Here is a 144,179-nt window from a genome sequence, read left to right as displayed (position 1 = left end):
TGGAAGCTCTATGCGGCGGTTCTACTCTGTCCTATAGGGTCGCTATGAGTCGGAATCGACTCGACGGCACTGGGTGCTGGGCTGGGTATGCAGTTGGGAAACTCTGGTGGCATGCGTAGTGGTTAAGAGCTACTGCTGCCTACCAAGAGGTCAGCAGTTCAGATCTACCAGGCGCTTCTTGGAAACTCCATGGGGCAGTTCTACTCTGTCCTATAGGGTCACTACGAGTCAGGATCAACTTGACTTGCAGAGGGTTGGGTTTTTGCTTTGGTATGCAGTTAGTGGAGTGCTAGTGGTGCAGTGGTAGAAGCGGTCGGCTGTTAATTGAAAAGTCAATGATTTGAACCCACCAACTGCCCTGTGAAGATGTGGCAGTCTGCTTCCATAAAGATTATAGCCTTGGAAAGCCTATGGGGCAGTTCTACTCTGTCCTATAGGGTCACTATGAGTTGAATCCACTCAATGGCATCAGGTTTGGTTTGATTTGTATGCAGTTAAATTGCTGACCCCTTATTTTTGTAAGTCCAGAATAACAGAGTATTTCTAAAAGTGGGAGATATTTCAGAGTGTGTCTTATTTATTACAAGTCCTCCTGTTTAAAGTTGAGGAAACTGAGTCCCACTTTGACAAAAACTACTTAGAGCACATAGCTTTTTGGGAATCTGCAACTAGAACCAGGTTTCTCAGTCCTCAGGCCAGTGCTCTCTCCACCATGCCAAGCTTCTCCTCACCAGTTTTCACTGAGAAACCTCTTAACAAACTCCTGCTTGGATTATGTCACTTCACATTTTTTTCTCCAAAACAGGTCTATACCTGTGGATATAATCCTATTTAGAAATAGAATTTTCTTTGTTATGTTAATGAGGCCATATCAGTGTAGGGTATGTCTTAAACCCAACCACTTCTGAGTTTTGAAAAGAGTAGAAAAGGAAGCACAGATCGGAAATTAGATGCCACCTGATGATTGCCAAGGAACCGAGGAATGCTGGGGCTGCAGAAGCTGAAACAGACAAGTATCTTCTGCTTCAGCTGACAGAGAGAGATCCTTCCTCTAGAGCTGAATTTGGACTTCTGGCCTCCTGAGCTGTGAGAAAATTAATTTCTCTTCTTTAAAGCCACCCATTTGTGGTATTTCTATTACAGCAGCACTAGGAAACTAAGACAAGGTCTAACAAAAGTACCACCAGCTTGTCATGGATTGAATTATGTCCCCCTAAAAATCCATGTATTAACTTGGTTAGGCCATGATTCCCAGTATTCTGTGGTTGCCCTCCATTTTGTGATTGTAATTTTGTGTTAAAGAGTATTAGAGTGGGATTGTAACACCCTTACCAGGTCACATCCCTCAAGAAATAAAAGGGAAGCAAGCAGAGAGCCGGGACCTTATACCACCAAGAAAGCAGTGCCAGGAGCAGAGCAGGTCCTTTGGACCTGAGGTTCCTGTGCTAAGATGGTCCCAGACCAAGGACCTTCCTCCCGAGCTGACAGAGAGAGAAAGCCTTTCCTTGGAGCCAGTGCCCTGAATTCAGACTTGTAGCCTATTGGACTGTGAGAAAATGACTTTCTCTTTGTTAAAGCCAACCACTTGTGGTATTTCTGGTACAGCAGCAGTAGATGACTAAGACGCAGGCCTACCATTTTTTCACCTTTGATTGAGTACTTATTTGGTGTAGAAGGTAGTTCCTCTTTAGGGGTTGCTATGAGTCAGAATCGACTGGATGACCGCATATGCTAAGAACTTCACCTATCAGGTGCTTCCACTGCCATCAAGTCAGTTCCGACTCATAGTGACCCCATAGGGTTTCCAAGGCTATAAATCTCTGTGAAAGCAGATGGCCATATCTTTCTCCTGCAGAGCTGCTGGCGGTTTTGAACCACTGACATTTCATTTAGCAGTTGATCACTTTAACCACTGTGTCACCAGGGCTCCTTGGGGTCACTATGAGTCAGAATTGACTCGATGGCATTTTTTAAATTTAATCAGGTACTTGGGGTCTAAGACCATCTACTGGAAAAAAGAGGCCAAGCAAGGCCTTTTGCATAGCAAACATATTGTTTTACCTTCATCTGTCCATTTACTTCAGGTGGCCAGATCCTGTGTTTACATGACAAGCATACTGCTCTTTCCCACGCCCCATAGTCAGTATAGCATAGTTATTCGAGAAGTGCTACTATTATTGGAAAAACATCTTCTGTTAGGTGGAATATCCTTTTTCCAGCCCTGAAGCATAATCCAGCTGAAGTTTCCTCTACCTGCTACCTACCCTCATGGTTTCTTTTCCAGTGAAGTAAATAAAAAAACGTGTGTGTGTCCTCAAAAACTATGTACATGGCACTTTTGGTTATAATCTACAGAAATGTATTTAACGTACTATGTGGGCCACTAACGCTCAGTATTTAGTTGCTCACAGTCTGTTGTACATTTCTTGAGTCTGAATGGCATGCGGCCATAACATTTTTTGACATTTCACATTTTTGAAATTAAAGCCAAATTAAAAAATGAATCCATGAGATATAAATATAAAAATGAGGGATATACTGTGAATACCCCATTTTATGTTCATTTTTTTAAAATCTAATTATTCAGATTTGGGAGTGTTTAAATAAGGATGAGACTTTCATGGAAAGCAATAAACACAATTATGGAGCATATTCCCACCTGCACTTTTGTTATATGTGGGATCAAGTGAGCAGAGGCCAAGTGAGAAACAGATATCTTGGTGGTCAAATTAAAGGTAGATAAAGGAATCTGGAAGATTTTATCTGCATGTGCATTAAAAGGATCCCTGGTGGTGCCAGTGGTTAAGTGCTTGGCAGCTAACCAAGAAGTTGGCAGTTCGAGTTCATCAGCTGCTCCTTGGAAACACTATGGAGCAGTTCTACTCTTTCCTATAGGGTTGCTATGAATCAGAATTGACTAGACAGCAATTTTTTTTTTTTTTTTTTTACGGGCTGTAGTAAAAACAGCTCTTATTTCCTTGTGTTACCAAGGTCTTGAACATCAGAAACCAGGTATAGTCTTTAGTTTCCCTTCTCCTTGTGTATAGTTTCACAGAGCTGTGGCTCTGGTAAAGACCTCGGAAGTTGCTCATCCACCCTCCACTTCCCAGAAGCATTGTATTGAAAACTCTCTCAGAAAACAGGGTCTCTCTTTGACAAAGGTACAATTTTCCAAAAGAGGCTCCTTGGCAGTTTTCTCCTATACTTTGTGACTCCAAAAATGGAGGCTTGGTGGTGCAGTGGTTAAGATCTCAGCTGCTAACCAAAAGGTTGGCAATTTGAATACACTAGCGACTCTTTGGAAACCCTATGGGGCAACTCTACTCTGTCCTATACTGTCTCTATGAGTCAGAATCAACTGGACGGCAGAGTGTCTTTTTTAGGAATGACTCCAAATGTAGGATGCTCTCTTTGTGTCTAGCAATGTGTTACTCACGTCTTTCTCTTTTCAATCTTTAAGGGAAATGGAAAACAATTTGATGAATTTAGGAAAATTCACCTTTACCACTGATCTTCCCTTTCCTTATAATCGCCATATATTCTGTAGTTCACTGACCCTCATAAATACACCTTTCAGGACTTTGGGATTTCAAGGAAGGCAGCTGTGCTTGGGATCTCTCAGTAAAAGGAAATGGATGTGCAGTATACTCAGTAGAGTTCAGAGATGTTTATAAAAGCTGTGTTGATACAGTGCTTTTATACCCAAAGCACGGACCTGAAGATGTACCTTCTGAATTTCATAAAATGCACATAATGAACTTCAAAATCTATGCCTCATGCATGTGGAGAAAGATGGAAAGCGTTATGTCTTCAGGAACTAGAATTGTTTAAAGTTAATACAACTATGATGTGTAAAACTTGCCTGAAGAGTAGGTATGGACTGATGTTATTTATAGTAATTTTTTGGGATATAGGTCGTTATGCACTACTGGATTGAGTCTTAGCTCCAAAAATAGCTTGGGCTAGATGGAACTGAGATCATGGATAACATTGATTCTTGAGGAAAAAGAGACTATACCCACTCTTCACTTATCAACATGGTTCGGTTCCAAAGACCAGGTCATTATGTAAAAATTGGCATTATGCGAAAATAGAGGATGACCACATCGTATCACAAAATGGAGGATGACTTCATCATTACATAACTTTCAAACCACTGAGAATCATGGCCCAGCCAAGTTGACACATAACCTTAATCATCACAGCCAGTGTTATTCTCGCCTTGCACCTCGGTGTTCCTTACTGTCAGGTGTACATCATTAATGTGCAAAATAGTTGGATAGTAGGTTTTTTACTATTGTCTTAAATGCAAAATGTTGGATAATGTGATAGTCAATAAATGAGTAGTAGGTGTGTTCTCAGGTATGTTTATTTCCATAAAAACTCTTTTGTTTTAACAAGGATAATTGGCCAGAATTGTTAAACTGTTTTGGTGTAGTAAAGAAAAGGCCCATTTTGTTTTCTTTTCCTCCTAAATTAGAAATCCTTTCACGCAGAATTTGTTAAGTGAAATACGTATACAAAGTGTGGTAAATAAATTTAAATAATATAATGGAATGCTACAATATAGGACCATCACCAGTTAGCATCAGAAGAAACTTGGACTAAAAGATGACATAGGACCGTGTCCTGTTCCCGACACTTTCTAATTTCTGACCTTGGGCAAATCACTTCAGTCTTTTGCTGTTATTGTTAGTTGCAATCCAGTCAGCTCTGACTCATAGCAATCTTATATATAAAAGAACAAAACGTTGCCCTCTCCTGTATCATCTTCACAATAGACAGTTGGCACGTTTGAATCCGTTTTTGTGGCTATCGTGTAGTGCCTTCCAACCTTGAGGGCTCATCTTCCAGCACTATAATAGACAATATTCTTTTTGATCCATAGGGTTCTCATTGGCTAATTTTCATCATCAGGTCTTTCTTCCTAATCTTTCCTAGTCTATAGCACCACTGAAACCTGTCCACCATGAGTAATACTGCTGGTAGTTGAAATACTGGTGTCATAGCTTCCAGCATCATAGCAACACACAAGCCACCACAGTACGACAAGCCAACAGACAGGTGGTGGTCATCCGTTTAGTCCTCAGGTTTTTTTAAATTAATAAAAGAGGTGTGTGTGTGCATGTGTGGGGTGAGGGGGGAGTAATGTGTTCTCAAAAAAGGTGAATAAGGTGATACTGACCCCAAGGAGACATTTGAAAAACTATGGGGGCATTTTTGTTTGTCACAATGACTTGGCATAATACTAGCATTCATTGGTTGCTAGTGGGATTTGGAAAACATCCTTTGATGTGCAGGACAGTCTTCCACAATCAAGAATTATCTCACCCCAAATGCCAATAAACTCCAGTGAGGAAAGCCGGAGATGATTCTCTAGGAAATCTTCCAGCTCCATCTCCAAATTAGCCAATTGGTAGGAACAATAGTAGATTAAATTAAAAAATGAAATGTGTTTCATGAATTCAAAATCAAGCCTTAAATACACAGAAACACTTCAGATTTTTATCAAATGGGAAAACTGTCATTTATTGAATATTTCAATACCTCTTGTTTTCACAAATGCTATCATATACATCTTTATGACAACTGTTTGATTTAGATACTGTCGTTACTATTTTATCAATAATGAGCCTGAAGCGTAGGGAAGGTGAGCACCTTGTCTAAGATGAGACTGTAAGTGGCAGAACCAAAATATTGATTTGGACCTGCCTGGCTCCAAACCTGGGGCTCTTTCCCACATTAGGCTCCTTTGGAAAATGGAAGATTATAAGCACGAGTGTAGAAAAGTGTCTGCATGTCAGTGATCAGCCATTCTGAACTTTGTTCAATTCCTTGAGCGGGCTGTAGTCTTTCATCTCTGAGCCTTCACAAAGGTGCCATCTGTTCATGTGCCTGGGGCTCATTTTGGTGATGGGATTTTGCAATAAGTTCTAAACAACTTTAATACTCTGTTTGAGGGAGTTCCTAAAAAACCTTAAGGATAATTTGACAAAGGACTCCTATACAACAGAAGAACTTAATCTATCACCAAAGCTATTCTCTCTTTTGTCACAGGAACTAGATTAGGCCCCACAAAGAACTGTTTGGCACACATCCAAAACCAAGACTTTAATATTTTCTCACTATTGTTTTACTGTCAGTGTGTACCTCTATGTCAGCAATTTATAGATGACAATTCTATTGCTTTCCTCGATATTACTTCCTGTTAACCTTCACTGGTGATGCAGCTCCCGTGAGGACTCATTTAAATCATACCAATAAATGGTAGTTGGACAAGTGGATATAAAAAGTCCCTGGCATGTTGAAGTGTGAAATGCTGGATTAACAAACATGTATATGTTTTTGCATAATCCTCAACTGTAATTAAATTTGGTCCGAAAGGTGAGGAATTTTAAATTAAGGAATATTATTTTTATCTCACTTTTGGAAATCTGGAGAGTTTGTATTTTAGTTATTTACTAAACCACGAGTAGTCTAAACTGCTGTTTTATTGTGGTTTAATGTTAAAAAGAAAGTCATAATTATTTAAGATACTGTGTCAGATTTTGATGATAGGAAATAAGTAGGATACTGTGACAAAAATTAGGTCTTAGGAGAATAGCTATGTGGTGGCACTAATGACATTCTCCATGTTTCATTGAGAAATCTGACTTGCTCCATGAGAGAGCATCTTATTGTCTTAAATGGTATGCATGTGTGGAAATGTTATTTGAAAAATGAGTCATATTGGAATCAAATACTGGTAGGGTTTTGCTTTACTGCTTACCAGATAAATGCCTTTGTAAGGCTATTTTCACTGGTAATTTTCTGTTTTTTTTTTTTTCTGATTACTCTTGCTAATGAGAAATTAGGTAAATAAAGTAGAGGCAGATATAATATTTATGTTCTCCATATGTCTGTAAATATTTTTTATATGATCTCATACAAAATGCTAAGATTTCTAAGGTGTAGCGGGTGTCATGGCCCTCCCATTTATCTGGCCATGACAATTCCAGGAATTTATTGGAACACTTTTTTGTAGGTAAAGAGAACCACAATTAAAATAAAGAAACTGAGAGGAGAAAGGAGGACCAGTATATTTACAGAATTTGTTATATTAACCCCTTTGTTTACTATTTCTGTGCCTTTTCATTTATTCTTGTGGATTTGAGTTACCATATGGTGTCATTTTCTTACTCCATTACAGCCTGTTCTTACCCACATCATTTGTGATGTTATTATCAAGTGTATCGCATTTCTGTATGTTACCCAAAAAAACCCCATTGCCGTTGAGTCGATTCCGACTCATAGCGACCCTATAGGACAGAGTAGAACTGCCCCATAGAGTTTCTGTATGTTATAGACCCAATAATACAATTATATACATATTGTTTTATGCAACTGCTTTTTACCTCAGTTAAGAGAAGAAAAGAGAAGAAATATGCAATTATATTATCTTTTATAACTACCTAAGTAATTATCTTTACTGGCATTCTTTGTTTTTTCATGTGGATTCAAATTATTGTCTAATGTATCTTGTCTTCAGTCTGAAGAACTTCCTTTAGTATTTCTTATAAGTTGAATCTGTTAGCAACATGTACTATGTTTTTGTTTGTTTGGGATGTATTTTGCCTTCATTAAAAAAAATTTAGACATAATACACAAATCAAAAAATTAATCCTTTTAAAACATATAATTCGGTGGTTTTTAGTATGTTCAAAAAGTTGTGCAACCATCACTGATATCTAATTTCAGAACATTTTCATCACCCCCTATCATGGATTGGATTGTGTTCCCCAAAAATATGTGTCAACTCAACTAGGCCGTGATTCCCAGTATTGTGTGGTTGTCCTCCATTTTGTGATTTGTTGTAACTTTCCTATGTGTTGTAAATCCTGATCTCTGCCTGTGGTTAATGAGGCAAGATTAGGTTATTTTAAAGAGGATTAGGGTGGAATGCAACTTACTCAGGTCACAGCCCTAATGCAATGTAAGGGATGTGGCCTGCATCACCTTTTATCTTACTAGAGAAAAAAGGAGAGAAAAGCCAGCAAGATATAGGGATCTCATGCCACCAACAAAGAAACACTGGGAGTGGAGCACATCCTTTGGACTTGGGGTCCTTGCACTGAGAAGCTCCTAGACAAGGGAAAGACTGATGACAAGGACCTTCCCCCAGAACGAATAAAAAGAGAAAGCATTCTTCGAGAGCTGGCACCCTGAATTTGGACTTCTACCCTCCTAGACTGTGAGAGAATAAATTTCTGTTTGTTAAAGCCAAAGTATTTCTCTTACAGCAGCACGTGTCTGTCAGTTTGTCATACTGTGGGGGCTCGCGTGTTGCTGTGAAGCTGGAAGCTATGCCACCGGTATTCGGATACCAGCAGGGTCACCCATGGAGGAAAGGTTTCACCTGAGCTTCCAGACTAAGACAGACTAGGAAGAAGGACCCGGCAGTCTACTTCTGAAAAGCATTAGCCAGCGAAAACCTTATGAATAGCAGCAGAACAATGTCTGATATAGTGCTGGAAGATGAGCCCCCCAGGTTGGAAGGCAATCAAAAGATGACTGGGGAAGAGCTGCCTCCTCAAAGTAGAGTCGACCTTAATGGCGTGGATGGAGTAAAGCTTTCAGGACCTTCATTTGCTGATGTGGCACAACTCAAAATGAGAAGAAACAGCAGCAAACATCCATTAATAATTGGAACCTGGAATGTACGAAGTATGAATCTAGGAAAATTGGAAATCATCAAAAATGAAATGGAACGCATAAACATTGATAGCCTAGGCATTAGTGAGCTGAAATGGACTGGTATTGACTATTTTGAATTGGACAATCATGTAGTTTACTATGCTGGGAACAACAACTCGAAGAGGAATGGTGTTGCATTCATTGTCAAAAAGAAAGTTTCAAGATCTATCCTGAAGTACAACGCTGTCAGTGATAGGATAATATCCATACGCCTACAAGGAAGACCAGTCAATACAACTATTATTCGAATTTATGCACCAGCCACTAGGGCCAAAGATGAAGAAACAAGACTTTTATCAGCTGCTGCAGTCTGAAATTGATCGAACATGCAATCAAGATGCATTGATAATTACTGGTGATTGGAATGCGAAAGTTGGAAACCAAGAAGGATCAGTAGTTGGGAAATATGGCCTTGGTGATAGAAACAATGCCAGAGATCGAATGATAGAATTTTGCAAGACCAACGACTTCTTCATTGCAAATACCTTCTTTCACCAACATAAACAGCAACTATACACATGGACCTCGCCAAATGGAATGCACAGAAATCGAATTGACTACATCTGTGGAAAGAAACGATGGAAAAGCTCAACATCATCAGTCAGAACAAGGCCAGGGGATGACTGTGGAACAGACCGTCAACTGCTCATATGCAAGTTCAAGCTGAAACTGAAGAAAATCAGAGCAAGTCCATGAGAGCCAAAATATGACCTTGAGTATATCCCACCTGAATTTAGAGACCATCTGAAGAATAGATTTGATGCATTGAATACTAGTGACTGAAGACCAGACGAGTTGTGGAATGACATCAAGGACACCATACATGAAGAAAGCAAGAGGTCACTGAAAAGACAGGAAAGAAAGAAAAGATCAAGATGGATGTCAGAGGAGACTCTGAAACTTGCTCTCGAATGTCGAGCAGCTAAAGCAAAAGGAAGAATTGATGAAGTAAAAGAACTGAACAGAAGATTTCAAAGGGTGTCTCGAGAAGACAAAGTAAAGTATTATAATAACGTGTGCAAAGAGCTGGAGATGGAAAACCAAAAGGGAAAAACACGCTTGGTGTTTCTCAAGCTGAAAGAATTGAAGAAAAAATTCAAGCCTTGAGTTGCTATAGTGAAGGATTCCATGGGGAAAATATTAAACGACGCAGGAAGCATCAAAAGAAGATGGAAGGAATACACAGAGTCATTATACCAAAAAGAATTAGTTGATGTTCAGCCATTTCAAGAGGTGGCATATGATCAGGAACCGATGGTACTGAAGGAAGAAGTCCAAGCTGCTCTGAAGGCATTGTTGAAAAATAAGGCTCCAGGAATTGATGGAATATCAATTGAGATGTTTCAACAAACAGATGCAGTGCTGGAGGCGCTCACTTGCCTATGCCAAGAAATATGGAAGGCAGCTTCCTGGCCAAGTGACTGGAAGAGAGCCATATGTATGCCTATTCCCAAGAAAGGTGATCCAACCAAATGTGGAAATTATAGAACGATATCATTAATATCACACGCAAGCAAAGTTTTGCGGAAGATCATTCAAAATGGCTGCAGGGAACTGCCAGAAATTCAGGCCAATGTGAGAAGAAGATGTGGAACCAGGGATATCATTGCTGATGTCAGATGGATCCTGGCTGAAAGCAGAGAATACCAGAAGGATGTTTACCTGTGTTTTGTTGACTATGCAAAGGCATTCGACTGAGTGGATCATAACAAACTATAGATAACTTTGAGAAGAATGGGAATTCCAGAACACTTAATGGTGCTCATGAGGAACCTGTACACAGATCAAGAGGCAGTTGTTTGGACAGAACAAGGGGATACTGATTGGTTTAAAGTCAGGAAAGGTGTGTGCCAGGGTTGTATTCTTTCACCATACCTATTCAATTTGTATGCTGAACAAATACTCTGAGAAGCTGGACTCTATGAGGAAGAACGGGGCATCAGGATTGGAGGAAGACTCATTAACAACCTGCATTATGCAGATGACACAACCTTGCTTGCTGAAAGTAAAGAGGATTTGAAGCACTTACTAATGAAGATCAAACACCACAGGCTTCAGTTTGGATTGCACCTCAACATAAAGAAAACAACAATCCTCACAACTGAATCAATGAGCAACATCATGATAAATGGGGAAAAGATTGAAGTTGTCAAGGATTTCGTTTTACTTCGATCCACAATCAACAGCCATGGAAGCAGCAGTCAAGAAATCAAAAGATGCATTGCATTGGGTAAATCTGCTGCAAAGGACCTCTTTAAAGTGTTGAAGACCAAAGATGTCATCTTGAAGACTAAGGTACGCCTGACCTAAGCCATGGTATTTTCAATCACATCATATGCATGTGAAAGCTGGACAATGTATAAGGAAGGCCAAAGAGGAATTGACACCTTTGAATTGTGGTGTTCGTGAAGAATATTGAATATACCACAGACTGCCAAGAGAACGAACAAATCTGTCTTAGAACAAGTACAACCAGAATGCTCCTCAGAAGCAAGGATGGCAAGACTGCGTCTTACATACTTTGGACATGTTGTCAGGAGCGATCAGTCCCTGGAGAAGGACATCATGCTTGGCAAAGTACAGGGTCAGTGGAAAAGAGGAAGACCCTCAACGAGGTGGGTTGACACAGTTGCTGCAAGAATGAGCCCAAGCATAACAACGATTGTAAGGATGGCTCAGGACCGGGCAGTGTTTTGTTCTGTTGTGCATAGGATCGCTGTGAGTTGGAACTGACTCGATGGCACCTAACAACAGCAACAAGAGTACTAGATAACTAAGGCACCCTTCTCACAAAACAAAATAAAACAAAACACCCTGTGCCCCTTAGAAATCATTGTCCATCGCCACCCCCTCCTCCCACCCCTTCCTTGGCAATCACTTTCTGTCTTTATAGATTTGCCTATTCTGGACATTTTTTGTAAGTGAAAACATACAATATATGGTCTATTGTGTTTGTTTTCTTTCATTTTCACTGTTTTCAGTGTTTATCCATGTTGTAGCATGCACTAAGACTTCATTACTTTCTATGGCTGAATAATATTCCATTGTAAGGATACATCATATTTTATTTATTCATTCATCAGTTGATGGACATTTGGGTTGTTCCCACCTTGGGCTAATATTTTCCTTGTGTCTTTGGTGTTCTTCATTTTCCTTTGTTCCAGGTGGATTGGGACCAATTGATGTATCTTAGATGGCCAGTTGCTAGTTTTTAAGACCCCAGATGCTACTCACCAAAATGAAGAACATTTTCTTAACAGACTGTTATGTCAGTTGACCTAGTTGTTCCCTGAAACTATGGCCCCCGGGCCCTGCCCCTGCTACTCTGTCCCTCAAAGTGTTTGTATTCAGGAAGCTTCTTATCTTTTGTTTTAGTCTGGTTGTGCTGACTTTCCCTGTATTGTGTGTTGTCTTTCCCTTCACCAAAGATAATTCTTATCTACTATCAAGTTAGTGAAACCCTGGTGGTGTAGTGGTTAAGTGCTACAGCTGTTAACCAAGAGGTCGGCAGCTCGAATCCGCCAGGCACTCCTTGGAAACTCTACGGGGCAGTTCTACTCTGTCCTATAGAGTCGCTATGAGTCAGAATTGACTCAACGGCAGTGGGTTTTTATCAAGTTAGTGAATACCGGTCCCTCCGTCCTCACCCTCGTAACCATCAAAGAATGTTTTCTTCTGTATTTAAACCTTTTCTTGAATTCTTATGATAGTGGTCTCATACAATATCTGTCTTTTTGTGACTAATTTCACTCAGCATAATGCGTTCTAGATTTATCCATGTTATGAGATGTTTTGCAGGTTCACTGCTGTTCTTTATCTTTGCGTAGTATTCCATTGTGTACATATACCATAATTTATTTATCCAGTCATCCATTGATGGTCACCTTGGTGGTTTCCATCTTGTTGCTATTGTGAACAGTGCTGCAATGAACATGTGTGTGCATATATCTATTCTTGTGAGGGCTCTTATTTCTCTAGGATATATTTCAAGGAGTGGGATTGCTGGATCATATGGTACTTCTATTTCTATCTTTTTAAGGAAGAGCCAAATCAATTTCCAAAGTGGTTGTACCATTTTGTGTTCCCAGCAGCAGTGTATAAGTGTTCCAGGCTCTCCACAACCTCTCTAGCATTTATTATTTTGTGTTTTTTGGATTAATGCTAGCCTTGCTCAGGTGAGATGGTATCTCATTGTACTTTTGATTTGCATTTCTCTAATGGCTAATGTTCATGAACATTTCCTCATGTATCTCTTAGCTGCCTGAATGTCTTCTTTGGCAAAGTACCTGTTCATATCCTTTGCCCATTATTTAATTGGGTTATTTGTCTTTTTGTTGTTGAGGTTTTGCAGTATCTTGTAGATTTTAGAGATTAGATGTTGATAGGATTTTTCATAGCCAAAAACTTTTTCCCAGTCTGTAGGTTGTCTTTTTACTTTTTTGATGAAGTCCTTTGATGAGCGTAAGTGTTTGACTTTCAGGAGCCCCTAGGTATCTGGTTTTTCTTCTGGTGTTTGTGCATGTTAGTAATGTTTTGTATTCTGTTTATGCCATATATTAGGGCTCCTAGCATTGTGCTTATTTTTTCTTCCATGGTGTTTATTGTTTTAGATTTTATATTTAGGTCTTTGATCCATTCTGAATTAGTTTTTGTGCATGGTGTGAGGTATGGGTCTTTTTTCATTTTTTGCGGTGTGTATTCAGCTATGCCAGCACCATTTATTAAAGAGACTGTCTTTTCCCCAGTTAAAGGCTTTGGGCCTTTGTCAAATATCACCTGCTCATAGGTGGATGAATTTATGCCTGGATTCTCAATTCTGTTTCATTGGTCTATATATCTGTTGTTGTACCAGTACCAGGCTGTTTTGACTACCATGGTGGCATAATAGGTTCTAAAGTCAGGTAGTGTGAGGCCTCCCACTTTGTTCTTCTTCTTCAGTAATACTTTACTTATCCAGGGGCTCTTCCCTCTCCATATGAACTTGGTGATTTGTTTCTCCATCTCATTAAAAAATGCCATTGGAATTTGGATCAGGATTGCATTTTATCTGTAGATCACTTTTGGTAGAATAGACATTTTCACAATGTTGAGTCTTCCTATCCATGAGCAAGGTATGTTTTTCCACTTATGTAGGTCTCCTTTGGTTTCTTGCAGTAGTGTCTAGTAGCTTTCTTTGTATAGGTCTTTTACTTCTCTGGTTAGATTTATTCCTAAGATTTTATCTTCTTAAGGGCTATTGTAAATGGATTTTGGTGATTTCCTCTTTGAAGTTCTCTTGTTGGTGTAGAGGAATCCAACTTATTTTTGTATGTTTAACTTGTATTCTGATTCTTTGCTGAAATCTTCTATTTGTTCCACTAGTTTTCTGGTGGATTCTTTGGTGTTTTCCATGCATACGATCATATCATTTGCAAACAGTGATGCTCTTACTTCTTCCTTACCAATTTGGATGCCCTTTGTTTCTTTTTCTAGCCTAATTGCTCTGGCTAGGACCTCCAGCACAGTGTTGAATAAGAGTGGTGTTAAAGGACATCCTAGTCTAGTTCCCGCTCTCAAGGGAAATGCTTTCAGGCTCTCTCCATTTAGGATGATGTTGGCTGTTGGCTTTGTATAAATGACCTTTATTATGTTGAGGAATTTTCCTTCTATTCCTATTTTGCTGAGAAATTTTTATCATGAATGGGTGTTGGACTTTGTCAAATTCAAGGCTGATATTTTTATTGGAGGAAGAAAGAGTGGTGCTATTAATTAAGTTAAACTATTGTTTGGTGTTAAGAAGACTTCAAGGGATATTTTTGGTTTCAGGTTTAAAGATTATCTCAGGGCAATGGTTTCAGTGTTCGTCCAGCTTCCATGACTCCAGAAAGTCTGGATTCTGTGAGAATTTGAAATTCTGCTCTGCATTTCCCCCCCTTTGATCAGGATTCTTCTGTGGAACCTTTGACTAAAACGTCCAGTGATTGTAGCTGGGCATCATCCAGTTCTTCTGGTCTCATGGCAAAGGGGACAGTTGTTCATGGAGGCAATTACCCACACATTCCATTTCATTCTCCTCCTCCAGACTGTCCTTATTCCTCTGTTGCTCCAGGTGAATAGAGACCAATCATTGTGCCCTGAATGGCTGCTTGTAAGCTTTTAAGACTACAGGAACTACTCAAGGAACTACGAGGTAGAACAGAAGCACTAAACATGTTATTAGGCCAATTAACTGGGATGTACCATGAAACCGTGACCCTAAACCTCCAAAACAAGGGACAAAATCCCATGAGCGTTTTGGCTTTACATAAGCTGGCTCAGCAGCTACGTTTTTTTTTTTTTGGGGGGGTCATTTTAAATATGTTTATCATACAACTTTTGCTAATTCAAATTTTTGCAGGTTTATAATTTATTGACAGCACTTACAACAATTGACTGTGCAACCCTACCCTTAATCAGTGAGATTTTTCCATCACCGTAAACTGAAACTCAGTACTCCATAAGCAACTCTCCCCTTTTTCCCTCCCTCCCACCCCTGGTAGTCACTAATAAACTTTGATCTGTGTACACTTACCTTCTCTTGTCTTTTTATATAAGGGAGCTCAGACAATATTTGTCCTTTGTGATTGACTTATTTCACTCAGCATGATGTCTTCAAGAGCCATCAGTATTTCTCCTACTGGCTAAGTAGTATTCCATTGTATGTATGTACCATATTTTGTTTATCCACTCATCTGTGATAGGCATTTATGTTGTTTCTGCCTTTGGCTATTGTGAATAGTGCTGCAATGAACAGTGGTCTACACGTCTCTGTTTGAGACTCTGATTTCAAGTCTTCCGGGTGTATACCTAGGAGTGGAATTCTTGGATCGTATAGTAATCCCATTTTTAGTATTTTGAGAAACCACCACACTGTTTTCCTCAATGGCTGTACCATTTCCGTGCACACAGCCTTACTCACCACCAGGGATGACTGATTTTAGTCAGGCTCTGTTTGTCTCTTTTCCTGATCTCCCCTTTAAGCTTCTGGACTTCCTCTGTTCATATCACATCCATCTGTTAAACCAAACCAAACCCATTGCCATCCAGTCGATTCTGACTCGTAGCGACCCCATAGGACAGGGTGGAATTGCCCCATACGGTTTCCAAGGAGTGCCCGGTGGATTTGAACTGCCGACCTTTATGGTTAGCAGCCATAGCTCTTAACCACTATGCTACCAGGGTTTCCACCCATCTGTTAGTCTCCACTAATTGCTAGTTGATTTCTCAGTTGTTTTTAATACCATCCTAGGACATTTTTTTTTTTTTTTAGGACATTAATTGTTCCACAGTCTATTATTGCCGATCTTTGAGGCTTGTTTTGAACTTGTCTTGAACAGAAAATGCTTTGGAGCAGGAACTGGTGGGGGAACAGAGAGCTCATTCTTTACCATCTGCCTCACCTGGATCCTTCCTATGGCCTTTCTTGTTTTACAAATGGCAGAAGTAAAAGCATTGGGGCTTTGTGACTTGTCTATGGATACACAGCTAGTGACTGGCCTAAAGGAAACTCCTACCAGCTAATCTGATTTGGGACTGGTTTATTAATATGTTTAGATCACACTATTCATACCCCTGAGATCATAGCTACTCACATTTTACTTTGTTCCAAGAAGCACAAACTTCATCAAATCAATTAGTTCTTTAAATTCTTATAATATAAACCCCATTTTTTGACAATATCTTGAGTTTTATTTTAAAATTAAACAACTGTAATACCTAAGGGATTTAACATAAATTTTTTTTTTTTATTGTACTTGAAGTGAAAGTTTACAAATCAGGTCAGTCTCTCATATAAAAATTTACATACACCTTGCTATACACTCCTAATTGCTCTCCCTCTGATGAGATAGCACGGTACTTTCCTCCCCTCTCTCTCCTCGTGTACATTTGGATAGCTTCTGGAACCTGTCGCTATGAGTCAGAATCGACTTGACGGCCCTGGGTTTGGTTTTTGTTTTTTTCTGGACACCTCTCCCCTCTCATCTCCCCTCCAGACAGGAGATGCCAACGTAGTCTCATGTGTTGACTTGATCCAAGAAGCTTGTTCTTCACCGGTCTCATTTTCCATCCCCTATTCCAGTCCAATCCCTGTCTGGAGAGTTGGCTTTGGGAATGGTACCTGCCCTGGGGTAACAGAAGGTCTGGGGTCCATGACCTCTGGGGTTCCTCCAGTCCCAGTCTGACCATTAAGTCTGGTCTTTTTATGAGAACTTGGGATCTGCATCCCACTGCTCTCCTGCTCCCTTAGGTTTCTCTGTTGAGTTCCCTGTCAGGGCAGTCATAGGTCGTGGCCAGGTACCATCTAGCTCTTCTGGTCTCAGGCTGATGTAGTCTCTGGTTTATGTGGTCCTTTTTGTCTCCTAGGCTCATAATTATTTTGTGTCTTTGGTATTCTTCATTCTTCCTTGTTCCAGGTGGGTTGAGACCCATTGATGCATCTTAGATGGCCACTTGTTAGCTTTTAAGACCACAGACACCACTCTCCAAAGTGGGATGCAGAATGTTTTTTTAATAGATTTTCTTCTGCCAATTGACTTAGATGTCCCCTGAAACCATGGTCCTCAAACCCCCGCCCCTGCTATGCTGGCCTTTGAAGTGTTCAGTTTTTTAAGGAAACTTCTTTGTTTTTGGTTTAGTCCATTTGTGTTGACCTCTCCTTTATTGTGTATCATCTTTCCCTTCACCTAAAGTGAAACTTACCTATATCTAATTAGTGAATACCCCTCTCCCTCCCTCCCGCCCTCCCCGCCTCGTAACCATCAAAGAGTATTTTCTTCTCTGCTTAAACTGTTTCTCGAGTTCTTATAATAGTGGTCTTATACAATATTTGTTCTTTTGCAATTGGCTGATTTCACTCAGCATAATGTCTTCCAGATTTCTCCATGTTATGAGATGTTTCATGGATTCAACATCGTTCTTCATCGATGGGTAGTATTCCATTGTGTGAATATATCATAGTTTATTTATCTGTTCATCCGTTGATGGGCACCTTGGTTCATAAACTCCATTTTTAATGTCTTTATTCACTTGGGTCCTTTCTCTTTCCATTTCCAGAAAAGAATTTCTTCATATCTTTTTATTTTTTGCCTTGGGAAGTCGTAGCTGGCCTCTCTGGTTGCCCTGGAGTTGATTAATTGGTTAATAGAAGGTAAGAGTTCAAAGTAATCCTTCATCTATACCTGCAGCAGCAGTGTTTGTGCTATATCCTGCTGCACCAACCTTTAGCAGGGAATGGACTGGGTTCGATAGGGCAGAAGCTCAGTGAAGATTTGGATCTGGGTCCCAGAACTATTATTTTATTTCCAATAGTCAAAGAGCTAAGGGTGTTTTCACTGGCTATTGGAACTAACATCGATTATGAGAAAAACCAAAAACAAACTATATTTCCTCACTCTAACAACTATTTCCTTTTTTTGTTTATTGTTGTCTTATTGTGCATATGCAAATAATTCTTACATTACTGAAATCTGAATTCTTTCAAACTTTTGTGTCATAACCATTTCTTTTAGTTCCATAGAGTTTTCAAGCTAGAGGTGGAGATGTAAAAAGACAAAAACCAAACCAAACCAAAACAAAAACACTCACTTTTTAAAAAAAGGAAATAACTTACTTTTTGATGTTTAGATAACTTTTAAAGAAAACCATATTTCTAATTGGTAGAATTTTGGAGGTGGAAGGGAAGAGTCACACTCTATCTCATTTACAGGAGAGGAAACAGAGGCCCAAAGGGGCTACGTGTCTTGCCTAAAGGTAAGAGTAGTCAATGGCAAAATTAGAAGATCTCAATTTTTCTGACTCTTAGATTTCCTTACATTTCTAACAGCACACTTTACACAAACATCATCCAGAACATTATGCTCTTTTAAGAACTGTCTTATGGGATCAAATTAACAACAGCAACTTGAGAGATTAGATAGGAAATTTAGGGGGCCGTGAGATTATGTTAATGGAGAGGAACAACTCAGTAAAGAAGGGTGGGAATGGTTGCACAACTAAAAGAATGTAATCAATATCACTGAACTGTACATGCAGAAACTGTTGAATTGTTTTATGCTCTGCTGAGTATATTCTCAACAACAACAACAAAATAAAATAAAATAAATTTAAGCAAGTTTTAGTAAAGTATTTCCCCCACAAAATTTGGCATGGAGTTCTAATAGTGACTTTTTGGGGTCTAAACATTTGCTCTCTGAAAAGTTAATTATCATAGGAATATGAAGATGATTTCTCTTTTCTGAAAGTTTTAAGTTGTCTGGGATACAAACAAAAACTCTCCAGGTTGCCCAAAGCTCATGCTAAAGCTTGCCAATGCAGCCTTCTGATTGGCCCCAGCCTTCTGGGTCTCTATGGGCCTCGTTAATTTGATGTGCTTTGCTTTTATGACAATAGAACACTCGCCTAGTCAATTATTTGCGCCTGCATTTTCGGCTTGTCACGCTCCCCCTCTCTTTTAGGGTTTGGAAATAACCGGGAAAGAAAAGCCTGTTGAAAGGAGACACCTCCAGATTTGTTTTCCTCTTGTGCCTGGTAGAACGAAGTAGATCTTCCCTCAAATAAGTAAAGGTGAATTTATTATTCATTCAAAATTTAAAAGTTATTTTTATGAAATATGGGAACATCCAAATTTTAAGGACAGGCAACTATTTGTAATTATACCTCTGTTTTTAAATGGAGTGTTTATTTTTTCCCATAAGTAAATATAAGAAATACAGTTTGTGTTTGAAAGAAATAGACCACTAAATACTGCCTATTGCAATATTTAAAAATGACTATTGTGCAATGTAGTTTTTTTCTTCCCCGGACTGATAATCATATATTGCTAATTTTAACATGCAAACTCTAAGCTTTTCACTTTCCATGTGGAGAAAGGGATATAGTGTAAATAAGGATTGGCAAAAACTCTACTTTTTTTCTAATATTATGTTACTGGAAAGTCAGAATCTTAATGTTTCCTTCAGTTTTATAAAGGGATTGAGGATCTCTTATGTAAGCACTGAATTTGAATCTATTTTAGTAAAAGGGAATATTCGCCATGAAAAAGTAAAGAATCTGGTGTTAACTTAGTTTTTCTACTCACATATTATCTTTAAAAACTTAGTATTTCTTTGTTTATACTCCATTATTTCCTGCTTTCCTGTTATTACAGGAGTTCAATTTCTCTACCTGGGCTTCTAATTGTATTCTATCTAATATCCTCCAACTGGTATAATACATATTCATTGAGACCAATTTCAGTAAACACAACAATTTTTTTTAAGACTTCACTGCTAACTTATTTGATTTTTGAATTTTCTTTTTTATTGTGCTTTAGATGAAGGTTTACAGAGCCAACTAATTTCTCACTAAACAATGAATACACATGTTGTTTTGTGACACTGGTTGCCAACCCCATGACATGTCAACACTCTCGCCTTCTCAACCTTGGGTTTCCCATTACCAGCTTTCCTGTCCCTTCCTGCCTTCTTGTACTTGCCCCTGGGTTGTTGTGCCTATTTAGTCTCATTTTGTTTTATGGGCCTGTCTAATCTTTGAAGGAAAGGTGAACCTCAGGGGTGACTTCAGTACTGAGTTAAAAGGGTATCCAGGGGCCATAATCTCGGAATTTCTCCAATCTCTCTCAGACCAGTAAGTCTGGTCTTTGTGAGTTAGAATTTTGTTCTACATTTATCTCCAGCTCTGTCCAGGACCCTCTCTTGTGATCCCTGTCAGAGCAATCTGTGGTGGTAACTGGACACCATCTCGTTGTGCTGGACTCAGTCTGGTGGAGGCTGTGGTAGTTGTGGTCCATTAGTCCTTTGGACTAATCTTTCCCTTTTGTCTTTGGTTTTCTTCATTCTCCCTTGCTCTAGGCAGGGTGGGACCAGTGGAGTATCTTACATGATTGCTCACAAGCTTTAAAGACCCCAGGTGCTACTCACCAAAGTAGGATGTAGAACATATTCTTTATAAAGTATGTTATGCCACTTGAGGTAGATGTCCCCCGAGACCATGTTCCGCAGCTCTCAGCCCAGTAATTCTGTCCCCCAGGGAGTTTGGATGTGTCTATGAGGCTTCTATGACCTTGCCTTGGTCAAGACCTGCTGGCTTCCCCAGTATTGTGTACTGTCTTACCCCTCACCAAAGTTACCACTTACCTATTGTCTAGTGAGTGTTTTTTCCTCCCCACTCTTCCACTCCCTTCTAACCATCAAAGGTTGTTTCTTTTTGCGTGTAAACCTTTTCATGAGCTTTTACAGTACAGGTCTAATACAATATTTGTCCTTTTGTGATTGACTTATTTCACTCAGCATAATACCCTCCAGATTCATCCATGTTGTGAGATGCTTCACAGATTCAACATTGTTCTTTATCATTGCGTAGTATTCCATTGTGTGTATGTACCATAGTTTTTTTAATCTATTCATATGTTGATGGGCACTTAGGTTGTTTCCATCTTTTAGCTATTGTGAATAATGCTGCAGTGAACATGGGTGTACATATGTCTATTCGTGTGATGGCTCTTATTTCTCTAGGATATATTCCTAGGAGTGGGATTGTTGAATCATATGGTATTTCTATTTCTAACTTTTTAAGGGAGTGCCATATGTTTTTCCAAAATCGTTGTACCATTTTGCATTCCCACCAGTAGCGCATTAGAGTTCTAATCTTCCCACAGCCTCTCCAACATTTATTTTCTGGTTTTTTGAATTGTGCTAGTAATGGGGTGAGATGGTATTTCATTGTAGTTTTGATTTGCATTTCTGTAATGGCTAGTGGTCTTTAGCATTTCCTTATGTGTCTGTTAGCCACCTGAATGTCTTCTTTTTTGAAGTGTCTCTTCATATTCTTTGCCCATTTTTTGATTGGATTATTTGTCTTTTTGTTGTAGAGGGTTTGGATTTTCCTATAGGTTTTAGAGATTATATCTTTGTTGGATTTGTCATTGCTAAATTTTTTTTTTCCAGTCTGTAGGTTCTCTTTTTACTCTTTTGATGAAGTCTTTTGATGAGCTTAAGTGTTTAATTTTCCAAATATCCCGGTTAACTAGCTTATCTTCTGGTGTATGTGTACTGTTAGTTATGGTTTGTGTCATGTTTATGCCATGTATTCGGGCCTCTTGCTTTGATCCTATTTTTCTTCTATGATATTTATAGTTACTGGTTTTATATTTAGGTCTTTGGTCCATTTTGAATTACTTTTTGTGTATGGTATGAGTTATGGGCCCTATTTCATTTTTTTGCAGATGGACATCCAGTTTTGCCAGCACCATTTGTTAAAAAGACTTTTTTTCCCCTGTTCGATGGACTTTGGGGCTTCGTTGAAGATCCGTTGATGATAGGTGGATGGATTTAAATCTGGGTTCTCAATTCTGTTCCATTGGTCAATGTGTCTCTTGTTGTACCAGTACCAGGCTGCCATAGCTGTATAGCAGGTTCTGAGGTCAGGAAGTATGAGTCCTTCTACTTTATTCTTCTTCTTCAATAGTGCTTTATTTATCCTGGGCCTTTTCCTTTTTCATATAAAGTTAATAATTAATTTTTGCACCTTGTTAAAGAATGCTGTTGGTATTTGGATCAGGATTGCACTGTATTTGTAGAATGCTTTGGGTAGAATTGACATTTTCACAATGTTGAGTCTACCTATTCACGAGCATGGTATGTTTTTCCATTTATGTAGGTCATTTTTGGTTTCTTGCAGTAGTGTTTTGTAATTTTCTTTGTATAGATCATTTATGTCCCTGGTTAGATTTATTCCTAAGTATTTTAGTTTTTATTTTTTAGGGGCTATTGTAAATGCTGTTGCTTTCTGATTTCCTTTTTGTAGTTCTCTTTATTGGTGAATATGAATCCAACTGATTTTTGTATGTTGATCTTGTATCCTGCTACTCTGCTGAATCTTTCTATTAGTTCCAGTAGTTTTCCTGTGGACTCTTTTGGGTTCCGTGTGTATAGTATCATATCATCCACAAATAGGGACACTTTAACTTCTTCCTTACAATTTGGATACCCTTTATTTCTTTTTCTTGCCTTATTGCTCTAACTAAGACTTTCTGCACAATGTTATATAGGAGTGGTGATAAGGAGCATCCTTGTCTTCTTCCTGTTCTCAAGGGGAGTATTTTCAGCCTCTCCCCATTAAGAATAATGTTCATTGTTGGTTTTGTATAGATGCCCTTTATTATGTTAAGGAATTTCCCTTCTATACCTATGTTACTGAGAGTTTTTTTTAAATCAGGAATGGGTGTTGGACTTCGTTGAATGCCTTTTCTGCACTGCTTGAGATGATCACGTGATTCTTTTCTTTCTTTTTATTTAAGTGGTGGATTACATTAATTGACTTTCTAATGTCAAATCATCCTTGCATACCTGGTATAAATCCCACTTGGGTGTGGAGTATTATTTTTTTGATGTAATGCTGAATTCTATTGGCTAGAATTTTGTTGAGAATTTTTGCATCAATATTCTTGAGAGATACTGGTCTGTAATTTTCCTTTTTTTGTGGTGTTTTTCCCTGGTTTTGGTATCAGGGTTATGCTGGCTTCGTAGAATGAATTCAGAAGTATCCCTTCCTTTTCTATGTTCTGAAATAGTTTGAGTAGTACTGGTGTAAACTCTTCTCTGAATGTTTTGTAGAATTCTCCAGTGAAGCTCTCTGGGCCAGGGCTTTTTTTTTTGTTGTCGTTAGGAGTTTTTTTTTTTTTTTTTTTTAATTACCTTTTCAATCTCTTCTCTTGTCATGGGTCTGTTCAGCTTTTCTGTCTCAGTTTGTATTAGTTTAGGTAGGTAGTGTGTTTCTGGAAATTTTTCCATTTCCTCTAGGCTTTCAAACTTGTTGCAGCATAGTTTTTTATAGTACTCTGTTATGATCCTTTTCATTTCAGTCAGGTCTGTTGCAATGTCCCCAGTTTCATTTCTTATTTGGGTTATTTGTGTCCTTTCCTCACAGCAACACTTTAAAATTAAAAGATAAAATTATTTTCCCCAATTTTATAGACAAGTCTGATCCTTACAGTGATTAAGTAACATGTGTAAGTCTTATAAGGAGTAAGTAATAAAGTTGGGATTTGGGCACAAGACTCACTGACATAAAGCCCTGAGCTCTTACCCGTGGTGCTAAATAACATACTGTAGTTTTTCTTCAACTCTTTTCATTACACTTATTTCCCCAGCTTCTTAGCATATGCCAGCATTCTCTTCTTTGAGCCAGTAACAGAAATTCCTCCCATAGATTCTGTCTTTCTAGTCCATATTTCCTTCCTTTCATTGTTTAACTTCTGAAAGATTAGTCTGTATACATAGACTCTACTTATTCACATCTATATTTACTTCTTAACCCACTACCATGGCTTCAGCCCCCATGATTTTAAAACTTCTTTCATGAAGGTGAAGAATTACTTATTAAGTGTTAAATCTTGTAACTTTTGCTTTTTTAAAATTGAAATATAAATGGACAAATCTTAAGTTTACAGTTTGAGGAATTTTTACATGTATCCCTGGGTAGTGCAAATGGTTAACATGCTCATCTGCTAACTGAAATGTTGAAGGTTCAAGTTGACCCAGAGGTGCCTCGGGTAGACAATAGTGTAGCTTAACTGGTAAAGAACGTCTACCTTGAGCATTGTACTCTTTTAAGACCTATCTATATGGGATCAAATTAACGGCAACAATTTGAAAGATTAGATAGGAAACTTAGAGGGCAGTGAGTTCATGTTAATGAGGGAGGAACAATTTGGAATAGGAGGGTAAGAATGGTTGTACAATTCGAAGACTGTAATCAATGGCACTGAATTGTACATGTAGAAATTGTTGAATTGCACTGTAGATATTGTTGTACATTCTGCTTTATATTCTCAACAATAAAAAAGAAAAATTATATAAATAAAAAACAACACGAAAAACTGTATGGTTTCTACTCTGCCACACATGGAGTCACCATTTGTCAATTTCGACTTGAGGACGGCTGATCTATGTGTGTATTCACCATTCAGATCAAGATATAAAATATTTGAAGCACCCCAGAAGTCTCCATCATGCTCCTTGACAGTCTTTATACTTTCTCGCATTCAGAGAAGCCCTGTATTCTGACTCTGTCCCCACAGATTTAGTATAACCTAATTTTGAACATAACTTTCTTCACTTAATGTTAAGTAAATTTACAAAATGTGTTGCATCAAGAGATAATTCACTATTCTTAATTGTTGAGTAGTAGCCAATGATACGAATGAACCACAAATTATTATTCTACTCTTGATGGACATTTGGGCTGTTTCCAGTTTTGGCTATTTGAGTAAAGCTGCTATAAACAATTTTGAGCCTTCTTGAAATGACTATTCTTTTTCCCATTGAATTGTCTTGGCACCCTTGTCAAAATAAACTGACCATAAAGGTGAGAGTTTATTTCTGGACTGTCAGTTCTGTTCCACTGATAAAAATGTCTATCCTTATGCCAACATAACACTGTCTTGATTATTGTAGTTTTGTAGTTAGTTTTGGAAACCTCGGTGGCATAGTGGTTAAATGCTACGGCTGCTAACCGTAGAGGTCAGCGGTTCAAATCACCAGGTGCTCCTTGGAAACTCTATGGGGCAGTTCTACTCTGTCCTGTAGGGTCGCTATGAGTCAGAATCGACTTGACAGCAGTGGGTTTGGCTTTTTGGTTTTGTAGTTAGTTTTTTTTTTGTTGTTGTTAGTTTAGAATTTGGAAAATGTGAGTCCTCCAACTTTGTAATTCTTTTAAAAGATTGTTTTGACAATTCTGTGTCCTTTGATTTTTCAAATGAAGTTTAGGATAATATTGTTAATTTCTGCAAAGAACCCAGCTGAAATTTTGATAAGAACTGTATTTAATCTATAATTTGGGGAGTATTGCCATCTTAATGATATTAGGTCTTCCAATTCTTAAACATGGGATGTCTTTCCATTTACTTAGGTGTTCTTTAATTTCTTTCAACAATGTTTTATTGTTTTCAGAGTATAAGCTATGGATTTCTTTTTTAAAAATTTATTCTTCAATATTTTATTATTTTTAATGCTATTATAAATGGAATTGTTCTCAATTTCATTTTTTGTACTGTTCACTGCTACTGTATATATAAATGGTTATTGTATGTTGATCTTGTTTCCTGCAACTTTCTTGAACTTGTTTTTGGTTCCAATAATTTTTTTTGTGGATTCCTGAGGTTTTTCTATGTACAAGATCATATTATATTCAAATAGAAATAACTTTACTTCTTCATTTCTGATCTGGATATCTTTTATTTCACTTTTGATTTTTTTCCTATAATTTCTATCTAGGTATTGATATTCTTTATCTGATGAGACATCATTATCATACTTTTCTTGAATTCTTGTGATATGGTTTCCTTTAGTTCTTTCAATATATTTATAAAAGCCTATTTAAATTCTTTGTCTACTAAGTACAAAACATGGGTCCCCTTAGGGACATTTTTTGTTGACTCTCCCCCTCCCCCCTGGAATCTGGCACTCTTTCTGGTTTTTTTTTTTTTTTTTTTCATGTCTTGCGTTTTTTTTGTTGAAAGTCAGAAATGTTAGGTAATATCTTGCAACAATTCTAATATGGCATTTTTCCATCCTCCAAGTTTTGTGTTGTTAACATTTTAAATTTTTCTTGCTGCTGCTTCTTTGCTTAGCAACTTTCTTGGGCTAATTCTATAGATTCTGTATTTCCTGCAATGTGTGGTCACTGAGTTCTCTGCTGAATACATGCCAAACTATAAAGATTAATGATGTTTTATGTATATGAGGTCTTCTCAGAGTCCTTTAACTGAAGACTAGCAATTTTCCTTCCTCAGGTAGAGCTGTGACTGGGTGTGTGAAAGGTGCAATAAGAAGAGATCAATTCAGGCCCACCACAGAGATCACTGGTAGAACAGGAGTCATCTTGTGGAAGTTTGCAAGAACAAGCTTGTATGTATGTCATTCAATTTAATCTGTGTCATGGATTGAATTGTGTCCCCCCAAAATATCTGTCACCTTGGCTAGGTCATGATTCCCTTGCATGGTTATATGATTGTCTACCATTTTATCTTCTGATGTGATTTTCCTACATGTTGTGAATCCTGTCACCATGAAGTAATAAGATGGATTAGTGGCAGTTATATTGATGAGGTCTACAAGTTAGACAGTGTCTTAAACCAATTTCTTTTGAGATATAAAAGAGAGAAGTGAGCTGAGAGATGTGGGGACCTCACACCACAAAGAAAGCAGCCCTGGGAGCAGAGCTCATCCTTTGGACCTGCGGTTTCTGCACTGAGATGCTCCCAGACCAAGGGAAGACTGATGCATCACAAGGACATTCATCCAGAGCTGAATGGAGAGAGAAAGCCTTCCCCTGGGGCTGGATCCCTGAATTTGGACTTCTAGACTGCTGGACTGTGAGAGAATAAACTTCTCTTTGGTAAAGCCATCCACTTGTGGTATTTCTGTTATAGCAGCACTAGATGACTAAGACAATGTGTACTGAGTGTATGAATATACCACAATTTTATTTGTCCATTCTTTGAAAATGGATGTTTGAGATGTTTCATTTTTCTGTGATTAATAACTTTGCTCTTGTTCAAATTACAAAGTCAAAATAAATAAAAATCTTTATGGAGAGGTAGGGTCTTGTAACTAGTGGGAGAATCTGTCTCAGCAGACAAAATATCCTCATGTGCTGGTAAATTTTTCTGAACAACTGGTTGAGGTTATAGTTAGGATTATTATTATTTACATTTTTTACTTTATTATCTTTTAAGATACATATCATTTGCAAGAAACTAATGTGTATAACATGTTAGTTAAGAAATATAATTGCATAAGGACCATTTGTGAGCTCACTTCTCAAGCCAAGAACTAGAACATTAAAAAACTTTCAGCTACCTATTAATTCCCTCCCCTTTACCTATCTCTCTGTTTCCTTGCCACCATATCACTCTCTGGCCCAAAGGTAACTATTATTACAAAATTTATATTTATTATCACATTGCTTCTTTAGCATACAGTTTTGTCATAAATATATGTATGTTTTAATATGCCAATTAGCTTTACTTGTTATTGAACTCTATAAAATGGTATCATACTCTGTATATTTTGTTGAAACTTGCTTTCTTTTTGCTAAGCATTATGTTTTTAAACTTCTATGTTGTTGCAGATAACTGAATTCACACATTTTAATTGTTGTCGTATGAATATACCACAACTTTATTTGTCCATTCTCTGCTAATGGACATTTGTGATGCTTGTATCTTTATGTTATTTAGAACTTAGCTCTTATACACATTTTTAACAAAGTCGTATTTATATTTTGAGTATTTTTTATTCGTTTTTCGAATACACATACTTAGTGCCATTGTATTATATTTTAAATAAAATTTTGCCAATGAAAATTTTACCAACGTCTATACTTTATAAGAACAGGGCATCAGGATTGGAGGAAGACTCATTAACAACCTGCATTATGCAGATGACACAACCTTGCTTGCTGAGAGTGAAGAGGACTCGAGGCACTTACTGACAAAGATCAAAGACCACAGCCTTCAGTATAGATTACACCTCAACATAAAGAAAACAAAAATCCTCACAACTGGACCAATAAGCCACATCATGATAAACAGAGAAAAGTTTGGTGTTGTCAAGGATTTCATTTTACTTGGATCCACAATCAACAGCCATGGAAGCAGCAGTCAAGAAATCAAAAGATGCATTGGGTAAATCTGTTGCAAAGGACCTCTTTAAAGTGTTGAAAAGCAAAGATGTCACCTAAAGACTAAGATGTGCCTGACTCAAGCCATGGTGTTTTCAAAGGCCTCATATGCATGTGAAAGCTGGACAATGAATAAGGAAGACTGAAGAATTGATGCCTTTGAATTGTGGTGTTGGTGAAGAATATTGAATATACCATGGACTGCCAAAACCAAAACTAAAACAAACCCATTGTTGTCAAGTTGATTCCAACTCATAGCGACCCTAATAAACAGAGTAGAACTACCCCATAGGGCTTCCAAGGAGCACCTGGCGGATTTGAACTGCCGACATTTTGGTCAGCAGCCATAGCTCTTAACCACTGCCAAGAGAATGAACAAATCTGTCTTGGAAGAAGTACAACCAGAATGCTCCTTAGAAGCAAAGATGGTGAGACTACGTTTCAAATACTTCGGACATGTAATCAGGAGGGATCAGTCTCTGGAGAAGGACATCATGCTTGGTAAAGTAAGGGTCAGTGGAAAAGAGGGAGACCTTTAATGAGATGGACTGGCACAGTGGCTGCAAAAATGGGCTCAGTTGCAGCAACAATGGGCTCAGTTGCAGCAACAATCGGAGATAATGCAGGACCGGGCAGTATTTTGTTCTGTTATACCTAATGTCGCTGTGAGTTGGAGCAGGCTCAAAGGCACCTAACTACAACAACTTCTGCCAAAACACTACTTTCTGTAATCCCTGAGGCTTTGTATATGCATATATGCTGTTCTCTCTAACTTCAGGAATTTTTGCTTCTCTAGCTCTCACTCCCATTTGCCAGTGTACCCCCTATGTACCCTTCAGGCCTCATCCTACATGTCACTTTTCCTAGGAAGCCTTCTTGACCATACCAGGTTGGGTTAGGTGCCTCCAACTTCTGTCAGGTGCTCCCATACCTCTCCATATTTCCCCTTCAAAACACTCATCATATCATATCATAGTTTCTGGTTTACTTGTTTGTCTCTACCACTAGCACATATCCTTGGAAGGGTAGATGCTTTGCTTCATTTTTCTATATGTCCCCAGCAGCCAGCCCAGGACCCAGCATGTGACAGATATTCAATAAACATTTGTTAAATAAATAGATGAAAGCATTGATAATCTTTCACCTTCTGCTCACCAAAATTATCAGTGAGGGCAACTATTATTGGTGAATGGAATATTTACTAATGTTTTCCCCTCGGGCCAGGTGTTATCAATTTCAGTGCTGCCAACTGTCAAAGACAGAGATCAGGATAGAACTAAACAAAAAAGGCCACTATTCATGCATTGCCTTCTTGGTTTATGGAGATGCATTCCACAAAGACATCTGTTGATTTGTACAGTTAGTCAAGCCAGCCATAATTGCCTTAGGAAATTTTGTCCATGAATATTTCCTGTTAATTTCCCAGGAGCAACACCAGCTGCTCCACCCTTAAAAAAAAAAAATTAGAGAATTGTTAGAAATTAACATATTCATAAATTGAAAAAAAATATTTACTTGCAGGACCAGGCAACTTTTTGTTCTGTTATACGTAAGGTCGCTATGAGATAGAGCTGACTTAAAGCACCTAACACCAACAACTTCTCCCAAGACGCTTTAAAAATAGGAAGCAAAATACAGAAATATTTAAAGTTTTCAAAGTATTTTAACCTGTAATATATATAAATAATAAAGCAAAGACTAAGGTAGAAAATATATTTGGTTTATGGAAACACTTTACTGTTCCTATTTATTTTTTTTATCTCTTCAGTGTTTGGTAAACCCGAAAGCTTGCTTGGCTTCTTTTCAATTAGCAGTTCTCAGTCATTGGAAGAATTCTAATCACTTCCAAAATCTTCCCTTTCTTTCATCTTCAGTTTTTTTTTTTTTCCCCATTGCCTGCAAATATATCATTGTAAAACAAGGAACATTAGAATTTGAATGGAACAGACATTTGGAATATTGTACAACCAAGGATCTACTTTGTGTAAAATAATATATGAATTGCTATGGTACATATAAGAAGCCCTGGTGGCACAATGGTTAAGTGCTTGCCTGCTAACTGAAAGCTTGGTGGTTTGAACTCACCCAGCAGTTCCAAGGGAGAAAGACCTGGTGATCTGCTTCAGTATAGATTATAGCCACGTAAACCCTACGGGGCAGTTCTAGCCTGTCATATGGGGTCTCTATGAGCCAAAATGACTCAATGGCACCTAATAATAACAACAACGTGGTACATATAATTTCGTCATTTGACCTTTAAAGAAAGGTATTTTATTGATGTGGCTACTTGATCGTGGAAGAGGTATACTTCAGGTACATTCAAGAATTGAGTTCTGAGAGCTAAGAAGTGAGGAAAATTTTGTGATTTGGATTGTTTTTTTTTATTTGTTGAGGTTTATTTTTTAATTCTTGAGCTATGGATTGCCTTTTTATTTCCTGTCTCAGAAATGAGCAAAATATCGCCCATTTTGTTGATGTGTAGCAGGGGTGTGCTTGAGCCAGCTGTGTACCTGACTTCCCAATCTTTGTTCAATCACTTCACACCAGTCGGTAGCTTGAAATTGGCCATTAGGAGTATTTACATCAACCAAAGTGTTACATACTACAACTCAGGGACTTGTTTCCTTCCCAAAGAGCTGGCTGCTAATCATTTATCAGTACATCATTGCATTTAGTAAACAACTGGTTTTTAAATCTAATTTAAAAATTGCTCAGCGTGCCTTCCTTTGAGGAACCATCACTTCCCAATCAATGTGATTCTGATCTGACTGTCGGTCCTAGAGCCCCACCCTTTAATCACACAGATGGAAATATGACCCAGATGTTGCATGGAAAGAATGATCTTTCGGTGAGGCAGACATGAAGGAGTCACTATTGCCAGTCTTCATTCCTGGAATTCTGCCTTGTTTTCAGGGAGAAGCTATGGCCACTTCCTCCAGAGGCCTCCCCTGACAATCTTGTAGAGATGAATTGGTCCAAGAGTTTCCTCGTCCCTCTCATCAGACTGTCTGCTCACCTGTGCACATAAGGTGGCTACTGGCTGAGCTAGTGCCCAAAGTGGGGGTGGGGGAAAAAGAATCAATCCCCAGTACCACCCTCCTTCCCCCGTACAATGTTCAATTCTCAGAGTGCCTAGACATTGTGCCAAGTCCATAGTTGTTATGCAATGGATGATTACTGAATCAAATGGAACCTGGCACTTGACTCACATGCCCAGAGCCAGAGACATTTAAAACTACTTCAAGCTTCCGGATAAATCCTGGAAGGTTCTAAGATATTTAGTTCCCTTATTGTTCAGACAAAGGACTGGAGTCAAGACAGGAAAAGGAAGATGCCACACAATGAGATAGCCACTGGGTTGGCTCTTTAATCTTCATTCCTTCTTGCATCTCAGGTCTTCTTCAGGGGATCATTTTCCTGTTAGCTGAAGTCCATCCTTTCCTTTAGGGATGGCTTGCTGGTATTAAACTCTTAGTTTTTGTCTGCTTAAGTATGTCTTTGTTTTACCTCATTCTTGAAGGGTATTTTCATCCGGTATAGTATTTTAAGTTAATGATTATTTTCTCTTAGTGTGTTGATGATATAATTTCATTGGTTCCTGGCTTCCATTGGTTACTGTTGGAAACCAGCTGTCAGTCTAACTTTCTTCAAAGGTGATCTGTCTTTTTTTATGACTACCTTTAAGAACTTTTCTGTTGCGTTTGGTGTACTGATGTTTTACTAGATGTGTAAGTGGGTGAATTATTTGTTAGTTGAGATTTATTAGGCTTGAGGCTGTGGATCAGTGTCTTTCATCAGGTCTGGGAAATTCTCAGCCATTTTGTCTTCAACTATTACATCTCTCCAATTATCTCTCTCTTTTCCTTCTAGAACTTCAAATAGACAATTATTATATTTTCTCACTCTGTCCTCCCTGTGCCTTAAATTTTGTTTCAGTTCTTGTTGTCTCTCTAATTCTTGCTTCAGCTGTTCTAAACCCCAAACTGCTGTTAAATTCTTGCATTGAGGTTTTGTTTTAATAATAATATATTTCACCTCTGAGAGTTGTATTTATTTTCCAAAATACTTAATCTTTACCCATTTTTAAAGCATCTTTTATATATCGAAACATTGAACATAATTATTTTACACTGCTCCTGATTAACTTAATGGCTAAGGATTTTGTAGGTCTGATTCTTTTGTCTGTTGTTTCTGCTGGCTCTCACTCATGGAGCCTTGCATCCTTATACCTTCAGTGACCTTTGACTGTGAATTTCTCATCTTTCTTGGAATACCTGTTTGTTCCAAGTTAAGGTTGTGTGTCAATTGCTGGGCCATGATTTTCAGTGGTTTGGCAGTTAAATAATGATGTAGTTTGGCAGTTATGTAATGATGTAGTTATCTTCCATTATGTGATATAATACAATCACTTTCATGATGTGATCTGATGTGATCAGCCAATCAGCTGTAAGGGGCATTTCCTTGGGGGTGTGGCCTGCATCCAATATATATGGACATTCTGGCAAAGCTCACTGGCTTTTGCTCACTGTAGGTCCTGGATCTGACTCATCATCATCCGACCTCTGGTTCTTGAGACTTGAGCCAGTGACCTGCCATATTGCCTGCTGATGTTGAGATTCATTGGCCTCCACATCCCATGAGCCATCAGCCTGCTGTCTTGCATGCTGATCTTTGGTTCGTCAGCCCCTGCAGCTGTGGGAGTCAGGAGAAGCCTCCAGCCTGATGCCTGACTCATGAACTTGGGACTTGACAGCCTATACAACTGCATAAGCCATTTCCTTGAGATAAATCTCTCTCTCTCTCTCTCTGTACACATACCTCATTTTATTGTGCTTCTCAGATACTGTGTTTTTACAAATTGAATGTTTATCTATTTAATCCGTCCTATTTTTTTTTTTTTTAATAGGGTCACTATGAGTCAGAATCGACTTGACGGCACTGGGTTTTGTTTTGTTTTTTTGCTATTGTGTTTAATTAACTCATATTTCTTCTAGATTAGTCTTCATTTATAGAATGATTTTTTCATCTAATTCTGTCTTGAATTCTGTTGGTTCAATTATGAGATTCTCTACTTTTGACATAGGTTTTTCTTTGTTTCTTGAATCACTTTCTTAACAATTTTTTGTTTGTTTTGAAGCAGACAGTTATAGTTTTTATTTGTTTTGTGAACATATCTTCCTTGTGTGCTTTCATTTTCTCTAGGAGGTGTTATTTTGGTATTCTTTCTTTTCCTGTGGTAATTTTTCATGGTATTTGAGAGATTAAAAAACATCATGTGTTCACTGCCATCTTTCCATAATTTTCTTCTTTAATTATATTTTAAACAGATCATCATACAGTATGAATTCTGAACACCTAGAGTTATGGAAGTTGTTTCCCTGAACTGGACACAGGCTGATAATAGCTGCTATATGTTAAAGTTCCCATGCTGCTATTCCCTTGAGATTCACGCCTTCACAATTTCTCATTTTCCACAAAATTTCTATTACATTTACCATACTATCTCTAGAGAAACTTGATAATTTGAGGCATTCCTCTATTATTTAGTATCTGAAACTATTAGGAATAATAATTAGGAACACCATTTCCTTCTTTAAAATATTTTCAGTTACTTTACTTCAGAGCTATTCTAAAGTCTTCCCCCTAAGCGATTCATGTTTGTTAGAATTACATTTGGTCATACCACCAAATAACATTTGGTACCTAGAGAAACAATAGAAGCTAAGCAGAAAATACGTATTTTGTTTTTAAAACATTTCAGCACAGTAAAAGTGTGACGGATTTTCCCTCTCATTGTGAGGACAATATTAAGCCACCATGGAAACTCCTTAGGTGTTCTTTAAGGGAAATGCATTTATTTCAAGAGTCTTAATGGTGACTCATGATAGTCAGGTTTTTTTTTTTTAATTTGGAAAATATTTACTCTTCAGAGATTTTTCTATGTTCTGTGTCCTCGGGTTTTGTTCTAAGACTCATTTACACAAAAATATAATGTTTAATCTTTAAAAAGGTATTCATTTCTTTTTAATCCTCATTCTCCACTCAAAAGACAAATTTCAAATCTACAATCTCAGGTTTATACAGAACAAAGACATCACTGAAATGTTTGTTTATTTGAAACCCATGAAGTCTTAAAAGGTAAGGCAAGTGTCTTTGTTTTTATGCATTCATGCTCTTAGTAATCCACATGAAGGCAACAGAGAATAAGAATGTCATAGACCAAACTATTTCCAGTGATTTTGTTTTAACGAAATTATGAATGGTTATCAGTTGTTGTACAGGTTTATCTATTTTAGAAAAGCTTCGATGATTTTGCATCAGATCTTACAAAATGCTATATTACGATCCTTTGCTCGTACAACTCAGGGATTTCCCTTTCTTAGTCCATATATTGGAAACTCTGGTGGTGTAGTGGTTAAGTGCTACGGCTGGTAACCAAAGGGTCGGCAGTTTGAATCCACCAGGTGCTCCTTGGAAACTCTGTGAGGCAGTTCTACCCTGTCCTATAGGGTCGCTATGAGTCCCAATCAACTCGATGGCACTGGGTTTTTTTTTTTGGTTTAGTCCATATATTAATAATAATTACTTAAAAATCAATTTTATTGAATGTAGCTGTATACAATAAATCCACCCATCTTAAGTCTCCCATTTGATACATTTCAAAAAAAAAACCCTATATACAACTACTACCAAATCAAGATGAATTTTTTGTCCATCGTTATGCTAATATCATACTGTCTTGATTACTGTAACTGTATTTTTAGCTTTGAATTCACATACTATAAAATGTCCAACTACAGTCTTCTTTTTAACCCTTTAGTTACTATTGGTTTAATGGTATACCAGCCACTTTTTATGCCTCTGGACCTCGTAGGTAGTAGGTTATTCCAGTTTTAATGTGTTTAGTGTCAAGGTGGGTCCATTTTGAAATGTGTGAAGCTCAGCAGACCAGAGTTGTAGCTTCATTGTTGTGTAGGTTGAGCATTCTATTAGGTGATGCTTCTTGAATGTGTTAGTTTTGTAAACTTTTGCGTTTTCCCCTTTATTTTGTGAGATAAAGCTTGCAAGCATAATTATGGCTCTCTTGTGTGATAGTAGCCCTGTTGAGTTTGTTTTGGTTTTTCTTGTCATATTTGGAAAACCAGAGTTTCCCCGTGTAACCTAATGGAAAGGCACCTACAATAAAGTCTCTGCATTTAGTTCTTATTGGTGTGTTGTCATACCACAGATGGGTATGTCATATCACAGTGACATTCGCCTTATTGATGACTTGTACTACTAGATCATATTTCTCAAAATTCATATTACCAACCAAAAATTTAAACATGCTCAATTAGTAAGCATGTATGCCAATACCGAAAACACATGCCATCAAAAATTAAAAAAAAAAAAAAATTGTTAACAAAAGTGTTTTAAAAATTGTTTTGGCTATGCTAGGTGCTTTAAATTTCTATATTAATTTTAGACTCAGTTTGCCAATTTTCTTGAAAAAGCCTGCTGGTATTTTTATTCCATTGAATTTATAGATAACTTTGGGGAAGAACTGACCCCTTCACAATATTGAATATTCTAGTCCATGAACATGGTGTATCTCTCCATTCATTTAGCTCTTCTTGAATTTTTCTCAGCAATGTTATATGATATTCAAGGCACAGGTCTTGCCCAAATGTTAAATTCTTTGCTAATTAGTTTATGTCTTTTGATGCTATTGTAAATTATATTTTTTAATCTTAGATTTTTCTATCATTTATTGATAGTAAGTAGAAATACAATTGATATTTGTATTATATTTTTATTGACCCTGAATCTTGTGACATTTCTAAGTTAGCTAATTTGTTCTAATAGTTTTGTAGTAGGTTATTTAGGATTTTTCTATGTACTCGATCATGTTGCCTGTGAATAATGATCATTTTATTTCTTCCTTCTCAATTCACTTTTCTTTCCTTCCTCGCCACCTCCCTTATTGCACCAGCTACAATCTCCAGTACAATGCTGAATAGTAATGGTGAGATTGGATATTGTTGGCTTGTTTTGATCTTTGTAGAAAAGAATTCAGTCTATCACTGTTAAGTATGATATTTTCTGAAGGTTTTCTATAGGTGTCTTGTATCAGGCTGAGGAAAGTTACTAACATTTCTAGTGTGCTTAGATTCTTAAAATAATCACGAATAAGTGTTGAATTTAGTTAAATGCTTTTTCGGTATCTGTTAATGTTAAATGTCTTGGACTGGGTTCTCTAGAGAAGCAAAACCACTAATGCGTATAAATATATAGAGAGAGATTTATATTAAGGAAACAGCTCATGCAATTGTAGGGGTTGGAACATCCCAAGTCTTTGGATCAGGATAGAGTCCTTTCCCAGTTCACAGAGCTGCAGAAGCTGGTGAACCCATGATGAATAGGTTGGAGAGCAGGGATCCCATTCACAGGTTGTGATGGTCGAGGAATCCCCAATGTTGGAAGACAAGGTTGCAAGGTTTCTCCTGAGTCTGCTGCAGGGGCTGGGGAACCCAAGATAAGCAGGTTGGGAAGCAGGACTCTTGCTTGCCGGCTGTGAAGGTCAGCAAATCCCAAGATGGACAGGTAAGCTGCTAGCTTAAGTCCCAAGAACCAGAGGTCAGACAGGAAGAGCTGCTGGATCCAGAACAAGCCAACAACCTTCGCAATGCAAGCAGAAAAAGGAAGTAGATGGCAGAAGGCAGAGAGATGAAGGCTGAGGGGGCAGAGAGCCACCACAGGCCCCACCCCTGCTGGTACCACACAGATTTCATCATGGGGGTGATCACATATCAAATTTCAACAGGAAAGTGATCACAACATTATACAACTGCCAAAACACTGAGAATCATGGCCCAGCCAAGTTGACACACAATCTTAACCATCACAGTCCACCCCTTGTGAACTTGGCATCTGTATACATCTCCCCAAACCATACATAATCTCTGAATAAACACAATTACAAAGTTATACTTGCACCTAATATGATACAACTAACACATGTAAACCAAAAAATGCACTAGCCCCATTTACATCTTATATTTTATAAGTGAAGAAAACAAAAATATCTGATGCACACATACAAAGCAGAAATACTCAGTGCAATTACAATCCTAGTTTCTACAACTGGTCAAGGGTCTGTAACTGGTATTTAGGTCTACCTTCTTCCAGAACCCATTCTGTATTCCCTTTGCCCTCAGCAAGCACGTCAGCTGGTCATGGTTCTTTCCCTGGTGGTGTAACCCAAACCTTCATTCCTGAAGGGTCTGGGCCATTAGTAGTCATGTCAGAATTGGGTTGGTGTAGTTTTCCATTGACTTTAATCACAGGACATGGTAGCACTAAGAGACGCCCTAAAGGATCTCCTGCATTCCAGACATACTCTTTTTTACCTCTATTATGCAATAGCAATCTGATTTCCTCTTGGTAGTCTGCATCAGTCACACCAACCAGTATGGTAATTCCCTTCTTTGCCTGTTGATCCAGAGGCATAAATTTATCCTTACTATATAAAACTTGGCATAGACAAGTGAGCACTTCTAGCTCTGCATCCGTTTGTTGAAACATCTCAATTGGTATCCTGTCAATTCCTGGAGCCTTGTTTTTAGCCTTTGCCTTCAGTGCAACTTGAACCTCTTCCTTAAGTACCATCCGATCCTGATCATATGCTATTTCCTGAAACGGTTAAACGTTGACCAATTCTCTTTGGTATGGTATGGAGTATTCCTTCAATCTTCCTTTGATGCTTCCTGCATTGTTTACTTTTTTCCCAGTAGAATCCTTCAGTATTGCAGCTTGAGTCTTGAATTTTTTTCCTCGGTTCTTTCAGCTTGAGAAATGTCAAACATGTTCTTTTTTGGTTTTCTAATTCCGGGTTTTTGCACATGTCATTATAATACTTTGCCTTCTCAAATAACCCTTTGAAACCTCCTGTTCAGCTCTTTTAGTTCATCATTTCTTCTGTTTGCTTTAGCTACTCGATGTTCAAGAGCAAGTTTCAGAGTCTGTTCTGACATCCATTTTGGTCTTTTCTTTCTTTCTTGTCATTTTAAGGACCGCTTGCTTTCTTTGTGTATGATGTCCTTGCACAACTCACCTGGTCTTTGATCATTAGTGTGCAACGTGTCAAATCTATTCTTGAGATGGTCTCTAAATTTAGGTGGGATATACTCAGGGTTGTACTTTGGGTCTTATGGATTGGAGGAAGACTCATAAACAACCTCTGTTATGCAGGTGACACAACTTTGCTTTGTGAAAATGAAGAGGACTTGAAGCACTTACTGATGAAGATCAAAGACTATAGCCTTCAGTATGGATTACACATCAACACAAAGAAAACAAAAATCCTCACAAGCGGACCAATAAGCAACTCCATGATAAACGGAGAAAAGATTGAAGTTGTCAATTTAATCTTACTTGGATCCACAATCGACACCCACAGAAGCAAAACAAAAAAACCCCACTGCCGTTAAGTCGATTCTGACTCATAGCGACCCTATAGGACAAAGTGGAACTGCCCCATAGAGTTTCCAAGGAGTGCCTGGTGGATTCAAACTGCTGGCCTTTTGGTTAGCAGCCGTAGCACTTAACCACTACGGCACCAGGGTTTCCACCCACAGAAGCAGCAGTCAAGAAATCAAATGATACATTGCATTGGGCAAATTTGCTGCAAAAGACCTCTTTAAAGGTGTTAAAAAGCAAAGATGTCACTTTAAGGACTAAGGTGCGACTGACCTAAGCCATAGTGTTTTCAATTGCTTCATATGCATGGGAAAGTTGGACAATAAATAAGGAATACCAAAGAAGAATTGACACCTTTGAGTTGTGATGTTGGCGAAGAATATTGAATATACCATGGACTGCCAGAAGAACGGACAAATCATCTTGGACGAAGTACAGCCAGAATGCTCCTTAGAAGCAAGGATGGTGTCTCATGTACTTTGGACATGTTACCAGGAGACATCAGTCCCTGGAGAAAGACATCATGCTTGGTAAAGTAGAGGGTCAGTGAAAAAGAGGAAAACCTTTTGGTGAGATGGATTGACACAGTGGCTGCAACAATGGGTTTAAGAATAAGAAGGATTATGAGGTTGGTGCAGGACTGGGCAGTGTTTCGTTCTGTTGTACATAGGGTCGTTATGAGTTGGAAGCAACTCAATGGCACCTAATGACAACATGTAAAAGTTAAGTTTGCCTTTTTATATAATATTTACTTTTATTTAATCACACTTTTCAAGGAACCCGTGCTTTACAGATTAATGTTCTCTGTTAATGAAATGGAGCCCTGGTGGCTGCTAACCAAAAGATCAGGTGCTTGAATTCACCAGCTGCTCCTTGGAAGCCCTATGGGGCAGTTCTACTCCATCCTATAGCGTCACTATGAGCCAGAATGGACTTGATGGCAACAGGTTTTTTCCTTTACGCAAATACGGCAAATCACATTATTTGATTTTTCAAATATTATATTTATTTTACATTACTGATATGAAATCAGAGCCTTTAATAATATACTTTCATTTCCAGCTTCAAATCTTTATGTTGTTATTGTCAAACATTTTTGTGTTATAACCTATAAAACATTTTTTTTAATACAAAAATTGTCTTTTAAGAAAAACTTAAAAGTCCTTTATATTTACCTACTTATTATCTGTCATTTCTGGCATTCTTAATTTCTTTGTGTAGCTCTGAGTTTCCATCTGGGGTCATTTTCTTTCAGTCTGAAGAACTTCCTTTAACATTTTTTGTAATTTAAGTCTGCTGACAATGAATTCTTTTAACTTTTGTTTCCTGCTGATGTCTCTATTTCACCTTACTTTTTGAAGAAAATTTTTAGTGGATATAGGATTCTAGATTGATACTCTCCCCTGAACCCCTACACAGCAATTTAAACATGTTGCTCCATTGGTTTTTTTTTTTTTTTTTGGGCTTACGTTGTTTCTGATGAAAGTCAATGGTTAGTCCTATATTTGTTCCTCTGTGTGTAATAAGTATTTTTTCCCCTTTGGCTGATTTTAAGATTTTTTTTTCATTATCCCTAGTTTTAAACAATTTGTTTATTATGTGACTTGGTGTGGTTTTCTTTGTGTTATTTTACTTGAGGTTCATTGAGATTCCTGGATCTGTGGGTTTATATTGTTAATCAAATCTGTAAAAATGTTGGCAATTATTTCTTCAAAAAAATTTCTGCCCTCTTCTTCTCTTTCAGAGACTCCCATTACACTTATGCTAGACTGGTCATATTTGTCCAATAGATTACTGTGACTCTATTTATTTTTTTCAGCCCTTTTTCTTTCTCAGCTTCAGTTTGGAAACTTTCATTTGCCCCTTCTTCAAGGTCACTGCTTTTCTTCCTCTGAAGTCCTTGTCTGTTAACTTTATCATCTTTGTCATTTTGGGTCTGTCTCTATTAAACAAACCCTTCTTCCAATTCTCCTCTTTGGGCCACAGTCTGGGAAGTGCCTCCAGGCAGAAAGCTGAGGTGATTGTGTGGTTCACTTAATTATTTTTCTACTCTCAGTGATTATAGTTATTTGTTGCCTGTTTCCCAATATATGAAAAGTGTTATTTAATACACTTTGTCCACCTTTCTAGTTATTTATGGCAGCATGACTAGTCTAGTTCATAATGGGGGGTACTGGAAATCCTGACAATTATGTTTTAATTTTGATATATCAGAATCGATTCAACAGCAGCAAGTTTGGCTTTGGTTATCCTTAGAACGTTTGTTTATTTTTATGTTACGTGGAAAAATAATGAAAGTAAAATCAAAAGTTTGGCTGAGATGGAATTAATTAATCATTTAAAATTGGTGACCAGATAATACCATGTAACCACTGTGTTTGAACTTCTCTGGAGTCTTCCATCAATCTCCTTAGCATTTCTTGTACTTAATCATGTTGTCTGTTAATATAGATTTATATTTATTGTTTTATGCACATCTTATAAATCACATAGCAAAAACAGAAGAGCTACAAATGAAAAATACAATAATGGTGGCTTTCCTTAACATACAGTTAACATTTATTGGCATTGTTTATTTCTTCACATGGCTTCGAATCACTGTCTGTTGCTGTTGATAGGTGCCATCGAGTTGATTGTGACTCATGGTGACCCTATGCACAACAGAATGAAACACTTAATTTTAGCCTGAAAGATTCTCCCAGAGTAGTGGTGCAGTGGTTAAGAGCTCAGCTGTTAACCAAAAGGTCAGCAGTTGAATCCACCAGCTGCTGCTTGGACACCCAATGGGGCGGTTCTCCTCTGTCTATAGGGTTGTTATAAGTTGGAATTGACTTGATGGCAATGGGATTTTTAAAAATTTTTATTTATCTGGAAATGCCTTTATTTTGCCCTTATTTTTAAAGGACAGTTTTTTTTTTTTTTTTAATTTAGACTTTTTGGTTGAATTTTTTTCCTTTTATCACTTCAGATATGTCATTTCACTGCATTTTTAGCTCCCTTGTTTTTGAGGAAAAATGGGTTGTAAATCTTATTGAGGATCCCTTTTACACGATAAGTCACTTTTCTGTTGCTGCTTTTCAAGATTCTCTCTTTGTCTTTGAATTTTTGAAAATTAGTATTTTATTGTGTTTTCAGTGAAAGTATGGCAAATTAGATTTCCATTTGACAATTTCTACACAAGTTGTTCAGTGACATTAGTTACATTTTTTACAATTTGTCAACATTCTCATCAATTGCATTCTGGTTGTTCTATTCCCAGTACTCTAGTTTCCCAGCTCCTCTCGTCTTCGCATCTTTGCCTTAGAGTAATTGTTTACCTTTTGGTCTCATGTAGGTGGTTTTTTAATTGAACCCCATACTCATGGTTAATATCCTTCCTTTGTTTTGTGTGCAATCTGTTATTTTGTTAAAAAATGACCTCAGGGGATAGTTTTGGTTCAAGGTTTAAAGCGTATCTCAGGGCGATAGTTTCAGGGAGTCCTCCAGTCCAACTGGTCCAGTAAGTCTGGACTTTTTAAGAATTTGAGTTCTGTTCCAAATTTTTCTCCTATTCTATCAGGGACAATCTATTGTGGCCCTGATCAGAATGGTTGGAAGTGGTAGCCGGGTACCGTCTAGTTCTTCTGGTCTCAGGGTGGATGAGGCTGTGGCCTGCGTAGGCTATTAGTCCTATAGGCTAGTTTACTCTCTGAGACTTTGGTTTCCTTCTTTCTTTTTTGTTCCTGATGAGTAGAGACCAATACTTGTATCTTAGATGGCCACTCGAAAGCTTTCAAGACCCCAGATGCTGCTCACCTTACTTAAAAAATGCAGAATTTGAACTTCGTGGTGCCGTTTGACTGAGTTGTCCCATGAGACTGAGAACTTAAGCCGTCAAACCCAGAAAATCAGTCTCAAGGTGTTTGGTTATGCCTGGGAAGTATCTGTAACTGTGTCCTCTGTGAATATATATGTGTGCACACACATATCTGTACATACACATAGATATAGATATTTCTATCTGTGCACACATATTTACTCACCTGTACCTACCCGTACTGATATATGCCTGTACACCTACGTATGTGACCATACGCTCATTTTTGGTTATTATTGGTGTTGTTGCCAAATGGCATATGTCATATCTTTAGCTCAAACATCCTTTCCTCTTGTGCACTTCTTAGCAGCATTGTTTACTCTGAACAAGCTGAGCTCATTTCACCCACATTCTGTGCTACTTTTTCCATCACTAGAAATAACAAGTATCTACAATCTAGAGACTGAATCCTTCTCTCCTTGCCATCCCTGGTAACTACCAATAAACATTGGTCTCTATATATGCATATCTATTCTTGTCTTCTTATAAAAATCAGATAATATAATATTTGTCAATATGTGATTGGCTTATTTCACTCAGTATTATGTCCTCCAGATCCATCCATGTTATAGTATGTTTCCAGACTCATCTTTGTTCTTCATGGTTATGTAGTATTCTATTGTATGCATGTACCATATTTTGCTTGTCCATTCATCTGTAGATGGGCACTTATGCTGTTTCCATTTATTTATTTTGCTATTGCGAAGAATGCTGCAATGAACATAGGTGTGCATATGTCAGTTCATGTCACTTCTATTAGGTCTCTAGGGCATATACCTAGGAGTGGGATTGCTGGATCATAAGGTAGTTCTATTTCCAGTTTTCTGAGGAAGCACCATGCTATTTTCCATAGTATGTGCCATAGTTGTGCCATTTTATAGTCCGAACAGCAAAGGATAAATGTTCCAATTTCCCCACATCCTTGCCAACTTTTGTTGTTGTCCTTTTTTTTTTTTTTTAATTAGTGCCATTTTAGCCAGGGCGAGATAGTATCTCACTGTAGTTTTCATGTGCATCTGTTTAACAGCTAATAATCTTGTGCATCTTTTTGTGAGTTTGTTAGTCACCTGAACATCCTCTTTGGTGAGGTGTCTGTTCATGTTCTTTTCTCATGTTTAAATTGGGTCGTTTGTCTCTTTGTTGTTGAGTAGTTGAAGTTTTCTATGTATTTTAGACATTAGACCCTTGTTGGATATGTCTTTTCAGATTTTTTCCCACTTTGTAGGTTGCCTTTTTACTCTTTTGATAGTCTTTTGATGAGCATAAATATTTAATTTTTATGAAGTCCCAATTATCTAATTTGCTTTCTTTTACTCGTGCATTTGTAGTTATATTTGTTAGCTTATTTTTACATAAAATTAAGTCCTATAGTTTTCTCCCTATGTTCTCTTCCAGGAACTTTATAGTTTTAGGTTTTACAGATGGGTTTTTGACCCTTTTTGAGTTAGTTTTTGTATATGGTGTGAGGTATGGGTTCTTTTTCATTTTTCTTCAAGTAGCTATCCAATTTTGCTGGCACCATTTATTAAAGAGCTTGTTTCTTCTCCATTGAATGGACTTTGACCCCTTGTCAAAAATCAGTTGTCCACAAATGGATGGACTTATTTCTGGACTCTCAAATCTATTCCACTCCCCTATGTATCTATCATTGAACCAACACCAGGTTGCTTTGATTACAGTGCCTGTATAGCATCTTTTGATATTGGGCTGTATGAAGCTTCCTACTTTGTTCTTCTACAACAGTGTTTTGGCTATTTGTGGCCTCTTCTTTTCTATATAAATTTGGTCATTAGTTGTTTCATTTTGGTAAAGATTGTGTTTTATTTGTAGATTGCCTTAGGTAGTATTGACATTTTCACTATATTAACTCTTTGAATCCATGAGCATGGAATGTCCTTCTATTTATGTAGGTCTCTTTTAGTCTCAGGTGGTGTTGTTATGAGGTGCCACGAAGTCAGGTCTGACTCATAACAACCCTATGTACAACAGAAGGACACTGCCTGGTCCTGGGCCATCCTCACAATCATTGTAGTTTTTGAGCCCACTGTTGCAGCCACTGTGTCATTCTGTCTCATTAAGGATCCTTCTCTTTTTTGCTGACTCTTTACTTTACCAAGCAAGATGTTCTTCTCCAGGGGCTGTCCTGTCCTGATAACATATCCAGAGTAAGTGGACGAAATCTCGCTATCCTTGCTTCTAAGGAGCATTCTGGCTGTACTTACAATTTTCCTTGTATAAGTCTTTTAAGTCTGTGGTTAGGTAAATTCTTAGGGTTTTTTTTTTTTTTTTTGAAGTCATTTTTGTGGCTATTGTAAATGGTATTTTTTTTCTTGATTTCTTTTTTGGAATACTCCTTGTTAATGTAAAGTAATCCAACTGATTTTTGTGTGTTGATCTTGTATCCTGCAACATTGCTGAATTCTTCTTAGATCCACCTGTTTTCTTGTGGAAACTTTAGGGTTTTATATGGATAGGATCATGTCATCTGCAAATAGGGAAAGTTTTATTTCTTCCTTTCCAATTTGTATACTTTTTATATCTCTTCCCTGCCTTATTGATCTGGCTATGACTTCCAGTATAATATTGATAAGAGTGGTGATAATGGGCATTTTCGTTTCATTCATGTTCTCAAGGGGAAGGCTCTCAGTTTTTCTCCTTTGAGAATAATGTTGGCTGTTGGTTTTTTATATATGCCCTTAATTATTTTGAGAAATTTCCCTTCTATTGTTATTTTGCTAAGAATTTTTATCAGGAAAGGTGTTGGATTTTATCAAATGCCCTTTCTGCATCAATTGATATGATCATGTGGTTCTTTCTTTGTTTTATGTGGTGGATTACAATGATTAATTTTCTAATGTTGAACACCCCTTGCATTTCTGGTGTGAATCCCACTCGATTGTGGAGTATAATTTTTTTTCCAAATTTTATTAATTTTGTTGTTGAGAATATACACAGCAAAACACACACCAATTCAACAGTTTCTACATGTATAATTTAGTGAAATTGATTACATTCTTCGAGTTGTGCAATCATTCTTATCCTCTTTCAAATTGTTCTTCTCTTATTAACATAGGCTCACTGTCCACTAAGCTTCCCATCTAATCTTTTGAGTTGCAATTTGATTTCATACAAATAGTTCTTAAAGAGTATAGTGATCAAGGCAGATCTTTTTTACCAGTGAAGCTAAACTATCGTTCAATTTTAGGAAGACTTGGGGGGTTATTTTTGGTTTAAGTTTCAAAGATTATCTCAGGGCAAAAGTTTCAGGAATTCATACATCTTCCATGGCTCCGGAGAGTCTGAAATCTGTGAGAATTTGAAATTCTGTTCTACATATTCACTCTTTTGATCAGGATTCTACTATGGAATCCTTGATCAAAATGTTCAGTAATGGTAGCTGGGCACCACCCAGTGCTTCTGGTCTCATGGAAAAGGGAACGGTTGCTCATGGCAGCAACTAGCCACACATTCCATATCCTCTTCCTATTCCTGACTCTCCTTCTTCCTCTGTCACTGAAGATGAATAGAGACCAATTGTTGTGCCTCGGATGGCAGATTCCAAGCTTTGAAGACCCCAGGCACTGTGCAATGAACTAGGAGGTAGAACAGAAGCACTAAACACATTATTATGCCAATTAACTGAGATTTCCATGAAACCATGACCCTAAACCTCCAAACCAAGGAAACAAATCCAATGAGATGTTTGGCTGTATGTAGGCAGGCTTAGCATCCCTTCTTTTTTTGGTCATTGTTGTAAATATATCTATGACACAACTTTTGCCGATTCAACTTTTTTATAGGTGTACAACTTATTTGCAGGAATTATAATAAATGGCTGTGCAACCCCACCCTTAATAGATGTGATTTTTCCATCTCTGATAACCCCTGTTTTCCCCCTCCCTCCTGTCCTTGATAGCCACTAATAACGTTTGGCCTCTATACATTTGCCTTTTCTTGTCTTTTTATATAAGTGAAGTCATACAATATTTGTCCTTTTGTAATTGGCTTATTTCACTCAGCATAACATCTTCAAGCTCCATCCACACTGTAGCATGTATCAAGACTTCATTTCTCCTACTGCCTGTGTAGTGTTCCTATGTATGTATGCACAATATTTTGCTTATCCATTCATCTGCTGTTGGGCATTTAGGTTGTTTCCACCTTTTGGTTATTGTGAGTACTGTTGCAATGAATATTTGTATACAAATTTCTTTCTGAATCTTCACTTTCAAGTCTTTTGTATATACCTACGAGTGGAATTGCTGGGTCATATAGTAGTTCTGTTTTTAGTAATTTTAGGATCCATCACACTCTTTTCTGCAATGGCTATACCATTTTGCATTCCCACCAGCAATAGATAAGGGTAGTGTATGATTTTTTTTTTTAAATGTGTTGTTGAATTGTGTTGGCTATAATTTTGTTTAAAAATTTTGTGACGATGTTCATGAGGAATATTAGGCCTGTAATTTTTTTTTTGTGTGTGATGTCTTTGCTTGGTTTTGGTATCAGGGTTATGCTGGCTTCATAGAATGAGTTAGGGAATATTCCTTTTTCTTCTATGTTTTTGAAGAGCTTGAGTAGAATTGGTGTCATCTCTTCTCTGAATGTTTAGCAAAATTACCCAGAGTAGCCATCTGCTCATGCGCTTTTATTGTTGGCCGTTTTTTTAATGACATCTTCAACGTCTTCTTTTGTTATGGGTCTGTTTAGATTTTCTACCTCTACCACTTGTCTGTCATTTTGTCATACTGTGGTGGCTTGCATGTTACTATGATGTTGGAAATTATAACACCGGCATTTCAAATACTGGCAAGGTTACCCATAGTGGACAGGTTTCAGAAGAGCTTCTAGACTAAGACTGATCAGGAAGAAAGACCAGATGATCTACTTCTGAAAAACTGGCCAGTGAAAGCCTTATGAATAGCAGCAGAACATTGTCTGATATAGTGCTGGGATATGAGTCCCTCAGGTTGGGAGACACTCAAAATACAACTGGGGAAGAGCTGCCTCCTCAAAATAGAGTTGCCTTCAATGATGATAATGGAGTAAAGCTTTCCGGACCTACATTTGCTGAGGTGGCACGACTCAAAATGAGAATAAACAGCCGCAAACTTCAATTAGTAATTGGAATGTGGAATGTACAAAGTATGAATCAAAGAAAATTGGAAGTTGTCAAAAATGAAATGGAATGATTGAAGATCAATATCATAGGCATTTGTGAGCTGAAATAGGCTGGTATTGGCCATTTTGAATTGGACAATCATATAGTTGACTATGCCAGGAATGACAAATGAAAGGGGAACTGTGTCACATTCATTGTAAAAAAGAATATTTCAAAATCTATCCCGAAGTACAATGCTGTCAGTGACAGGATAATATCCACATGCCTATAAGGAAGATGAGTTAATACAACTATTATTCAAATTTACCCATCAACTACTAAGGCCAAAGGTGAAGAAACTGAGGATTTTTACCAGTTTATGCAATCTGAAGTTGATCAAACACTCAGTCAAAATGCATTGATAATTACTGGTGATTGGAACGCAAAGGTTGGAAACAAAGCAGGATTAATAGTTTGAAAATGTGGCCTTATTGATAGAAATGGCCCCAGAGACTGCATGATAGAATTTTGCAAGACTAACATTCTATTCACTGCAAATACCTGTTTTCAACAACACAAATGGTGACTATGCACATGGACTTCACCGTATGGAATACACAGGAATCAAATCGACTACATTTGGGAAGAGATGATGGAGAAATTCAATATTATCAATCAGAACAAGGTGGGTGGCTGACAGTGGAACAAACCTACAATTGTTCTTATGCAAGTTCAAGCTCAAGCTGAAAAAAATTAAAACAAGTCTACAGGTGCCAAAGTATGACCTTAATTATATTCCACCTGAATTTAGAGATCATCTCAAGAATAGATTTGACACATTGAACACTAATGACCGAAGAACAAATGAGTTGTTGTGTGACATCAAGGACATCATACATGAACAAAAGAAAGGATCATTAAAAAAAAAAAAAGGAAGAAAGAAAAGACCAAAGTGGATGTCAGGGAAGACTCTGAAACTTGCTCTTGAACATAGCATAGCTAAAATGAATGGAAGAAATGATGAAGTAAAAGAGCTGAACAGAAGATTTTGAAGGGTGGCTCTCAAAGACGAAGTAAAGCAATGTAATGAAATGTGCAAAGTCCTGAATATAGAAAGCCCAAAGGGAAGAACACACTTGACGTTTCTCATGCTGAAAAAAATATTCAATTCTCTAGTTGCAATATTGAAGGATTCTAAAGGCAAAAAAACTGAACAACACAGGAAGCATCAAAAGAAAATGGAAGGAATATACAGAGTCACTGTACCAAAATGAGTTGGTCGATGTTCAACCATTTCAGGAGGTGGCATATGGTGAAGAACCAATGGCATTGAAGGAAGAAATCCAAGCTGCACTGAAGGCACTGGCAGAAAACAAGGCTCTACGAATTGACAGAATACCAATTGAGATGTTTCAACAAACAGATGCAGCACTGGAAGTGCTCACTCATCTATGCCAAGAAATTTGGAAGACAGCTGCCTGGCCAACCGACTGTAAGAGGTCCATATTTGTGCACATTCCAAAGAATGTAGAAATTATCAAACAATATCTTTAATATTACATGCAAGTGAAATTTTGCTGAGGATCATTCAAAAGGAGTTAACAGCAGTACATGAACAGGGAACAGCCAGAAATTAAAAATGAATTCAGAAGAGGATGTGGAACAACGAATATCATTGCTGATGTCAGAAGGATCTTGGCTGAAAGCAGAGAATACCACAAAGATGTTTACCTGTGTTTTATTGATTATGCAAAAGGATATGTGGATTGTAATAAATTATGGATAACATTGTAAAGAACGGCACTTCTCGATCACTTAATTGTGCTCATGAGAAACCTGTACATAGACCAAGAGGCAGTCTTTAGATCAGAATAAGGGATACTGCCTGGTTTAAAATCAGGAAAGGTGTGTATCTGGGTTGTATCATTTCACCACACTTACTCAGTCTGTATGCTGTGCAAATAATCTGAGAAAGTGGACTATATGAAGAAGAACATGGCATCGAAGTGAGGAGGACTTGAAGCACTAACTGATGAAGACGAGACTACAGCCTTCAGTATGGATTACATCTCAACATAAAGAAAACGAAAGTCCTCACAACTGAACCAATAAGCAACATCATGATAAACGGAGAAAAGATTGAAGCTGTCAAGGATTTAATTTTACTTGGATCCACAATCAACATCCATGGAAGCAGTGATTAAGAAATCAAATGACATATTGAATTGGGCAAATCTGCTGCAAAAGATCTCTTTAAAGTGTTGAAACGCAAAGATATCACTTTGCGGACTAAGATGCACCTGACCCAAGCCATGGTATTTTCAGTCGTCTCATATGCATGCGAAAGATGGACAATGAATAAGGAGGACTGCAGGAGAATTGATGCCTTTGAATTATGGTGTTTGGAAAGAATATTGAACCCACCATGGAGTGCCAGAAAAACAAACAAATATGTTTTCGAAGAAGTATAGCCAGAATTCTCCTTAGAAGGGAGGATGGGAAGACTGTCTCATGTACTTTGGACATGTTATCAGAAGGGACCAGTCCCTGGAGACTGGTAAAGAAGAGGGTCAGCAAAATAGAGGAAGACCCTTTGGCTAGATGGATTCACACAGTGGCTGCAACAATGGGCTCAAATGTCGTAGTGATTGTGAGGGTGGCACAGGACCAGGCAGTGTTTCTTTCTATCGTATGTAGGGTCTCTATGAGTTGAAATTGACTTGACGGCACCAAACAACAACAACATGTATTTAATACACCTACCCCTCAAACACACACATTGTTTATTTCTATAACTTCATTCTTTCATCCTAATGCACCAACGTTAGTCTAACTTTTAAAAAAAATAAATCAAGAATACATATTTTGCTCAATCCCACTGTTCTTTTTGAAATTTTCTTTACATCAGGATTTCTTCTTTTGAAAACTTACAATTCACATCATTGTATTTTATTCTCCATAGCCACACTTTTAAATAGAAAAACAAAACAATTCCCTTGGGTTAGCTGACATTTTTCATAGGTAGAGAAGGGTAACATAGAGAAAATCTGTTTTGATGACTATAGAAATTTGGTTGGAGTGAAACAATCACTAAGCTTAAGGTGTCACTCTATGGAGACTTGATAGTGATGTAGGTTATTGCCAACAGTTTTAGTAGCATCATTCAGGATTTGTCGGGTGTGATAGTTAAAGTTGTGTGTCAACTTGGCTGGGTCATGATTTTCAGTGTTTTGGCAGTTATGCAATAATGTAATTTGGCAGTTATGTAATGATGTAGTTTGACAGTTATGTATTCTCCATGTCGTGATGTGATGTGATCAGCCAATCAGTTTAAGGGGAGTTTCCTTGGGGGTGTGTCCTGCATCCAATATATATGAGAACCTTCTGGCAAAGCTTACTTGCTTGCTCTTGATCCTGCATCCAGCTCATCAATATCTAACCTCTGGTTCTTCAGACTAGAGCCAGATACCTGCCTTATTGCTTTCCAGTCTTGGGATTCATCGGCCTCCAAAGCCTGTGAGGCAGCAGCCTTCTGTCTTATCTGCCAATGTTGTGATTCATTGGTTTCCACAGTCTGTGAGCCAGCAGCCTGCTGTCTTACTTGCCAGTTTTGGCTTAGTCAGCCTCAGCAGCCTGTGAGTCAGCAGCCTGCCATCTGACCTGCTGATCTTGGGTTTGTCAGCCCCTGCAGCTACATGAGTCAGGAGAAGCCTCTAGTCTGATAGCTGACCCATGGACTTGGGACTTGCCATCCTCTACAACTGTGTTTATTTATATATATATATATATATATATATATATATATATACACACACATATATATATCATGGAAGAATTCTATTTCATTAATGATTTGGGTTAATAAAAGATCTTCTTGTATTTTATTTAAATTGATTTTTCTACTTCCTAAGAATTGAAGAAAAGTCATATATGGGAAAAGTTCTCATGGATCTTTGAGAGTTAATAAAGTCATTTTTACTACACTCTTTTTTTCACTTGTTGGAATGCAATTTCTATAATCATGAGTTGTCTTAGGCTGAATTCTCTAGAGAAGCCAAACACTCCTGCTTCATCATATTCATACACAGGAAAATGAAAAAACAAACAAATAATTCTTACATAATTATTTGGCACAGAACTTTTAAAAGGGAAGGAGCAACCCCTAAGGTAAAGTGATGATGATACAGGTGCTTACTGAGATAATCCCAGGGGATGGTAAATCTGAGTTCCTGGAGATTCACAGTGATTACTTCTCCCATAGACATCCTCCTTCTATTGCTACATTGGAGGGTCTGTCTTTTATTAAGGAATATAAATTTTCCTTATACGTGCTCAGTGTGAAAAAATAGTAGCTAAAGAAATAAAATATACCCCTCTCCTCACAATTTTAAAGTTTTTATTTCTGAGGTCAATTTAGAATAAAATGGTTTATGTTAGGACGAGTCAACTGGGTCCAAGCAACATAGTGCTATAACAGAAACGACTCTCTTTCACAATTCTAGCAGGTATCGCTTTTAGAAGCTAATATTGTAAAAAGTGGGTCTACTACTTGTTTTATTAAAAAGGTTTTTCTATTCTGCTTCATTTTTCATCCTCTTCTAACCAACTGATTAACTGGCTCCAAGCCTCCCCTGCCCCATTTGCTAGATCAAGGGTGTTAATTTGATCTATGAAAGGGTGCTGTAGATGGTCCTTGTCTTTTGGGATAATTTTTTTTGGCATGTACTCTGCACCACTTGGAATAATGTAAAAAGATGTGCACTTGTGTTTTTAACACATTCTGGCATTTGGGAAAATTTTGCCCAAGTCAATATCCTGACAAAATATATCTGAAGTAGAATAAGAGCAAGGAATTAAAATCCTAGAAGCCAGTAAGAATTGCTGCTGAGTTTATGAACTGCATACACATAAGAATATGTATTCATGTATATATATATACACATATATACATATGTATACATATACATAAATATATACATATACACATACATATATGTATATTTGTTGTTGTTGTTAGGTGCCCTTGAGTAGGTTCCTACACACAACAGAATGAAACACTGCCCAGTCCTACACCAACCTTATAATTGTTGTTATGCTTAATTTTTTTTTTTAAGCCCATTGTTGCAGCCACGGTGTCAATCCACCACATTGAGGGTCTTCCTCTTTTCCACTGACCCTGTACTTTGCCAAGCATGATGTCCTTTTCCAGGGACTGATCCCTCCTGTCAACATGTCCAAAGTAGGTAAGATGCAGTCTCGCCATCCTTGCTTCTAAGGAGCATTCTGGTTGTACTTCTTCCAATACAGATTTGTTTGTTCTTTTGGCAGCCCATGGTATATTCAATATTCTTCGCCAACACCACAATTCAAAGGCGTCAATTCTTTGATCTTCCTTATTCATCGTCCAGCTTTCACATGCATATGATGTGATTGAAAATACTATGGCTTGGGTCAGGCATACCTGAGTCTTCAAGGTGACATCTTTGCTTTTCAACACTTTAAAGAGGTCCTTTGCAGCAGATTTGCTCAATGCACACTATGTCATTTGATTTCTTGACTGCTGCTTCCATGGGTATTGATTGTGGATCCAAGTAAAACGAAATCCTTGACAACTTCAAACTTTTCTCCATTTATCACGATGTTGCTTATTGGTCCAGTTGTGAGGATTTTTGTTTTATGTTGAGGTGTAATCCATGTTAAAGGCTGTGGTTTTTTATCTTCATTCATAAGTGCTTCAAGTCCTCTTCACTTTCAGCAAGCAAGGTTGTGTCATCTGAATAATGCAGGTTGTTAATGAGTCTTCCTCCAATCCTGCTGCCCTGTTCTTCATATAGTCCAGCTTCTTGGGTTATTTGTTCAGCATACAGATTGAATAGGTATGGTGAAAGGATACAACCCTGATGCACACTGTTCTTGACTTTAAATCACTCAGTATCCCGCTGTTCTGTCCAAACAACTGCCTCTTGATCTATGTACAGGTTCCTTATGAGCACAATCAAGTGTTCAGGAATTCCCATTCTTCGCAATGTTATACATAATTAGTTCTGATCCACACAGTTGAATGCCTTTGCATAGTCAGTAAAACACAGGTAAACATCCTTCTGGTATTCTCCACTTCCAGCCAAGATCCATCTGACAACAGCGGTGATATCCCTCCCTGGTTCCACATCCTCTTCTGAAACTGGCCTGAATTTCTGGCAGTTCCCTGTCAATATACTGCTGCAGCCATTTTTGAATCATCTTCAGCAAAATTTTGCTTGCGTGTGATATTAATGATATTTTTCTATAATTTCCACATTCGGTTGGATCACCTTTCTTGGGAATAGGCATAAATATGGATCTCTTTCAGTCAGTTGGCCAGGAAGCTATCTTCCATATTTCTTGGCATAGACGAGTGGGTACTTCCAGCACTGCATCCGTTTATTGAAACATCTCAATCGATATGTCGTCAATTCCTGGAGCCTTGTTTTTCACCAATGCCTTCAGTGCAGCTTGGACTTCTTCCTTCAGTACTATTGGTTCCTGATCATATGCTACCTCTTGAAATTGCTGAACATCAACTAATTCTTTTTGGTATAGTGACTCTGTATTCCTTCCATCTTCTTTTGCTGCTTCCTGCATTGTTTAATATTTTCCCTGTAGAATCCTTCATTATTGCAACTTGAGGCTTGAATTTTTCCTTCAGTTCTTTCAGCTTGAGAGACACCAAACTTGTTCTTCCCTTTTGGTTTTCTATCTCCAGGTCTTTGCATATGTCATTATAATACTACTTTGTCTTCTCGAGCCACCCTTGAAATCTGTTCAGTTCTTTTACTTCATTATTTTTTCCTTTTGCTTTAGCTGCTCGACGTTCGAGAGCAAGTTTCAGAGTCTCCTTTGACATCCATCTGGGTCTTTACTTTCTTTCCTGTCTTTTCAGTGACCTCTTGCTTTCTTCACGGTTGGTGTCCCTGATGTCATTCCACAACTTGTCTGGTCTTCAGTCATTAGTGTTCAACACATCAAATATATTCTTGAGATGGTCTCTAAATTAAGGTGGGATATACTCAAGGTTGTATTTTGGCTCTTGTGGACTTCCTCTGATTTTCTTCAGTTTCAGCTTGAATTTCCGTATTGGCAATTGATGATCTGTTCCACAGTTGGCCCCTGACCTTGTTCTGACTGATGATATTGAGCATTTCCATTGTCTCTTTCCACAGATGTAATCGATTTGATTCCATCTGGCGAGGTCCACGTGTACAGTCGCCGTTTATGTTGGTGAAAGAAGGTATTTGCAATGAAGAAGTTGTTGGTCTTGCAAAATTCTATCATTCGATCTCTGGCATTATTTCTATCACCAAGGTCATATTTTCCAACTACCGATCTTTCTTCTTTTCTAACTTTCACATTCCAATCACCGGTAATTATCAATGCATCTTGATTGCTTGTTCAATCAATTTGAGACTGCAGAAGCTGATAAAAATCTTCAATTTCTTCATCTTTGGTCTTAGTGGTTGGTGTGCAAATTTAAATAATAGTCATATTAACTGGTCTTCCTTGTAGGTGTATGGATATTATCATATCACTGACAGCATTGTACTTCAGGATAGATCTGGAAATGTTCTTTTTGACTATGAATGCAACAGCAATCCTCTTCAAGTTGTCATTCCTGGCATAGTAGACTATATGATTGTTTGATTCAAAATGGCCAATACCAGTATATTTCAGCTCACTAATGCCTAGGATTATCAATGTTTATGCATTCCATTTCCTTTTGGAGTATTTCCAATTTTTCTAGATTCATACTTCGTATATTCCAGGTTCCGATTGTTAATGGATGTTTGCTGCTCTTTCTTCTCATTTTGAGTTGTGCCACATCAGCAGATGAAGCTCCCAAAAGCTTTACTCCATCCACATCATTAAGGTCGACTCTACTTTGAGGAGGCAGCTCTTACCCAGTTGTCCCTTGAGTGCCTTCCAACCTGGGGGGCTCATCTTCCAGCACTCTGTCAGACAATGTTCCGCTGCTATTCATAAGGTTTTCAGTGGCTAATGCTTTTTAGAAGTAGACCACCGGGCCCTTCTTCCTAGTCTGTCTTAGTCTGGAAGCTCAGCCGAAACCTGTCCTCCATGGGTGACCCTGCTGGTATCTGAATACCGGTGTCATAGCTTCCAGCATCACAGCAACACACAAGACCCCACAGTATAACGAACTGACAGACATGTGGGATATATATATATGTACATATATATATATATACACTTAAGAAAATTCTGGAAAAAAATTTATTGTTTTTTGAATATACCTAGCCACCTCCATGAGGGAATGAGTGACTAGTCCCACAGAACATCAAATATGTTATAATTTAATAATTTAAAATTTGGCACTGACACTTGCATAAATAATAGTTTATTAAAACAGAGTAAAACATCCGGAAATGAACCCAATGTACTTGAGAGTCTGGTATATGTCAAGGTGGCATTGAAAAATCAGTAGAGAAAAAAATGAATTATTCAATAATGATGCTGGGACAGCTTTGTAGCCATCTGGGAAAGAATAAAATTGGCTCCCTTCATAAGTTCATATGGAGCAATGATTTTAGTGTAAAACATTAATCCATAAAAGTAAAAATTTAAAAAATAATTTTGGAATAAGAAAGATGCATCTTAATGTCGCATAACACCCAGAAGTCATACAAAAACTTCACAATTTTTTTTTTTTTTCCTGATGAGCTGCCTGGTTGAATGAGCATTTCATTAATCCTCTCAAACGACTGTTGTTGTCGGGTGCCATAGAGTCGATTCCAGCTCACTGCAACCCTATTCGACAGAGTAGAACTGCCCCATAGGTTTTTTTTTTTTTAAGCATATATTGTGCTTTAAGTGAAAGGTTACAAATCAAGTCAGACTCTCATACAAAAATTTATAAACACCTTGCTATATACTCCTAATTGCTCTCCCCCTAATGAGACAGCACACTCCTTCCCTCCACTTTCTCTTTTTGTGTCCATTTGGCCAGCTTCTGGCCCCCTCTACGCTCACATCTCCCCTTCAGACAGGAGATGCCAACATAGTCTCATGAGTCTACTTGATCCAAAAAGCTCATTCTTCCCCAGTATCCTAGTCTATCCCACGGTCCAGTCCAATCCCTGCCTGAAGAGTTGGCTATGGGAATGGTTCCTCTTTTGGGCTAACAGAAGGTCTGGGGACCATGACCTCTGGGGTCATTCTAGTCTCAGTCAAACCATTAAGTCTGGTCTTTTTACGAGAATTTGGGGTCTTTACCCCACTGCTGTCCTGTTCCTTCAGGGGTTTTTGTTGTGTTCCCTGTCAGGACAGTCATCATTGTAGCCAGGCACCATCTAGTTCTTCCGATCTCAGGCTGATGTAGTCTCTGCTTTATGTGGCCCTTTCTGTCTCTTGGGCTCATAATTACCTTGTGTCTTTGGTGTTCTTCATTCTCCTTTGCTCCAGGTGGGTTGAGACCAATTGATGCATCTTAGATGGCCGCTTGCGAGCATTTAAGGCCCCAGACGCCCCTCTCCAAAGTTGGATGCAGAATGTTGTCTTAATAGGTTTTCTTATGCCAATTGACTTAGATGTCCCCTGAAACCATGGTTCCCAAACCCCCACCACTGTTACACCGGCCTTCGAAGTGTTCTGTTTATTCAGGAAACTTCTTTGCTTTTAGTTTAGTCCAGTTGTGCTGACCTCTCCTGTATTGTGTGTTGTCTTTCCCTTCACCTAAAATAGTTCTTAAAAAAAACAAAAATAGTTCTTACTACTATCTAATTAGTGAAAACCCCTCTCCCTCCCTCCTTCTTTCTCTCCCTCCCTCCTCCTCCTCTCATAACCATCAAAGAATATTCTCTGTTTAGACTATTTCTTGAGTTTTTATAATAGTGGTCTTATACAATATTTGTCCTTTTATAACTGACTAATTTCACTCAGCATAATGTCTTCCAGATTCCTCCAGGTTATGAAATGATTCTCGGATTCATTGTTGCTCTTTATCGATGTGTAATATTCCATTGTGTGAATGTACCATAATTTATCCATTCATCCATTGATGCGCACCTTGGTTGTTTTCATCTTTTTGCTATTTTAAATAGTGCTGCAGTGAACATGGGTGTGCATATATCTGTTTGTGTAAAGGCTCTTATTTCTCTAGGATATATTCCAAGGAGTGGGATTGCTGGATTGTATGGTAGTTTTAAGGAAGCACCAAATCGATTTCCTAAGTGGTTGTACCATTTTACATTCCCACCAGCAGTGCATAAGTGTTCCAGCCTCTCCAAAATTGGTTATTTTGTGTTTTTTGGATTAATGCCAGCCTGGTTGGAGTGAGGTGGAATCTTACCGTAGTTTTGATTTGCATTACTATAATGGCTAATGATCTTGAGCATTCCCTCATGTATCTGTTAGCTACCTGAATGTTTTCTTTAGTGAAGTGTCTGTTCATATCCTTTGCCCATTTTTTAATTGGGTTATCTGTCTTTCTGTAGTTGAGTTTTTGCAGTATCATGTAGATTTTAGAGATCAGACGCTGATAGGAAATGTTGTAGCTAAAAACTTCTTCCCAGTTAGGTAATCTTTTTACTCTTTTGGTGAAGTCTTTGGATGCACATAGGTGTTTGATTTTTAGGAGCTCCTAATTATCTGGTTTCTCTTCTGCATTGTTAGTAATGTTTTGTATACTGTTCATGCCATGTATTAGGGCTCCTAAAGTTGTCCCTATTTTTTCTTCCATGATCTTTATCATTTTAGGTTTTATATTTAAGCCTTTGATCCATTTTGAGTTAGTTTTTGTGCATGGTGTGAGTTATGGGTCTTGTTCCATTTTTTTGCAGTTGGATATCCAGTAATGCCAGCACCATTTGTTAAAGAGACTATTTTTTCCCCATTTAACCGACTTTGGGTCTTTGTCAAATATCAGCTGTGCATATGTGGATGGATTTATGTCTGGATTCTCAATTGTGTTCTGTTGGTCTCTGTATCTGTTGTACCAGTACCGGGCTGTTTTGACTACTGTGGCTGTACAATAGGTTCTAAAACCAGGGAGAGTGAGGTCTCCCACTTTGTCCTTCTTTTCCAGTAATGCTTTACTTGTCTGGGGCCTCTTTCCCTTCTGTATGAAGTTGGTGTTTTCTTTCTCCAGCTAATTAAAATATGTCATTGAAATTTGACTTGGAATTGCATTGCACCTATAGGTGGCTTTTGGTAGAATAGACATTTTTACAACGTTAAGTCTCCCTATCCATCAGCAAGGTATGTTTTTCCACTTATGTAGGTCTCTTGTAGTTTTCTATGTATAGGTCTTTTACATCTCGGGTAAGATTTATTCCTAAGTATTTTATCTTCTTGGGGGCTACTGTAAATGGTATTGATTTGGTGATTTCCCCTTCAATGCTCTTTTTGTTGGTGTAGAGGAATCCAATTGATTTTTCTACGTTTATCTTGTATCCTGATGCTGCGCTGAACTCTTCTATTAGTTTCAGTAGTTTTCTTGAGGATTCTTTAGGGTTTTCTGTGTATAAGATGATGTCTTCTGCAAGTAGAGATACTTTTACTTCTTCCTTACTGGGCCGGATGCCCTTTATTTCTTTGTCTGGCCTAATTGCTGTGGCTTGGACCTTCAGCACAATGTTGAATGAGTGGTGAGAAAGGGTATCCTTGTCTGCTTCTGTTTTCAAGGGGAATGTTTTCAGACTCTCCATTTAGGATGATGTTGGCTATTGACTTTGTATAAATGCCCTGTATTATGTTGAGGAATTTCCCTTCTATTTCTATTTTGCTGAGTGTTTTTATCAGGAATGGATGTTGAACTTTGTCAAATACCTTTTCTGCATCATTTGATAAAATCATGTGGTCCTTGTCTTTTGTTTTATTTATATGATGGATTACATTAATTGTTTTTCTAATGTTGAACTGTCCCTGCATACCTGGTATGAATCCCACTTGGTCATGGTGAATTATTTTTTGATATGTTCTTGAATTCTATTGGCTAGAATTCTGTTGCGGATTTTTGCATCTAAGTTCATGAGGGATATATGTCTGTAATTTTTTTGTGTGTGTGTGTGGTATCTTTACCTGGTTTTGGTATCAGGGTTACGCTGGCTTCATGGAATGAATTTGGGAGTGTTCCGTCCTTTTCTATGTTGTGAAATACCTTTACTAGTAGTGGTGTTAATTGTTCTGTGAAAGTTTGGTAGAACTCTGCAGTAAAGCTGTCCAGGCCTTTTTTTTTTTTGTTTGGAGTTTTTTGATTACCTTTTCAACCTCTTCTTTTGTTATGGGGCTATTTAGTTGTTCTACCTCTGTTTGTGTTAGTTTTTGTAGATAGTGTGTTTCTAGGAATTCATCCATTTCTTCTGGGTTTTCAAATTTGTTAGAGTCCAGTTTTTTTGTAGTAATCTGATATGATTCTTTTAATTTCAGTAGGGTCTGTTGTAATATCACCCATCTTTCTTATTTGGGTTATTTGCTTCCTCTCCTGTTTTTCTTTTGTCAGCTTGGCCAATGGTTTATCAATTCTGTTAATTTTTTCAAGGAACCAGCTTTTGGCCTTGTTAACTCTTTTGATTGTTTTTCTGTTTTCTATTTTATTTAGTTCTGCTCTAATTTTTATTATTTCCTTTCTTCTAGTGCCTGAAGGTTTTTTTTTTTTTTTTTTTTTTGGCTCTCTTTCTATTGTTCAAGTTGTAGGGATAATTCTTTGATTTTGGCCCTTTCTTCTGTTTGGATGTGTGCATTTATTGATATAAATGACCTCTGAGCACTGCTTTCGCTGTGTCCCAAAGGTTCTGGTAGGAAGTGTTTTCATTCTCATTGGATGCTACGAATTTTTTTTATCCCATCCTTAATGCCTTCTATAGCCCAGTCTTTTTTGAGCAGAGTATTTTTCAGTTTCCAAGTATTAGATTTCTTTTCCCTGCTTTTTCTGTTATTGATTTCTGCTTTTATGGCCTTATGGTCAGAGAAGATGCTTTGTAATATTCCAATGTTTTGGATTCTGCTAAGGCTTGCTTTAGGACGTAATATATGGTCTATTCTAGAGAATGTTCCATGTGCACTAGAAAAGAAAGTATACTTGGTTGCTGTTGGGTGGAGTGTTCTGTATACGTCTATAAGGTCGAGTTGTTTGATTGTGGCATTTAGATCTTCTATGTCTTTATTGAGCTTCCTTTTTTGGTGTTCTGTTGTTCAGCAAAAGTGGTGCGTTGAAGTCTCCTACTATAATTGTAGGGCTCTCTATCTCACTTTTCAATGCTGTTAAGAGTTTGTTTTATGTATCTTGCAGCCCTGTCATTGGGTGCATAATATTTGATATGGTTATATACTCCTGGTATATTGTCCCTTTAATCATTATATAGTGTCCTTCCTTATCCGTAGTGGTAGATTTTACTTTAAAATCTATTTTGTCAGAGATTAATACTGCCACTCCTGCTCTTTTTTTACTGTTTGCTTGATATATTTTTTTTCCATCATTTGAGTTTTAGTTTGTTTGTGTCTGTAATTCTAAGGTGTGTCTCTTTTAGGCAGCATACAGATGGATTTTTTTTTTTAATCCAGTCTTCCACTCTCTGTCTCTTTACTGATGCATTCAGTCCACTAACATTCAGTGTAATTATGGATAGGTATGAGTTTAGTGCTGTGATTTTGATGTCTTTTTTTGTGCGATGTTGACAGTTTTTTTTCCCATTTAATTTTTTGTGCTGAGTAGTTTATCTTTATATATTGTCTTTTCCTCTTATTCGTTGTTGTTGATTTTGTTTCTGTTGAGTCTCTATTTTTTTTCTGTATTTTATTTTGATGTGTAGGATAGTGTCCTTTCTTGTTACCTTAATATATACCCCTATTTTTCTACATTTAAACCTAACTTTTCTTTCCTTATATTGCCTTGTCTTCCTTTCCATATGAAAAGATCTGTGACTACATTTCTTAGTCCCTCTTTATTATTTTAATGTTGTCTTCTTTTAGATAATGACATTGCTGTTTCCCTGTTTTGAGCACATTTTTATCTTGATTTATATTTGTGATTTCCCTGTCTGGGTTAAAGTCTGATTGCTCTGTCCAGTGCTCTAGCCTTGGGTTGATACACGATATTATTGATTTTCTAAGCAAAGAATTCCCTTTAGTATTTCTTGTAGTTTTGGTTTTGTTTTTACAAAATCCCTAAACTTCTATTATTCCAGAAATGTCTTAATTTCACCTTCATATTTGAGAGACGGTTTTGCTGGATATATGATTCTTGGCTGGCAATTTTTTTTCTTCAATGCTTTATATAAGTCATCCCATTGCCTTCTTGCCTATATGGTTTCTACCAAGTAGTCCAAGTTTAGTCTTATTGACTCTCCTTTGTAGGTGACTTTTCATTTCTCCCTAGCTGTTCTTAAAATTCTCTCTTTATCTTTGTTTTTGGCAAGTTTGATTATAATATGTCTTGGTGACTTTCTTTTATAATCTACCTCATGTGGAGTTTGATGAGCATCTTGAATTGATATCTTCTCACCTTTCTCGATATCAGGGAAGTTTTCTGCCAACAAATCTTCAACAATTCTTTCTGTATTTTCTGTTATCCCTCCCTGTTCTGGTACTCCAGTCACTTGTAGGTTATCTCTCTTGATAGAGTCCCACATAATTTTTAGAGCGTCTTCATTTTTTAAAATTCTTTTATCTGATTTTTTCTTCAAATATATTGGTGTGAAGTACTTTATCTTCAAGGTCACCAATTCTGCCTTCCATTTACTTGATTCTGCTTCTCTGACTTTCTCTCGAGTTGTCTATTTCTGTAATTTTATTGTTAATTTTCTGAATTTCTGATTGTTGTCTCTCTATGGATTCTTGCAGCTTATTAAATTTGCATTATGTTCTTGAATAACCTTTTTAATTTCTTTGACTACTTTTTCTGTGTTTTCCTTGGCTTGTTCTGCATACTGCCTGATCTCCTTCTTGATGTCTTGAAGAGTTCCATATATTAATCTTTAAAATTCTGCATCTGGTAATTCCAGGAAGGCACCGTCATCAAGAAGATCCTTTGATTGTCTGTTTTGAGAGCTTATTGAGGCGATCACTGTCTGTTTCTTTATGTGGTTTGATATCAACTGTTTTTTCCGAGCCATCTATAAGTTAATGTATTTGTTTATTTTATGTTTGCTTACTGTATCTTAGTTTCTTGCTTTTGTTTTGTTTTGATATGCCCAAATGGGTTGCTTGAGTGAGCTAGCTTGATTATTTTTGCCTTTGGAGCTCTGACGTCCTGTCCCCAGATGGCTAGAGCTGTTATCATGTGTATGAGCTTATGAGTCCATTCTCTTTTCTTGTGTGGATTCAGCTCAGGAGTCCTGGTAGCTCATCATCAAGTGTGTGGTACAGGCTCTGTCCTACAGTCTAAGAGGGGTAGGCTTGTTCAGTGTGGGTACTGGTTTCTGGTTGCAGCAGGGGGTCATGCTTTGTACAAGGCCGGGGACTGAGAACTGCCCCCTGAGTGTCTCTGAGGAAAGCGTGTCCCTGTTTCCTAGAGCGTACAGGTGGGTGGGTTCTGCGGATGGACCATGGGCAGCCAATGCTTTTGTTTGTAAGGACTGGGAGGTAGCAGTTATCCTTCAACCACTGGCCTTAGGCACTTGTTATGGGTAGATTAGGACCCTGTTTAATAGGCAAAGCAGTATTAAATGTCACATAGCCACCTCTCCACCATGCAGCTGAAACACTTGCAGTCTGCCAGCAAGGGCCTATTCTCCTGAAATAAGCCCACACAGGTCCATGCACGGGGGAAAGGTATTCAGTCCATGGACTGTTTATGCCTGGAGAGGAGCCACTTCTGTCCTGAGCTCCCCAGATTAGTAGACCTGGCAAAATTATCTTTTCCCCCTGTTGTGAATTTATTCCTTCTCTAAGTCCGGGAGCATGGCTCAGGGCAGTCAAATGGGCCTATCTCAGGCCCAGGGAAATCAACAGCCACTGGAACTGGCTTGGGGGCTGGGAGCACGTTAAAATATACGTAAGTACTTAGCTTTTGCTGAGAGCGCCATTCTTCTCTGAGTCCAAAGGCTGTGAAGGTGGCTCCTTCTCCCTGAGGATACTGCAGCCAAATGCTACTACCAGCCCACCACAGCCACTCCCAGGAATGGTGCCTGAGGGATTCCAGCAATTCAGGTCTGGCAACTCCTCTCTATTTCTGTACCACCTCTCTCCCCCTGCTACCAAATCCATTTTCTAACTTTGCTTCTGATGTTCAGGGCTCCTAGCTTGTCATAAATTTAATCATTTCACTTGGTTTTTTTGGGTCTTTGTTGTAAGAGGGATTGCCAGAAGCATCTGGCTACTCCCTCATCTTGGCCCTGCCTCTGAAAAGGTGATAAATTTGACTAAAAATAGAAACAGCATTTGCAGGGCAAAATTTACCACAAATGAAATGCAAGTAAGAAATTTCGAAAAAATTTATAACATGTATCATAGGAAAAAGATTAATTTCCTTAATATATAAACACCTTTTATGCATCAATAAGAAAATGATAATCCAATCTAAATAAAAGCAAAGATCATAAACAGTTCACAAAAAGTAATTATAAGTGACTTGAGATCTGATGGCTACTGAAGTCCTTACTCCAGAGGGGAGGAGAGATGAGAATCAAGACAAAAATCAGCACAAAGCTTATTCTTATGAGGTGAGATCAGATATACCTGTACTCCCCAAGCTTTTTATCAATTCTGGCACCAGCTGTCCCTCCCATGGCACTCTCTACTTTTCTTCTGGATTCAATAATTCTTTGCAATAGCCACATGGAACTCATAGACCATATTCACCATTATGGGGTTTATTAGGGAATAACAGGTTACAATTCAGGGTAAGGATCAACTTAGAAGTAACAGAAACAACTCAGGAGACAGGATACACTTCGTCAATCGGGACAGCTTCTAACCAAGAGCTCTAAGCAACTTCTTGGCTGTGCCTTTAGGGAGGCTACACTCAGGCCTCTACTGCTGTCCTCTGCCCAGGTCTGGCAAGGTTACAGCTCCACTGACATGTGCTGGGAGGCACTCCACTCCTCCAGCAAGTCTCCTGCCTGAAGGTGTTCAGCTCTCTTCCTCCCTGGGTCAGCAAGCCCCACCACAGCCATCTAGTGCCAGTCTCCTGGTTCCCACAGTATTGCTCTGCTACCCTTCTTGCTGCACTGTCGCTCTCAGTCTCATGTGATCACTGTCTCTTGCTATCAAATTCAAAAGACACATTCCAGTCCAGGCTCTGCTTGATGCTAGTGCAGTCTCCCTCAGCCTCTGTGGGATTGGCTCTTTTAAGCCTAGCAGGATGACAAAACTGAACAATGCCCTTGATAGGCCACAGTCACTCACCTTATTTGCAAAGAAAACTGTCCAATCCCTGCAAGAGTTTTACATACCTTATTTGCATAGTCTCAGCCAATCATTTTGTGGAAGTTAAAAGGCCATGGATAGAAAGGCCATATAAAAGAAATTTGCTGCATTGCGTGGCTCTTCAGCTTATGAAAACATACTCAGGTATGTTAAAAATAGAGGTTAAATATAAATTAAAACCACTGTAAGGTAGGTGAAAATGCTGTTAGATTGACGAAGAGAGTTACATAATGCAGACTTGTATTTCTGTGTTATATGGGTTAATGATAGAATTTATAATAATTAAGATTTTTGTGTCAGGCAAGGTTCTAAGAGTTTTTTAGGTATTTATTCAATCAATTGTTCCCTGTAAGGTAAATACAATTGTTATTCCTAATTTTAAATCGTGAAACTGAGGTAGAGAAAGATAGGTAACTTAGTCACAAAGAAAATAAAGGGCAGAAGTAGACATGTTACTTCAGAGATCTGGCTTAAAGCTATGCAAGTAGTTAGACTTGGCTGTTGCCCCCATGTCGTTGCAATAAATATTATAAGTACACAGGATCTTTGACCCTGAGATTCTTCTTTTAGGGTTCTATTGTACAGATTTACTCACACATGTACAAACTGATGAATGCACACAGATGTATATAGCAATCTTTTCCGTAATAGCAATAGATTGGAAGCAACATCTTAAAGTTCATCAGTAGGAACTGGTTAAACACACTATAGTGCAACCACACCATAAGCAACTGAAAGCAAAACAAGGATGGTTGTCACTTTCCTCATCTATCACTTGCCTAAAAACGTATGTATGTATAGGTCATACATATGCGTGTGTGTATACACACATGATTTATATATACATACACAGTGATTAACGTGATCGACTGCTAATGGTCAGCGATTCAAAACCACCAGTGGCTCCCTGGGAGAAAGATATGGCAGCCTGCTTCCACAGAGATTTACAGCCTTGGAAAACTTATGGAAAACTTGGAAAACATATATATATATATATAGAAATCCTGGTTGCATAGTGGTTAAGTGCTACTGCTGCTTCAAGGTCAGCAGTTCAAACCCATCTGGCACTCCTTGTAACTCTATGGGGCAGTTCCACTCTGATAGATAGACAGATAGCTAGAGGTATAGATAGACACACAAATGTATGTTTGTATACACATTTTTTTTAATACACATATATGTCTACCTATGTATATGAATATGTCTGTCTCTGTCTATCTATTAACCTATCTAAATAATCTGTTAATATACGCTCATATTGTATTAGAATATGCCTGGGAGAATGCACAAGAAATTGGTAATCGCAGTTGCCTTGGGGAGGGAAATTGGGAATAGGGATAGAAGAAAGGCTTATTTTTCATTCTATATTTTTTGTATTGCTTAAATATCATACTTTATGTATGTATTACCCATTCAAAAATGAAATACATTGAGTAAATTTTTTAAAAAGTTCTAAGTATTTTAAACTATTGTATTGTGGTGAAATATATATAACAAAAAGTTTGCCCTTTTAATCCTTTTTAGGAGTACAGCTCAGTGACATTAATTACATTCACTCCCTTTCCTTTCTCCCTCCAGCTCATAATAACCATTCATAAACTTTGTCTCTATGCATTTACTCATTCCAGATATTTTATATAAGTGTGGTCATACAATATTTGTCATTTTGCGTCTCACTTATTTCACTCAGCATATTTTCATCCGTGTCATAGCATGTATCAGAACTTCATTTCTCTTTATAGCTGAATAATATTCTATTGTATCTATATACTACATTTTACTGATCTCTTCATCTGTTGATGGACATTTTGGTTGTTTCCACCTTTTAGCTATTGTGAATAATGCCACAATGAACATTAGTGTGCGAGTATCTGAGTCCCTTCTTTCAATTCTTTGGGGATATAGCCTAGGAATAGAATTGCTGGGTCATATGGTAGTTCTATGTAGACCTTTTTGAGGACCCACAAAACTGCTTTCCACAAGGGCTGCACCAGTTTACAATCCCAATACAGCAATGCAGAAGGGTTCCAGTTTTTCCAAGCCCTCGCCAACACCTCTTAGTTTCTGTTTTACTGGTAACAGCCATTCAAGGCGTGAGGTAATCAAAATTTTTTCATGGTTCCAGGAACGACTTCACCAAGCTTCTGAAACTTTCTAAAGAGAGGGTGGGGGCATGCACCCCTGTTTGGGTGCTCTGATGAGAGCAGGTGCCATGGGAGGTTGCTGTGTTTCTGAGTGGTGTAGAGGTACGTCTATGTTTGACGTCCATTAAGCAGGGTTTCCTCTCTGCTTTCAGAAACACTTCCATGTTCTTATATGGAATGCTGAGGGGCTATTCAGGATCACCCCCCATTCTCATTTGTCCCCACTGCCCATGAAACACCAGATGTGTGAGCTGTCTGTGTGCTTGAACTGTTATGCCTGTACCATCTGGATGCACATTCTCCAAACTGCCTGTCTCTCTGCTTGGTTCTGCACTTGGTCTCTCAACCATTTGTTTTAACAGCCAGAATCTTTATCCTTTTCCCCAAGACCATAGTTTCCAAGTGTGGAACCACAGACTGCTTAGAGATTATCTAATCTGAACCATTTATTTTAAAGGGGAGGATATTAAGACCCACAGGAGTGAAGGGGTTTACCATCTCAAACCTTTCTTGCCCTGTGATTGTGACTTCCTGTCTGTGTGTCCAGCCTCTCCCCAACTCCTGTGGTCTGCTCTTGCCTGGTTCTTGCCTAGACTGTTCAGTTCTTTCAGGAGGAACTCAAAGGGGCTCCCAATTATTCCAGACAGGAATTTTTAAGACATTTTATTGTATAGGGGTACCAGGGATTAGAAGACAAATTTAGAATGTAGCTATCACTGGTGGAAACATGTTGATTTTCTCCTTCACTGAAATGTTGGTTCTTAAGACAATTTTCTGATTCATGTTTGTGTTTGCCACCTTGGAGCAATGAAAAGTAGCAGAAGTGTTCTGGGGAAACAGCTTTCCTTTGTCACCTTGTTATAAATGTCTCCTTAGTGGTTACTCTAAGGACTGTGGTCTTTGGGAATAAGATGACAGAGACTCTGGGCTATGGAAGTGTGGGGTTTGACGTCGGCATCGATCGATTGTGAGAATGGTGCAGGACCAGGGGGTGTTGTGTCCTGTTGTATATTGGGTTGCTATGAGTTGGAACCGACTCCACAGCGCTTAACAACAGCCACATTGGTAAATAATTTGAGAAGGTGTATTGTTTGCTTTTGGATAAATTAAGGATACAATTCCAAGTCCCATCCTTTTTCTGTTGCATTTAAAAATTTGCAGATGACTTATCAATCAACTAAATTTTTAAAAATAGTCCACTCATTACTTTTAAGTTAACTTTTAACTGGTTGATCATGATCAATACATGAGATTTTAAAAATTAATTAAAAAACAATTGCAGCTTGTTATCGTACCACCATGTCAAGAATTCTCTAGTATCATTAATGATAAAACAAAACAAAACAAAAACCAAGCCTGTTACTGTCAGTTGATTCTGACTCATAGTGACCCTATAGAACAGAATAGAACTGCCCCATAGGGTTTCCAAGGAGCACCTGGTGGATTCAAACTGGTTAGTAGCTATAGCTTTTAACCACTGTGCCACCAGGATTTCTTTAATGATAAAAGTGATGTCTATAATACTAAAGTCCACAGGCAAATATTATTATCACAGGTACTGACAATTAAATACTTATTCTACAAATCATCGTTGAGATCTATTACGTGCCCAAAACCTGTTGCCGTCCAGTTGATTCCAACTCATAGCGATCCTACAGGACAGAGTAAAACTGCCCCATAGGGATTCCAGGGCTGTAAATCTTTATAGAAGCAGACTGCCACATCTTTCTCCTGTGGAGCAGCTGGTGGGTTCCAACCACTGACCTCTAGATTAGCAGCCGAGCTCTTAACTACTACACCACCAGGGCTCCTGCAGGCACTATATCCATTTCCATCAAGTTGATTCCGACTCATAGAGACCCTACGGGTCAGAGTAGAACTGCCCCATAGAGTTTCCAAGGACCTCCTGGTGGATTTGAACTGCTGACCTTTTGGTTAACAGCCATAGCACTTAACCACTACGCCACCAGGGTTTCTAAACTATTAAATGCTTCTTTGCTACTCCACTCAATCGTTTTCTACATAGACTTTGCACCATACCCTAAAATTGATTTCAGATGAATTAAAGGGTGAGATTTTAAAAAGTCAATGGAGAAGAAAATATTGCTGGAAACAATATCTCTAAATGGAAAGCAGGTTAAATTGTGAAAAAACTCTGTATTGTTTACCTAAGTTACTGTACAACATTGTGAATGTAATTAATGCCACCGAATTATACACTTAAAAATGGTTAAAAAGGCAAATTTTATGTTGTATATATTTTACTACAGTAAAAAAAATACATAAAAAATTGCCATGAGCACAATTAAAAGACAAAAAATAAATTAGGGAAAACATCCTGGTGGCACAATGGTTAAGTGCTCTCAACCAGTGACTGAAAAGTTGGTGATTCAAACTTACCTGTAAAGATTGTTGTTGTTGTGTGTCGTGGACTCCATTCCAACTTATAGCGACCCTATACGACAGAGTAGAACTGCCTCTTTGGGTTTTTTTTCCAGGATTGCTAGGTCTTCTCTCCTGTGGAATGGCTGGTGGGTTCTAAAGAACAACCTTTCTATTAGTATCCAACCGATTAAGCATTGTGCCATCAGGGCTCCTTCCATAAAGATCAACCGAACCCAAAACTTGTTGCAGTCAAGTCGATTCTGACTCATAGCAGCCCTATAGGAGAGAATAGAACTGCCCTATAGGGTTTCCAAGGACCATCTGGTGGATTCAACTGTTGACCACATGCTTAGCTGCCATAGCTCTTAACCCCTGTGTCATCAGGGCTCCTCCATAAAGATTACAGTCTAGAAAAACCTATGGAGCAGTTCTAGTCTATCCTTGGGGTCGACATGACTTGAAAATCAACTCAACAGCATCTAAAAACAATAACAGTAGTGACAAGCAACTAGAAAATATTTCATCCGAAGTTTATATAATGATTCCACTGCTTTTATAAATGATGTTGCAAGAAATATTATGTCCAAATCAACAGAGGTTAAAAAAAAAAAGAGTTCATGACTTTGCCTAGTAGTGATTACAATTCTAGGAATCTATCTAAGGAAAAAAAAATTTTAACAATTAAATTATTTTCATGCATACGTTTACATGAAACACTTAAATGTATTCAAGATAAAGACCAAACTCATTTTGGCTTAGGAGACCCTGCATATCTGCCCTGCCTTCCTGACTCCCACCCACCAACCCCCAATTTTGTTTTAAGCCTATTTAGCTCCATCTCTGGCTTCGTCATTGTTCCCTAGCATTTCTTCTCAAGGTGTTCCAAATGTTCCTATTCTTTCTTACCTCTTTGCCTTTACTTCTGGGTCTGAGAGGATGTGAGAGGTTGTGTTGAGCACTCATAATCTTGTCTGGGTCCAGATAACACTGATCCTCTTCTTGACCTGCCAAGGATAGGGCTAGTGACAGCCTCCTGTTGTTGCCAGTCCCTGAGTGCCTCAGCTCTGCTGGTTGGTTTTCTTAACTCTGCCCACACCTCTTTTCATAGTCCCTTCCTTAAAGTTTCTTCAAATTCATTTTCCTGCTAGGACCCTGACTGACAGCACTCATTGTCCAGAATTAAGCCAAAAGAGAAGTGAAGTCCTGATACCATGCTACAACATGGATGAGCCTTGAAAACCTTATGCTGAGTGAAATGTTGGACACAAAACATCAACTATTGTATGATCCCACTTATATAAAATAGGCAAATATACAGAGACCAAAGTGTATTAGTGGTTATCAGGGGTGGGTGACTATACACGTGGAACTCGATGGATGGAATACACAGGAATCAAATAGACTACATTTGTATAAAGAGTCGATGGAGAAGCTCAATATCATCAGTCAGAACAAGGCCACAGGCCGACCATTAATTGCTCCTATGCAAGTTCAAGTTGAAGTTGAGAATTAGAAGAAGCCCATGAAAGTCAAAGTATGACCTTGAGTATATCCTACCTGAATTTAGAGACCGTCTCAAGAATAGACTTGATACATTGAACACTAACAACCGAAGACCAGACTAGTTGTGAAATGACATCAAGGATATCATACATGCAGAAAGCAAAAAGGTCATTAAAAAGATAGGAAAGAAAGAAAAGACCAAAATGGTCTTTTCAGAAGAAACTCTGAAACTTGCTCTTGAACTTTGAGTAGCTAAACCAAATGGAAGAAATGATTAAGTAAAAGACCTGATTTCAAAGGGTGTCTCTGGAAGACAAAGTAAAGTACTATAATGACATGTGCAATGACCTGGAGTTAGGAAACCAAAAGGGAAGAACATACTCAACATTTCTCAAGCTGGAAGAACTAAAGAAAAAATTCAAGCCTCGAGTTGCAATACTGAAAGATTCTATTAGAAAGACACTGAAAGGTGCAGGGAGCATCAAAAGAAGATGGAAGAAATACACAGAGTCACTGTACCAAAAAGAATTGGTTGATGATCAATCATTTCAGGAGGTAGCATATGACGAAGAACTGATGGTACTGAAAGAAGTCCAAGCTGCACTGAAGACATCAGCAAAAAACAAGGCTCCAGGAATTGGTGGAATACCAAATGAGATGTTTCAACAAACAGAAGCAGAGGTTGGAGGTGCTCACTCACCTATGTCAAGAAAATTGGAGACAACCAACTGGAAGAGATCCATATTTATGCCTATTTCAAAGAAAGGTGGTCCAACTCAAAGCAAAGATTATTAAACAATATCATTAATATCGCATGAAAATAAAATTTTGCTGAAGATCAGTAAAAAGTGATTGCAGCACTACATCCAGAGGGAACTGCCAGAAATCCAAGCTAGATTCAGAAGAGGATGTGCAACAAGGGATATCACTGCCAATGTCAAATGGATCGTGGCTGAAAGCAGAGAATACCAGAAGGATGTTTACCTGTGTTTTATTGACTATGCAAAGGCATTTGACTGTGTGGATCATAACAAATTATGGAGAACATTGGAAAGAATGGGAATTCCAGAACACTTAATTGTGCTCATGGGGAACCTGTACGTAGATCAAGAGGCAGTCGTTCGTACAGAACAAGGGGATACTGCGTGATTTAAAGTCAGGAAACGTGTGCATCAGGGTTGTATCCTTTCACTATGCATTTAACCTAGATAAGAGAAAATAAAACTCTTCAAACATGTTGAAAATGCTCATTTCACACATCCATGTTTTTTATTTAATTGATTGTGTAAAACTTCCATCAGTTTTCCAACATGGTCTTTGGCTATTCTGAACACATTTTGTTGTTTTTGATTCTTAGATTAGAGAAGAAAATATTTCAGATGATACTATTCTTAAACATGAAGTCTAAGTGCTTTTAACTATTGTGATAGGGATAAAATAAAAAGTAGAAGTGATCCATTTGGAATATACAGAGCTATACTGAAGCTATGAAAGCACATATGAGGTTGATACATAATTGATACTTGAAGAATCCAGGCTAGTTAGAAATAGGACTACAGAAAATAAACTAAAATAAGAAAGAAGATATCTTACTCAAAAGAAAGGATTCTTTATCCTTTTTAATATATTATTTTAAAATTATGTTTTATTTGATGTTCATATTGCTATATGAGATTTTTGGTCAATATTTGCTACTGTATCATGTCTAATATTTTAATTTTTAATATTAAAATATTATATTTTAGATGTACTTTCCTGCAAAAAGAAAGAATTTAAAAGATTTAACCTGACAGCCTTTGACTTCTAATAAAAATATGTTATATATATTTATACTTTCTGCAAATAATGATATATTTGGATTAATTTTTTATCTTTATCTGAAATTACCATTATCTCTCCCTCACTCTTCACTATTGTTTTATTGAATTTAGTACCTAGATTGACATTATTTTCTCCCAGCAATACATTGAGAAAATATATTGAGAAATTCATTTCTCATATATAGTAACTTAACATTATATATTAAGAAATATCTCAATACGTTGAGAAAATATTTTTACAAAAATGACTGAAGAGTTTTTACAACTCTTTAATTATTCTCTGCTTGGAAACCTTGCATTTTCCCTCTTGATGAAAAATCTTTTAATAAAAAACTGAAGCTTTGTTAAATTATAGACAATAGTTTTTAAAAGCCCAATGTGTACATCATACTGTTAGGCTCTTCAGAGATGGGTGAAGTGGTAGCTAATAGATAGCTTTGTGTTCTTAAATCTTTTCTTTTCCCTCCTCACCACACATCTAAGGTATCTGCCCAATTCCGTTGCAGGTAGGTGGAGCCTTGTAGCTGATTTTGACCAACAGAATCTGAATGGAAATGATGCTTGCTACTCCCAGGACTCTCTCATAAAGGACTGTGCATGATCCTCCACCCTCTCTCAATACTTCATTTTCTGGCTAGATGGAGAAGATCTAGCAGAGGACTCTGAGGCTCTGGGAGAAGGGTGGAAGGAGCTTGGATTCCTATGCCCCAGATCCTGACTAACACAAGTGGCGGTTTGGAAGACAACCGTTATATACATTGTAAAACTACTGCAAAATTGTAATGCAGTTCATATGTATATATGAAAAACTTAAGACTATAGTTATGTGTACCAAGGGTATAAGATATTACATCAAAGATATAAGGTATTATGTCAAGATTTTCTCGCTTGGGGAAAGCGAGGGTACTTTAAATTATTATTTCTAACCTCTAAAGAGTTCTTAAAGTCTTTAAATCTCACCATTTGTTTAATAATTAATTTAGGTGAATTAAGACAGTTTTATGTATTTTAAATATTCACTAGGCTTAGGAAGGCTTGCAAGGGCATAAGTTAGATCTACTGTATCAATAGGAAACGTAGGCATGAGAAACTTGGCTCCTTGCCCTCAGATTTCTGTCCACTCTTATCTGTTTCTTAACTTTGACATTTCTATTAGAATCTTATTTATTTAAACGAGTGATTATTTTGCCTTTTAGGTTTCTCTTGAAAAATGCAAATTCTTCTCTACTCCCCGCTTTGGGAGTGTGCATTAGTTAAAATTCTTTGGTTATATGAACAAAAACTGAGTTTGACTAACTTAATCATAGGAAATCCCCAGAGGGCAAATGGTTAGTCTGCTCAGCTGCTAACTGAAAGATTGGAGGTTCAAATCCACACAGCAGCACCTTAGAAAAAAGCTTGGCAACCTACTTCCAAAAAATAAGTCAATGAAAACCCTGTGGAACACAGTTCTACTCAGACATGAGTCAGAATCGACTCCATGAAAACTAGTAATTGTAGGAAATGATATTGTAAGGAGACTGGTGAGTTAACAGAATTGAATAGAACATGGAGATGAACAATTATTCTTCAGAAATGGTAGGAAGCTGGAAAGACTTAGTCCATAACAGCAGGAACTTATAGAATTTCTTCCCTGGGCTCTATCACTGAGCAATGTGCACCAACTGATTTTCTTCCCTTCAGAATCTCGGCTCTAGATTCAGATACATGGGAAAGAGAATCCAGCTGGCTTCTTGTGGACTACTGGTTCATCCCAGTGCCTAGGAAGGAAGATGTGCTGTGATTGGCAACTCTTTCAGCCACACCTAGAAAAAAGAAAGGGAAATTCTTTGAAGAAAGGGAGGGTGCATTAAATTATTAGATTCACTCTTCTACCTCTACGTGGGCAAAGGAGGGGGGAACAGTATTGAGTGCTATGTGCTAGACACATAGTAGGTACTGTTACAAATATTATCTCATCTAATAGGATAATGATGGTAGTGTAGTCCATGAGCTGAGGTTGCAATTGAAGAAAAGCGATGTAAAGAGGGAATAACAAGGAAGGAGCAATGAGCTACCTGAGACCAACTATTCCATGCAAAATTTTGCTTAGATATAGAAGTCATGTGACTATTGGCCAGTGAGTTTGCTTTTTAATTTCTTCTCATCCCTACGAAACTTGATTGTATTTAGACGAATTATATTACTTTGCAGTAGCAACATATCAGAGACTTTGAAAATGACCAACTGTGGATCAACTTCTGAAATTCTGGATGATTTATTTTGTGGTGGAAATAAATTAGAAGTACCAGTACCATGTGTTGAGAAAAGAGGGAAAAACATAAATCAAAAGTTATATACCATTCAATTAACTTTTCAGACTTGAACAAATGGAACTTCAGGAGAGAAGAAAGAAGAGAAGCACAGATGAAGCAAAGTACACAGAAATTACTTTCTTTGGGGATGTGAGCCTAAAACCTGTTTTAATGTTTTGGTGTGACATAAAACTGGGAGGTCAGAAAACCTTTAAAGGCTTTTTGCTCTCTCTAAATACAGTTTGCAGTTCTGGCCTTGCAATGCTGATTTTAGGTGTGTTTACATTACCTGTTGTGTTTACTTCCTTCCTTGGGACTCCCTGACAGGTGTGTAGCTCATTTGCTGGAGATTCTGATTGGCTTTTGATGTGTTTTTAGAGTTGAATTATTTTCGCATTCTAGTCCTTAAAGCTAGAATAAATGGTATTCTAATATCCCTAAAATTCTAGGTCTTGTACCCCAAATAGTTCCTCAAAATAAAACTGTATTTTGAGTAAAGAAATACAGCTTTATTTGTTTTTGTTATTAAAAATACTAAAGAGTGATTCCATTTTCTGCAATAGTCCCTTAGGCCATAGAACATTTATTAGCTAGTTCCTCTATATAATTTTTTTTTTTTTTTTGATTCCAGACCTCATAAATTCAGACTAATTTTAAACAGGAATTTATGATTATTTGGAAGAGACCGACATTTACCTTCATATCATGAGAAAAGAATAATGTAAGCAATAGTGTTGGGATATATTTAATCTAGATAAACTAAACCCAGTGGTCAAAGACAGGTCACTCTTACCTACTAAGTGTGTCTGGTGGGATTTCAATCATCTTCCCAACACAGTCACCCTTGAGGTAGTGTTGGTGCATGTCAGTCTTGTATCAGAAGGGAGGATATATAAGAGAACATTTTTAAGAAACATGAGTGCTTCTAAATCTAAATCTTGCAATAAAGATGAAATGGTAGCTGTATTAAAGCCATGTGTATGCCTACCTGAAGTAGTACAGGAACAATGCAAGAAGACTGGACTGATATGCTGAGATAACAATACATTAGCTTGCTTTCTTAGATACCAAGCCAGGGTATTAATGCAAAGAGTCACTGTCAGGGTACTGAGGGACCAGTAATTGCCCTATCACTACATGCACAGTGGGTGAGAGGAAGTAGTTTTCCGTCAGAGTGATGACATTTAAGAAATTCCACACATAGGTCACAGTGAGTAAAATTATGCCTGTCAAAACTTGTCGCATTTGTGTTCTTTAATTACTACTGTATAATCCAATGCTGTTTTCTTTCTTTCTTTCTTTCTTTTTTAATATTTGTGCTGTCATTCTGTGACAATTTCATGAATCCTCCAAGATAACTATTTTCATGAAATACTTCTGGGTTGTTTAACTCCTTTATCTGTGCCTGGTAAAAAATCTAAAATCTAGATTTACGTTAAGCCATTTAGTTGATAAAAATACTTTAAAACATATATCTAACATTGAGTTTGTGGATTGCATTTAAACTCTAAATATTCAGCAGAATTCAAAACCTGTTTACTTTGCCCACATGCAAACGTGGCAGAGAGTACCATTTCGTGAATTAGAATGATTCCCAGACCTAGTCATTGTTTGCTAATCTCTTGATGGTGCTGGCTAGTCTTCTGGGGACTTTACCTGTGACCTGATGCCAGCTCCTTAGATACACAGAGTATGAATTTATGGGCCGTCATCAGCTTGTTTACGTCCATTTTACAAAAAACCTATGTTAACTAACTTCCATTGATTCTCTTGAAAACAGTGGATGAGGACTTCCTCCATTTCCCTGGAGGCATCTCTCTTTTCTTTCCCTGCACTGTTCAGAAGGTCTATTTGAGTTTCTATTTTTCTTTCCTAGTTCTCTAAAGCCTTTTCTGTTCCTTTAATCCTCTAAGTTGGCTCCTTTCCATGATGCATTTCTCTCTATGATCATATTACATTTGTTCTACAGGGAAATCTGTATCTGGAGTTGGAGTCACACTGGGAACTCCGAGTGTTTGCTATAGGGAAAGACTTGGAGTTAGTGGAAGCGTATGACATGGAGGGTGTTTTGATCAAAATTTAAGGGCCAGGTGAATTTCAACTAAAATTGTTATAGAATTGCGGATTTTAAAAAATTATTTTCAAAATTTTGCAAATCTAAATGACAGCCTCTCACCAAATTATGTAGGGGGAGGTGAAGTAATAGGATTGGAAATAGGTGGGAAATTTTGGCAACTTTGGATGAAACACTGGCAGTTATCAAGATGGATTCTTGCTCCCTTGCATTTCAGAGTTTCTCAGCCATCGAACCTTGTGTCTATTCCATTGCGTGAGAGATCACACAGAGTCTTTACACAGGGCGGGGGCTGTGTCTCACTTGCATGCTATAGTACCCAGCACGCTGTTGTGCCAGCTGGGCATAGAGTCAGTTCTCTCGGGAAAACGCGAGGACAACAACGCGCAATGTGTACTTCATTCACAGATCTGGGACTTGGGCGAGCTATCATAATCAGTAACAATAGAGTGAAAAACTTAAAATGATTCGAACTCTTAGCTTGTAAGTTTTTTTCCCTTTTGTATCTTTTTTTTTTTTCTTAGTATTTACATTTGGCAAAGAAAGTCACTTGAAAGAACACTGCTGTGAGAAAAAGCCTCCTAGGGTCTCCATTTGCTGTCTCTAATCTAGGAAGGAAACTGCAGGCTCCCCTTCCGTTATACTTTACTAATATCTTCATACATGTCAGTCATGGACAGCTTGTAACTTGTGTATCTCACTTGCCGCATATGGCTTCTCTTTGAAATAGGTTGTGTTCAGTCACAGAGAAGGGCAGAAGCTTTGATAAGGTCATTGTATCTATCTTTCTATCTCTGCCTATCTCAAGTTCATCTAATCTTGAAGGCCAAGTTCAAATCTCATTACCTTTGGCCACAAGTGACTTCCTTTTCTTTTCTTTGAATTTAAAACATTTCTGCCTGTGCTTTTCAGAGTTAGTTTCATATCACATTGTGATCCTTTTATGTTAATTTTGATATTTTGGTGATTAATAAAACATATCATGTAGTAGTTCTCAACCAGGTTATAATTTCCTTAAGAGAATGGACGGTGATTTATATTATCTCATGTCTACTATAACTTAATTAAGCCCATGTTTAAGGGCTACTCTGCATCAGGACCATACTAAATTCTAGAGATAAAACAATGAAACATAAAATTTCTGCCTCACAAAAGTCTAATATAGAGGCAGACATGCAATTTTAAGGGCAAAATGGCAGTTGAATCATCTTAGCTATATACACAAGGTGGGAACTCAGGAAAAGCAGCTCCTGAATCTGCCTCTCGGTTCATAGAGGAGGTAATATTTCATAAGAGACTTGAAGGAGGAATAGGGATTTGTAATGTGGCCAAGCAGGAGAGTGGTGAAAGGATATCCAGACAGAAGGCTGGGATTTCAGGCATGTGAAAGGCATGGTTAAGTGAGCAACTAGTATTTTAATATTGTTGGAGGGAAAAGCACAAAGGGGACTTGATGGGTGGGTGGCTGGGTGGCTAGGGAGGTATCAAATCATACTGGACATTTTATGTCATGAGAAGGTGCTTTACTTCCTCCAATGGGTGGTGGAATCCAATTGAAGAGGTTGGAAGAGAGGAATGATGTTATAAGGTTTGTATGTTGGCATGATCACTCTTAACAACTGTAGGAAATGTGTATTAGAAAGAGGAGATAAACCAGAGGTAGGGGATTTGTTGCAGTATTTTTCATAAGAGATGATAAGCTAGGGCACTGGTAGTGAGAATGAAGGGAGGGGGAAAAAATCAATGGTAAAGTCTACATACTTTGACATTGATTGTATGTGGTGGGTAGGGGAGCCAGGCATGTCTAACTCCTGAAGTGGAGCCATGAAAAGGGTTTGAGGAGAAGTTTAGGAGGTATGTTCACTCTTCATTGTTTCTGATTCTGTATGTTAAGCCTACATTGCTGCTGGCCAGTAGGGCCAATAGCCAGGAAGAGCTGGGTGTGGAACAGGAAAAGCAAGCATAAACTGGAGCATACTGGTACCTCAGTGTCTGTCTCTCACACCCTTTAACCATACAGCCTTCACACAAATTTTCCTTGTGGCCAGCAATAATCCAGAATCCTAAAGGGAAGAGAATTGTGAATGGGCATTTACTTCTGATGTCCTCTAAAACAGCCTGTTTTCTGTAAGTCCTGTCTCTGGGAATGGCTCCCTCAAGTTCTCAGCTACCTAAGCCTGGCAGTATAACCATTTCCAATTTCCATTCCCCATTCCCCACTGCTAGTGTCTTAGCTTGGGCCATGCGCATTCTCTTAGAGGAAGGTATTTGGAGTCTGAAGATGACAAAAGTCTTCAAACTTGTCCTCCTGCTGTCATGTTATTATGCCTTCCATGCATGTTCTACTTCGTTGCAGCAAAATATTTCTTAAGAGTGAATTTGACCACCTAATTTTACTTGCTCCTGAATACCTACAGAATAAAATCTAAACTATTCAGTGTGGCACACAGGCCTTCTGAATAAGGTCCCATCTTGCTTTATCTCTCAATGTGTCTAGTCCCTTCCCTACCCTTTCTTGTTTAAGCCCTAAGCCATATCAAAATCTGCTCGGTTCTAGGAACATGGCCAAGTTCTTTGTTCAATCTTTACATTTCCCTGGAGTGCTCTGCATTTCCCTGTTCTATGAATCTTTATTGATAGGCCTGAGGTTATTCCTGGCCATCCCTCTTTTTGTTCCATTTTACTCAGCATAACCTTTTATCATCAACGCGGGGCCCATCCTCTGTACCAACCACCTTCTTTCAGCGTATCAAAGTTACTTTGGATCAGTTCTCATCTTCTATTCTAGAATAAGAGATTTGAGGATAGTGATGTTGTTTTACTTATCTTTGGATTCCCGCACAGCAACAAGCCTAGTGCCACAATAAAATCAGGTCAAATTCATGGAACACATGAATGAATGAATGAATAAAAATTAAGATCTTTGAATGAATGATAAAAAATGATCCAGGGGAATGGATAGAACCAGACTGAGGTGATTAGGAACTTAAAGTATAAAAAGGCAAGTGCTGAGAAGGGGACAGGATGCATGTAAACATATTCCCTACCTGGCAGAAGAGACATTTTAATTGGGCTCAGAATTTAATCTGCTACATAAATTTGCCGGAGGTAAATTTTAACTGTATGTTCAACGAGTCCATTTAAATGCACATTGACACTGGCGCTGAGAGCCTGGCTGCCCGGTTAGTGTGAGGTTTGCAGAGGGCAATCCTTCTAAAGCTCAGCAAGTGAAAAAGACTGCCGTACAGATATGCCTGCCTGAACATATCTGGAATTTTAAGTCCCTGTATCTTGTCTCAGAGCCCTGGAGGCGCAGTGGTTAAAGCAATCATCTGCGAACTGAGAGGCTGGTGATTTGAAACCACCAGCAGCTCTGTGGGAGGAAGACGTGGCAGCCTGCTCCACAGAGATTTACAGTCTTGGAAACACTATGAGTCGAAATCGATTCAATGGCAGTGAGTTTTTTTTTTTTTTTTTTTTTAATGTATCTTGTGGTTGATGTTTTGTTCTGGGAAATCCCACTGCATACACAGGCTAAGCTTCAGTTACAGGAGAGGATTCTGCAGGAAAATCTCTAACCCCATTTTGCCAGATTATAATTTTTATTACTGGCCATTCGGTTTGGAGTAATATCAGTTACCCGTTGCTGTGCGGTCAGTTCTGACTCGTGGCAACCCCGTGTGCCTCAGAGTGGAAGTGTGCGACATAGGGTTTTCAATGGCTGATTTTTCAGAAGTAGGTCACCAGGCCTTTCTCCCGAGGTGCCTCTGAGTGGATTCAAACTTTTAACTTTTTGCTTAACAGTTGTGCATGTTAACTGTTTGGACTACCTAGGAGTGATAGAAGATACCTTCTGTCTTAGGCTGGGTTCTTAGAGAAGCAAAACCAGTAATGCATATAATATATATTTAGAGAGATTTATATTAAGGAAACAGCTCACGCTGTAGGGGTTGGAACAGCCCAAGTCCTTGGAGCAGGATAGAGTCCTTTCCCATTCACAGAGCTGGTGAACCCAAGATGAGCAGATTGGAGAGCAGGGATCCTGCTCACAAGTTGTGAAGCTAGAGGAGTTCCCAAGGTCGGCAGGCAAGACCACAAGGTTTCTCCTGAGTCACTTAGCTGCAGGGGCTGGCGAACCCAAGATAGGCAGGTCAGGGAGCAGGACTCTTGCTCACAGGCTGTGAAGACCGGCAAATCCCAAGAAGGACAAGTAAGCTGCTAGCTTAAGTCCCAAGAACCAGAGGTCAGACAAGAGACAGCTGCTGGATCAAGAACAAGCCAACAGCCTTTGTAAGGAGAGCAGGAAGGAAGAAGGCAGCAAAAGGTGGAGAGATGAAGGCTGAGGGGGCAGTGAGCCACCACAGGCCCCACCCCATCGGCACCACTCAGCAGGTTCCATCATGAGGGTGATCACATACCAGATTTCAACAGGAAAGTGATCACAACATTATACAACTGCCAAAACACTGAGAATTCTGGCCCAGCCAAGTTGACACACAATGCTAACCATTACACCTTTTGTCAGGAAGTATGATTTCTGGATCTGGTTCTGCTGCTAACTAGGTTGGGACCTGGGTGGCACTTTCAGCTGTTGTGAGTCTTGGCTTTCCTTATCTTGTAAAATGAGGGTGCTGAACGAGATTAGCCCTGAGTTTCTTCTCTGTTATAACATCCTATCATTCTGTATTTGAGATGGGAAAATATCAAAAACAGTCATTTCATCAAAAGTTGTCCCCAGTGCTTTGCCTTTGCTTCAAAACAAACAAACAAACAAACAAACAAACAAACAAACAAACAAACAACCAGTTCACAAGATCTAAGAGGGTTTTTAAAATTAGGAGACTAAAATAGGGTGTGGTAATAGCACATGTACACATGTTACAAGGAGGGGAAAAATCTGTTACCAAGGAAATATTTCACATAGGTCTTAGTCAGTTAGGGCTTTCTGACCCCATGTTAAGCAGAGCTGGTATAGAAATGTTTATATCCTAAGAGTAACTATTGATTGCAAGTCAGATAGTTGCAAAACAATTTAATAAAACCGTTCTATAGTGTGGCTCTAGTAACAGTTTTCCACAGACTATTGTAAGTACTTCAGGATGCAGAAATATTTAATTGTTTCCGCGGCTTCCCTCTTTTATGTTTAAGTGTTAAAATTCACACCAGAAGGACATGGGATAGTGTAAACTTTCAATTAGACTTCTTCTTTGACAATGACAGTGTAAGATCAGTGTTTCTTCCTTATCCTTCTGGAAAACCCAAGAAAGTAGAATGGAGAATGAGAATAGATACAAACCCCACTTTCTACAAACTAGGAGTCAGCTAAAACCTTTAACTACAAAATAAGTGAGAAGAGTTAAAAAAAAACAAACAAACAGTAGATAATAAGCAGATTCACAGAAATTGGTGGAAGTATACCTATGGCCACAGATACAAGAAAGGGCCTGCAAAATAAATTGCCAAAGATGAAGTGTTTCCCCTGAACCTGCAAAACAAAATCCTGTGTTCACAGCACTGCGCTCAGGGCTCACTGGTTAGGGGTGGGGCCTCTGGGGACATACTTGGTTCTGAGAAGCAGCAGAGTAGAGGCTAATGAAGAACCAGAGAGGAAGTCTTATTGTAGGAAATAAGGACTAAAATAACATCCATATTCCTGGCCCTTTTACCACAAAAACCTCTAAAAAATAGCAGGTCCAGTAAAAACGAACCTCACTAAAAATGGGGCATCCAAAAAAAAAAAAAAAAAGACTAAAGAATACAACTAGAAAAAGGAGAAAATGATAGATGAAGAACCTGACTGGAAAATGCAGCTAAATGTTTCCTCGTGAATTACAAAAGAAATTTAATAAAGAAATTCCCTTGGCAATTTAGGGCACAAAGCAGAGTGAACAGGACCAGATGAAATCTGAGTGGACAGATCGTAGGAAAGAGTAAAACAACAACAAAAAAACAACAAAACACTCACACAAAAAACAAAAAGTATCCCCCCCCCCAGAAAAATAAACACACATATAGACAAATAAAGAAACAACACAAAGATCACACAGCAAGGGACAAAGAGGATATCAATAAGGAAATAGGAGTGAATGAAATGGAAAAGAATACAAAGTTGAAAATGATCAGAGACAGTGTTAGGCATGGAAAATACTCAAAGCAAATCAAACCTAAGCTTAAAGAGAATTCCTGAAGAAGAAAACTGAAATATTGGAACAGAACAAATACTTAAAGATTTCTGAGAACATTGAATCTACAGATTGAAAGGGTAGACCAAGTCTCAGAAAAAGAAAAGTGATACAGAATGGGCGTGACAGGGACTGCTGGCTGTCTACCAAAACCTACTCTTACACCTGGGCACAGAGCTAGGCTACATTTCCTTGCACACATAGGGAGTGCCCACGTAACTTAGTCCTATCCAGTAGAATTGAGCATATAGTCCGCCTTCAAGTTATTGTGGATGACGGTTTTACTTAATAGTTTGCCATAGCATAACATGGTCTTCAGTTTTCCAGTCTGTAATGCCTGCTTCCTTACTATCCTATCACTAATCCGATGTCATATATTTCAAGGCATATATATGGCATTACCCCATTCTTGATACTAATATTTGAATCAATTAGTGAAAGCTAGACCACTATAACAAATACAGTCAAAATATATTCAAATACATTTGAACCACAAAAAAGTTTATTCCTTGCTAATGCAGTGGTCAGATGTTCCAGGCTGATGAAGGACATCTCTTCCCACAGTTTTTCAGGGGCCTAGTCTTGTTGTTCCATCATAGCCTACTGAGGTATATGCCCAGTCAACAGTATCATTAACCCTTGGCTTTGGTCCTTAGAGTTGTATGGAGGAGTATATCACGAAGCTACTATTGGCTTGGAGTCCCTGGGCGGTGCAAACAGTTAACATGTTTGGCTGCTAACCAAAAGGTTGACAGTTTGAGTTACCCAGAGGCATCTAGGAAGAAAGACCAGGTGACCTACTTCCAAAAAATCAGCCACTGAAAACACTATGAAGCACAGTTCTACTCTGACATACACAGTTCAGATAAACTCAGTGGCAACTTGTTTGGTTTTATTATTGGCTGGGCCTGAAGTAAGACACATCACCTCCATTGTACATCTTCATAAGAGGTTATATTTCCCAACGCTCATCTCAGATATGGTCATGGGTAAGGGCAAGAAAGAATCTTGCAGAGGTGGATCCAGAGGCTATGGAAGACATGAGACAAGGAAATTCCTACAGAGAACAGGGCCAAGGCCTAATTAAGAAATTTCTAACTCTGCTAAGATTTCACAATGCTTGCCCAGCTAGATTCTATCACTGCTGTGACTACCATGTGTTTTTCATTATTTCCTTTTCTGAATGGGGATTTTTACTGTGGATATCTCATCTATACTTCACTATTGTATGTTGGATGTGTGTGTATTTTTTTTTTTTTTGTGGTAGGGAGGGGGTTTAGATAACTTGCAGTTTTAATCTATAAATTGTCTAACCTCAAGGAGGCAGAGCTGGGTCTGATGTAAAGAGTATAAATTATGAAGAAGTCCTAGACCTTGAGTTGGATGCAATAACTGAATGATACCGGATTTTCTTTCTGTGGGAAAGAACAAAGGTGTCTTGTGTGTGGCAAGTAGGATCTGCATGAACGTGTGGTGGTCAGAGGAGCCGATTGCAGCAGAAATTGCTAGTGGGCACCAACAGCTTTTCTCTTTTTTTTCTTTCTTCTTGGACACTCAGATACATTTTCCAGCCTCTTTTGTGCCTGAGTTGTAGTCAGTGGAATGTGAACAGAAGTGATGTATCCCACTTTTAGACATGGCCCGCAAAACAGCTCATGAGTTCTCCTTTTTGCTCCTTTCCCCTTACAATGAGCTGCTATTTTGACTACAATGATCAAAGAAGCAAGAGCTGTCATGAGCCTCATGACTTATGTGGATTAGATCTCTCTCAAGTGCTAAGCTGGCATATCTGTCCCCTGAGCAAGAAATGAATTTCTATTCTTTTTGAGCCATTACATATTGAGTCCATTTGTTATGGCAGTTTAGCCTATGTCAATGAATAAAACAGGAAATATTGAGGCATAACTTGGTAATATTATGAGACATCAAAGATGAAGAAAAAAAAAATCACTTGGGAAACCAGACAATAAATTCAAGTCACTTAAAAATGGGAAAATCGGGCTATCCTCAGATTGTTGCGCAGCAGTATTTGATACCAACAGAACAATTCCTACAATACTCAAGGAAAGAAAGTGTGATCCAAGAATTTTATATTCAAACACGCTGTCATTCAAGTATAAAGAGAAAAAAATATATATACTGGATATGCAAGAACTTAGGGAATATTATTCTCATGAATTGTTCTGGAAGAAATTATGACAAGATGAACTTCAGTCTTATAGGTGATGAGAGAAAAATTAAGGCACGAGGGCTAACTGAGAATTGGGATTATTTAACTAGAACTTACGGATAAATAAAAACATGCTAAAGAAAGGAACAGATAACACTAATGTGTGTAATTCCCAATAAAGATACAATAGTTATGAATCCTAGGCATTAAATAACATACAGTCAACATTCAAAAAGCAAATGCTAGAGGAATTATAAGAATAAATAGCCAGCGATACACTAGTAATAAAAGACTTTAACTCACCTTTCTCAGTCCATAACAAATCAAGGGGGGAAAAAATCAATTGGACATAAATAACTAAGAATATGGAAAATATAGGTACAAGGTAGACTTATAAGGTAGATTTAATTGACACGTATTGAACTTTGTATCCTAAAAATAAAGAATATACCTTTTCAATTACCAAGAGGATTGTCATAATGAATGACAATATCATAGGCCACACACGCATACAAAACCCTCAACTATAATAAAGTAAAATAACATAGACAAAACTGTACGGTATAAATGCAATAAAATTATAATTTAATAAAATCAGGTAAACAAAAAATTGCCACTGCATAGAAATTTAGAAACTTTCTCTTAAACGACTCATAAACATGAAATAGAAGCACATATTGATAATTAAAGCATTATATTAAAACACGTAGGGTTTACAACTAAAGTAAGAGTCAGAAAAGAATTCATAGCCTTATGTACTGATATTAATAAATGAAAAATCTTGAAAGTAGATGAATTAAACTTATGATTGAGGGAATTAGACAAAGACCAAAAAAAAATACATATAAGAATTAATAAGGTAAAAGTAGAAATTAATAAATTAGGAAAGTGAAAAATGGTAACTGTATTGTGTATTCAAGAACAGGATCTTAAAAAATTAATAATACAATAGATCAATGTCAGCTAAGTAGGCAAGAAAGAAGTGGAGAAGCACAAAATAGACTATGGAAGAAACAAGAGAGAAAATAATCACAGCTGCAGGTAAAATTAAATGAATCAGTCTGGTTTGCTAAACTCCATGCAAGTGCATTTGAACTATTTTGAAATGGATATTTTTCTAGGGAAATAAAATTTACCAATCAAATTTCAGAAAAGAGAGAAAAACTTAGAATACAAACCTAGAAGGAACAAAATTTTCAAAGAGTAATGCTCTAAGAAGGTCCCTGTCCAACTTCTTACGGATAAAACCAATGCTATTTAAATTGCCCTAGAGCCTAGGTGACGGACAGCTTCTACATTCATCCTATGAAGTAGGACACATAACATTGCTACCAAAGTCCAAAAAAAGTAGCACAAGAAACGATATGACAATACAGTATGGATGTAAAAATCCAAAGTAAATATTAGCAAAGATAATCTAAGTAGACAATTAAAAAAAGTAACTCTAAGAATGTTAGGATGGTTATATATTAGTAAATATATCAATATATGATTCATCTTAGTAATAGAGCTGAGGTAAATCTTATGACCATCTCCAAACATATGGAAAATGTCAGTGTAAGTTAGTCAAAAAAGATTTTATGATTCAATTTATATAAAATATCCAGAATAGGCATGTCTATGGAAACAGAAAGTAGATTAATGCCTAGGACTGGGTTGATGGTTGTGGTAAGATGAGTGACTACTAATGGATAAGGGATTTCTTTTTGGGGTGATGAAAACAAAAATTATAACTTGGTGATGTTTGCTCAGTTCAATGAAAATAGTCAAAGCCATTGAACTGCACACTTTAAATGGGTGAATTGCATGGTGTGTGGATTATATTTCAATAAAGTCATTAAAAAAGTGAATGTCCATTTTTAAAAAATTGTGGTATCTGTATAACAAAACATTTGGCATTTCATCATTTTTTACATGTACAATTCAGTGACATTAATTAACTTCATCATGTTGTACAATCATCACCATCTGTCCATAACCCTTAACAGAAGCTCAGGGCCCCTTAGCAATGACTTCCTTTTTTCTCGTCTTCCCATGCTCTGGTGACCACTACTAAACTTTGGTCTCTGTACACTTGCCTATTCTAGATATTTCATATAAGTGGGATTATACAATATTTGTCCTTTTATAACTGACTCATTTTACTCATCACAATGTCTTCAAGGTTCATCCATGTTGTAGCATGTATTGGACTTCATTTCTCTTTATGGCTGAGTAAATAAATATTCCATTGTATGTATGTTCCAACAACCTTCATTGCAGAAATGGAAATACAATCTTCAGGTTTATATGGAATTGCAAGGGGCCCTGAATAACCAAATCAATCTTGAAAAAGAACAAAGTAGGAAGAGTGATACTTCCTGTCACAAACCATACTCTAAAACTACAGTAATCAACACAGTCAGGTACTGATATAATGATAGACACATAGACTAATGGAATAGAACTGATAGTCTAAAATAAACCTGCCCATATATGATCAATTTGTCTTCAACCAAGGTGCTAAATCCATCCAATAGGGGAAATGATAGTCTTTTTAATAAATGGTGGTAGGAACAATGTATTTCCACATGCAAAAAAATAAAGCTAGACTTATATCTCCTACCACATACAAAAATTAATTCAAAGTGGATCAAGGACCTAAAGGTAAGAACTAAAACCATAAAACTCTTAGAAGAAAACACAGAGGTAATGCTTTGGGACTTAGTATTTAACAATGGCTTTTTAGATATGGCATCAAAAGCATGAGAAACAAAAGACAAGACAGATAAATGGGAACTCATCAAAACTAAAAACTGTTGTTCATCAAAGGGCTTTATCAACAAAGCGAAGAGACAACTTACAGATAGGAAAAAATTTGGTGGGAATTATGTATCTGATGAGGGTTTAATATCCAGGATATATAAAGAACTCTTACAATGTAACAACAAAAAGACAAACAACATAATTAAAAAGTGGAAAAAGAACTCGAATAGATATTTCACCAAAGAAGAAATACTAATGGCACATGAAAAGATGCTCAATGTCACTAATCATTAAAAAAAAAAAAAAAAAATTAGGGAAATGTAAATCAAAACCACAAATATCACTTCACACCCACTAGGATGGCTATGATAGCAAACAAGCAAACAAATAAAACAGAAGAAAACAGGTACTGATGAAAATATGGAGAAATTGTGTAACCTGATGAGTGTAGGTCTGGCCTGGTTCGACCCCTTATGTCAATTGAGAGACATCAGGCCTCTGAGGAAGAGAAAGCAGGCTTTATTGCAAGCCAGGCAGGCAAGGAGCTCGGAGACTAAACTTCAAATCAAGCTCCCTGATGTTGAGGATTCCAGGGTAGTTATAAGTTTTGGGATAGGGAAGTTATGCATAATTCATGAAGCTTCTGAGAATAGGTGGACAATTCCAGGACTAATTAACATGTGTCGGGTACAGTGAGGATGCAGTGTTGTGGTGGCTAGGGGGTGTATTTTTCAGGGTGCGATGCATGAAGTTCATCTAAGGATGCTTTTGTCGGAATGTAAAAAGTATGAACCTAGGAAAATTGGAAATCGTCAAAAGTGAAATGGAACACACAAACATCGATATCCTAGGCATTAGGGAGCTGAAAAGGACTAGGTGTTCTATGTTGGAAATGACAACTTGAAGAGGAGTGGCGTTGCATTCATCGTCAAAAAGAACATTTCAAGATCTGCCCTGAAGTACAATGCTGTCAGTGATAGGATAATATCTATACGCCTACAAGGAAGACCAGTTAATATGACTATTATTCAAATTTACACACCAACCACTAAGGCCAAAGATGAAGAAATTGAAGATTTTTACCAACTTCTGCAGTCTGAAATTGATCAAACATGCAATCAGGATGCATTGATAATTACTGGTGATTGGAATGCAAAAGTTAGAAACAATGAAGAAGGATCGGTAGTTGGAAAACGTGGCATTGGTGATAGAAATGATGCCAGAGATCACATGATAGAATTTGCAAGATCAATGAGTTCTTCATTGCAAATACCTTTCTTCAACAGCATAAATGGTGACTATACAAGTGGACCTTGCCAGATGGAATACACAGGAATCAGACTACATCTGTGGAAAGAGACAGTGGAAAAGCTCAATATCATCAGTCAGAACAAGGCTAGTGGCTGATTGTGGAACAGACCATCAACCGCTCATATGCAAATTCAAGTTGAAGCTGAAGAAAATTAGAACAAGTCCACGAAAGCCAAAGTATCACCTTGAGTATATACCACCTGAATTGAGACCATCTCAAGAATAGATTTGATGCATTGAACACTAATGACTAAAGACCAAACAAGTTGTGGGATGACATCAAGGACTTCGTAATGAAGAAAGCAAGAGGTCATTAAAAAGACAGGAAAGAAAGAAAAGAGCAAAATGGATGTCAGAACAGACTCTGAAACTTGCTTTTGAAGGTCCAGTAGCTAAAGCAAAAGGAAGAAATGATGAAGTAAAAAAGCTGAACAGAAGATTTAAAAGGAAGGCTTGAGAAGACCAAGTAAAGTATTACAAAGTCATGTGCAAAGATCTGAAGTTAGAAAACCAAAAGGGAAGAACACCCTCAGTATTTCTCGAGTGGAAAGAACTAAAGAAAAAATTCAAGCCTCAAGTTGAAATAGTGAAGGATTCTATGGGGAAAATATTAAATGATGCAGGAAGCATCAAAAGAAGATGGAAGGAATACACACAGAATCACTGTACCAAAAAGAATTGGTAGAAGTTCAACCATTTCAGGAAGTAGCATATGATCAGGAACCAATGGTACTGAAGGAAGAAGTCCAAGCTTCACTGAAGGTACTGGTGAAAAACAAGACTCCAGGAACTGACGGAATACCAATTGAGCTGTTTCAACAAAGGGATGCAGCTTTGGAAGTGCTCACTTATCTATACCAAGAAATTTGGAAGATAGGTTCCCGGCCATCTGACTGGAAGAGATCCATGTTTATGCCTATTCCCAAGAAAGGTGATCCAACTGAATGTGGAAATTATTGTACAATATCATTAATATCAGAAGCTGGACTATATCAAGAATGGGACATCAGGATTGGAGGAAGACTCATTAACAACCTGTGTTATGCAGCTGACACAACATTTCTTGCTGAAAGTGAAGAGGACTTGAAGCATTTACTAATGAAGATCAAAGACCACAGCCTTCAGTATGGATCGCACCTCAACATACAGAAAACAAAAATTCTCACAACTGGACCAATGAGCAACATCATGATAAACGGAGGAATGACTGATGTTGTCAAAGATTTCATTTTGCTTGGATCCACAATGACCACCCAAGGAAGCAGGAGTCAAGAAATCAAACGACACATTGCATTGGCAAATCTGCTGCAAAACACCTCTTGAAAGTGTTGAAAAACAAACATGTCACCTTGAAGACTAAGGTGCACCTGACCCAAGCCATGGTGCTTTCAATTGCCTCATGCATTCGAAAGCTGGATGATGAATAAAGAAGACTGAAGAAAAATTGATGCCTTTGAATTTTGGTGTTGGCAAAGAATATAAAATAGACCATGCACTGCCAAAAGAACGAACAAACCTGTCTTGGAAGAAGTACAACAAGATTGCTCCTTAGAAGCAAAGATGGCGAGACTGTGTCTCACATACTTCAGACATGCTATCTGGAGGGATCAGTCCTGGAGAAGGGCATCATGCTTGGTAAAGTAGAGGGTCATAGAAAAAGAAGAAGACCTTCAATGAGATGGACTGACACAGCGGCTGCAGCAATGAGCTCAAGCACAACAACGATTATTAGGATGGAGCGGGATGGGGCGATGTTTTGTTCTGTTGTACATAGGGTTGCTGTCGGAACCAACTTGACAGCACCTAACAGCAACAACAGATAGATAGATGATGGATGGATGGATGGATGGATGGATGGATGGATGGATGGATGGATGGATGGATGGATGGATGGATGGGTGGGAGGGTGGGTGGATCGGTGGATCGGTGGATAGATGATAGACAGATAGATAGATGATAAATAAATAGATAGATGATAGCTGCCACTGAATCGACTGATTCATGGTGACCTATGTACAACAGAACATAAGAACATTTCCAGTCCTGTATCATCCTCACAATTGCCAGAGTGTTCAAGTCCATTGTTGCGGCTGTTGTGCCAGTCCATCTAACTGAGGGTCTCACTTGTGTTTTTCGTCTTCTATTTCACCAAACTCCATGTCCTCCTCCAGCAATTGATCCTTTAATGATGTGTCCAAAGCAAGGAAGTCAGATGACTTTCTGTTGTGACCAATAAGGTTTATAAGGATTATGGGTAAGATGGGCTAAATTAGAAATAAGAGACCTAGAGATACACCAAGAAGCATTTGTGGGCCAGGTACATAGAGATGAGGGCCTGCTCTAAGTTAGGGGCTGTGAAGATGAAACGGGAGTGAACAGAAGCAGCATATTGTGGCATAACACTCATCCATGGGATTTCCCACTTCTCTGTATTCATAGCTCAAGACTCAATCATTATTTTTTAAAAATGGATTTTATCACATTTCATGTATTTTGACTATGGCAAACACATAATACTTCCCTGATGTATTGATTCTGTTAAACACTATAATTTTATTAATACTTCTTCAACGTGTCGCATGTATAGGAACATCCTATCAGTAAATTGTTGATCATACCATAAGGGATTTAGGAAAAATGTGTGATACTGGTAATTATTATGTGTTCTGTAGTGTCGTTAAGCTCGTAGCCCAGGCCTGTAGGAAGGTATATATGCTGCATTAATGGACTATTGCCCAGAACTGAGAGTTTTGAAATGAAGGGTGAAATCACCAAGAAGCAATCTGTATGAATGATGGGGAAAGTGAGATAATAAAAACATAGTGCAGGAACTTCCTTGACACCAAGTACCAGTTTGAGGTTGTGCAAATTCATTTAAGCACTAAATGCTTGGAACTCGAATCTTTCAAAGATAATTTTTTTTCAGTTAGTGTAGATAGAATAAAAAAAAAAAATTGGAATCGACTCTACAACAACTAACAACGACAATAATCTTAAAAAGACTACTTTAGAATGATTTATTTTTTTAATACAGAGGTGTGCTTCTTTAGAGACTCCGGAACAGGAAGCAGTAAACAGTGGCCTACAGCCGGAATCTGGCCTGCTGCTTGTTTCTGAAAATAACGCTGTGTTGAGACACTGACACCCTCATGCATTTGTGCATTGTCTATGGAGCCCTAGTGGTTCAGTGGTTAAGCGATTGACCGCTAACTCAAAGGTCGATGGTTCAAACTCACCAGCTGCTCTGGGGGAGGAAGCTGTGGCAGCCTGCTTCCGTAGAGATGACAGCCTTGGAAACCCTACGGGGCAGTTCTACTCTGTCCTATAGGTCCACTATGAGTCAGAATCGACTCGATGACAGTGGGTTTGGCTTTGGGGTCTATGATTGCTTTTTTCTGATAATGGCAGGGCTGAATAGCTGCACCAGAGATCTTATGGCCTGCAAACCCTAAAATATTTTCTACCTTGCCCTTTACCAGCTCCTGCTCTAGGAAGAAAAAGTTTGCTAACCCCTGGTCTAGGAAAAAAAAAAATCACAATGTAACAGCTGCACAAAAGAAGGTGTTCTACTTTTCCAATCCCTGAAGCTCCACTTTTGCTCTTTCTTATTCTTAGATGGCATGGAAAATTATACCCCTCCCCGGTGTCCTTCCCACCTATAAGCATAAGGATTTGGCCACTAGTCATTAAATAGTTTTCTAACCCAAACTCCTTTTCTAACCCAAACTCCTTTCCTAACGCCTCTTGCCTTGTACTCTGAGCTCCAGCCACACTGGCACTCTTGCTGTTCCTAAAAATTGCCATGTTTGTATCTACTTCAGGGCTTTTATACAGCCTGGAAACTCCTTCCCCACAACTTCACATGCTGATTCCTTCTTATTCTTCGATTCTCAGCTTAAATGTCATCTGCTCAGAGAGGGCTTTTGTGACCAACCTGTTTGTATTGTTGTCATCCCACCCCATCATTTGTTAACTCATTACTCTCTTTCCATCGCATGAATCACCATCTGAAATTATTTAATCTACCTTTTTTCTCATTTATTGTCTATTTCCTCCACTGGACTGTCTGTTCCAACTCCTAGAGCGGTGTTTGGCACATAAAACCAAAAGCAAAACTGGTTACCATCTATTTGACTTTGACTCATGGCGACACAACGTGTGGCAGAGTGGAAGTGTGCTGCACAGGGTTTTCAAGGCTACGATCTTTTGGGGGAAGATCATCAGGCCTTCTTTCAGAGGTAGCTCTGGGTGGGTTCAAGCTGCCAGGCTTCTGGTTAGTAGTAGAGCACTTAATTGCTTGTGGGGACTCCTTTGGCACATCAGAGGCATCACCGTTTCTTGACAGTGGCTCTGAAATGCTCTGCTATGAGATGAAGTTAAAACTGGAATCCAGAGACAGCAGTAGAGCCTCGGTCTAGACTCAGAAATACATTTATTCACATGTAAACTAATGTGTGAAAAGGTTCATAATCTCATGGACACCTAAGGTCTGGTTTTAATTGCAAAGTACCTCAAAGAACCTCAACAGGCTTCCAACTGAAAATGACTATCCTAGTGTAGTTTTTAGTAATTCTTAATATTCTATTTTGTAATAAACACTCCATATCTTCTTCAGCTCCAAGTTCTGGTCTGATGCCTGGGTGATTTTAATAGGCATTTTTAGACCTGCCAATTTTCAGCTACAATTTTAACGGGGAGTGAAAGGAGAGTTACAGAATAAGTGAGCAGCCTCCTCAATTACAATCAGTTTTATGTATGGGTCTCTTCATTTATACATGTAAGAGTATAATTCTGGAAATCTTAATGAAACCTAAATTACTCCCTATTTAGTCAGTGGTGTCCTTCCTGGATTTGAAGGTAATCCTCCCTAGGAAAGAAAGCTCAATTGCATATGCTGCTTTAGTTTTGAGATAAATTCCATCTACTGTGACCTATTCTTCTCATTAACTAAGCCAATGAGGTTACAAAATCTAGATGGACAACTCTTAGTGTCATAGACACAGCTATTTGACTTTGATTAAAAAGATAAAGCTTGACAAAGATCTAGCATTTAATGAGGTAGTTTTGGATATTGGCAAAGTTATTAGCATGGCTGAACAGTTGTGTTATACCACATGTGATGTTATAGCACATGTGATGGTTAACAGGAAACCCTCGTGGCGTAGTGGTTAAGTGCTACAGCTGCTAACCAAAAGGTGGACAGTTCGAATCCACCAGGCGCTCCTTGGAAACTCTATGGGGCAGTTCTACTCTGTCCTATAGGGCCACTATGAGTCCGAATCGACTCGACGGCAACGGGTTTGGTTTGGGTTTTTTGGATGGTTAAGGCTTTGTGTCAACTTGGCTGGACCATGATTCTCAGTGGTTTGACAGTTCTGTAATGATGTGATTTGGTAGTTATGTAGTGATGCAGTTATCTTCCGTTTTGTGATATAATGTAATCACTTCCAAGATGTGGTCTGATATGATCAGCCAATTAGTTTCTTAGGGGATGTGACCTACTTCCAATATATATGTACATTCTGGCAAAGCTTGCTGGCTTTTACTCACTCTGGATTCTGCACCTGGTTCATCATCATCTGACCTCCAATTCTTGGGATGAGCCAGCAGCCTGCCATATTGCCTGCCGATCTTGGATTCATTAGTCTCCGCAGCCCATGAGACAGCAGCCTGTCGTCTGACCTGCTGATCTTGGGTTCGTCAGCTGGCACAGCTACTTGAGTCAGGGGAAACCTTCAGCCTGATACCTGACCCATGGACTTGGGACTTGCAGCCTTTATAACTGTGTGAGCCTTTTCCTTGAGATAAATCTGTTTTACTTCACTAGAGAACTCAGCCTAAGACACCACAGCATCAACAAAGAGAAAATGTATGCCAGCTAGCTTCACTTGCTCAAGATGCTTGAATTAAATTTCAGGTAACAAGGCATACATTCTAGTGAATTTGTACTTTGTCAGTGTTCAACATGCCTAATTCAGAACAGTTGTTTATGTAGCATTGTTGACTTATGAGACATCTGGGGCTCTGTGAGCTTGACAGCATCACCTGAGTCACTCTTTAATTAGTAAGATGCTGGAGTACTATTTCGAACATTACTCCTGTGGTGAATTAAATGACCCACTTCTCTCTGGAAAAAAAAAAATAAGAGTATTCTCAGGTACCTAATTTATACTTAATTTATGATCAGAGTTGATTTTAGCAATGAAGAAAATATAGCTCATTCTTTCTTTTAAAGCTGAAATTGTGATTTGTTTTCTTCTGACTGGCATTATTGAGATTTATCATTGCTCTCTACATAGTTTAGCTATGTTTACATGTCCACTGGTATCAAATTGATGACCCCATAGATTAGGCACTGTTGGATTATTTCATTTAACTGGGTATTTCTGTTAAGCCACCTCTCATAATATTGTAAGATCTCTTCATTTTAAGAAGGATGTTTGTTATGATTTATACTCTCATAAGTGACTTTTTTTTTTTTTTAAGTGACTAATACCAATACTGATGTTTCAGAGCACTACATGTGAGAAATCATAATGTAACCCTCAAGGAACTAAAACCACAATTGGAACATTTAAGAAGCAGTACCCCAACAACTATGAATAAATACATGTTGGAGCCATATGCAAACACTTTCTGTTATTGGTGTAGTCTGGTAAAAACTTAACTTCTGTAGGCCACATTCAGTACCATTAGTTAATAATGTACCCAGAGAATGTAATTAAGAGCCATAGAATTTCAGTTATAATATTAGCAAGAGCTCCCAAAATAATGCTATAATGAACTTTCAGTGTGATACAAACTGATCTATGAAGGTGAAGGGGACACTAAAGAGAAACAAAATGGTGAGTTAGGTCATTTAGATAGATTCCTTATGTGAGGTGAGTTTTAGGATATAATGGCCACAGTTTGGAAATAACATTTTGGGATGAAGGAATGTTAGGAGCAGCATAGTTGTTCACTTACAAAATAGTTCCCTTCTTTTGCTCTCTGCTACAGAAGAATTTGGGCTGCTTGGGTTTTTCTCATTAATACTCTCTTAGGATGTTTTTCCTCTCAACTTTGATTGTGTCGTGGGTCAAAACCACTCAGATTTGAAATACAGTTAAGAATGAGTAGTGGAACTTACTCTCTCAAAGCACATTCTTCCACACTGAAGGCCTAAACATAGTTTTAAAAACTGAGTTGACTCCCCAATCAACCTGTGTTGCAAGTCTCATCTCCAGGGTCTAACTCACTGATGTTATACCCTGGAGAGTTATTTTGTGAAATATCTTATGATGATTAATTTCAATGAAAGCTACAATAAATTTACCTTAAATAAGTTCTCGTAGTTTATCTACCAGTGTAGCACAATGGCCATCCTTAATTTCAGGAAGAGGATATCCTCCTATTGTTGTTGTTAGGCGCCGTCGAGTCAGTTCCAACTCACAAAGACCCTATAGGACAGAGCAGAACTGTTCATGGGGTTTCCGAACAGCAGCTGGTGGATTTGAACTGCTGACCTTTTGGTTAGCAGCTGAGCTTTTAACCAATGCACCACCAGGGCTTCATTCTCCTATTACAAAGCACATTTTGCCACTTTTGTCCAAGCACAACAGTTCTTTGCCTCTTCTACTGGAACAACATAACTGGTTTCCCAGCTTTCACTCTCAACCTGCTACAACATATTCCAAACGTTTTTCAAATATAAACCAAATAATGTCACTGCACTGACTTGTTATTACACGGAGAAAAATTTCAAACTCATCACTCTCATCTACAAGCCCCTATGTATTTCACAAAATATATGTGGAGTTCAAGGAATGTTTTCTGTTTCAGTATAGGATTGCCTTCATTTTAATAAAGCTATAAAGATATTTTCCACTCAGTTTGTTTTCAGAATTTACCTAAAGCCTATGTATTAAAAAAATTATGTTGGGCAAATATGCTGTGTAAGACACCTTTAAGTTCTAAAAAGCAAAGATGTCATTTTGATGACTAAGACCTGCCTGACCCAAACCATGGTCTTCAAATGCCACGTACACTTGTGAAAGCTGGACAGTGGCTAAAGGAGACAAAAGAAGAATTGACGACTTTGAATTGCAATATTAACAAAGAGTATAGAATATACCATTGTCTTAGTTATCTAGTGCTGCTGTAACAGAAATACCACAAATGAGTGGCTTTAACAAACAGAAATTTATTTTCTCAAAATTTAGGAGGTTTGTTGTTTTTATTAGGTGCTGTTGAGTCAGTTCTGACTCACAGCGACTCCGTGTACAACAGAATGAAACACTGCCGGGTCCCTGTGCCATCCTCACAATCACTGTTATGCTTGAGCCTACTGTTGCAGTCACTGTGTCAATCCGTCTTATTGAGGATCTTCCTCTTTTTTGCTGACCCTCTACTTACCAAGCATCATGGATTGAATTGTGTCCCCCCAAAATATCTGTCAACTTGGCTGGGTTATGATTCCCAGTATTGTATGATTGTCTACCATCTTATCATCTGGTATGATTTCCCTGTGTTGTAGATCTTATCACTGTGATGTAATAAGGTGGATTATCGGCAGTTAAATTGATGAGATCTACAAGATTAGATAGTGCCTTAAGCCAATTTCTTTTGAGATATAAAAGAGAGAAGTGAGCAGAGAAACATGAAGACCTCACACTGCCAAGAAGGTAGTGCTGGGAGCAGAATACGTCCTTTGGGCCTGAGGTTCCTGCACTGAGATGCTCCCAGACCAAGGGAAGACTCATGACAAGGACCTTCCTCTGGAGCCAACAGAGAGAGAAAGCCTTCCTCTGGAGCTGGCACCCTGAATTTGGACTTGTAACCTACTAGAGTTTGAGAGAATAAATTTCTCTTTGCTAAAACTATGCACATGTGGCATTTCTGTAAAAGAAGCACTAGATGACTAAGATAGCAAGCATGATGTCCTTCTCCAGGGACTGGTTCCTCCAGATAATATGTTCAAACTATATGAGACAAAGTCTTGCCATCCTTGCTTCTAAGGAGTATTATGGCTGTACTTCTTCCAAGAGAGATTTGTTTCTGGTAGTCCACGGTATATTCAATATTCTTCACCAACACCATAATTCGAAGGCCTCAATTCTTCTTCAGTCTCCATTATTCATTGCCCAGCTTTTGCATGCATATGAGGCGATTTAAAATATCATGGCTTGGGCCAGGAGCACCTTAGTCCTTAAAGTGACATCTTTGCTTTTTAACACCTAGTCCTCAAAGTGACATTTTTGCTTTTCAACACTTTAAAGAGGTCTTTTGTCACAGATTTGCCCAATGCAAATTGAGCTCGAAGTCCCAATTCAGGGTATCAGGAAGTCTTTCTGGCTCTACTGAGCCTGGAAGAAGGTCCTTATCGCTCCTGAGTTCTGCTCCTGGGCAGTCTTCATGTGGTTTGGCATCCCTCTTCCCCCATCTCTGTTTACCTAATCTTCACTAACCCTGCTTCATTCCCAAATGGATTTATAACTACAGCCATAGAGGTTAGAATGTCCAACATATATTTTGGGGGACACAGTTCAATCCATAACATTCCATCCTTTGACCCTCCAAATTCATCTCCTTGCCACATGCAAAACACATTCACCCCATCACATCATTCCAAAAGTCTTAAATCAATTCCAAGTCCAAAATCTCGTTTTCTCAATCCTCTAACCAAATATATGTAAGATTTAGGCATATTCCATACTGGGAAAAAATTTCTCTGTGAACCTATGAAATCTAGAATACAAGTTATTTATTTCCAAAGTACAATGGTGGATCAGGCACAAGGTAGACATTTCCACTACAAATGACAGGCATTAGAGGGAAAGAAGGAATAACAGGCACCAAGCAATTCCAAAATCCAGCAGAAAAATTTACATTAGTTCTTCATGCTTGAAAATAATTCTCTCTTCTCTGAGACCATCTGGGCAATGACCCTACCCTCCAGACTGTAGGTGATGGCCATGCCCTTTGGATTCTGGATGGAGACCCCCTCAGGCCTGGGCTTCAGCTCTGCTTTTCAGACTCACTGGGATGGCAATTCTGCTCCCTTGGCTTTGGGCAACCCCATATTCCTAGTCCATCCTAGTGGTGACCCCATCCCCTCAGCCCCAGCAAGCCATGTTCTTCTGATCTTTGGGCATGGGAGCCCTGTCTCCATCCCCCTGGAACACTTCAATGGCAGCCCCACACTCTGGAATCAAGTTGGCAAAGATCCCACTCTTTGAAACCTAGGAGACTATGACTCCACCTGTGAGATCCAGGAGATGGTGGCCTCACTTTTTGAAAGTGAGCAGGCTCTGCTTCCTGTGCTCCTTCCAATAATTTTGCTGATCTCCCAGCTTCCCCAGGGATGGTTCTTTACTTTTCTTGGAGGATAACACATATAGCTCCTTTGGCCTGTCTCCTACCTGTAGAATTCCAAGAGGCAGACAGCATTCTTTCCTTTCATTCTTTCTCTGTCCCCTTCAGTCTAAGCTGATGGATATTCTGCTGTGATAGCTAGTTAGATCCCTCGGTCACAGGCTTAATCTCTTTAACAAAAGATTGTGTAGTCACGTCCTTGGTGAACATTCTAGGACACGTGTCCTTAGTTTGTACAACAGAATTTTCCAAATCTTTTAAGTTCTGTTTTCATTTTGCACAGTTCATTTTTAAGCCCATCTCTTTCCTCTCGCGTTTTGCTATAAGCGGCAAGGAGAAACCATGCAGCCCCTTTAAGATCTTGCTTAGACATCTTATCAGCCAGATATCCAAGTCCATCACCTACAAGTTCTACCTTCCACCAAACATTTGAACATAATTCAGAGAAGTTCTTTGCCACCACACAAAAACATTGCCCTTCCTCCATTGTCCAATCACATGCCCATCATTTCTTTTAATCCTTGCCAGAAGCATATTTAACATCCATATTTCTAGCAACATTCTTTTGCTGTTGCCATATGTATTCTCTAAGATGACAGAGACTTTATAGCTCTCCTCACTTCATTCTTATCCCTCACAAGAATTGCCTTTGATGTCCATAATTCCACCAACAGTCTTTTCAAGGCAATCTATGCTTTTACTATTAGGCACCTTAAAACTCTTCCAGCTTCCACTGCTTCCACACTTTAGGTATTTACTAGAGCAGCACCCCACTCTTCCAGTACCAAATTACCAAATTCTGTCTTAGTAATCTAGTGTTGCTATAAAAGAAATACAACAAGTGGATGACTTTAACAAATAGGGATTTATCTTCTCACAGTTTAGGAGGCTGGAAGTCTGAATCCAGAGTGCTGGCTCTAGGGGAAGGCTTTCTGTCTCTGTCAGCTTCGAGGGGAAGTCCTTGCCTCTTCAGCTTCTGTTTTCTGGATCCTTGGAGATCTCCATTTGGCTTTGCATCAGTCTTCCTCCATTTTTGCTTCTTAACTTACTTGTTTAATTTCTTTATATCTCAAAAGAGATTGACTCAAGACACACTCTACATTAATATTTTTTAGGGGGGGTTAAAAATAATTTTTATTGTACTTTAATTGAAAGTTTACAAATCAAGTCAGTCTGTCACACATAAGCCTATATATACCTTACTACATACTCCCATTTACTCTCCCCCTAATGATTCAGCCCACTCCCTCCCTCCAGTCTCTCCTTTTGTGACCGTTTTGCCAGTTTCTAACGCTCACTACCCTCCCATCTGCCCTCCAGACAGGAGATGCCAACACAGTCTCAAGCACCCACCTGGTACAAGTAGCTCACTCTTCTTCAGCATCTCTCTCCAATGCATTGTCCAGTCCTTTCCATGTCTGAGGAGTTGTCTTCGGGAGTGGTTCCTGTCCTGGGCCGACAGAGTCTACATTAATCTTGCCTCATTAACGTAACAAACACAATCTATTCTCAAATGGGATTATAACCCCAGGCATAGATGTTAGGATTTACAACACATATTTTGGGGGGACACAATTCAATCCACAACAACCATGGACTCCCCCAAGAAGTAACAAATCAGCCTTAGAAGAAATACAACTAGAATGTTCCTTAGTTGTTAAGATGACAAGACGTCAGTCTCTTATTTTGGACACATCATCAGGAAAGACCAACTGCTAGAAAAACACATGATGTCTTGTAAAGTAAAGGTTCATCAAAAACGAGGTAAACCCTCAGTGAGATGGCCTGACACAATAATTGCAACAATGGACTCAAACACACCAATGATGGTGAAGATGGTGTAGGGCCAGGCAAGGTTTTGGTTTGTTATTCGTAAGGCCATCATAAGTTGTTGCCTAATCAATGACAGCTAACAATAACATGATAGTATTCTCTTCCCAGTTTATTTTCAGAATTTGCCTAAAGCTTTCCTGTCATTGACACAAATCTTGAATTTTCCTATTGCTGCCTCTTTCAGAAGACTGTCTAAGTGGTGTCCTGGTCATGTGAGCACTGGGTTGCCACCCTAATTCCATTCATATGGGATTCTATGACAGTCAAGTAATCTCAATTCATGACTGCCAATGACCTTTTGTAGACAGGAACACTGGGCCAATTACTCCTAATTCCATTACTAACTTCTTGGAGCCATACCCTGCCTAAAGGTGAGTAAATTTAAAAACATGACTAAAAGCTATCTTTCCCCCTGTTAGTTGATGATAACTAGTCAAAAAGGGCTCCAGAAGCAAAATGTGTGCACAGTCAAAAATTACCCTCCTTTTTTTCATGATATAGGATAGGTCAGACTGTAGCTGTTGGGATTTATTGTAGTCCCTTTATTCATTAAAGAAAAGCTAATTAGTCTTGTAAGTATTACCCAAGGAATGTTTTATTTCTCATCTGCACGTAAGACTAACAGAACCACAAGCAAAGGTACAAAATATCCCTTTACGACATAGAATTCTGATCAGCTCCTATTCTTATCAAGGTTCGTGAATTGGTGGGGTAGAATATTGGGGGGAAACGTTAGGAGCTTTTTCTCCTCCCATGACATCCAATTACATGTTGCAGTGACCTTGCAAGGCCTTTAGAATTCCTTGTGCTTTGATGCAATACTCTTTATCACAGACAAGAACAAAAACACTGACCTTTAAAAAGTCTTTCTTTCTAATTGTCTTCTGTCGGTCTCTTATTGCCAGCTACCCTGTTCATATGAGTAAAATCTGATGATCAAAAGACAATTTCCCTGGGACTATATCAAATGGCTAACAAAAGTTGTTTTGACATTTTTAAGTCTTGGAAGTTTATATCTTGTCCCAGAGATTGTTTGAGGTTTATTGGAATCAAATAGGGCTTTGTGGGAAGAAATAGCACCAATGTGACATATCCCTAGTATGCCCTGGGGGCAGTACTCATTCTAGTTGAATTGACATCCAGATAAAATCTTTTGACGACCCATAGACATCACAGTTATGCCATTTTTGACTATTGTTACGCAAAGGTTTTAAAGCAGCCTTTTTGGTTAATAAGATCACTTCTCCAAGTGACACAAACTGTAATGCCCAACATGAATTCTCTTCAGGTCACTTTTAATTGGTAATTTTAAGCCACACATTATCATATTTTATTTTTGTTTTCATGGTTAATATAATGTGTATAGCACTGATAGTTACAAAGTTACTTCAAATATGTTATACTATTTTGGAAACTTGCATGTATTATATTTGAAAAATGTATACTCAGATTTTTAAAACCCATTTGTATCGAAATTGCTTCATTAAGCAGACAAAAGTTTGGCAAGCTTCAGAAGACTTTATCAATACAGTTAACAAGTTGAGCCTAATATATGGCTCCTGAGCTTAATAAAAAGACAATATACACTGTTCCTAGAACATACGGAAAATTTATCAAATTTCACCACTGAATAGGCAAAAAGGGAGCTTCAACAAATTCCAAAGAGCTGATAACATGTAGGCCAATGTAACTAAGAGTATTGCAACAAAACTAAAAGCCAATTAAGATAAACCAAATATCTCTACATTCTGCAAACTGTGTAAATCAAGAACAAATAAAATCACGAGTAACTTATTGTATAAAAACTAAAAAAACTTATAGTTTAAGAGACAACAAATTCCACAAACTTCAATTTCCATGTAAGTTTAGAAATAAATATCTAAATCCAGAAAATCCATTTGGAGCCCTTTCATGAGTGGAGTCAGGTGGGGATTGCATAGAGAACGGAGAGAGCATTGGAGTGCCAGCATTAACAGAACACAGACAGCATTAACTCTCTGTCCCTGAAGGAGAGGGTCCCACTCAGAATGGTTCTGATCAGAGAGCTGTTGACCCAGAAGTCAAAAGGAAGAGACTTAGCAAGTATATGGAACCAGAGGTGAAGTCTTGGGGAGGCGTCACTTTTGGGGGAGAGAAGACTATTTATTTTACTGTGCTTTTGGTCAAAGTTTACAGCTCAAGTTAATTTCTCATTCAAAAATTTATACACGTATTGTTTTGTGACACTGGTTGCAATTCCCACAATGTGACAGCACACTCCTCCTTTCTACCCCAGGTTCCCTGTGTCCATTCGGCCAGTTCCTGTCCCTTCTTGACTTTTCATTCTGATTTTTGGATAGGAACTGCCCATTTGGTCTCGTACATCTGATTGAACTAAGAAGTACATTCCTCCTGTGTATTATTTTTTGTTTTATGGTCCTGCCTAACCTGCGTCTGAAGAGTGGGCTTCAGGAATGGTTTCAGTTCTGGGTTAACATTGAGTCTGCGGGCCATAGTTTCAGGGGATCCTCCAGTCTCTGTTAGACCACTAAGTCTAGTCTCTTTACGTGAATTAAATTCTGTTCTACATTTTTCTCCTGCTCTGTCCGGGACTCTGTTGTGTTCCCTGTCAGGGTGGTCCTTTGGTAGTAAGCAGGCACCATCTAGTTCTTCTGGTCTCAGGATGGTGGAATCTCTGATTTATTTGGTCCTTTAGTCCTTTGAACTAGTATTTTCCTTGTGTCTTTGGTTTTCTTCATTCTCCTTTGATCCAAGTGGGATGGGACCAATTGATGTATCTTTGACGGCCGCTCGCAAGCTTTTAAGACCCCAGACGCCACTCACCAAAGTGGGATGTAGAACATTTTCTTTATTAACTATGTTATGCCAATTGACCTAGATATCCCATAAAACTATGGTCTCCAGGCCCCAGCCCCAAGTAACAATTTCTTAAAATAACCAAACAGTGAAGTTTGCCGTGTTGATTCTTCCTTTCATGAAAAATTTCTCTGTGACATGCAATACTGTTTAACAGCATTTTACCCACAGTAGAACTTCTTTCAAAATTGGAGTCAATCCTCTCAGCTGCTACTTTATCAGCTAAGTTTATGTAATATTCAAAATCCTTTGTTGTCATTTCAACAATGTTCACAGCATCTTCACCAGGAATAGATTGCATCTCAAGAAACTACTTTCTTTGCTTATCCATAAGAAGCAACTCCTCACCCATGAAAGCTTTTCATGAAATTGCATCAATTCAGTCAAATCTTCAGGCTCCACTTCTAATTCTGTTTCTCTTGCTATTTCTACCACATCTGCAGTTACTTCCTCCACTGAAGTCTTGAACCCCTAAATCATCCTTGAGGGTTGCAATCAACTTCTCCCAAACTCCTGTTATTGTTGATATTTTGATCTCCTCCCATGAATCATGAATTTTCCTAATGGCATCAAGAATGGTAGATCCTTTCCAGGAGATTTTCAATTTACTTTGCCCAGAGCCATCAGAGCGATCACTATCTTTGGCAGCTATAACCATACAAAGTATATTTCTTAAATAATAAGACTTGAAAGTCAAAATTACTTCTTGATCCATGGGCTGCAGAATGGATGTTGTGTTAGGAGGCATGAAAACAGCATTAATCTCCTGGTACGCCTCCACCAGAGCTCTTGGGTGACCAGGTGCATTGTCAAAAAGCAGTAATGTTTTGAAAGGAATCTTTTTTTTTCTGAGCAGTTGCCCTCAACAGTGGACTTAAAATATTCAGTAAACCATATTGTAAACAGATGTTCTGTCATCCACACTTTGCTGCCCCATTTATAGAGCACAGGTAGGGAAGATTTAGCATCATTCTTAAAGGCCCTAGGATTTTCCAAATGTAAATGAGCACTGGCTTCAACTTAAAATCACCAGCTGCCTTAGCCCCTAACAAGAGAGTCGGCCTGTCTTTTGAAGCTTTAAAGCCAGGCATTGACTTCTTCTCAACTATGAAAGTCCTAGATGGCATCTTCTTTCAATTTAAGGCTGTTCCATCTACACTGAGAATCTGTTGTTGAGTGCAGCCACCTTTGTTAATTATCTCAGCTGGACCTGCTGGATAACTCGTTGCAGCTTCTACATCTGCACTTCCTGCTTCACGTTGCACTTTTGTGTTACGGAGATGGCTTCAAACTTCTCTTCTGTAGCTTTCTCACATTTCTCAGCCTACATATAATTGAAGAGTTAGGGCCTGGCTCTAGATTAGGTTTTGGCCTAAGGGAATGTTGTGGCTTGTTTGATCTTCTATCCAGACCACGAAAACTTTCTCCATATCAGCAGTAAGGCTGTGCGCTTTCTTACCATTCATGTGCTCATTGGAGTGGCACTTTTAAGTTTCTTCAAGAACTTTTCCATTACACTCACAATTTGGCTAACTATTTGGCACAAGAAGCCTAGCTTTCAGCCTATCTTGGCTTTTGACATGCCTTCCTCACTAAGCTTAATCATTTCTAGCTTTTGATTTAAAGTGAAAGACATGCGACTCTTCCTTTCACTTGAACACTTAGAGGCAATTGTAGGGTTATTAATTGGCCTAATTTCAATATTATCTTGTCTCAGGGAATAGGGAGTCCTGAGGAGAGGGAGCAAGATGGGAGAATGGCTGGTAGGTGGAGCATTCAGAACACACACAACATTTATTAAGTTCGCCATCTTATATAGGCACTGTTCGTGGCACTCCAAAACAATTACGATAGTAACATCAAAGATCACTGATCACAGATCACCATAACAGATATAATAATAATGAAAAAGTTTGAAATATTGCAAGAATTACCAAAATGTGAAACAGAGACATGAAGTGAGCATATGCTCTTGGAAAAATAGCACTGACAGACTTGTTCCATGCAGGGTTGACACAAACCTTCAATTTGTAAAAAAATGCATCTTTGAAGTACACCAAAGCAAAGTGCTATAAAACGAGGTATGCCTGTATTTGCTTTCTCATATAAATTTTAGAACCAGCTTGTTAATTTCTATAAAAGACCCTGATAGAATTTTGATTGGTGTTATGTTGAGTATATAGATAAATTTGAGGAGAACTGACATTTTAACCATATTGAATCTTCCGATCTATGAACATGGTATATTGCTTCATTTTTTAGGTCTGCTTTGAGTTTTCTCATCAATGTTTTGTAGTTCTCAGCATACAAATCTTGCCCATTTTTTTTAGATTTATCTTTATATAGTTTATTTTTTTGGTGCTATTATAAATATTGCTGTTTTTAAAATTCCAATTTCCAATTGTTGATTTCCAGCATGTAGAAATACTGTTGGTTCTTATCCATAGACCTTCTATCCTATTACATTTATGCACCTTTTACTTTAAACTAAGCCTCACCGTCCCTTCAGAAAAGGGTGTTTAAATTTTTTCTTTTTTCGTGAAAATATGCACAGCAAAGTCTACACTCGAGCACAGTGCTGAAGGCAGACATACTTTACTAATTAAGCTAAACTATTCTTTGGTTTGGAGCCCTGGTGATGCAGTGGTTAAGAGCTTGTCTGCTAACCAAAAGATCAGCAGTTCAAATCCACCAGCCGCTCCTTGGAAACCCTACAGGGCAGTTTTACTCTGTCTTACACGGTCACTATGAGTCAGAATTGACTTGACAGCAACGGGTTTGGTTTTCGGTATTGTTTGGTTCAAAGCAGGCTTCAGGAAAAGTTTGGTTTGAGGTTTTTTAAGGTTTGAAGATTATCTCCTGGCAATAGTTTTGGGTGTTCATCCAGACTCAATGGCTCCGGAAGGCCCAGATTCCATTGAGAATTTGAAATTCTGTTCAGTTTTCCTCTCCCCTTTTTGATCAGGTTTTTCCACAGAATCTTAGATCAAAATGTTCAGTTATGGCTGTTGGACACCATCCGGTTTTTCTGGACTCCTGTCATAGGAACGAGATGTTTATGGTGGCAACATGTCCTTGTCCAATTCTTGACTCCCCTTCTTCCTCTGCTACTCCAGGTGAATGGAGACCTATTGTTGTAGCTTTGATGTCTGTTCGTAAGCTTTTAAGACCCCAGGTTCTATACAATGAACTAGGAGGTAGAAGAGAAGTACTGAAAAACAATATTAGGTCAATTACCTGAATTGTCTCATGAGATCATGACTCTAAACCTTCAAACCGAGAAAATACATCCCATGAAATATTTGGTAGTATACGAGTAGCTTAAGCAGCTATTCTTTTTTAATATATATATTATATAACATTTATGAATTCAACATTTTTGTTATGTATAGCTTAGTGATATCAATTATATTAATAGGTTGTGCAGCCTTTACTCTTAATCTGTGCCAAGTTTTTCATCATAACAAACAGAAACTCACTGCTTCCCAAATAATGGCTCCGCTTTTCCCCCCTCTCCCTTACCCCTGGTAACAACCAATAAACTTTGTTGTATATATAGTTGCCTGTTCTTCTCATTTTACCTAAGTGAGATTATACAGTTTTTGTCCTTTTTGATTGATTTATTCAACTTAGCATGTCTTTAAGGCTTCCATGTTGTAGCCTGTATCAAGACTTCATTTCTCTTTCTGGCTGTGTAGTATCACATTGAATATACATACCACATTTTGTTTATCCATTAATCCATTAATGGGCATTTAGGTTGTTTTCACATTTTGGCTCTTGAAATAGTGCTGCAGTGAACATTGGTGTAGCTATGTCTGTTTGCAGTGCAGCTCTCAAGTCTCTTGGGTATATATCTAGGAATGGGATTGTTGGGTCATACAGTAGTTTGATTTATAGTCTTTTGAGAAACTACCACACTCTCTTCCACGATGACTGTACCACTCTGCAATCTCATCAGGAATGGATAAGAGTTCCAATTTCTCCACACTTTTGCCAACATTTGGTATTTTCCTTTTTTGTAAATCTTAGCCATCCTAGTGAGAGTGAAGTGGTATCTCATTGTGGTTTTGATTTTCATCTTTCTGATGAGCATCTTTTCACTTGTCTGTTGGCCATTTGACTATCCTCCTCTGTGAAATGTCTATTCAGGTCCTTTGCCTAATTTTCAATTGGGTTGTTTGTCTTTTTCTTGTTAAGTTATAGGAATAATTTATATATTCTGGGTATTAGGCTCTTGTCTGTTATATAAAAAACCCATTGCCTTCAAGTCAATTCCTACTCATAGCAACCCTATAGGACAAATAAAACTACCCCATAGTGTTTCCAAGGAGCAGCCGGTGGATTCAAACTGCTGACCTTTTGGTTAGCAGCCATAGCTCACCATAGTTCTCAATCACTGCTCCACTAGGGCTCCTGTCTGTCATATAGTTTCCCAAAATTTTCTTTCAGCCTGTAGGTTGTCTCTTCACTTTGTTAACAAAGTCCCTTGTGTACAGAAGTCTTTAATTTTGATGAGATCTCATTTATCTATTTTGTCTTTTGTTGTCCATGCCTTTGGTGTCATATCTAAGAATCTGTTGTTGAGGACTAGGTCTCAAAAAAGTTCTCTGATGTTTTATTCTAAGAGCTTTATGGCTTTAGGCCATACATTTAGATCTTTGATCCATTTTGATTTAGTTTTTGTATATAGTGTGAGGTATGGGTTTAATTTTTTTTACATGTGGAAATCTAGTTGTGCCAGCACCACTTATTAAACAGGTTTTCCCCCCATTTGATGGATTTAGCAACCTTGCTGAGGATTAATTGACTGCATACGTGTACACTTAACTCTGGATTCTTAATTCTATTTTGTTCGTTTACATGCCTGTCATTATACCAGTATCAGACTGTGTTGATCACTCTGGCTTTGTAATATCTTTTGAGATTGGGAAGTGAGAGTCTTCTTACTCTGTTCTTCTTTTTCTAGGTTGCATGTTTTATTCGGAGCCCTTTGCAGATCCATACAAATTTGATGATTGATTTTTCCACTTACACAAATAAAGCTGTTGAGGTTTCAAGAGGGATTGTGTTCAATTTACAGATTACTTTAGGTAGTACTGACATCTTGACAATATTCAAGCTTCTGGTCCATGAGCATGGAATGTTCTTACATTTGTTTAGGTCATCTTTAATTTCTTTTAGTAATGGTTTATAGTTTTCTCTGTATAGGTCTTTCACTTCCTTGATTAAATTTGTTCCTAGGTATTTTATTCTTTTAGATGCTATTGTATACAGAATTGTTTTCTTAATTTTCTTTTCAGCTTGTTCATTGCTGATGTATAAAAAACTGACTGATTTTTGTGTGTTGACCTTGTATCCTGCCACTTTGCTGAATTCATTTTTTAGCTCAAGTAGCTTTTTGTGGATTCTTTGGAACTTTCTAAATATAGGATCATGTCATCTGGGAATAGGGATAGATTTACTTTTTCTGTCCCAATTTGGATGCCTTTTATTTCTTTTTCTTGCCTAATTGCTCTGGCTAGAACTTCCAATACAAAATTGAATAGCAGTGGTGAGAGCAGACACCTTTGTTTTGTTCTTGATCTTAAAGGAAAGAAGAGGATATCTTTGTACAAAAAGTGCAGTAAACCTCCCAAATTCTTTTCCGCTCTTCGTGGGCTCACGTGGTGTTGCTTATTCAAGGTAAATTCAACTTACTCTAAAAATTACTGTAAGGATGAGTGAGGCTTCCAAAATGACAGCGTAAAGAGCTTGGCAGACCCTTTTCGCAGCAAAACAATAACTGGTGGATCAAAGACCTTGCTATATATCTAAAACCGTAGAACTGTTAGAAGACTAAAACAACAACAACGAAAAAACCCATTGCTGTCAAGTCAATTCTGACTCATAGTCACCCTATGGGACAGAGTAGAATTGCCCCATAGGTTTTCCAAGGAGGGGCTGGTGGAGTCGAACTGCTGACATTTTGGTTAGCGGTTGAGCTCTTAACCACTGTGCCACCAGATCTCCCTTAGAAGAACACAAGGGAGTAAATCCTTATGATTTTGTATTAGACAATAATATCTTAGAATAATTATACCAAAATTACAAGTGACAAAAGGAAAAATAGCTAAATTTAACTTCATAAAAATTAAGAACTTTAGTGCTGTAAATGACATTATTGAGAAAGTGAAAATACAACTAACACAATGGGAGAAAATATTTGCAAATCATGTACTTGATAAAGGACTCATATCCAGAATATATAAAGAACACTTGCAACTCAAGAATAAACAAAGAAGCAAACAAATAATCCAACTAAAAAAATGCACAAAGAATCTGAATAGACATTTCTCCAAAGACTATAACGTATTTTTATGCCAACAATGTGCACCTTCTACATTTGTTTGCCAACCATGCTCTGTTAGGCTGGGTTCTACAGAGAAGCAAACCCAGTAAAGCATGTAAATGCATATAGAGAGATTTATATCAGGAAATGGCTCACACTATTTTACAGACTGGAATGTCCCAAGTCCTTGGGTCAGGATAGAGGCTTCTCCTGGTTCACGTAGCTGCAGGGGCTGGCGAACCCAAGAGCAGCAGGTCAGAAAGCAGGGCTCTTGCTCACAGACTGCGAAGATCAACAAATCCCAAGATTGGCAGACAAGGCCGCAGGGAAGCTGCTAGCTCAAGTCCCAAGAACTGGAGGTCAGACTAACAGGAGCCAGCTACAGGATCCAGAGCAATCAAAAGCCAATAAACCTGGCCAGAATATCCACTTATATTTGATGCAGACCACATGCCCAAGGAAACTCCCTTTCAACTGATTGGCTACTCACAGCAGATCACATCAGACAGGTGATCACATCATGCAACTGCTAGACCTCTGAGAATCATAGCTCAGTCAGATTGGCTCACAACTTTAACCATCACACATGCTTTCTGCCCCCTGCCACCTATAAGGTATTTTTGTAAGAGCACTATGCTAATTTGTTTTACAGCAACATGTAAAAAAACCTTGGCATAGTGGTGCTTATGAAAACAACTTGTGGGAGGAGGGCGTGGTTGGCAAACATATGTAGAAGGCGTATGTTATTTGTGTAAAAATGTAGTATATACAAATAGCCAATAAGCCTGTGAAAAGATGTTCAACATAATTAATCATTAGAGAAATGGAAATCAAAACCACAATGTTATACCACCTCCCACCCACTAGGATGACTCTAATTAGAAAGACAGATAATAACAAGTGTTGGTGAAGATGTAGAGAAATTGGAACTCTCGTACATTATTGTGGGAATGTAAAATGGTGCAGCCACTGTGGAAAACAGTCTACAGCCACTGTGGAAAACACTGTAGAAAACAGTCCTCAAAAAATTGAATACAGAATTACTGTATGACATAGCAGTTCTGTCCCTAGGTATACACCCTAGAGAAATGAAAACATACATCTACACAAACTTGTACGTGAATATTTATAGAAGCATTGTTCATAACAGTCAATGTTATGCCAGTTGAGCTAGATGTTCCCTGAGACCATGGTCCCCATAGCCCTCAGCCCAGCAATTCCATCCCTCATGGAGTTTGGATACGTCTATGGAGCTTCCAAGACCTTGCCTTGCTCAAGTTTTGCTGGCTTCCCAGTATCGTGTACCCTTCACCAAAGTTACCACTTTTCTCTTGCCTGTTTAGGGTTTTTCCATCCTGACCTCTCCCCTCCCTTGTAACCATCAAATGTTGTTTCTTTTTGTGTGTATACCTTTTCGTGAGTTTTTACAGAAGTGGTCTCATACAATATTTGTCCTTTTGTGAGTGACTTATTCCACTCAGCATAATGCCCTCCAGAATCATCCATGTCATGGGATGCTTCACAGATTCATCATTGTTCTTTATCGTTGGGTAATACTCCATTGTGTGTATGTACCACAGTTTGTTTATCCATTCCTCTGTTGATGGGCATCTAGGTTGTTTCCATCTTTTTGGTATTGTGAACAATGCTGCAATGAACATAGGTATGTGTATGTCTATTCATGTGATGACTTTTATTTCTCTAGGATATGTTCCTAGGAGTGGGATTGCTGGATCATATGATATTTCTGTTTCTAGCTTTCTAAGGAAGCACTATATCATTTTCCAAAATGGCTGTATCATTTTGCATCCCCTAACAGCAGTGCATAAGAGTTTTGATCTCCCCACAGCCTCTCCAACATTTGTTACTTCATTTTTTTTGAATCGTGCTAGTAATGCTGGGGTGAAATGGTATCTCATTGTGGTTTTGATTTGCTTTTCTCTAATGGCTAGTGATCACGAGCCTTTCTTCATGTGTTTGTTGGTATCTGGAATGTCTTCTTTGGTGAAGTGTTTGCCCATTTTTAATTGGATTATTTGTTTTATAGGTGCTGGATTTTCCCATGGATTTTAGAAATTAAACTTTTGTCTGATTTGTTAGCCAAAATTTTTTTCCCAGTCTGTAGGTTCTCCTTTTACTCTTTTGGTGAAATCTTTTGATGAGCATTAAGTGTTTAATCTTTAGAAGACACCAGTTATCTAGCTTACCTGCTGAGGAGTGTGTGTGTGGCTATGGTTTGTATCCTGTTAATGCCATGTATTAGGGCCTCTGGTGTTGATCCTATTTTTTCTCCTATGACCTTTATGGTTTTTGGCTTTATATTTAGGTCTTTGGTCCATTTTGAATTAGTTTTTGTCTATGGTGTGAGGTATGGGTCCTGTTTCATTTTTTTGCAAATGGATATTCAGTTTTGCCAGCACCATTTGTTAAAAAGACTGTCTTTTCCCCATATGACGGACTTTGGACTCTTGTCGAAGATCAGGTGGCTGTAGGTGGATGGATTTACATCTATGTTCTCAATTCTGTTCCATTGGTCTATATACCTGTTGTTGTACCATACCAGGCTTTTGTTTTGTTTCATTTTTTTAAATTTTTTTGTGCTTTAAGTGAAGGTCTACAAATCGTCAGTCTCGCACACAAAAACCCATATACACCTTGCTACATACTCCCAGTTGCTCTCCCCTAATGAGACAGCCCGCTCCCTCCCTCCACTCTCTCTTCTTGTGTCCATTTCGAACCAGGATGTTTTGATTACTGTAGCTGTATAGTAGGCTCTGAAGTCAGGTAGTGTGAGTCCTCCTACTTTTTTCTTCTTCTAGAGTGCTTTACTTATCGGGGCTTCTTCCCTTTCCGTATAAAGTTAATGATTAGTTTTCCCATCTCTTTAAAGAATGTTGTGGCATTTGGATCGGGATTGCCTTGTATTTGTAAATTGCTTTAGGTAGGAATGTCATTTTCACAATTTTGAGCATACCTATCCGTGAGCGTGGTATATTTTTTCCATTTATGTACATCTCTTTTGGTTTCTTGCAGTAGAGTTTTGTAGTTTTCTTTGTATAGGTCTTTTACATCCCTTGTTAGATTTGTTCTTAAGTATTGTATTTTTTAAGGGGCTATTATTTTTTTTTTATTAAAATGGTATTGTTTTCCTGATTTCCTTTTCATTGCTTTCTTTATTAGTGTGTAGGCATTTGACTGATTTTTGTATTTTTATCTTGTATCCTGTTACCCTGTTGAATCTATTAGTTCCTATAGTTTTCTTGTGCAGTCTTTTGGGTTATCTATCATATCATCTACAAATAGGGACAGTTTAATTCTTCGTTACCAATTTGGATGCCATTTATTTGTTTTTCTTGCGTTATTGCTCTAGCTGGAACTTCCAGCACAATGTTATATAGGACTGGTGATAAAGGGCATCCTTGTCTTGTTCCTGTTCTCAAGGGGAATGTTTTCAGCCTCTCTCCATGAAGAATGATGTTGGCTGTTTTTCATAAATGCCCTTTACTACGTTGAGAAATTTCCCTTCTATACATATTTCACTGAGAGTTTTTATCAGGAATGGGTATTGGACTTTGTCAAATGCCTTTTCTGTGTTGATCGAAGCGATCATGTGATTCTTTTCTTTCTTTTTGTTTATGTGGTGGATTACATTGATAGATTTGCTAATGTTGAACCATCCTTGCCTAGCTGGTATGAATCCCATTTGGTCCTAGTGTATTTTTTTTTAATATATGATGCTGAATTCTATTGGTTAGAATATTGTTGAGAATTTTTGCATCTATGTTCATGAGAGATTTTGATCTGTAATTTTCTTTTTTTGTGGTATCTTTGCCTGTTTTTGGTGTCAGGGTTATACTGGCTTCATAGGATGAATTTGGAAATATTGCTTCCTTCTCTATGTTCTGAAATAGTTTGAGTAGCACTGGTGTCAGCTGTTCTCTGAACGTTTGGTAGAATTCTCCAGTGAAGCCATCTGGGCCGCCTTTTTTTATTGTTGTTGTTGGGAGGTTTTTTTGCCTTTCAATCTCTTCTCTTGTTGTGGGTCTGTTCAGATTTTCACATCATTTTGTGTTGGTTGGTGTAGATAGTGTGTTTCTAGAAATGTCCATTTCTTCTAGGTTTTCAAATTTGTTGAGTATAGTTTATCTTAATACTCTGTTATGATATTTTCCTTTTCAGTTGGCTCTGCTGTAATGTTCCCCATTTCATTCCTTATTTGGGTCATTTGTGTCCTTTCCTGTTTTTTTTGTTTGTCAGTTTGGCAAGTGGTTTGTCAGTTTTGTTGGTCCTTTCAAAGAACCATCTTTTGATTTTGTTGTTTCTTTGTATTGTTTTTCTAGTCTCTATTTCATTTATTTCTGCTCTGATCTTTATTATTTCCTTTTGGTGGCAGTGGGCTTTTTTTGTTCTCTTTCTGTTTATTTGATTTGTGTAACTAATGTGTTGATTTCGTCCCTTTCTTCTTTTGTGATGTATGCATCTATTGCTGTAAAGTGACCTCTGAGCACTACCTTTGCTGTGTCCCAAAGGTTTTGGTATGATGTGTTTTCATTCTAGGAATTTTTTTGATTCCATCTCTGATTTCTTCTATTACCCAGTGGTTTTTAAGCAGGGTGTTATTCAGTTCCCATGTAACTGATTTTTCTTTTTTTTCCCTTGCTCTTCCTGTCGTTTGTTTCTACTTTGATGGCTTTGCAGTCAGAGAGGATACTTTGGATTATCACAGTGTTTTAGATTTTGTTGAGGATTGCTCTGTGGTCCAATATGTGGTTTATTCTCAGGAACATTTCATATATGTTGGAAAAGAATGTGTACTTTGTAGCTGTTTGGTGGAGTGTTCTGTATATGTTTATGAGGTCAAGTTGGCTAATTGAGCCTGTTAGCTATTCAGTATCTGTAATGGATTGAATGTGTCCCCCCAAAATACGTGTCAACTTGGTTAGGGTATGTGTGGTTGTCCTCTATTTTGTGATTTTCCTATGTGTTATAAATCATAATCTTTGCCCATGGTTAAAAGGATTAGGGTGTGATGTAACACTCTCGCTTAGATCACCACCCTGATCCAAGGTAAAGGGAGTTTCCTGGGGTGTGGTCTGCACCACCTTTTATCTTACAAGAGATAAAAGGGAAGGGAAGCAAGTAGAGAGTTGGGAACCTCATACCACCAAGAAAGCAGCACTGGGAGCAGAAAGTACCCTTTGGACCTGAGGCTCCTGTGCTGAAATGCCACCAGATGAAGGGAAGACTGATGACAAGGACCTTCCTCCACAGCCAACAGAGAGAGAAAGCCTTCCCCTGGAGCTGGCACCTGAATTTGGACTTCTAGCCTACCGGACTGTGAGAGAATAAACTTCTCTTTTTTAAAGCCATCCACTTGCCCTATTTCTGTCATAGAAGCACTAGATGACTAAGACAGTATGTTTGTTGAATTTCTTTCTAGATGTTCTGTCCTTTACTGAGAGTGGTGTGTTGAAGGCTCCTACTATGGTTGTGGAACTGTCAATTTCTGTTTTCAGTGCCATAAGGGTTTGTTTTATGTATTTTGGACCCCTGTCATTGTGTGCGCAGATGTTTATTATGGGTATGTCTTCATGATGGATCATCCTTTTAATGATTATATAGTACTATTCTTTGTCTTTTATATTGGAATTTGTTTTAAAGTCTCTCTTATCTGAGATTAGTATTGCCACTCCTGCTCTTTTTGATAGTTATTTGCTTGATATATTTTCTTTCACCCTTTGATTTTTAATTAATTTACATCTTTGTTTCTAAGGTGTGTCTCTTGTAGACAGTATATTGATGGATGCTGTTGTTTTATCCATTCTGTCACTCTCTGTCTCTTTATGAGTGCATTTAGGCCATTTACATTCACTGTAATTATTGGTAGGTGTGAGATTATTGCTGTCATTTTGTAGTGCTTTTTTTTGTGTGCTGCTGACATTTTCATTGTTCCTGTGCTGAATTCCTTTTGTTTGTGGATTTTTTTCATTTCTTTTGTTTTTGCAGATTTTGTTTTTCCTGAGACTTTATGTTTTTCCTCTGTATTTTGTTGAGTAAGTTTGTTAACTTTCTTTGTGATTACCTTGAAGTTTCCCCTTATTTTCCTAGGTTTGAACCAGTCTATTATTACTTGGCATCACTTTGTCTTCCCCTTCATTAGAAAGTTCTATGTCTACACTGATTATTCCCTCTTTTATTTTCTGATATTGTTGTCATTTACAGATTAACCTCTCCGGTTACCTGCTGTAATTCTTTTCATTTTGTATAGTCTTTGAGAATTCATTTCCTAGATTGGTATCTGGTTGGTACGATCTTGCATCCTAGATTTAGGCTATGGTCTGATGTTGTTTGTTCTCAAACTGAAGGACTCCCTTTAATAATTCTTGGTTTGGTTTTTACATATTCCCTTAATTTCTGTTTATCTGGAAGTCTCCTATTTTCACCATCATATTTGAATGAAAGTTGTGCAGGATATATTATTCTTGGCTGGAAATTTTTTTCTTTCAAGGGTTTTATATACGTCATCCCTTTGCCTTCTTGCCTGCATTGTTTCTACTGAAAAATCAGAGCTTAGTCTTATTGTTTCCCCTCTGTATGTGACTTTTCGTTTTTCTCCAGCTGCTCTCAGTATTCTTTCTTTGTCTTTGGTTTTTGTGAGTGTGGTTATGATATGCCTTGGTGATTTTCTTTTGTGTTCTATCCTATACGGGGTTTGCTGAGCTTCTTGGATTGCCAGCTTTTCATCTTTCACAGTATTAGGAAAGTTTTTTGTCAGCGATTCTTCAATGATCCTCTCTGTGTTTTCCATTTTCTCACCCATTCTGGAACTCCGATCACTTGCAAATCTTTGCTTTTGATTGTATTCCAAATAATTCTCAGGGTTTTTTCATTTTTGTTTTCTTTTTTCTGATTTTTCCTCAAACAAAATGGTATACAAATATTTGTCTTCAACTTCACTGATCCTGTCTTCCATTGTTCCAGACCTGCTCCTCAGCCCTTCTATGATGCTTTCCATTTCTGAAATCTTGTTGTTTATCTTCTGGATTTCTACTTGTTGTTTTTGTATGATTTCTAGTTGTAAACTTATTTTGGCATTTAGTTCCTGAATTATTTTCCTGAGTTCCTCCATTTTTTGTCTGTATTTTCCATGAATTTGTCTCCCTTTTCCATGAGGTTGTCTATTTTTTCCCCCTCATTTGTGTCTGCTTTTGCTCCAACTCTTGGGTAGCTCTGAATATTAGAGATTTGAAATCCGTGTCAGGTAGTTCTAATGCCTTTTCTTCTACTGGAAAGTCATCTGGTGTTCTATTTTGGATGCCTACTGGAACCTTCCTGTCCTATTTTTTCATATGTTTTTATATTATCTGCTGTCTTTGGGACATTCCATAGTTCTTTTCTTTTTTTTTTATTGATTGCAGATTTGTTTGTTTCATCTTGATTTTTGTTTCATTTGGTTGTGTCTGGCAGGGGGGCTTGCATTCTTTGTTGTTTGCTTATCTGTAGGCACAATACTTTTCACCAACTTGTTCAATGGGCAAGGCCAATTACTGAGCTATGGTGCAGCAGAGCAGGTCAAGTTGAAGGGGAGGGACTGGGATGGTTTGTGGCACATATTAGGGCCGACATGATGGATTGGGAATCAGTGCAGGGCAGGTTTCAGTAGGTTGTGACTTTGTTGCTTGGAGGTGGCATGTTTAGTGCATGATGGACATAGGCAGGATGGAGGGGAGAGGTTGTGATGTGTGGAGGTAAGATGGATATGGCAAAAAAGAGAAAAGCAGAAACAGGAGCCAAAAACAAACAAGCAAGAGACAAGAACAAAAAAGAGTGCTAAGGGAGTTTGTCATTGGAGTGGAGAGAAGAGAAACTGAGAAGAGGAGAAAACAGAAAGGAAAAAAAGAAAAAGAGAAAAGTAAATAAATAAATACAAGTTAGAAAAGAAAAGAAAAGCCCCCAGGGATACCACGGGTGCAGGTGCAAAAACTGGGTAAGTGATTCCCAGACCATGCAGTATAGCCCATCTAGAAGGGTCTCCCAACCCATGAAAGAAAAAGAAAACAAACAAGCAAAACAAAATAAAAAAATGCTCTGGAGATTCCACCAGCAGGGTGGCAAGGTCTGGTGAGCAGTTCCCCAGCTGAGTGGCACATCACAGCCTTTCAGGAAGAAGCAAAGCTGGCACACAGAGCCAGGTGTTCTAGAGAAAGGAGGGAGAGGTGTTGAGAGCAGGGAGGAAACCAAAAGAAGCAGAAAAAAGCAATATCAACAACAAACAAATGGCACTGATGTCACAGACCAGTGCGGGTGTAGTGAACCCCAGCAGCACAGTGCCTCCCAGCCAAGTGACTGCAGTCGACAGGGAGTGACAGAGGTCCAGGGGTGGCAAGAAGGGTGGGGATGAGAAAGCATATATTGCTGGTTACTGGGTGCTCTGTCTCCTGCTGGGAACTCTGTGAAGCTGCTTTCCTGTACTCTCTGTCCACCAATCTCCAACAGGAGTCCAAGACGGTGAATCTGTGCTGCATTAGATAAGTTATCTCTGCATGTATTTCTCCTTGCTCTATATTTTCTGTCAGTCTCTTATTCCATTTGGTGCTTGGCTGAGTTCTTTTTCTCTTGATTTGATGCTTAGGGTTCCAGAACTGATGTTTATCTCTGTTTTACTTAGTGTTTTGGGTCTTTGCTGTGGAGGGATGGCATGGTGCTTCTGTTTATAGTGCCATGTTGGCTCCACCTCTGGGATTTATTTTAAGGAAGATGAACATGTTCTAAAATTAGAATGTGGGTATAGTTGCACAGCCCTAAAAATATTGAATTGTACACATTAAATGTGTGAAGAGAATGCTATATGAATGATATCACAATAAAGTTGTTTTTAAAAGTTTTTAAACAGTTACTATTAGAAGAAAGTGGAGAGTGAGCATAAAAAATTACAGCTGATGAAAATAGTCTATATAAAACAACCAAGAAGCAAAGGGAAAGCATTACATAGTAATTCTCCTTGAACTACATATCATTAAAAAAATAAATTTCAGATATTAAAGAGTATCATGAATTAGAAATTGGTAAGCCATGAATAGAAACAGAGTTTCACACCACAGGGAGATGTGAAACAAGAGCTGAGTAAACTCATGAAGAAACAAATGAGAAAGATAAAATCTTTTAGTAAATGAAGATCTTTTTTGGTGGAACTCCCTAGGTATGTGATTCTTTCTTTTATCCTGTTTGAACGGTAATTTTAAGAATAATTATTTTCTAACTTTTGTTGGTATATAGAAATGTAATCAAGTTTTGGACATTGACCTTAAATCCAATGATGATGCTAAATCCACTTATCAGTTTAAAATATTTCTACATATTCTTTTGAATTTCAAATGCACACAATTATCTTCCTGGCAATCCTGACAGCTTTATTTTTTCTTACTAAACTTAATGGATTTTGATCTTTCTTTTTTTCCTTATTGCACAATATTTAAAGGAAGTGGCAATAGTTTAGATTCTTATCTTATTGATGATCTCAGGGGGAAAGCATTTAATATTTTACCATTAAGGATAATGTTTAGAGTAGAATTTTCTTAATACTCTTTTCAGGTTAAGGAAACGATCTTCCATTCCTACTTTGGTAAGGTTTTTTATCATAAAAGGGTGGAACTATTATGAAATTATTTTCTGCATTATTTGAACTGATCACACACATTTTCTCCATTTTCCTTGTGAATGTGGTGAATTCCATTCATCCCGAGTGTTAAATTACCCCAGAATTCCTGGGATAAACCCACTATATAGTAATGTATTTTCTTCTTATATATCACTGCTTTTTGACTGCTAAGATTTTATTTAGTATTTTTGAACTGGTGATTTTATCAGGTTTTGGTATCTAGTTTTTCCTATCTTTAAAGAATTGTCAGGAAGTGTTTGGTCTTTTTTTATTGTCTGGAGGATTTTGCGTAAGACTCATATTGTTCTTGTCTTAAATATTTGGAAGAATTTACTACTAAAGCCATCTTGGAATGGGATTTATTTTTGAAAAAAATTTTTAGATAATGTTCAATTTATTCAGTAGATATTGGGAATTAAACACTATATATTTCTTCTTTTGTAAATTTTGATGTTTTTCTAGGAATTTGTCCAACTTATTCAAATTTTTACATTTATGATCATAATATCTTATTTATTTAGATACCTTCTTTCAACAACACAAACCACAACTATACATGTGGACCTTGCCAGATGGAATACACAGGAATCCAACTGACTACATTTGTGAAAAGAGACTATGGAAAACTCAATATCATCAGTCAGAACAAGGCTAGTGGCCAACTAGGGAGCAGACCATCAATTGCTCATACGCAAGTTCAAGTGGAAGTTGAAGAAAGTTAGAACAAATCTACAAGAGACAAAGTATGACCTTAATTATATCCCACCTGAATTTGGAGACCATCTCAAGAGTAGATTTGATGCATTAAATGGTAATGACTGAAGACCAGATGAGCTGTGGAATGACATCAAGGCCATCATACATGAAGAAAGCAAGAGGTCATTAAAAAGACAGCAGAGAAGGAAAAGACCAAAATGGATGTCAGAAGAGACTCTGAGGAGGTGGTGCCAAGATGGCAGGGTAGTCAGACACTTCCAGTGATAGCTCTTACAACAAAGACCCCCCCCCGAAAACAAGTGAAACAATTATATGTATTACAAGCTAGGAGCCCGGAACATCAAAGGCAAAGTTAGAAAATCAGACTGAGCGGTGGTGGGGAGAGACGGTTCAGAAGTGGCAAGGAACTGCCAGGCCTGGCTCAGCTGGAATCCTGAGACACGATCCCCTGGAGTGATTGTGGGGGTCTGGCAGTACTGTTCAAGATGTAGTTTCCTCAGGGAGAGACAGTGAGCCACACAGTCTACTCATGCCTCCAGAACCAGAGAAGAACAGCACTCTCAGCAAAAGCTAAGTACTTGCTTTTGTTCTATGGTGCCCCCAGGCCTCAAGCTGGCTTCAGTGGGTACTTATTTTTTGGGGCCTTAGACAGGTCCTGCTGCATTCCCTGAGCCATTCTTCTGGCCTTGGAGAAGGAATAAATTAACAATTGGGGGAAAACTTAATCTGCCAGCTCCACTAAGCTGGAGAGCTCAAGACAGAAGTGCTCCTGTCCAGGCACAAGTGGTCCACAGAGTTTGAATACCTTTCATCCCTGCATGGGCCCGTATGGGCCCATTTGAAGAGAGCAGGCCTTTTTTGGCAGACTGCAACAGTGTGTATGTGCTTCAGATCTGACTTCAACTGTTTCAGCTGTGCGGTGGAGAGGTGGTTTCTGATATCTGACACTGCTTTGTCTATTAAACAGGGTCCTTTACCTACCCACTTGAGGGGCCTGAGGACAGATGTCTCCATCCATGTCATGCAGCCACCCATAACAGGGGTCCAAGGATAAGTGGTGCCTCCCCATCTTTTCAACCAAAAACATTGGCTGCCCATGATCTGGCTACAGAACCCACCCACCTGTGTGCTCTACGGAACAGGGATGCACTTTCCTCACAGACACTTGGGGGATGGTTGTCAGCCCCCTGCCTTGTTCAGAGCATGACCCCTGCTGCAACCAGATACCTGTACCTACACCACTCACCCCGTGCCTCTAATACTGTAGGACAGAGCCTGTACTACACACATGATGACCAACTACCTGGACACGTAGTTGAATCCATACAAGAAAAGTGAATGGACTCTTAGGCTCATATACCTGGTAACAACTCTAGCCATCTGGTGACAGGAATTAGAGCTTTAAAGGCACAAATAATCAAGATAGCTCACTCAAGCAGCCTATTTGGTCATATCAAAACAAAACAAAGCAAGAATCTAGGATACAGTAAGCAAACATAAAATAAATTAATACAATAACTTATAGATGGCTCGGAGACAACAGTCAATATGAAATCACGTAAAGAAACAGACCATGATCTCTTCAACAAGCTCTCAAAACAAAGAATCAAGGAATCTTCCAGATGAAGTTGTCTTTCTGGAATTACCAAATGTAGAATACAAAAGATTAATACATAGACCTCTTCAAGAGATCAGGGTGAGATCAGGCAAAATGCAGAACAAGTAAAGGAACACACAGGTAAAGCAGTTGAAGAAATTAAAAAGGTAATTCAAGAACATAATGAAAAATTTAATACATTGCAAGAACCCATAGAGAGAGCAATTAGAAATTTAGAAGATTAACAATAAAATTACAGAATTAGACAACTCAATAGAAAGTCAGAGGAGCAGAATAAACAAAATGGAAGGCAGAATTAGTGAGATTGAAGATAAAACACTTGGCACAAATATATTCAAAGAAATATCAAATAAAATAATTAAAAAAAAAATGGAGATACCCTAACAATCATGTGGGACTCTATCAAGAGAAATAACCTACAAGTGATTGGAGTACCAGAACAGGGAGGGATAACAAAATACAGAGAGAATTGCTGAAGATTTGTTGGCAGAAAACTTCTCTGATTTTGCAAAAGGTGAGAAGATAACTACCCAAGACACTCATCGAGCCCCACATAAGGTAGATCTCAAAAGAAAGTCACCGAGACATACTATAATCAAACTTGCTAAAACCAAAGATAAATAGAGAATTTTAAGAGTGGCTAAGGGATAAATGAAAAGTCACCTACAAAGGAGAGTCAATAAGAATAAGCTTGGACTACTCAGCACTGACTCAATGGCACTGGGTGGGTTACTCAGCAGAAACCACGCAGAGAAGAAAGCAATGGGATGACTTATATAAAGCATTGAAGAAAAAAAAATTGCCAGCCAAGAATCATATATCCAGCAAAACTGTCTCTCAAATATGAAGGTAAAATTAGGACATTTCAAGATAAATAGAAGTTTAGAGAATTTGTAAAAACCAAACCAAAGCTACAAGAAACACTAAAGGGAGTTCTCTGGTTAGAAAATCAACAATATCAAAGATCAACCAAAGGCTAGAACACAGGACAGAGAAACCAGATATCAACCCAAGATAGGGAAATCACAAAAATAAATCAAGATTAAAAAAGTTAAAACCAGGAAACAGCAATGTCATTATGTAAAAGGTAGCAAAATTAAAACAATAAAGACGGACTAAAAAATGTAGTCATAGATCTTTCAAATGGAGAGGAAGTCAAGGCAATACAAAGAAATAAAAGTTAGGTTTAAAATTAGAAAAATAGGGGTAAATATTAAGGTAAGCACAAAGGAGACAATTCTAAACATCAAAATAAAGTATGAGAAAAACATAGACTCAGCAAAAACAAAATCAACAACAATGAATAAGAAGAAAACACAACATACAAAGATAAACTTAGCACAAAAAATTAAGTGGGAAAAAGAAACTGTCAACGACACACAAAAAAATCAAAATGACAGCACTAAACTCATACCCATCTATAATTATGCTGAATGTAAATGGACTAAATGCACCAATATAGAAACACAGAGTGGCAGAATGGATAAAACAACAAAATCTGTCTATATGCTGCCTACAAGAGACACATCTTAGAGTTAAAGACACAAACAAATTAAAACTCAAAGGATGAAGAAATATATATCTAGCAAACATCAATCAAAAAAGAGCAAGGGTGGCAATATAAATTTCTGACAAAATAGACTTTAAACTTAAATCCACTGCAAAGGACAAGGAAGGATACTATATAGTGATTAAAGGGGCAATACACCAGGAGGATATAACCATATTAAATACTTATGTACCCAATGACAGGGCTTCAGGATACATAAAACAAACTCCAACAGTATTGAAAAGTGAGATAGACAGACTTCAACACACCACTTTCTGTGAAGGACAGAATATCCAGAAAGAAGCTCAATAAAGACAGAGAAGATCTAAATGCCACAACCAACCAACTTGATCTCATAGACATATACAGAACAATCTCACCCAACACCAGCCAAGTATACTTTCTTTTCCAATGCACATGGAATATTATTTAGAATAGACCACATATTAGGTCATAAAGCAAACCTTAACAGAATCTAAAACATTGAAATATTAAAAAGCATCATCTCTGACCATAAAGCAGCCATAAAAGTAGAAATCAATAAGAGAAAAAGTACAGAAAAGAAATCAAACTCTTGGAAACTGAACAATACCCTGCTCAAAAAAGACTGCGTTACACAAGACATTAGGGATGGAATAAAGAAATTCATAGAATCCAATGAAAGTGAAAGCGCTTCCTACCAGAACTTTTGGGACATAGCTAAAGCAGTGCTCAGAGGTCGATTTATAGCAATAAATGCACACATCCACAAAGAAGAAAGGGCCAAAATCAAAGAATTATCCATATACTTGAGCAAATAGAAAGAGAGCAACAAAAGAAACCCCCAGGCACCAGAAGAAGGCAAATAATAAAATTAGAGCAGATTTAATCAGAGAACAGAAAAAAAATTGGAAGAGTTAACAAGACCAAAAAATTAATAAAATTGATAAACCATTGGCCAAACTGACAAAAGAAAAACAGGGGAGGAAGCAAATAACCTGAATAATAAATGAGATAGGCAACACCAAAATAGACCCAAATGAAATTAAAAGAATCATGCCAGATTACTATGAAAAATTGTACTCTAACAAATTTGAAAAGCTAGAAGAAAAGGATGAGTTTCTAAAAACATATTACCTACCTAAACTAACTCAAACAGAGGTAGAACAACTAAATAAAGCCATAAAAAAGAAGAGATTGTTAAGGTAACTAAAAAACTCCCAACAACAACAAAAAAAAACCTGGACCAGACAGCTTCATTGCAGAGTTCTACCAAACTTTCGAAGAAAAGTTAACACCACTACTACTAAAAGTATTTCAGAGCATAGAAAAGGATGAAATACTCTCGAACTCATCCTATGAAGTCAGCACATCCCTGATACCAAAACCAGGTAAAGACACGACAAAAAAAATTACAGACCTACATCCCTCATGAACTTAGATGCAAAAATCCTCAACAAAATTCTAGCCGATAGAATTCAGCAACATATCAAAAAAATAATTCCCCATGACCAAGTGGGAGTCATACCAGGTATGCAGGGATGGTTCAACATTAGAAAAACAATGAATGCAATCCATCATATAAATAAAACAAAAGAGAACAACCACATGATCTTATCAATTGATGCAGAAAAGGCATTTGACAAAGTCCGACACCCATTCACGATAAAAACTCTCAGCAAGACAGGAATAGAAGGGACGTTCCTCAACATAATAAAGGGCATTTATACAATGCCAACAAAAAACAACATTCGAAATGGAGAGAGTCTGAAAGAATTCCCTTGAGAATGGGAATCAGACAAGGGTGCCCTTTATCAACACTCTTATTCAACATCAAGCTGGAGGTCCTAGCCAGAGTAATTAGGCTAGATAAAGAAACAAAGGTCATCCAGATTGGTAAGGAAGAAGTAAAAGTATGTCTATTTGCAGATGACATGATCTTATACACAGAAAACCCAAAGAATCCTCAAGAAAACTACTGAAACTAATAGAAGAGTTCAGCAGACTATCACGATACAAGATTAACACACAAAAATCAGTTGGAATCCTCTACACCAACAAAAAGAAAAACCAAGAGGAAATCAGCAAATCAATACCATTTACAGTAGCCCCCAAGAAGATAAAATACTTAGGAATAAATCTTACCAGAGACATGAAATACCTATACAAATAAAATTACCATTGCAAGAAACCAAAATAGAGCTATATAAGTGGAAAAACATACCTTGCTCATGTTTAGGAAGACTCAACATTGTAAAAATGTCTGTTCTACTGAAAGGAATCTATAGATACAGTGCAATTCTGATCCAAATTCCAAGGACATTTTTTAATGAGATGAAGAAACAAATCACCAACTTCTTATGGAAAGGGAAGAGGCCCTGGATAAATAAAACATTACTGAAAAAGAAGAACAAAGTGGGAGGCCTCACACTACCTGATTTTAGAGGCTATTATACTACCACAGTAGTCAAAACAACCTGGTACTGGTACAACAACAGATACATAGACCAATGGAACAGAATTGAGAATCCAGACATAAATCCATCAACATATGAGCAGCTGATATTTGACAAAGGCCCAAAGTCAGTTAAGTGGGGAAAAGACAGTCTCTTTAACAAATGGTGCTGGCATAACTGGATATCCAGCTGCAAAAAAATGAAACAAGACTCACACCTCATGCCATGCACAAAAGGTAACTCAAAATGGATCAAAGACCTAAATATAAAATCTAAATCGATAAAGATCATGGATGAAAAGATAGGGACAATGCTAGGAGCCGTAATACATGGCATAAACAGCGCACAAGCCATTACTAACAATGCACAAACACCAGAAGAGGAAACTAGATAAATGGGAGCACCTAAAAATCAAACACCTATGCTCATCCAAAGACTTCATCAAATGACTAAAAAGATCACCTACAGACTGGGAAAAAGTTTTTAGCTATGACATTTCCGATCAGCTTCTGACTCTAAAATCTACATGATACTGTAAAAACTCAACAAGAAAAAGACCAATAATCCAATTAAAAAACGGGCAAAGGATATGAACAGGCAGTTGAGTACAGATGGCATTCAGTCAGTGAACTGATACATGAGGAAATGCTCACGATCATTAGCCATTACAGAAATGCAAATCAAAACTACAGTGAGATACCATCTCACTCCAACAAGGGCTGATATTAATCCAAAAACCCAAAATAATAAATGTTAGAGCAGTTGTGGAGAGACCAGACCACTTACATATTTCTGGTGGGAATGTAAAATGGTACAGCCACTTTGGAAATCGACTTGACACTTCCTTAAAAAACTAGAAATAGAACTACCATATGATCCAGCAATCCCACTCTCTTGGAGTATATCCTAGAGAAATAAGAGCCTTTACACAAACAGATATACGCACATCCATGTTCATCACAGCACTGTTTACAACAGCAAAAAGATGGAAGCAACCAAAGGTGCCCATCAGTGGATGAACGGATAATTAAATTGTGGTATATTCACACAATGGCATATTACACATCTATAAAGAACAATGAAAAATCTGTGAGACATCTCATAACATGGAGGAATCTGGAAGGCGTTATGCTGAGTGAAATTAGTCAGCTGCAAAAGGACAAATATTGTATGAGACCACTACTATGAGAACTCCAAAAATAGTTTAAACACAGTAGAAAATATTCTTTGATGGTTATGAGGGTGGGAAGGGAGGGTGGGAGGAGGGTATTCGCTAATTAGGTAGTAGACAACTATTTCATGTGAAGGGAAAGACAATACACAATACAGGAGAGGTAAGCACAAGTGGATTAAATCAAAATCAAAGAAGTTTACTGAATAAACCGAATGCTTCGAAGGCCAGAGTAGCAGGGGCGGGGGTCTGGGAACCATGGTTTCTGGGGACTTCTAGGTCAATTGTCATAATAAAATCTATTAGGGGAAAAAAGAGACTCCGAAAGTTGCTCTTGAATGCTGTGTAGCTAAAGCAAAAGAAGAAATGATTAAGTGATAGCGCTTATCTAGTGCTGCTATAACAGAAATACCACCAGTTGATGACTTTAACAAAGAGAAATTTATTTTCTTACAGTCTGTTAGGCTAGAAGTCCAAATTCAGAGTGTCAGCTCCAGGGAAAGGCTTTTTTTCTATGTCGGAAGACCTTTCCCGTCAATGTTCCTCTGGACTAGGAGCTTCTCTCTGCAGCAACCCCAGGTCTAGAGGATGTGCTCTGCTCCTGGTGCTTCTTTCTTGGTGGCATGAGGTCTCCACTCTCTGCTTGCTTCCCTTTCCTTTTATCTTTTGTAAGGCAAAATGTGGTATAGGCCACACCTCAGGGAAGCTCCCTTTACATTGGATCAGGGATGTGGCCTGAGTGAGAATATTACATCCCACCCTAATCCTTTTAACTACAGGCAGAGATTATGATTTATAGTGTGTAGTAAAATCACAAAATGAAGGAAAACCACACATGGCCTAAGCAAGTTGACACATATTTTTGGAGGACACAATTCAATCCATTATGGAGCTGAACAAAAGGTTTCAAAGGGTGGCTCGAGAAGACAAAGAAAAGTATTACAATGAAATGTGCAGAGACCTGGAGGTAGAAAACCAAAGTGGAAGAACGTGCTCGGCATTTCTCAAGCTGAAAGAACTGAAGCAAAAATTCAAGATTTGAGTTACAATGTTGAAGGATTCTATGGGGAAAATATTAAATGACACAGGAAGCATCAAAAGAAGATGGAAAGAATACGCAGTCACTGTACCAAAAAGAATTGGTCGATGTCCAACCATTTCAGGAGACAGCATATGATCAAGAACTGATGGTATTGAAGGAAGAAGTTCAAGCTACACTGAAGGCACTGGCAAAAAACAAGGCTCCAGGAATTGACAGAATACCAACTGAGATGTTTCAACAAACAGAAGCAGCACTGGAAGCATTCACTTGTCTATGCCAAGAAATTCGGAAGAGAGCTACCTGGCCAACCAACTGAAAAAGATACATATTTGTTCCATTCCAAAAAAAGGAGATCCAACAGAATGTGGAAACCATCTAACTATTATTAATATCACACACAAGTAAAATTTCACTGAAGATCATTTGAAAGCTGTTACTGCCACAAATTTAAGTTGGATTCAGAAGAGAATGTGAAATGAGGGATATCTTTGTGGACGTCAGGCAGATCTTGACTGAAAGCAGAGAACACCGGGAAAATGTTTACCTGTGTTTTATTGACTATGCAAAAGTGGATCATAACAAATTATAGATAACATTGTGGAGAATGGGAATTCCAGAACACTTAATTATACTTATGAGCCCATACTTAGACCAAGAGGCAGTCGTTTGAATGGAATAAGGGGATACTGGGATGCTGTGCCATTAAAAGTCAACAAAGGTGTGCATCAGGGTTGTATCCTTTAACCGTACTTATTCAATCTGTATGCTGGGAAATAATCAGAGAATCTTGATTATATGAAGAAGAATGGGGCATCAGGATTGGAGGAAGACTCATTAACAGCCTGCAATATGCAGATGATGCAACCTTGCCTGTTGAAAGTGAAGAAGACTTAAAGAACTTACCAATGAAGGTCAAAGGCCACAGCCTTCAGTATGGATTACACCTCAACATAAAAAAAACAAAAATTCTCACAACTGGACCAATAAGCAACATCATGATAAACGGAGAAAAGATTGAAGTTGTCAAGGATTTAATTTTGATTGGATCCACAATCAACAGCCATGGAAGCAGCAGTCAAGAAATCAAATGACATAGTGTGCATTGGGTAAATCTGCTGCTGCTAAAGACCTCTTTAAAGTGTTAAAAAAAAGCAAACAAGTCACTTTGAGGACTAAGGTGCATCTGACCTAATTGCCTCATATGCATGTGAAAGCTATGCAGTGAATAAGGAAGACCAAAGAATTAATGTCTTTGAATTATGGTGTTGGCAAAGAAAACTGAATATACTATGGACTGCCAGAAGAATGAACGAGTCCGTCTTGGAAGTACAGCCAGAATGCTGCTTAGGGGCAAGGATGGCAAGACTTAGTCTCATGTACTTTGAACATATTCTCAGGAGTAACGAGTTCCTGGAGAAGGACATCATGCTTGGTAAAGTACAGGGCCAGTGAAAAAAATGAAGACCCTCAGTGAGATGAATTGACACAGTGACTGCAACAATGGGATCAAGCAAAAAAAAAAAAAAAAAAAAAAAAGATTGTGAAGTTGGCTCAGGATTGGGCATTGCTTTTTTCTGTTTTATGTAGGGTCGCTGTGAATCAGAACTGACTTGATGGCCCCTTACAACAGCAACGACATATGCATGGGAAACGTGGATAATGGAAAAGGAAGGCCGAAGAATTGATGGATTTGAATTATGGCATTGGTAGAGATTGTTGAATGTACCATGGACTGCCAAAGGAAGAAAAAGATCTGTCTTGGAAAACATATAGTCAGAATGCTGCTTAGAAACGAGGATGGTAAGACTTCATCTCGCTTACTTTGGACATGTTATCAGGAGGGACTAATTCCTGGAGAAGAACATCATTCTTGGTAAGTGGAGGGTCAGGAGAAAAGAGGGAGGCCCTCAATGAAATGGACTGGCATAGTGGCTGCAACAGTAGGCTCAAACATACCTACTATTGTGAGGATGGCACAGGATCAGGCAAGTGTCATTCTGTTACACATAAAATCCCCATGTATAACTTTAAAAAAAAAATTGTATATATGTTGTATTTCCTGTCAGCAGCACAGGATTTTGTTTGTTATTTGTTTATTATTTGTTATGGTGCCTGAGAGTCTTAGTCTTTTACTTGGAATATTTAATCCATTTATATTTATTTACTGATCTATTTGAGTTTGTGTATTCTTTGTTTTGTATATTCCTCAGGGGCTAACGAGGAGACAGAAACTACACAAATAATATGAACAGGAAACACTTAATATAAAAATTAATAACTATAAAAGGTAGTTGTCATAGGCAGAATAATGGCTCCGCTAAAGATGTCTTGTCTTAATACACAGAACTTTTTGAATACGTTATCTCCAGTGACAAAATAAACTTTGCAGATGTGAATAAGCTAAAGATCTTGATATGGAAGATGATTCTGGATTATTTAAAAGTGGGCTCAATGTAATTACAAGTGTACTTATAGGGGAAAGAGGGAGGCTGGATGATCATGGTCAGAGAAGGAAATGTGATGATGTAAGCAGAGGACATAGTCAGAGGTTTGCAGATACTATGCTGCGGGCTTTGAAGATGGATGAAGTGGTCATAAGCCATAGAATCCAGAAAGCCTCTAAAACTGGAAATGCAAAGTAGACAGATTTTCTCCAAGTGTTCCAGAAGAAACAGTCCAGCAAAATGCATTTCAGTCTTCTCACCTGCAGACCTTTAAGATAACAAATTTGTGTTGTTTTAAACCACTAAATTTGTGACAATTTGTTACAGAAACAATACAAAACAAATACAGTAGCTAACTACTAAAAGAAGTAAAAAGGATGTCTTAGTTACCTAGTACTGCCGTAACATCCACAAGTGGCTGGCTTCAAAGAAGAGAAATTTATTTTTTCACAGTTCTGGAGGCTGAAAGTCCAAACCAAGTTCTCAGCTTTGTCAATTGTTTCTGTGAGTCTCTCCCCTAGTTTCTGATGTCTTCTAGCAATCCTTGGTGTTTCTTTACTTGTAGATGGGTCCTCCCATGGTATCTGTTCCCCAACTCTGTGTTTGTCTTCATATGGCATCTTCACCCTGTGTGTGTCTCTCCATGTCTATTCTTTTTTTATAACTCAAAAGTGATCATTAGGTTCCAGACACACCCTACTCTCATATGACCTCATTAACATAAAAAAAGAAAAATCCAGTTTCCAAACAGAATCGTATCCCGAGGTACAGGGGATAGGACTTCCATACATACTTGAGCAGAAAGGGGGGGGGGGCACAATTCAATCCATAATAAGGAAATTCTAAGGAATTTAGGAATAGCAAATGAGGGAGTAGCTATTATCTCTAGGGATGAGGGCACTGAAAAATGTATCTTTCCTGTGACTGTTTTTAAAAATCTTTTCTTTCCCTTTAGCTTTCAGATATCTTTCTATGATGTACTCTGATTTAGTTTGCTTTGCATATATTTTGATTTGGGTTTGCTGAGCTTATTAAATCTGTGGTTTGATGTCTTTCTTTAGATTTGGGAATTCTTGGCTGTTATCCCTTCACATTAAGGAGCCCTGGTGGCCTGGTGGTTAAGTGCTCTACTGCTAACCGAAAGGTCTGTGCTTCCCACTCAGTGTTCCATGGGAGAAAGACCCGGAGATCTAGTCTCATAAAGATTACAGACTTGGAAACCCCATGGGGAAGTTCTGCTCTGTCCTGTAGAGTTGCTTGGGTTGGAATTGACTCAAGGACAGCTGGTACTCTTTACATTGCTTCTTCCTAATTCTTTCTTTCCTCTTTCTAAAACCCTGTATACTTTGTTAAACCTTTTGACTGTTTTGCATTTGTCTTATACTCTTCTCTGTTTTATTTTTTATTCTTTTTTCTAAACCCTGGTGTCATAGTGGTTAAGTGCTACAGCTGCCAACCAAAGGGTCGGCAGTTTGAATCCACCAGGCGCTCCTTGGAAACTCTGTGGGGCAGTTCTACTCTGTCCTTATAGGGTCACTTTGAGTTGGAATCGACTTGATGGCACTGGGGTTTGGGTTATATACTTTAAAACCAAAACCAAACCCATTGCCATCAAGTCGATTCCAACTCATAGAGTAGAACTGTCCCATAGGGTTTCTCAAGCTGTAATCTTTAAGGAAGCAGACTGCTGCATCTTTCTCCTGCAGAACAGCTGATGGGTTTAAACTGCAGATCTTTCGATTAGCAGCCATGTATAACCACTGCACAACCAGAGCTCTTTCTATATACTTTTACCCAAAACCAAACTCATTGCCATCAAGTCAATTCCTACTCATATTAGTTGAGATATTTTCAATTGCACCCATCTTCCAGTTGCTAGTCCTGGTTTTACTGTTTCCAATCTTCTGCTAAATTCATCTATTGAGTACTTATTTTCAGTATGTAATTTTTTAGTTTTAGAATGCTTATTTGATTCTTAAAAAGTAATAATAACTTTCAGTTATCTCTGGAAATTCTCCATCATTTTACCCATTTGGTCAAATATTTGTGCTATTTTATTACGCATATTAATCATGGCTATTTTAGAGCCCTTATCTGTTAACTCCAATAACATTGTGAGTCTGCTTCTATTTTCTTTTTTTCCTCTTTGCTATGGGCCTATGGTCCTGACTTTTCGCATCCTTATTGATTTAAAATTGAATGCTGGACTTTTTGTATAAAGAAAAGCCAATAGAGACTATAAATGATGTTATTGTCCAGCAGAGAGGGTTCGCTCTTTTCTTTGATAGGCAGATGTGGTTTGAAGCTGAGTTGAAGATTTGGTAAGATTCAGTCCACCATTTGTTTTCCCTTATCCTGTGTATCTAACTTTGCCACTATAGCCCCATACAACCACCAGACTATGTATTGGTTTCTTTGTACCTCAGAATTAGAACTCTGCTGGTGGTCAGGCCTTGTTCTCTGCCTCTATTTACACCCACAGAAAGTTCACCCAGGGAAAATGTACTGGAGATCATCAATGTAAACTCATCACTCCTTCCAAATCTTTTAACTTTTCCCACTGTTCATGGATTGCATTGTGCCCCCCGCCCAAAGATAATTTGAAGTCCTGGTTCCTGCACCTGAGAATAATTCAGGATATATACTTTTTATATTTAAAGCTGAGAAACCAAACTGTAGAACCAGAAATAAGGTGAAAAAAGAATAAGGCCATTATAAAAAGAAATCACTGAGAAAAAAAAAAACCAAAATTTTCTAAATTACTAATGTATTATAATAAACAGAATGAAGAAAATAAACCATATATTGAAAGAACTTTATAAACAAACAAAAACATGTATCTATACATTTGCTGGAAGGATAAACGAGAGACTAATTGAAATTGTTACCTTTAGGGGATAGATGGGAATAAGGTGGAGAGGGTAGGCATGGGAACAAGTCTTCTTTGACAATAACTTTTCTAAAAATAGTTTTGACTTTTTGATCATGTTAATGTTTTATATATTCAAAATACATTAAAATAAAATGGAAAGAGAAAGCAAACTCTAAAATTGAATACAAAGATAAATGAACACAATATATTGAACTGAAAATATAATCGTAGAGAATAGTATTAGTTCAACCAAGCTCTGACCCCAGCAAACTGACTGTATATCCTTGTTGTTGTTAGGTGCTGTCAAGTCAGTTCTGACTCATAGCAACCCCATGCACAACAGAATGAAACACTGCCCTGTTCTGAGCCATCTTCACAATTGTTGATATGCTTGAGTCCATTGTTGCAGCCACTGTGTCAATCCACCTCATCCAGGGTCTTCCTTTTTTTTGCTGACCCTCTACTTTACCAAGCATGATGTCCTTCTCCATAGACTAATCCCTCCTGACAACATGTCCAAAGTATGTGAGACATAGTCTCCCCGTTCTTGCTTCTAAGGAGCACTCTGGTTGTACTTCTTCCAAGACAGATTTGTTCCTTCATTTGGCAGTCCATGGTGTATTCAATATTCCTCACCAATACCACAATTCAAAGGTGTCTATTATTCTTTGGTCTTACTTATTCATTGTCCAGGTTTTGCATGCATATGAGGGAATTGAAAACACCATGGCTTAGGTCAGGTGCACCTTAGTCCTCAAGGCGACATCTTTGCTTTTCAACACTTTATTTTTTGCTTTGCAATACATTCAAGAGGCCTTTTGCACCGATTTGCCCAATGCAATGCGTCTTTTGATTTCTTGACTGCTACTTCCATGGCCGTTGATTGTGGATCCAAGTAAAATGAAGCCTTGACAACCTCAATCTTTTCTCTGTTTATCATGATGTTGCTCATTGGTCCAGTTGTGAAGATTTTTATTTTCTTTATGTTGAGGTGTAATCCATACTGAAGGCTGTGGTCTTTGGTCTTCATCAGTAAGTGCTTCAAGTTCTCTTCACTTTCAGCAAGCAAGGTTGTGTCATGTGTATAATGCAGGTTGTTAGTGAGTCTGCCTCCAATCCTGATGCCCCATTCTTCTTCATATAGTCCAGCTTCTCGGATTATTTGTTCAGCATACAGATTGAATAGGTAGGTGAAAGGATACAACCCTGACACACACCTTTCCTGACTTTAAACCGTACAGTATTCCCTTGTTCTGTTTGAATGACTGCCTCTTGATCCATGTACAGATTCCTCATGAGCACAATTTAGTGCTCTGGAATTCCCATTCCCCACAATGTTATCCATAATTTGTTATGATCCGCACAGTCAAATGCCTCAGCATAGTCAATAAAACACAGGTAAACATCTTTCTGGAATTCTCTGCTTTCAGCTGGGATCCATCAATCTGATATCAGCAAAGATATCCCTGGTTCCACGTTCTCTTCTAAATCTGGCTGAAATTTCTGGTAGTTCCCTGTCGATATACTGCTGCAGCTGCTTTTGAATGATCTTCAGCAAAATTTTGCCTGCATGTGATATTAATGATATTGTGTGATAATTTCCGCTTTTGGTTGGATCACCTTTCTTTGGAATAGGCATAAATAAGGATCTCTTCCAGTCCGTAGGCCATGTAGCTGTATTCTAAATTTCTTGGCATAGATTGTGAGCACTTCCAGCACTGCATCCATTTGTTGAAACATCTCAGTTGGTGTTCTCTTAATTCCTGGAGCCTTGCTTTTTGCCAATGCCTTCAGTGCAGCTTGGACTTCTTCCTTCAATACCACCGGTTCCTGATCGTATGTTACCTCCTCAAACAGTTGAATGTTAACCGATTCTTTTTGGTATAGTGACTCTGTGTATTCCTTCCACCTTCTTTTGATACTTCCCGCATCGTTTAAGATTTTCCCCATAGAATCCTTCAGTATTGCAACCCGAGGCTCAAATTTTTAATTCCGTTCTTTCAGCTTGAGAAATGCTGAGCGTGTTCTTCCCTTTTGGTTTTCTATCTCCAGCTCTTTGCATGTACTATCATAATACTTCACTTTGTCTTCTTGAACTGCCCTTTGAAATTTCTGTTCAGCTCTTTTACTTTATCATTTTTTCCTTTTGCTTTCCCCACTTGACCTTCAAGAGCAAGTTTCAGAGTCTCTTCTGACATCCATGTAGGTCTTTTATTTCTCTTCTGTCTTTTTAATGACCTCTGGTTTTCTTCATGTATGATGTCCTTGATTTCATTCTACAAATCACCTGCTCTTGGATCATTTGTGTTCAACATGTCAAATCTATTCTTCTTTTTTTAAAAAATAATTTTTATTGTGCTTTAAGTGAAAGTTTACAAATCAAGTCAGTTTCTCACACAAAAACCATATACACCTTGCTACACACTCCCAATTACCCTCCCCCAAATGAGACAGCCCACTCTCTCCCTCCACTTTCTCTTTTCGTGTCCATTTCACCAGCTTCTAACACCCTCCACCCTTTCATCTCCCCTCCAGGCAGGAGATGACAACATAGTCTCAAGTGTCCAACTGATCCAAGAAGCTCACTCCTCACCAGCACCCCTCTCCAACCCATTGTCCAGTCTAATCCATGTCTGAAGAGTTGGCTTCGGGAATGGTTCCTGTCCTGGGGCAACACAAGGTCTGGGGGCCATGGGCACCGGGGTCCTTCTAGTCTCAGTCAGACCATTAAGTCTGGTCTTATGAGAATTTGGGGTCTGCAGCCCACTGCCTCCTGCTCCCTCAGGGGTTCTCTGTTGTGTTCCCCATCAGGGCAGTCATGGATTGTAGCCAGGCACCATCTAGTTCTTTTGGTCTCAGGGTGATGTAGTCATGTGGCTCTTTCTGTCTCTTGGGCTCGTAATCGCCTTGTGTCCTTGGTGTTCTTCATTCTCCTTTGATCCAGGTGGGTTGAGATCAATTGATGCATCTTAGATGGTTGCTTGCTCTCATTTAAGACCCCAGACACCACTCTTCAAAGTGGGATACAGAATGTTTTCTTAATAGATTTTATTATGCCAAATGACTTAGACGTCCCCTGAAACCATGGTCCCCAGACCTCTGCCCCTGTTACGCTGGCCTTCGAAGCATTCAGTTTACTCAGGAAACTTCTTTGCTTTTGGTTTAGTCCAATTGTGCTGACCTCCCCTGTATTGTGTGCTGTCTTTCCCTTCATCTAAAGAAGTTCTTATCTACTATCTAATTAGTAAATATCCCTCTCCCACCCTTCCTCCCTCCCCCCTCTCATAACCACAAAAGAATGTTTTCTTCTCAGTTTAAACTATTTCTCAAATTCTTATAATAGTGGTCTTATACAATATTTGTCCTTTTGCAACTGACTAATTTCACTCAGCATAATGCCTTCCAGGTTCCTCCATGTTATGAAATGTTTCACAGATTCCTCGCTGTTCTTTATCGATGCGTAGCATTCCATTGTGTGAATATACCACAATTTATTTATCCATTTATCCATTGATGGGCACCTTGGTTGCTTCCATTTTTTTGCTATTGTAAACAGTGCTGCAGTAAACATGGGTGTGCATATATGTTTTTGTAAAGGTTCTTATTTCTCTAGGATATATTCCAAGGAGTGGGATTGCTGGATCGTATGGTAGTTCTATTTCTAGCTTTTAAGGAAGCACCAACTCGATTTCCAAAGTGGTTGCACCATTTTACATTCCCACCAGCAGTGTATAAGTGTTCCAATCACTCCACAGCCTTTCCAACATTTATTATTTTGTGTTTTTTGGATTAATGCCAGCCTTGTTGGAGTGAGATGAAATCTCATTGTAGTTTTGATCTGCATTTCTCTAATGACTAATGATCGTGAACATTTCCTCATATATCTGTTAGCTACCTGAATGTCTTCTTTAGTGAAGTGTCTATTCATATCTTTTGCCCATTTTTTAATTGGGTCATTTGTCTTTTTGCAGTATCATGTAGATTTTAGAGATCAGGCGGTGATCAGAAATGTCATAGCTAAAAACTTTTTCCCAGTCTGTAGGTAGCCTTTTTAATCTTTTGGTGAAGTCTTTGTATGAGCATATATGTTTGATTTTTAGGAGCTCCCAGTTATCTAGTTTTTCTTCTGCATTCTTTATAATGTTTTGTGTACTGTTTATGCCATGTATTAGGGCTCCTAACGTTGCCCCTATTTTTTCTTCCATGATCTTTATTGTTTTAGATTTTATATTTAGGTCTTTGATCCATTTTGATTTAGTTCTTATGCATGGAGTGAGGTATGGGTCTTGTTTCATTTTTTTGCAGCTGGATATCCAGTTATGCCAGCACCATTTGTTAAAAAGACTGTCTTTTCCCCATTTAACTGTTTTGGGGCCTTTGTCAAATATCAGCTGCTCATATGTGGATGGATTTATGTGTGGATTCTCAATTCTGTTCCATTGGTCCATGTATCTGTTGTTGTACCAGTACCAGGCTGTCTTGATTACTGTAGTGGTATAATAGGTTCTAAAATCAGATAAAGTAAGGTCTCCCACTTTGTTCTTCTTTTTCAATAATGCCTTATTTATCTGGGGCCTCTTTCCCTTCCATATGAAATTGGAGATTTGTTTCTTCATCTCATTAAAGAATGTCATTTGGTTTTAGATCAGAATTGCATTAAATGTATAGATCGCTTTTGGTAGAATAGACATTTTTATAATTTTAAGTCTTCCTATCCATGAGCAAGGTATGTTCTTCCACTTATGTAAGTCTTTTTTGGTTCCTTGCAGAAGCTTACTGTAGTTTTCTTTGTATAAGTCTTTTACATCTCTGGTAGGATTTATTCCTAAGTGTTTTATCTTCTTGGGCCCTACTGTAAATGGCATCGATTTGGTGATTTCCTCTTCAATGTTCTTTTTGTTGGTGTAGAGGAATCCAACTGATTTTTGTATGTTTATCTTGTATCCCGATACTCTGCTGAACTCTTCTATTAGTTTCAGTAGTTTTCTTGAGGATTCCTTAGGGTTTTCTGTGTCTAAGGTCATGTCATCTGCAAATAGAGATACTTTGACTTCTTCCTTGCCAATCTGGATGCCCTTTATTTCTTTATCTGTCCTAATTGCTCTGGCTAGGACTTCCAGCACAATGTTGAATAAGAGTGTTGATAAAGGGCACCCTTGTCTGGTTCCCGATCTCAATGGGAATGTTTTCAGGCTCTCTCTATTTAGGGTGATGTTGGCTGTTGGCTTTGTATAAATGCCCTTTATTATGTTGAGAAATTTTCCTTCTATTTCCATTTTGCTGAGAGTTTTTATCATGAATGAGTGTTGAACTTTGTCAAATACCTTTTCCGCATCAATTGATAAATTCATGTGATTCTTGCCTTTTGTTTTATTTATGTGGTGGGTTACATTAAAATCTATTCTTGAGATGGTCTCTAAATTCTGGTGGGATATGCTCAAAGTCGTACTTTGGCTCTCATAGAGTTGCTCTAATTTTCTTCAGTTTCAACTTGAACTTGCATGTGAGCAATTGATGGTCTGATCCGAAGCTGGCCCCTGGCCTTGTATTTACTAATGATATTGAGCTTTTCCATCATCTCTTTTCACAGAAGTAGTCAATTTGATTCCTGTGTATTCCATCTGGTAAGGTTCGTGTGTATAGTCACTCTTTATGTTGGTGATAAAAGGTATTTGCAATGAAGAAGTCATTGGCCTTGCAGAATTCTATCATGAGATCTCCAGTATTTTTTCTATCACCAAGGCCATATTTTCCAACTACTGATCCTTCTTCTTTGTTTCTAACTTTCACATTCCAATCATTAGTTATTATCAGTGCATCCTGATTGCATGTTTGATCAATTTCAGACTGCAGAAGGTGGTAAAAATCTTCAATTTCTTCATCTTTGGCCTTAGTGGTTGGTGCATAAATTTGCATAATAATTATATTAGCTGGTCTTCCTTGTAGGTGTATGGATATTATCCTATCACTGACAGCGTTGTACTTCAGGATAGATGTTAAAATGTTCTTTTTGACAATGAATGCAATGCCATGCCTCTTCAAGTTGTCATTCCCGGCATAGTAGACCATATGATTGTTGGATTCAAAATGACAAATACCAGTCCATTTCAGCTCATTAATGACTAGGATATCAATGTTTATGCATTCTATTTCATTTTTTGGTTGAAGGTTCAACTTTAAGATTGAGGTAGTCAAGGATTTCATTTTTCTTGAATCCACAATCAACACTTACGGAAGCCGCAGTCAAGAAATCAAAAGATGCATTGCATTGGGCAAATCTGCTGCAAAAGACCTCTTTAAAGTGTTGAAAAGCAAAGATGTCACCTTGAAGACTAAGGTGCACCTGACCCAAGCCATGCTATTTTCAATCACCTCATATGCATGTGAAAGCTGGGCAACGAATAAGTAAAACCAGAGAAGAATTGACACCTTTGACTTGTGCTGTTGGCAAAAAATATGGAATATACCATGGACTGCCAAAGAGACAAATAGATCTGTCTTGGAAGAAGTATAACCAGAACACTCCTTAGAAGCAAGAATGGCGAGGCTGCATCTTACATAACTTGGACATGTTGTCAGGAAGGATCAGTCCCTGGAGAAGGACATCATGCTTGGTAAAGTAGAAGGTCAGCAAAAAAGAGGAAGACCCTTGACGAGGTGGATTGACACAGTGGCTGCAACAGTGGGCTCAAGCATAACCACTATTGAGATCATGGTGCAGGACCGGGCAGTGTTTCCTTCTGTGGTACAAAGGGTCGCTGTGAGTTGGAATCCACTTGACAGCACCTAACAACAATAAGAACATTTCTTTTTTGATCATTTCCAATTTTCCTAGATTCATGCTTCATGTATTCTAGGTTCTGATTATTAATGGACGTTTTCAGTTGTTTCTTCTCATTTTGAGTCATGCCACATCAGCAAATGAAGGTCCCAAAAGCTTGACTCCATCCACATCATTTTCTGTTTTGAGGAGGCAACTCTTTCCTAGTTGTATTTTGAGTGCCTTCCAACCTGAGGGGCTCATCTTCCGGCACTATATCAGACAACGTCCCACTGATGTTCATAAGGTTTTCACTGGCTAATTCTTTTCAGAAGTAGACTGCTGTGTCCTTCTTCCTAGTGCGTCATAGTCTGGAAGCTCAGCTGAAATCTGTCTGTCATGGATGAGTTTGAATATCAGTGACATAGCTCCAGTATCACAGCAACACACAAGCTCCCACAGTATGACAAATGGACAGAAGAGTGGGAGATATCCTTAGTTGGATATCTTTAATGTGATATATTCCAAGGACAAAAAGCAACAAAGAAATACTAAACTTTATTGAGTAGAGTTATTTGCAATAATATTGTATTGCACCTTTAAAACTATTTCATATTTTAAAATAAAACTAATAGGTAAATATATTGATGTTGTAATAAAATGAGATTTCAAGTGAAAAAGACATATAAGTGTGCATATAACTCATTGCACATGCATCCTAGCTCTTTCCACTAGCCTGCTGCCATCGAGTGGATTCTGACTCATAGAGACCCCATAGGGTTTCCAAGGCTGTTGCAGATGCTTTCTACAGAAGCAGGCTGCCACATCTTTCTCCTGTGGAGTCGCTGGTTTTTCCGAACCACCAACCTTTCGTTTAGCAGTTGATCGCTTTAACACTTTCCACTAAAGTGACCTAAAATCAATGATACTCTAGCAGCAATGAATACATATAGTGACCAAATTCTGGCTTCTAAGTAACGTCTTTCACTAAAAGGGGTTAGGGCTTCTTGGGGAAGGCTGAGGAGCTCTACCAGGGAAGCGGAGGGCTGACTCATGCTGCTTGGTTGCTACAGGGTGAGGGTGGAAACTCAGTTCCCAATTAGGCCCCTGCTGACAATAGGCGTTGGGGCAGAGGAGTGTGGACTACCCCACTTTGAACTACCACATTCTATTTTGTTGATGCTGGGAGGGGGTGAAGACTCAGCTCCCCACTGGTCCTAGCTAACACTGGGGATGAGGAAGAAGTGGAGTATTTTCCAACCCTGACTTGCATGCTTTGTAAGTCTCACTGATGCTGGGTGGAAATCGAAGCTCAGCTCCTCACTAGGCCCTGCTGACATGGGAGGTGGTGGTGAAGCCTATTTGTAAATAGCTCCACTTTGTACCACCTCATTAAGTCTTGTTGCTGCTGGGTCGGGGTGAACTGAATCACTACTTACTTCCACCTAACAGGCAAAGGAGGACCAAGTGCCCTCTTACCCCTCTGAAGCTGCGGGGCAGGGATTGTGTGGTTTTAGTGTAGATGTTTGGCTGGATAGGGTGGGTATTGCCAGATATGCTTCCTGTTCTTAGGCCATGATTTTCCTAGGCTTTTCTTGGAGTACCTTTAAATTTCTGCCAGTTGTTAGCTCCACTTGGATGTTTTTGCTGTGTCCTGTCTGGGATATATAGGACGTGGTAAGGAAACCCAGAGAATTCTTCTCTATGTCATTCCTCAAGGCCTGGGGTCCCCTTTTCCCCCTTCAGAGCCTTCCTGCACTTGTTTGTTGTGTTATTTTCAGAGTCTTTTAGTTGTAAGGAGGAGGACCCGGGAGGAATTGGGTTGCTCCTTCTTTGCAGAACCGGAACTGAAGTCTTAGTTTTATTGTTTAATTCTCTTTTAGTTGGTTATTCTCTCACTCACAGCCCGAATCATCCTCAGTGATATAATTTTAATGCTGAGCAATTGCTACAAGCAAACATGTATGAGTTACATGTGCATTAAAGTTTCAGAAGTTAAAATATGCACTCCATTGATACTCTGATTGGGAATTAAACCACTGGAAGTATCAATAACATAGGAAGAATAACAGTTTCTCAAAGGCACATTCCCTCACCACTTAGCTAGGGCATCCTCTCTACTCTCCTTTCCTTCTGGATGGAGTATATCATTGTTCTCTAATCCTTTTTGGGTCCTTGCTGGTGTGTGTGTGTTCACAGGTCTATATATGTATTCCTTCTTGCCTTGTTTAGGACTAGATCAACCTCTTAACATGTGTCCATGAGAAGCACTTTCTTCTCTTTCAGGACACTGACCCTCCCCTCAGTTAGGCTGTCTTTCTTCCTCTAACTTTTCCTGTTCTCTTTCTTGGCTCCCCAAATTATTACTTCCTGATCCACTGTTAAGACATAAAATTCTCTCCTCCATTGACTGCAAATTGGCTTTATTAAAACAGCCTTGTTTCCAGAGGATTTTTTTTGTTACCAGGGCTATTGCCATAGTAACAAAATAATAACACTGTCTGTAATAAAGGGTCTGACTCTATTTTTGGTGCTTGACTGCTGATAGTATTCAACACCCACCCCTTCCGCTTTTCCTCTTGCCCCACATCTGGGCAAGAAAATGTGCACACTACCACCTTTGGCACTGGTGGGAAGTTCAGAAGTTCAAATCTTGCAAAGTCATTCTACTGATGGAAACCCTCTCCCTAGCCCCTCCCCTTAACCAC

This window comes from Loxodonta africana, chromosome 11, assembly GCF_030014295.1.
Source record: "Loxodonta africana isolate mLoxAfr1 chromosome 11, mLoxAfr1.hap2, whole genome shotgun sequence".
NCBI lineage: Eukaryota > Metazoa > Chordata > Mammalia > Proboscidea > Elephantidae > Loxodonta > Loxodonta africana.
The sequence above is the reverse complement of the archived record's forward strand: the minus strand, read 5'-3'. Positions refer to the sequence as shown.